Source organism: Rhipicephalus microplus, chromosome 7 (assembly GCF_043290135.1).
Source record: "Rhipicephalus microplus isolate Deutch F79 chromosome 7, USDA_Rmic, whole genome shotgun sequence".
Classification (NCBI taxonomy): domain Eukaryota; kingdom Metazoa; phylum Arthropoda; class Arachnida; order Ixodida; family Ixodidae; genus Rhipicephalus; species Rhipicephalus microplus.
Genome location: NC_134706.1, coordinates 157,214,446 through 157,358,624, shown reverse-complemented (window position 1 = coordinate 157,358,624; position 144,179 = coordinate 157,214,446).

Sequence of the window (144,179 nt, the reverse complement as noted above, 5' to 3'; positions counted from 1 at the left end):
CGATTCCCACTGTACCTGGGATCTGCTAATTTGTTAAGGAGGCCTTGCTTCAGAAGAACCGAAAATGTGTGCTCGAGACGCCGCTGTCAAACGCCAACACTGAGCGTAGAACGCTGTTTTCTTAAGTTCACAGTCTTTTTAACCGTGCACGCTAGCTGCTAAAGCTTAAACCGCATACCGCGATGTCAGAGAGAGAGAAACGGAATGGCCGGTAAACGGCGCCATTTGCTGCACGGTGTAAGACAAAAAAATTACAGCATATCCATGGAGTGCATGAGAAGTGGGGTAGACCTGTCTTCCATCCGTTCGTGCTTGCTACCGTCCATTCGTGTGTCCGTCTGTGCGACCGTCCATTCGTGAATCCATCCATGCATGCGCGCGTGCATACGTCCAACCGTCTGTGCGTCCACATGTGCGTCCGTCTTTGTGTTCGTCCGTGCGTACATCCGTCCGTTCATCTAGTAAACAATCAAAGTACCACCATCTCGCTTCTTTTCTTCATATATTCGGCATATAGAAGTACCGCAATACAACGGACATTTCAAGAATTAAATAAGAGGTGGCACTCCCACACTTTCTTAGCGGTCTGCACCTCATGTCTTCTTCCCACCTCTCACCACCTCTAATTCATGGCTATATACTGGTTCTCCATATTCATGACGCTGCTGCCCAACCGTCGCTAAACCTAACTAAAACCAAGGAGGTTACGCCCAGCGAGTTAAACGTGCTAAGCCTCTCTGGTCTGATACTGGTCTAAGTGCAACCTTCTTATTTTAGTTTTTTTTTGGAGCGTCTATTCAAGGCACGTTTTATTAGAGATTAAATAACCAATGCTCGTCTCTGTAAGGTGTTTCATAAGAAATTCCTCTGTATTAATGATAAACGCGCGCTGGTTTCCTTCTCAACTGACAAGGGTGCGCGGCTGCCGCTCCTATAGTCCAGCCTTTGAGGTGGCTACCTACTACTACGTCTTACTACTAAATACATCGCGGACGCACGACGAGTGGAATAGAAAGCTTGGCCCCCAAAATCATTCTTTCAACGCTGGGTTCTCGCGTGTAAGACGCCGTTATACACCCTAAACAACGTTGTCGCATTACTTCGGGATGCCGTTCGAGAGGGGGGGAGCACGTTTTAAGGTGAAGCTTATAGCGGCACCCGTTCGTCCCTCGTACCCGTTGTAGTAGTGTGTCAAAAATATAACATTTTAACCTCCAAGTTGGTGCCACTGAGATATTTCTTCTGTGCGTTGTTGAACAATAAATGATAGTGCTCAATGTACATGCCAATGGCTGCTAAGGGAGAATGAGAGACAGGAGAATACGGTGTTTAGTTAACGCGCATGCTGCAAATTTTTTATTGTTCAACAACGCACAGAAGACAAGAAAGGGTCGCTACGTTATACTCGCTGGGCGTAACCTGTTAGGTATTAGAAAGGTTTAGCGAGCATTGGGCCGCAGTGCCATGAATACAGTACACTAGTATATACCATGAACTCGAGGAGGCTAAAAGTGGGAAGTAGACATGAAGCGCAACCCGTAAGAAAGTGTGCGTCTGCCTCCTCTCGTTCAGTCCTTGAATGTCCGCTGGATGGCGGTGCTTTTATATGAGGATGGATGGATGGAAAAACTTTATTTCGTCAGATAGCCACTGAGGATGATTCCGTGTTAGATGGCCATCAACCCAAGGTTGGCGGCGACCAGTGTGGCCCACTCCACGACCCTTAACTGAACGACTGGGTCTGAGCTGGTCAACACGGCCTTCATGTGCTCAAGAGAGGGATCACGCATAATATCCACCGGCGGCGGCATTATGCTACATTCCCAAAGTATGTGATCATATGTTGCCACAGCCTGGCACCATTTGCAGTGCGGCTTAATCTCCTCCGGGTACATTTTGTTCAAAACGTAAGGGTTTGGAAAAGATCGCGTCTGCAGTTTTCTCCAGACGCATTCCTGCGCCTTAGTCAACCGCTTGTGCGGGAGCGGATAAAATCTCCGCTCTAGTTTATAATGATTCGTTATGTCATGAAAGGACACCAGCCCATCTCTCACGGACCTCCCCGGAACTGGTGGCTCACCTACCCGGCTGACGAAACCTCTTGCATTCAGGTGAGCCGCCTCGTTCCCAGGGTTCCCAGAGTGTGCTGGTACCCAGACAATTTCTATTTCTCTAATTTCTCGTCCCGTGGCCCCATGCAGAAATCGTGCGGCGGTCACCGATATTCTGCCCCTTGCCAGATTTCGGATGGCTGTCTTTAAATCACTGAAAATCAAATCTGACTGCGAATTAGTTATAGCTAGCGCTATTGCCGCTTCCTCTGCAGTTTCCGAGGAGCGGGTTATGACCGATCTAGAGGCGACCAAGCGCCCTCGCCTGTCCCCCACCACAATCACAAAAGCGTCTTTGTCCTTATATTCCACAACATCTGTATAGACTGCCGCTTTGTACTCGCCATACTCAACGTGTAAAGCTCTGGCTCTTGCCTGCCTGCGCTGCGTATGGTGAATCGGATGCATATTTTTGGGCAAAGGTTTTATGTACAGGGCCTTTTGAACCTCTCGCCGCACCTGAATTTTAGTGTCCCCAGTGGGAGGCTCTGCTCCAATTGCAATCCTTTCCAATATTATCCTGCCTTCTTTGGTTGTCGAAAGCCTAGCGGGCTGCATCATCAGATGCGCCTCCCATAATTCATCCAGGGTGTTGTGTACCCCTAGTTTTAACAGCCTTTCTGTAAGCGCGTTGTTGGGCAACCAAAGCGCTGCCTTGTAAGCTTGAGGAGCATAGCCTCAACCTAACCTTTTTCTGCGGCATCCAACTTCATATATGGTGTCGCGTAAGTAATCCTGCTGAGCACAAACGCCTGTACCAGCTTACAGAGTTCTTTTTCTTTAACCCTGCTCTTACGGTTAGCGATTCTTCTGATTAGCCTGACAGTAGCATTTACCGCGGTCTTAAGTTTTCAAGGGCCACCCTATTCTTCCTGTTAGTTTGCAGATATAGGCCAAGAAATCTAATCGTTTGAGCTTCCGCTACCGGCCTACCCCCTACCTTTACCTCTAACGGCGGTGTCGGAATATAGTGTCTTGCATTTAGCCCTCTGGGTTTGTCCCGAACCACAAAGAGCTCGGACTTGGGCTGAGAGCATGAAAGTCCCGCCTCCCCTGCCAACTATTCGACAATATTAACTGCCTCTTGCAGTGTTTCTTCCAGATGCGCGTCACTACCCCTGGTTACCTATAGAGTAATATCATCTGCATAAAATGTGTGTTTGAGTCCCAGTATCTCCTCCAGCCTCGGCGGCATTTTAATTAAGGCGATGTTAAACAGTAACGGTGACAAAACTGAACCCTGCGGCGTCCCTTTGCCTCCCAACGCGAATGAGTCCGATTTGATATATCCTATTGAAATTTCTGCGGTTCGGCCTTCCAAGACTGATCTGATGTAGCGAAATGTCCTGACCTTTGGGCCAATTTCCGATAGGTTATTCAATATTGCCTCATGCGAACCATTGTCGAAAGCTTTATTCAAGTAAAGCCCCAATACAGCTTTGATGCCCGTGCCATGCCCGCGATCGACTACATCATGTTTTAACTGTATCATGACATCCTGTGTGGAGAAATTGGCCCTGAAACATATCATAGTTGGGGGAAAGATGGCCTTGTCCTCTGCATATTTCTGAAGCCTGTTGAGAACCACGTGCTCCATAAATTTGCCCACGCATAATGTCAGCGATATGGGGCGCAGGTTTTCCAAGCAGAGTTTCTTGCCTGGCTTCAAAATAAATATAATCCTAGCATGATTCCATTGTGCTGGGATCTCCGCGGCCACCCAATACTCATTTACAAAGTCAGTGATTGCCCCGACCGATTTAAAATCTAGGTTTCTCAGCATTTTATTAGTAGCTCCATCTGGATCTGCGGCAGACGTAGTACGCAGCTGCCCCATGGCAAACTCCACCTCTGCAATAGTGAACTCTTCATCTAGGTCTGAGTTTTTCACCCCGAGTAGTATGGTAAGCAACCGTCTACTCCATCAGTTATGTACCGATTCCGGAGTTCCTCTATAAACTCTCCAAGTGTGCCTTCATATTGATGCATTAACCGAGTCATTTGTCCCCGTTGCGCCGATTTCGTTGCTGCCGGATCCAAAAGATGCCTTAACAGCTGCCATGTCGTTTTGCATCCAAGCTGTCCATTCATGCGATCACAAATCTGGCCCCACTGCTTGGCTTGCAACTCAATTGTATAATTTTCGACTTTACGTTCTAACTTGGCATTCCTTCTGCGAAGGACGCCATTATATTTTTGCTTCTTCCAACTTCTCAAGAGACTCGCGTGCGCTTCCCACAAGTGTAATAGTCTCGAGTCAGCGGTAAACTCCTCCTGCTCGACTGAAACTTCTACCGTGGTAATATTTGCATCCTCCTTGAGCACCTGTACCCATGCATCCAGGTCATTAATTTTTCCGTTCACAGTGTCTGCTCTGTTTTTTCTGAATCTGTTCCAAACTGTAATTCTATGCCCCCTCACTTTGTCTTCATGCTTCGCAGCGCTAAACGTCGTGGAAAGGATATAGTGATCACTTCCTAGGGCTTGTCCCGTGTTAATCCACTTTGCATTACTGATGCCTCTAAAAAACTTAAGGTCTGGGGAGGTATCCATGCTTATGCTGTTGCATATTCTCGTATGATCTTGTGGATTGTTCAACAGCGTCCATCGCAGATCCCGGGCAACTTGCCAAAGCCGGTTGTCCTTTGGGCTGGCTCGAATATAACCCCACTCCGGGTGAGGCGCATTGAAATCTCCTACCTCTATAAGCGGAGCGCGAGCTGCTAACCGTTGAGTTTGAATCAGGAGTTGTGGCAAGCCCAATCCTTTATCTTTTGGAGAACTATACACATTAAGTAAAAACAGACTCTTCTCATACTTTCGTTTAGGCAAAATCTCTAGCAGGACATAATCTTCCCTGCTGCTATCTACGGAATGCTAAATGGCAGTGATGTTGCGATGGACTAGCACGGCTGTGAAGACGCGTGATATGCCCCTTGAATGAATTCCTGGCGCTGTAAATGCCTTAAATCCAGGTAATTTTACGGAACCACTAGCCTCCTGTAAGGCTATTATGTCTGGTTTACTGCCCAGATTTTGTACGTGCAACTGCACGTTACCCCGCTTTTGACGAAAGCCCCTGCAGTTCCACTGCCAAACCTAACATGCCCATGACCTGGGTTTGGGAATCCCTAAATTCAGTGGAGAGCAAGCCGAGACGCTCCTCTATTGTGTCTAATCTGGCTTTGATCTTTTCGACTCGAGCCTCCAATCTATCCTGTTTTTCCCTTGTTTGCCTACTTTATCCGCAAGTGTTGTTACATCGGACTTAAGACTAATGACCTTAAAACAGGCTGTGGCATGTCTACTGGTGACGTTTCGGCTAGTCGTTTTGCGTTAGCTACCTCATCCCCCGGCAGTGGTCTCTTCACTGTCCCCCGATTCTCCACTTCCATAGCTGCACTCTCCTGTACGCGAGCAGACGCCTCTTGCGTCACTTTCTGTAGGCCTTGCAGTGCTGGTGCCTGTGTCCCCTGCCGTTGGTCGTTTCTAAGTGCGCGATCCATCTCTGCAATTCGGTTTTCCATTCTTTTAATCAAGTCTCCCTGTCGCTGAACCAGCGCTGCTAACTCCCTCTCTCGAGCGGTTTCGTTCTGGGAGGCCGTGCTTGACAAGCTCACCTTTTTGTTGGTGTCGTGTGCGCAGTTGTTGGTACTGGATGCTCGTCCACCAGCTTAGCCGCCCCTGCGCCCTGGCAATGGCGGGAAGGAACTCGACCGGTCCCTGCTTTTGCTTGTGCATTCTTTACTCCTCAGTGACCGCTGAATGGCCCTCGAGGACCGCTTATTGTTGCCAGCTTCGCTCTCTCTTTCGATGCGCTGCTGCCGGCCTGTCGGTGGCTTGCGAGCCAGGCGAAACTTGCAGTTTCGGCTCCTTTTGTGATGCGCACCATGGCACATGATGCAGTCCGACGTGCACGTTGGTGGCTCTCATTCTGGCGGAGCAGGATGGTCCTTCCCGCAACGTTGACATAGGTTGCTCTTCGGACTATAGCAAACGTCCACTCGATGTCCAACTCGTCTGCAGTTGTAGCAGGTGTCGACTAAATTTCTGTACGGGATCACAGTGTACAGACAGTTCCAGTAAGTAATCTGCCGGGGTGTGCGTTTTCCCCCGAACGTAATCTGAATCGCCTTTGACTTTCCCAGAGGTCTCGCGTCCAGAATGTCTTTGCCTTCATTCTTCTTCAGGAATCTCGCCCGAACTTTTTCCACTGGGCATCCATCATAAGCATTGTAAATCACTCCCCGCGCAAAGTTCTCCAACGGCGCCACGAACGCCGAAACCGGCAGATCACGATCACCCAGCTTGAGTGTCTTCACAGTCGCATATGCCCTGCTGCGATTTATGCACGGTGTGCTCACCGTCAACGTGTTGTTTGTGCCATTAACCCGCACAATGTCTTTTTCCGCGGCAATTGCACTCGTTAGACGCGCTGCTGCTCTCAGTGCACATCCGAGTTCTCTCGCTGTCACAACACTCAAGTCCGAGTTCTGGGGCCTGTACACAATCTTGAAATCCGTGGCTGGCAACTTGAGAAACGGTCTGCGTTTCTTCCATACCGGCGCTTGCTCCCGCTTGACTTGCTGCGCTCCGTGCGTCTTGCGCCCGTCGCTGCCGGCCTGCGTCTCGCAAGGCTTACTCTTGGCGTTGTCGCCATGCTGAGTCTTCTTAAATCGGTCCTGTGCCTTCAGAACTAGAGCCCACTCTCCCGCTTCAAAATCTTCGGGTGCTATAGTCTCCCTTTCAACGTAGTATTCCATCTTCAGCTCAACAAGGGCCACGATCACCGGGCGCAAGTCAGACGCCCGGCGACGTGGCCCAGGCTTGGCCTAGAAGATAGGCCTTGCCTTGCCACCGCGGGGTTGATAGGAAAATTTCGGAAACTCCAAAAAAGGGGACAAACTTGCATAAACGAGTGGTGTCCGTAGATACAGGGCAACCTCCTACAGACGAGCCCACTGACAGCAAGTCCAGAAAAAAGCGCGTCTGCAGATAGTCGGTCACCGGGCCAGAGCTCATGCGAAACAAGTCCGCACAGCTTCTCACTCCAGCCGCGTCTCTTTTTTAGATGAGGAATATATGATGAAAAGATGCGAGATGGTGGTACTTGGAGTGTTGAATGAGTGGTCGAACAGACACACAGACAGATGCATGAACGGACGCACGGATGGCTGCGCGGCCACCTGGACGCGTGGACAGACGCAGGAGCGGATGCATGGACGAAAGCAGGGACGGACACAAATATGAACGTGCGGATGCACGAACAGATGCACGCGCGGACAGGGGGATGGACGCACGGGTGGCCACACAGACGCACGCATGGATGCACGGAAGCAAGAACGAATGGATGGATGGATGCTTCGCCCCACTATCCATCATTCACTCTGTGGATATGCTGCCATTTTTTTCGAGTTGTCGAGCTAGTACGCTAAATATTATGCAGTTCCAAGAATCAAGAACTACTAACCTTTTCAAATAGCCATACTGATTCAAGCATCTGTGATCTTTGCAGCGATAACAATGATGGAAGCTGGACACTAATATTCCTGATTGCTTGCTGTGTGCTCGTCTTGGGCCTTATCATGTCTTTTATGTTCGTCTCCATGCAGGTAACTCTCGGTGAGTACCAGTATTTTCATTGCTGCGTGCAAACTTTTATGTGCTTATTTCTGTTTATGCTTAATGCCACTGGTGCTGTGGCACGAACGCGAGCCTTGTGTTGATCGCTGGCCAGTAGCGACCCCTACGCTTGAGCTACGCCTGTCAACTTTTTCAAGTTTCTCGTACCCTAATACATCGTCCACAATAACAAGCGAATGTACACACGTAACATCGTATATGTAAAATGTCGACGAATTCCCAGGCTTAAACAGCCACAAGATGTCCATATAACACATCCGTCTTTGTCTGTCGATTTGTGATAGGTCCAGTAATCGCACACTATTGTGACCTTTCTTTTTTCTCTTGTAGTGTCTCCTCAACACCGACAAGTAGCTCCCCATCAACTATCCTCAAATTGAACTGAGAGCTCGGCACCTAGCGGTGTGCACAAGGAAGCAGCAGAGCTAAGTTCAGTATTGCAACCACACAGGTTGTCACATTTTGACGCACTTAGAAGCAGCTTCAGGATTATATTGTGCTTCAACGCCGCTATGCAGATTAAATTTAAAATACTGATGCCAGACGAATTTCCCTTTTTGCGAAAATGGGCGTCATCGCGGTTGAAAAGAAGAAATACATTGTTCATTAGTTCACGCAGGCAACCTTACACAAAGTACTGTTCACAAACAGAGTGACTGACAGGAAACTCAACGAAAAAGTATGATTTAAAGCCCTGTTTTTTGTATGAAGCATTTGTTAGTGAACGTCTGAGACTTTGAGCATCTATCTATCTATCTATCTATCTATCTATCTATCTATCTATCTATCTATCTATCTATCTATCTATCTATCTATCTATCTAGCTGCCTAGGACATTTAGCTCTCTTCGCCGTTTAAATAATCGTATTGATACCAAAATCGACCCGGCATAACATGTTACTATGATGAGCACATTTCACTCATCATAACATGAAAATCAAGACATGTATGTTATGAATGTCATGACTTACATTTCATTGTGTTGCTGCTCTTATGGTGGTCTCGTTCACACGACATGTTGCGAAACTGGTATGGTATGGCATGACTGCATGGCGAACACAACCAACACAGACTTACATTAAAATAATGACGTGCGTGTCATGTAACAGCACGACTACATTCCACACTCATGAGGCGCTCGAGGCCGATTCGCTACTATCGCAAATACCAAATTTTGTATTACAGGAAGTGAATAAATGACGATGGTATGTGAGCGATGCAAACATGATAATTATGAGATGCGGATCATGTAAAAACATCACTACATACTACGCTAATGGTGTGCTCACGGCCCTTTCGCTAGCTCCCGATTAATCAATTTTGGTATTACGGGACGGGAATAGATGACGAAGGTATGTGGTTTGTGCAAACATGATACTCATTAGATGTGTGTCATGTAAAAGTGTAAAAACATGACTGCACGCTATGTTCATGATGCGCTCGCGGCCGTTTTGCTAGATTCCCATGTACCGAATTCGGTATTACAAGACGTGAATGGATGACGAAGATAGGTGAGCGATTCAAACATTATAATCATGGGATGCGTGTCACGACGAAGGTATGTGACTTGTGCAAACATGATAATCATGAGATGTGTATCATGTAAAAACATGACTGCACGCTACGCTCATGATGCGCTCGCGGCCGTTTCGCTAGATTCCCATGTACACAATTTGGTATTACAAGACATGAATGGATGACGAAGATATGTGAGCGCTTCAAACATTATAATCATGGGATGCGTGTCTTGTAAGAACACGACTACATGCCACACTCAAGGCGCCAATACACTTCTACGGGATACGGTGTCCGTGCGCGCTGGCGTTTGTTCTGTCGCGTCAAGCTGGCGATGCCACACCTGGCGCTGATCTGCCTGCCATGTACTCGCAGACGCGCGACGCACTGCCTTGCTTTCACGCAGGCACGTTTGAGAGCACCCGGCGTCCCTTGGTCACGAAGTCAGGCAGACGTAGTGCTGTCTGGCTAACATCGCCGGCGCGAAACGCAGCATATCGCATTTCACGCCGGTTGCCACCGGGCCGCCCCGACAGATGCTGGTCACGCTGGTCGCTCCTGGCGTCGGGCTAGAGAGTGCCCGCGTTTTGCTTGCGTAGCGTCGCTGCGCCCAGCGTACGCGCGCGTCAACGTTACGTCGGATTATATTGGGCCCTTCACGATGCACTCGCCGCTGTTTCGCAAGCTTCAGATATACCAAAAATCCGTATTGCAGGATGTGAATGGACGACGAAATTATGTGGCTGGTGCAAACATGATAATCGGGAGACGCGTGTCGTGTACCAGCTTGACTACAATTCACGACTATGATGCGCTCGCAGCTGTTTTGCTAGATTCGCATATACGAAATTTTGTGTTACGTGACGTCGATTGATGAAAAAAGCATATCACTTACCTAAGCATGATAATCATGACACGCGTTTCATATAACAACACGACAACATACCACGATCATAAGGTCCTCCCGGCCGTTTCGCTAGCTTTACATACACCAAATTCGTTATCACGTGGCGTGAATAGATGAAGAAGATAAATGATGCATCGAAATATGATAATCATTACATGTGTGCGTTGTAAAGCATGACTACATGCTACGCCCATAGCGTGCTCGCTGCGTTTCGCTAGTTCCACATATACCAAATTCGTATTACTTGACGTGAATGGACGACGAATGTAAATGACAGGTACAAACTTGATAATCATGACATGCATGTCATGTACGAACATGACTAGATGACTTGCTCAGAATGCGCTCGCGACCACTTCGCTAACTCCTACTATTCCAAGTTGGGTATCACGTGACGTGAATAGACTACGAATGTGAATGACGTGTCCAAACACGTAACCTTGGCATGCGTGTCACGTAAAACTTGAATACATACCACGCTGATGGCACACTAGAGGCAGTTCCGATACATATACCAAAGTTGGTATCTTGTAATGTGAAAAGATGACGAAGGTAAACGACAAGTCCGAGCATGATAATCATGACATGAAAGTGAAGTGCGGCAGAATTTACTTCCTTCTTGTAACCTTGTGCTGGTTTAAAATTGACATATCGACCTTCCTCATTGCTGCTTCGCATATCATCGATTCTCACTGTACGTGGGATCTGCCAACTTTATTTTTCTCAAGAAAAACTGATGAAAAAAACGAGAGACACTAAATCGAACGTATGTATACGGCATGGAGCGTACTTGCCACAAGTAGGAGCAAAAAAACAGCACACTTTCATTCCTTGAAGCTTGAGACAAGAATCCTTAATTTGCCACAAAAAACGGGCTTTGAAAAACGCCATAACCCAAAAGGTGCATAACTGAGTATTTCCAGCGGCAGGCCGGAGATAACATGATGTATAATAACCGCGCATCGGACATGTGCCTTGGCATATAAATTGGTAGGCGCACACAAGGAAAAGTAATCGCAACCCCCTGCAGCAACGTCGCCTACAAGCCCTCGCCCCCTCTTTCCTAAACCACGGAGCAACAGATAAAAAACAAAAAAAACAAATGTGCGCATTATTCTGTGAGATTATCTTATTTCAAGCACTCAAGAGAAACTACGTCCTCTCCGTCGCCAACGCGAATTATCAGACTTGCGCAACAATGACAGCAAACAGAAGGGCCGTCCTGCGCAGGTGTCAGCAGTGCTTTTACTGTGCCCGTCGCACAAACACATGGGATGCCACATTAATATCTGGGAACGAAAACAGTATAAGGGTTCGACTGGTACGCAGCGCGTTGAATTGCAAGTGTTACAACGCAGAGTGTAGCTTTGCATAAGTTGTGAAGTTTTCCGCGTAGGGCTTGCTTTTTCACCACATAATAATTCTCTTGTTGGTCGGATTGCACAGCCATACAGCTGTTCTTCTGCACTGAATGAAGCCTTCTTCTATCGCCATAGCAGGCCGAATAGGACGAGAGGAAGCTTCTCGACCTTGTGTTTTCTATCCAGTTTGGCCATTAAAGATGCCTTCAGTTCACGGTGTAGCTGCTCCACCATGATATATCTCGTTTGTTGTTAAGTCGTGGCCTGTTCGCAGAAGTCATGCCTGCGCAGATAATAGGATGCTATCAAATTGTCGTTCGCTGTCGGTGGCGTAGAGTCCAGCCATAGTGTGAAACCCAAGTAGCCACAAACGCCTGTGTGACGATGTCAGCTGCAATGTCCAGAATCGGCGTAGCCTCAAGGCCACCATGGGTAGTGATCAACACATGTGAGCAGGCATGTGCAACGCTGGGAAGGGAGTAGAGGTCCTACCAAGTCCAAGTGAACATGGTTGAACGACAGTCTGATGGCCGAAATGGTTGGATTAATGCGCGCAAGTGACGAGTCACCTTGACAGATTTATATAGTTGCTACGTCTTCATTTGGCGTCAAATATTGCGTTAATGACACAAAGTGGTCTGTGACGAGCTTCTGCGTCGCCCGGATTCCTGGGTGGCTGAGTTCGTGAATGCTGGCAAGCACTGCACATCGCAACTGGACGGAGACGGAGGGTATTGGAGATTTCTGCGATGTGTCGCACGTAACCACGGTCATTTTGTATGGTATACCAGCATCTATTTGAGCGCAAGTGGCAGTGGATTCTGTCGCATCTCCGTTAGCCGTGGGCAGTCCGCCTTGGCGGCAGCTAATTCCTCGAAGTCGATGGGCGCAGAAATGGTGTCGAAAATGGGCAGTGCGTTGGTTGCTTAATTTTCGATTTTCGCTATGTAGCGGATGTCCGTAAAAAATTCGGAATGAAAGAAAGGTGGAGCAGTTCTCTTTTCGAATACGATAAACTTTTGTTGTTGAGCGCATACATACGCGGCTTTTGTTCCGTGAAACTGTGGAAACTGCGACCTTTAAGGAAGAAACAAAAATGCTTTAGGGAGCAATAAATGGCTAGTACCTCTCCTCCAAACATGATGTAGCACACTGCCGCCTGTTCCAGACGTCTTGATAAGAAACCTATCAGTTTCCCGTCCTTGCCATCGTATTGTTACAACATTTCACTCACTGCCGTTGTTGAATCATCAACCATGAGCCGCATCGGCATGTTGAAAAACGGGTGATTCACAATGGTTGCGGAGGCATGCTGACTTTTGGCGTCCTGAAAATCTTTCTCGTGCTCTGCCGACTAGTGTAACTTGGGCGTTTTCTTGGTGTCCCGGCACAGGAGGCCAGTTTGCGGCTGCAGAAGCGTGCAAAAGATGAAATGAATCGCCTACAAGTGTTTATCAGCCAGAGAAACTCGTGCAACTTCCAGGAAGGAGGTGGTCGTGGGAAATTTCCTAAATGCTTGTACCCGTGATTCTGGTGGAAGTATGCCTAGCGCGGTCTTTCTATGACGTAGAAAGTCTAGTTTTTCAACAACAAACGCAAACTTTTGGGACCTAAAAACAAGATCATGCTCGTCAAGACGCTCGAAGAGGAGCAGCGGGTGATTTTCGTGCTCTTCTGGCGTTTCGCCGGCTACCAATGAGTTGCCAACGTCATCACCATCATAAGCCTGACTGCTTTCACTGCAGGACAAAGGCCTCTCCCATGTTCCACCAGTTAGCTCGGCCCTGTGCTTGCTGCTGCCATTTTATACCCCCAAACTTCTTGATCTCATTTGCCCACCTAACTTTCTGTCTCCCCCTAACGCGCTTGCCTTCCCTCGGAATCAAGTTAGTTACCCTTGATGACAAGCGGCTTGCCTCTCTACGCGCTGCATGCCCAGCCCAAGTCCATTTCCTCTGCTCGATTTCAACTATGATAGTCTTATCTCCGGTTGGTTCCCTGATCCACTCTGCTCTCTTCTTTTCTGTTAAGGTTAAGCCTAAGTAGACGAAGACAAAGGGAAGTCTGTGAGTGACGTCATTCATGAAACGCTGGAGCATCTGTGTGGCGTTCTTCAGTCCATACGGCATGCGAACAAATGCGAGGTGGCCGAAACGTGTTGTCATGTTGTCAAGGGTGTCTTTTGGATGTCGCTTGGTCGTACTGTAGTCTTGTGATATGCGACCATCAGATACTGCCTAGTAAAGATGGCCGTACGCCCGAGGCGAGCGCTGAAATGATGAATGTGAGGAAGAGGATATTGATCTGCCGTTCTCACAGCGTTGAGTGTCCGATAATTACCGCAAATGCGCCAGTCACGCGGCTCTTGTTTTGGCGCCATGTGCACCGCAGAAGACCAGTGGCTCGAAAAAGGTCGACTAATGACGAGTTGGAGCGCATGATCTAGAGATCAGGGCGGGTGACTTCGTGTCATTGTGCTCCCGGTCTAGGGGCGACGGGTGGTCCGGTGGTGAAAACGTAATGCATCACCTTGTGCGTGATTGGCCTTTCGGTGTTCCGAGGTTTGGTGATTTCAGGGAATTCCGCTAGACTCGACCTTTTGGAAGTTTGACTCTGGGTTGAAAGTGCAAATGACGTATGAGGACAATTCAGACCTCAGTCTCACAACAACGAGCGAAGGGACTTTGTCATTGAGAGGATGATCACGAACGCTAATGTCAAGACCGAAGTGACTCCAAAATTTCGCTCACCGAATAACAATTCTGGCGTCAGCCACAACACAGAGCCATCGAAACATATGCCCGAGTATAATGTCTATCATCATCGACTGAACTTCGTATGATGCAATAGCAGTATTAGAGACTGCTGGAAATGTACTTGTTGTGTCGGCGATGTTGAGCTGTTGCTGGGAGGATAGATAAGCTCAGCTCCGATATCGTCAGGAGGCGCGTGCCGGTGATGCGGTCGACCACGAAGAAGGGGCTGCTTGAACAATGGTCCATGCCGTATTCTACCGTCAGTGACTGGCCAAAGCTTTTGCCGTCCACGAGAATTGTGGTGTGCAGCGTGTAGCTTGCTGTCTGAAACGGTGGTGGTACCAGCAGATGCCTCTGCCTCAATTGAGTGGTCGTGGTGCTGCGGATTTTGATCACTGGGCGAAAAAGGTGCCATGCAGGACGGTATTTGTTGAACCAGTTGAAGTTTTTGACTGCTGCAGCCACTCGGTCATTTTGTCCTGTAAGTGACCTAACCGGTCAGTATGTTTGGCTCTTCATCAGAAAAAAGTTGTTGCAGCCTTCTCTGTTCGGACACCTCAAGACGTTGCAAGATGGGGCTTTTTAGTTCATCGCAGGCCTCCTCCAATGAAGCGGAGCTGAGCACATTGTCTATAGCGTGAGAGATGTCACGTGGCAGTGCTAAAATGACTTGAAAGTATTTAGTCTCCTGTCATGTGATGCGGCGAAGCAGGCCTCGACTCGGCGGAACTACACCCTTGTGTTTTTGGGCCAGAAGTGAGGAAGCTTCAACTCCGAGGCGCTGGTTGGGGATGAGCTTGAAGTAGCTTCATCTATCATGGCTGCTGTTCTACAGCGAAAAGTGTTACGAGATGACAACAAGGATAGCGTGTGCGGCCATAGTTTTTTGTCGCAGCCACCCATAGTGTCCTTGACCATCAACCCACAAAATGACAAAAAAAAACATGTAAAGAAAGACACCAAGGACACACCGGAACTCGAGTCCGGGTCCCCTGAACGCCAGCCCAGCATTCTACCACAGAGCCACACCGGTGAAAAATTACATTGCAAGCCTGTTTTAACAGGCTTGATATCTGAAAAGAAACCGTGTGAATATCAGCGACACAGCGCTTTAGAAGGGGAAAGGAACAAAACCAGACGTCACAGAATGGTAATGGTGCAACGAGTGGATCGTCAAATTCTCCAACCCACTCAAAATCTTGTTCTGGATCGGCCATCTTTCGTGGCACATACGCCCTTAAGGCATAATTTTTTATCGTTGTCAGATTCTGCATATAAATTGCACAAAAGCTTTTGCAAGTTTCTACCGGATGCCACGCTTCTCCGAAGACTGACGAAAGATAACATAGTAATGGCAGCTTACTACACAAATAATGTGATTATTTATGGCGTAGTGGGCATCTAGCAAGTACACTTGTAGCAGTTGGCCAAAGAAGGCTTTGAAAATGATTATTATTAGGTCGCTTTAACATTCTTACTGTGCAGACCTTTTTACGACTATATGAAGCACCGTTTAACCCTGAACAAATTATTTTTATTTCCAATCCTGACCTATTCTTCTCCGTGCATTGGCCCAGATGTACCAAACCACAAATAGTATTTGTTCAATCGTTACTTGAGCCCCTAAATGTACACGTTCGTGATCTGATTCCTTTAACGGAGCAACAAAATTCTCCAGAAATTGTTTACCATGATATCTTTCCAACTCACGCAAAGCTATTACCTACAGGCATTTTAAATGGTTTATTGCAGGACCTTTAAGTACTCTGCCAACAAATGTCATTATAGCCACGGACGCATCTCAATCACATGAAAAATCAGGCGTTGGAATATATAGCCCCGTACTTGATTGGTCATTTTCACTTCGCTTACCGGACTTTCTTCCTGTCTTTCTGGCTGAATTCATGGCAATAATGTTAGCTTTGCGAAAGGTAAATATTTTCATTGCAGTCGTAGCAGTCATAACTGATTCATTATCAGTGTGCTCTTCTCTGTCCGCATCTGGTCACTCACCTATAGTGAAACTTTTTAAATCGTTGATCCCCTGTCATCTTCGAAGTATTCATTTAATCTGGACACCAGGGCACAAAGGTCTGTTGTTAAACGAAACAGCTGACTCTCTTGCGAAGGCATCCCTTTCGACACCAATTATTCCTACTTTTGCTCATACAGTATACATTACGGTGGCGCGATTTCGCACACTTAAAATCAGTCAAAATTTATCTGACCCTGCACTGACGGCTGAGTACAAACACTTGTTATTTCCCTGGCGCAGTGAACTGACAAATTCAAGGTTGATTGAAGTTGTCATCACAAAATTTCGTTGCCGCGTTACCTCCCTCAATTTTTACTTGCATAGATAAGGCATATTGAGTTCCCCTATGTGCATTTACTGTTATCAAGAGGAAACGATCAGTCATTTTTATTACATTGTCGACGTTTCGATTTATTCAGGCAAAGCATACTAGCAACACCTCTTCAAAGACTGGGCTTGCAACTATCACAACCTGATCTTCTTTCATTTGGAGCCTCTACACTGGGTTTCATCCACAGGGATGTTTTATTCGCCGTTCAAGAATACATCACTGCGACTAAACGATTTTCTTGCTAAATTGCTGTCTCACTATTTTTCTTCTCTTTTTCTGGAAACTTGATATCGGTATTTCAAATCAAAATTAAGTTACAAAAAAAATTGTAGGAATGACGCAATGCTGAATGTTTAGGGCAAATTCACCTTATAATCGGCCAATCCCCTAATTTGGGTACGAGCCATTGGCACAGGGAAACAACAACAACAACAACAAATGATCTGAAAGGCCGCTCATCTAGCTTTCCTTGAAGTGTTCCGAGTGTTCTGCACAGGCCAGAATCTTTTTTTTCATACGTCGCCGATCACTACTTTGTAGCGTATTCATCCCAAGTAGGAGCGAATAGAACGCACCTACATTCCTTGAAGTTTGGGATAAGACTTGTTTATTTGGCACAAAAAACAGGCTTCGTATAACGCGACAACACAAAATGAGCGTGGTAGAGAATCTCCCGGGGCACGCCGGCAACATAAAAAAACATACTATATAAGTAGTGGCCGCTCGAGCCTTTTCACGGCCCAGCAAAAAAGGGTCTGACTAAGCACTATATGGGGTACCCATCCTCGCTTTTATTTTTTTGTTAAGACTTGTAATACCTCCTCAGGAGGACATTGGATACTCAAGATCGGCATCAACTTTTTGCAAAGAAGAAATTTTCATTTGTGCAATTTTTCATATCTTTTCTAGATCATGTGCCGCTTAGGACATTTAATGCTCTAAAACAAAAACAGTAAAATATGTCAAGAAAGTGTTGTTTTGCAGCATTTGTTTTGCTTAAAGAGGCACATCTATGTGGTTTAGATGTACTGTACATGTACTGTCCCTTTGTGAACGCATGGGTGTGGTGTAGTAATAAAGACACTCGCTTTCGGAGTTCAAGATTCAAGATTGTTTATTGTCTCTTTTTCATTTTCACCAAATACATGCATGAATGTCTGGATCCTTAGCCTATTGGCTAGTAATGGATCCATTAAAAAACATAATACAAATGAATCAGGGGCTATGTATGTACAACCACATGTTTGGGGGGAAATGTAGTATATACAGGTGTTCAAAAAGTTGTCCATAAAAAGCATGTGTATTAATAGGAAAGACACATTCCAAATAAATTACAGTGCTAAAAACAAACGCTCGGTTTATACAAAAACTATGAATAATATAGCTGTGTATAGTTCTCATTGCAATAACACACATACAGAAGACCACACGTCAGGACTTCAGTACATCGTCAGTGGTAGAGGCTGCAAATTTTATCGTCGTCCCCAAAACAGCAGCAGTAGGAAAAACATGTACAAGGTATTATAAGTTCACGTTATTTTCAATTTTTATTTTTTTCCCTACTTTTTGTTCTTCGATAAGCTGGATGTTGTGTTATGTAAGAAAAAGTCTTTTAAAGCCTGATCTACCCTGGTTGATTGTAAAACGAATGACGGGAGATCATTCCAAACTTTAACCCCGGCGTACTTGAGACGGCGTTGTCCGTATGTGTTATGAGAGAGAGGGATTAAAAATTTGCCTTCGGAGGCAGAGCGACTACTTTTACCTGGTGTTTGGAAAATAGTTCTAGGAAAGGGGAAGTTGTTACAAATTATTTTATATACCAAGAGATTTATACGATAATCTCGTAGCGTAAGCACGGGCATTATTGCGGTTTTGGAAAATAGAGGCTGAGAGGGTGACCGAGGGGGAACATGGTTTATTATTCTCAAGGCTCTCTTTTGTAGGCATATTATGTGCTTGATGTATGTGTGATAGGTGAATCCCCAACACTCGATGCAATACGTTATCTGAGATTGGAACAGAGAGAAGTAGATGGTGCGCAAGATATCAGTTACAAAATGCTGTCGAGCTTTGGTAAGGGTAAAACAGACAGAGGAAAGTTTCTTCCCCATTGTGTCTAAATGGGGCTTCCAGTTTAACGCATCGTCCAGCATAACGCCTAAATATGAGATCCTACCGACTTTTTCTATTTCTCTATCATTGACCTTCAGCTTGCCCATAGTGAAGTGTACAGGCTTGCAAGGGGATTTAAAAACTATATATTTGGTTTTATTGGTGTTTAAAGTAAGCCTATTTGTTGTGAACCACTCGCTGATTTTTAAAAGTTCGTCGTTTAAAATATATGCCGCAGTATGAAGTGACGGGGTGGTGAAAACTAGCGCTGTGTCATCTGCGTACATTACAGCACTTACCCTGGAAAGACAATTGGTTGAATTGTTAATATATAACGTAAAAAGAATGGGTCCGAGAACGAAGCCCTGTGGTACTCCCGCATCTACTGGTCTTAAACTGGAAACATGCTCGTCAATAACTACCCTTTGGTATCGCCCATTTAGATAACTTTTAAAAAACTGGAGGGACTGGCCTCTGAATCCGTATCGCTCAAGCTTTTGGCTTAATATTTCAAGATGAACTGTATCAAACGTTTTTCTAATGTCTAGAAACACACCTATAGCAAATTGGTTGTTGTTGAGGGCCTCATTAATTACATCTGTCACGGAAAGTACTGCAGATAGAGTTGATTTGGTTTTCTGAAAGCCATGTTGGTCCGGCGATAGAATACCGTTTTTATGCAGGAAATTTTTTACTCGCATCGCTAATAACTTCTCGAACAACGTATTAATGCAGCTTAAGACGGATATAGGTCTGTAATTGTTGAGTTCATTTTGGTTTCCAGTTTTATAAATTGGGGTTACTTTAGCTATTTTTAGAATTTCAGGATATATACCTGTATGGAACGCTTTTTTAAAAAGTAATACTAAGGTTGGAGCTAGGATTTCTATATTTTTTGTAAGGAGCGAAATAGGTATGCCATCAATGCCTTAAGCCTTCCCTGAATTCAAATTTTTAGCAGTTGCTATAACCTCTGTTTCAGTTATGTCGATGTAACCAAATGACGGACCATGCCAGGGAGGTAAAGAAGGTTCTTTTGGTAAACCTAGGTCACTATGCAGGTTTGAACCGACGAGTGTCGGAAAGGAAAAAGTTTTATTTTATTTATGCTGAAGACATTATAGGGTCTGGCCAACCGCTCGTGGCGCTGAAAGCAGCGCAATAGCTAGGCTGCAGGGCCCTACGGAAGTGTCCGCTCTTTATATAAGTATGTTTCTCTATGCCGGAGATACCGTGAGGCGTGTTGGCCGTCTTTGTGCCCAGCGCCTCGGCATATGAATTCGTATGCGCACATAACTAAACATAATAACGACCATCAGCATCAACATCCGCTACAGGTGCTTTATTTGTACTCATCAATCTGTGTTATAGTAATAAAATAGAAATGCTAAGAATGTAAAGTGGACAAAAATACAACTTGTCAGCGGCATGAATCGCGCCTTCAACCTTCGAATAACACCCTAGCTAGTGATCTTCGGGGGCGAATATCTTCCCGTTTATTTCACCGGGTATTTCTGTGAGTTTTAACTTTGGACAGACGTTGAATGTCTATTGTAGCCTTGATGGCTAGTGTGGAGCGGCCATTCCCGTTAGCTCATGTCACGTTGTGTGGTGTCTTTTAACGAGCAGGGGGCTGACCAAAAAACCCTCTTTCAGCACCTTAAGGAATCCCCCTTAGCTCAACAATACCCTTGCGATGAATGATTCTTGAAAGTATAAATGTCTCGTTTTTTAGTTTCACTTATGAATATTGATTATTTCACTAGCCGTAACCGAAATTTGTTTCATGCGCAATCATGAAGATGACGACGAACTTGAGGGTAATGACGAGGGTGGAGCTGAGCAAAAAACCTACGCCTCATCCGGTCATTCTGGTGACTCGAGCAACGGTGGAGATAGCAAGACCACTCCAGAACATCAGGTATAGTCAACACCAAAACGCAGTATGCACGCTCGAAATGTGTTTATAACATTGTTAGGAATGTGACGTGAACACACAAATAACTATTACTCTACTTGTGCTCAAGAAGTAATACTTATTATAAGAACAATTCGCCAACTACACTCTGCAGCAACTGTTCATAACATTTACCCTCTAGGGTATTAGGCTGCAGTTTGGGGCAGGAGATTTTCAAAAATTTCGGTGTAGCATAGTTTCAGCAATTGGTAAGCGTGAATGGTTAACGCTCTATTTTTAGCACCTTCATTTGAGAAATTTGCGACGTCAATTTAGCCCGTACATACTTAATCTATTGCATTTACTTGAACGTCTGCGAATATTCACAAAAGCTTTCGTGAAAGATAAGGGTGACGCAGGGCAACGCAATAGAGCAAATAGAAACTATTCATGTAGTGCACGGTAATAAAATTTAGGAGTGGTTGTAGCTGCTATAAAAATATTTTTTTATGGGTGAACTACATTGCCTTCAATCTACATCCCCTCCGCTTTCGCGCGAAGCCTACCACGTCGACACCCCCCACGCCGACACTCACTACGCCAAAGGCCATGACAGAGACATCGACAGGGATTTTGACAGGAAGCCCGAGAGGCACGGCTACTTTGCCACGTACGTATTTGTCTCATGGTGTTTACGACTTTATATGTAGTGTGCCGGCCAGCACGCTGCAAAACTCAAAACAAGAAAAAGTGGGAGGTGCAAGGGTTGCCTTACGGGAAATGAACGCAGAGCGTGTGGTTCTCTAGTGCACAGCAGGAATGAAGACAAACTATTATAGCGAAAGCTGTTATGAGATCACAACTCGGGTGGCACGCAGTGCCGTAGTTGTCTGCTGCCATCGCTAGTGTCCACAACCATTAACGCGAACTAAAACAAACTAATACCAAGGGCACAGTGGTGCTCAATTCCGGATCCGCTGGGTGCCAGATCAGTATTCTACCACTGAGCTACAAGTACTTGGAACGTATTCGCAAACTGGCTTAAGACAGGCTTGATTTCGCAAAATGAATTTTGTTATTATGAGTGATAAAGCGCTTTAGAACACCAAAACAAAGATCAGGTATCACACAATGTGAATGGTGTAACGAGTGGGTCGTACAATGCTGCAACCAATTACAAAAGCTTGTTTTTTATGACTGTGGCGCATACCCACTGCAGGCATATTTCATCATCTCCGTCAACCACTGCATGAACAATTAGCACAAAAGCCCATGCAAGTGTTTAGTGGATACAACGCTTCTCTTAAGAACGACAAAGTAGCATGGCGAATGCTGGTATCCTACCCAGAAATTATTATATTGCCTTAGAGGGTACCCAACAAGTGTGCCTGCAGCAGTTACCCAAGTAGTTACCCATTCAAAAAATGCTTATCATGCTCTATCTTGACCCCTTCTCCAGAATGTTAGCACATAATAATTCTCTAGAACAGTTAGTTATCGCGGTCGAGAATAATACAAGTGGCTATAACCAAACTTAGCCGCTGAGTTACCTGCCTCAACTTTTACCTGCATGAAGCAATTGGAGTTCTGTCTCCCCTGTGTCTCTTCTGTAAGAAAAAGGGAACAATTAGTCATTACTTTCTATCTTGCCGCTGGTACGAGTCATTGAAGTGACGATTCATTACACCACCTCTTCGAAATTGCGGTCTGGAAATATCCGAATCAGTTGCGCTTTCTTTTGGCGCCTCTACTCTGGGCTACAGTTACAGGGATGTTTAATAAGTAAGACTAAAAGAATATCGAACTAATTTCTTCATCCTAATAAACATTTCAACACTAATATCCTCTAATTAGGATTTGTAATAACTATTCCTAGCTTATACAATAAATATTGCAAAGAAAGAATGAAAAAAAAATTCACATAACATTTGGACAATCTCCTGCATTGGGTAAGAGCCATAAAAAGAGGTAGGTGATAAAGTAGTAAATGAAGAAAAGTGTTTAAAAAGGCTCTGAAAAGCCACTCTTGTAGTTTTCGCTGTGACTGTGCTGCGCCTACCGCACAGGCCTGGTGTTTTTTTACAAAGGCTTACATTAAAAGTTGACTTCTCGCAAGTACCCATCTAACGATAAAAATGGCAATGAGGCATATGCAGGCATACTAGAATGGCATCTAAGTGCGCTGTTTTTAGCAACACATTAGGTGCGTGCATTCTTTTTTCCAGGATAATAAAGAAACCTCGCGGAATTTAAAAATACAACCTGAATACTCTCCACCGAAAACGAGCGCCAAAACACGTGTTGCAAACCCTTTCCCTCCATTCTATAACACCATTATCAGACCTACTCTAAGGTCGGCTCTTCTTGTTCATTACGCGACCGTAGTGCAGTTCTCACCACGACCTGAGTATGGGAGATGAAGCCAATAAACAGAAGACGCTTGAGCTTTGCTGTCAAAAATTTATCGCTTGTTTACTAAGTTCCGTTCTCGGCGCACGCCTGCAAGGTGCCATATAGAAACCTATTACTTCGAGCGTAGCATTAGCTGTTTCAAATTATCCCAGAATACCTACTACAAATACAGGCGTTCTAGACCCACTGCGCAGTCATTCTTGTTTTTGCAAATCAGCGAATCACCCACAGCTTGCCACACGCGAGCCTACGCAGCTGTTCATTTTGTTGATGTGTTCTCTCTTGATCATGATTAACGATGTCTGGATACTTCCTGAAGGGTTGACCTTCAAAAAAAATCACTCGTGGTAATATTCACGTGTTTTAATAGCAGGGGTTATTCCACGCAATATTACAATAGCAGGGCTGATTGCCACGCAATGCTACTTGCATGAAGGAGCCTCCTTCAACTGCCTAGCATCCATATAGTGATTTTTTAAGGAACTTCATGGAATAACGGGGCTCATTTGTATAACACCTGTTTGCCACGCGGACAGACTTTGTTTAAAATAAATATTTCTGATTGTTTCGGTCGTGGACGATATCATAGTTATTTCCTTAAAGGGGCCCTGCAACACTTCTTGAGCATGGTCTTAAGTTGCTGCCAATCGATATTAAAGGCTCCCAGAACTCAGGGGCTAAATATTATGGCGCAGCATGCAACCTGGCATTCAAAATAAATTATCACAGTCAGTTGCAAATGGCTTTCTCATCTCAAAAGAAATGGCGGAAGACGCTGGCAAATCGCGCGTAGAAGACCATCTATCAGCCATTGGCTGATTTGAACATGGCTTGATCAGTCGTTACAAGGTTCGTCGTGGGAAGCCTCGGCTTGACCACGCCTGCGCGCATGATCACAGAAAAAAAAGCCGCGTATTCAAAGAAAAAAAAAGAAAAACTGCTGAAGGCCAGAAGGCGTGCGTGTTGTGTTTTCTTTGCCCCTGCCCCCCTCCCTGCTTAGCCTCCAGTGCTTTCGCTGGGACGAGAAAAAAGAAAACGTGATTGCAGCATGCGACAATTCCTTGTAACTCCGCTCATACTGGAAATATTACTAAAATGCTTCAGGTGTTGAATTCATGCGACAATAAGCTTTTTTTGGTGAATCTACTCCACAATTACTGAAAAGGGTGTTTCAGGGCCCCTTTAAGGCTGGTTCACACCGGTGGCTAGAGCCGGTCATGCAACCAAATTCGTCACTTTGCAGCTAGTCTCAAATAGTAGTTTTGATCGCGAAGCGACTGATTTAGATAATTGCTTGGTGCACAATTTTTCAGACGTGTGGCTGCACTCGCAGAGCAGCTGGTACCAATAATCCAAGCCCAGAAGTGACATAAGCTTCACTTTAAACCTGGGCTCATTGTATTTTTTATTGCGCTGGCCCGATGCCACCAGATAGAAACGACTGCTATCCTCTGCACCACTGTGGCCACCACAGTGTAATCGGCTTTGAGATGGCATGACGCAGCAGCCGCAGCATTTGCATAAGCTAAACGCGAAGAAAAGAAAGTGAAATGATTTATGTACCATCTTACCTCGCTTTTGGAATAGATCCTTAACTTGATTAGCCTCCGCGTTCATTGAAGCGCACTTGAAAACACGTTTTGATGCCGTGGCATTGCGTAAAGGCACACCTTCAAGACGCATTTGTGCTGCATTAAAAGCGGTAGTAAGTCAAGTTCAACTCAAGGAGCGTGTCTGAATTTGTATGTCTCTATTCGCAAACAAACTTTTGTTTTACCTCGAGTGTTCCTCTTGCTTTTCACCATCTACATATGTTGTAACGGCGAAAATGGATATCAGGTACAAGGATAAAACAAGATTGGTTCTTGAATACTGACCTACAATGTACACCAAGCCCAGTAAATGCTTACAATCGATAAGAAATACACGCCCCGCTGTGGTAGTCTAGTGGCTAAAGTACTCGGCTGCTGATACGCATGTCGCATCATCGAATCCCGGCTACGGCGGCTGTATTTTTGTTGGAATCAAAATTGCTGTAGGCCCGTATGCTCAGATTTGGGGGAAAGTTAAAGACCCTAAGGGCGTCGAATTTTCCGGAGCCCTCCACTATGGTGTCTCTCATAATCATATGGTGGTTCGGAGACGTTAAACCCCACATATCGGTCATATAGACAAGAAAAACTTGAAGCAAAGATGGAGATGGTTCGTGGTTATGGACCGTTACTCTGGAAAATACTCCTCGTGTGAGCGCAGGTCGCGAAGCAGGTGGCTTGTGCGACCAGTTACCACTTGCGAGCAAAGGGACGTCGTCACACCCACCACCGTCTTTTTTTCTTTGTAGGCTTCTGTGCTGTCAGTGCTGACATCATTGCTGAGCGCATCAGCACTGTGACAATATTTTCTTCTTAACTCAAAGCCACCTCTATGAAGCTGCGGGGAACGGTGCGCGAGAGCAGCACACGAAAACAATAAGTGCGGCGCGCTCAGTTGGCCCCACTAGCTCGTCTGGCAACGATCACCTGATCAGCTGGCCGCTGCGATTTCCGTGGTGACGATATCCTGACGTGACTCTTCAAATTTGCGTGTTAAGGTGGCTCGCAAGGAGCTTCTGCCTATAAACTGAAGACAGACTATTACGTCACAATTTGTAAAGCCGTAAGTAGGGAAGAATATAAGACTTCTCGCTATGCTAGGCCCGCTACGGCGCCAATCAATTTCGAAGAAGTGGTCACGAGCTTCGAAAACGACTGCTTTCTAGCTCGAGCAATATAATATAAAGTCGAAACTGTGACGACCGACTCTCATTGTAGGCTTCTGACACGTTGCTTAATCTTTGAGGTGGAGCAGCTACAAAAAAAAACACAAACAGAACTCTAGCCAGCCATAACAACGTGGTCATAGGAGTGGTGATGCAGACAACATGAGACGCCGGCATGCCTACCTAGTCCCACAGCCCCCCCCCCTCTCCCTGCAAAAGCACGTGACTTCTGCCACAGTTTTCGCTCTGCATTTCACAATGCGAGTGTAGCGAAGGCCTCTCCTCAGCTTTCCTTCTTCCATGTGACCAACTGTACGATAATATGGGTTCTGCTGCTGCGACCACCAGCCGCTTCTTGGTCGTGTTATGCAGGTTTTTTTGTACTCACTGTTCTCGTTTGAGGCAAGGCCTCGGACCGGAAAGGGGATAAGCCATTTTCAAGTAATACCAAAAAGTCTAACTTTAGAGCACACGGGTAAAAAGAAAGATGGGCAAATATACAAGCAACTGTAAGTAATTATTAGGCCAAGTTCACGACAAAGCTGCTTTGACCATCATCACGAGACTAAAAAATCTCCTGCTGAACGTTTCAGAGGAAAAAGAAACAGTCACCGGTTGCTGCGATACTTGCAGTGGCTGGGGTGGCGTAGTCGTTGCGCACACGGTGAAATGGTGGCACGGGCACACGTGGGGCTCACGAGGAGGCAGGTACGCCACGACGTCGCCGAGTCAATATCTTGGCATGGCGGCTGGCGATCCCATCGTCCACGTACGTCACACGCAGGAAGCCAGCAGGCGCCTGGGCGGGAAGGGTGAAGCATGTGATAACAGGAACCGTGACCGACTGGTCGCGGAGACCCTTCGACGCTGTCGGGCTCTTCGTACTCGTCCCCGTAGGTCGACAGTTCGGACCCTGGCACTGTTTATTTATTTGTAAAGTGCTACTAAAATAGCCCAAGCAGGAGTGGGAGGTGGTACAATAATGATATCACCAATAATAGATGTACAGGTGCAGAGAAAGAGAAAACAACGAAGAAAACAACGACAGAAAAAGTAAATCAGACAGGTGTACAATCTATTTGCGGGTTACATAAGTCGCACTTCAAAGTAATTTTGTGGAGATTTTAGTGCATTTGTAGACTCAAAAACGAGGTGCGGCAGCTCGTTTCAGTCTGTTATTTTGCGAAGGAAAAAAAGAGTACTGGAAGTTGCTAGTGCGCGCAAAGGCAAGTGTGAATCGGTAAGAATGGTATCCTGTAGTAGTACCTGAAGATAACGAAGTGAGGACGTGCAAAAGGTCTATGATAGTGTTTTTCTTAAATAGGTGAAAAATAAATTTGATTCCAGCTAGTTACCTTCGGGAGTTTAAAGTTGGAATACTGTTAATATTTAATTGTTCTGTCGGGGAGTCAGACTGGTGGAAGCGATTGTAAATAAACCAAACAGCTAATTTTTGGAATTTCTCAAGCATATTTAGATCTTTTGTAGTGTGTGGATCTAGACTTCCTACGCGTACTCTAAACAAGGCCGGACTATTGCGTTGAAAGTGAGGAGTTTAGTTCCTAGGGGGAGAGCATTTGAGGGTGTGCCTTAGTAACCCTAATTTTCTACAAGCAGAAGAGCATATATTTTCATAGTGGCAGAACCAAGTTAAGTTGTTGGTGATTGCTTTTTATTTTAGTTTATTCATACTGTTAGCATACATGTCAAAACAGGAGTTGCTCATCTGGTCACACAAATTTCAAAAGTCAATGCAAAAGTGGAACATCTCACAATTTGACACAAAGAAAGCATTAGCGATGCAAAAAATTAAATAAAAATGGAACATTTAATGCGCACCCTGCAGCATAACAGGGCAGAACACAGGTGAACAAGTGAGTGCCCTATCACAGCTCAGTTCAACATTTGAAACGCACATTCGAAATCTCTAACATTGTTACACAGTACAACGTCATTCCGTAACTTTTTCCATATGTCAATAGCGGATGCAATAAAAGAATTATTGAACAATTTTGTGTTATGCTTCAGAGGTCTAATGTGTTTGGTGAGCTTTGTCCGTGAATGCGACGTGTCTAGAGTGAAAATTTTGTTATCTCTTTTTTGTAGATTTCATGGAATATCTGAAAAAAGAATTTCATGCTGTTGAAATTCATTCTTTCGTGCAATGTAAGAATTGTGATGCCAAGATAATAATAACATTGTGTAGTTAAAATTGGAGTTCCTTTAATACTTTATGAGGAAATTAGGGGTTGTATTTTGTAAGTAATGCATATAGATATAGTTCTCTCGGGGTTTGTGTGCATGTCTCAGCACTCACACCAGGTTTTAACTGCATCAACACTTTGGTTCAATAACACTTGGTCATGTGTGGATTCCACTGAACTAAACAAAAGGCAATCATCGACATACAGCCGATTTCAACACCATATCACAGGACGTAATAATATTGATATAGAATGAAAATAGTAGTGGTCCCAGGACGCTAGCCTGGGGAACTCCGGAGTTAACGGGAAGAGGATTGGAGTAAGTACCGTTTATATCAACAAACTGTGTGCGAGAAGACAAATAGGATGTTATCCATCTAACAATGGTCGAGGAAAACCAAGCAAGTTAAGTTGATGAATTAATTTGGAGTGGGGTACTTTATCAAATGCCTTGCTGAAGTTAAGGAAGATGACGTCAGTTTGACTGGGTTTATCAAGGACTGAGGAGAAAGAATGTGTACAGGAAACTAATTGGGTTGTTGTGGATAGACTTTTACAGAAACCGTACAGGAGTGATGATAGTACGTTGCGTTTGTTTAGAAAATTAGTCATAAAGTTCAAAACTTTGTGCTCTAGAAGTTTAAAACAAGTGCTGATAAGTAATATTGGTCTGTAGTCAGACAAAAAGTGTTATTTCCTTTTTAAGTACCGGAACTATTCGAGTGATGTGCTACTCTAAGGGAACAATGCCTTGAGAGATTGATGAACGAAAGATAACTACAAGGACGGGAAGGCGATTCAGCGTAACGACCCAAAAAGTATTTGACAGGTTGTCTGGACTACAAGAAGATATTGTTTTAAGGTTGAGAAGCATAGAAAAGACACCTTCAAACGTTATAAAGTGCGGTTCAATTTCTACTGAATTACTGCCAATGGCACTATTAAATGAGCATGGGCTGGAAAAAACAGAGTGAAAGTAACGGTTGAATTCTGTGGCCATTTGTTTATCATCTTGAATAATTTGATCCCCAAGCAAAATGCAATCTATAGTTTTCCGTAGAATAACTTTTGTGGCGCCAAAACTTGGCTGGATCACTCTTAAGAAATCGGCGTAATTTAACAGAATAAAATGCATGTGTGCTGGACCGTATTTTTTCTGAAAGCCTTTCTTTTGTTTCTGAAATGGCAATTCTTTTGAGTTATGCTTTCTCATACGCTTTACTTTTCGTGCAATTTGAAGGACTTCTCTGGTTATCAAGAAATTTTTGGGATGTGGATTTATAGTTTAGTTTGGAATAAAATTGTCGCGCCAATGGCTTCAAAGGGATCGGAGGGTATTCCACAGATAGTTTACATCATCGCCAGAAAAGCGATCAAAGGCTACATCTAGGTAATCTAGAACTGTCTCGTCATAGACTCTAACAATTTTTTGAACGTTTTCTGTTTCAAGTGCATATTGTCAAATTGATTATCAAGACGGCATGTAAAAAATCAATTTGTGATCGAACAGACCATCATCAACAGATACATGTACGTCAGAAAGAAATTTGCTGAGAAACACAAGATCTAATATTGACGATGTATCATCCTGCACCCTTGTCGGTACATTCACATGTTGTTTCAGATCGCATGCCAGCATTAAATCAGGAACAACTTGGTGGCTTGAGGATGAAGAGCATAGGCTGGACCAAATGTTATTGGATAAATTAAAATCCCCTTGTTAGTATTACGTGGCTTCCAGAATATTCAACACAGATACATAAAGTTTTAGACAAGAATTCATCATCTGAAATCGCAGAATAGTTGGCTGCTACTAAAATAAAAGAATATCCGAACACGTTTAGTTTCAAACATGGACATCTATTTGTTTCAAAGTTGTAACTATCACAAGAGAGCGCAATATAACCGCGACACCTCCACCACGCGATGGTTTGTCCTTTCTAGACACTTTAAAGTTGCGAGGAACAATTTCAGCATCACTGACACCTTCATGCAGCCAAGTTTCAGTCAAGAGCGTGATGCGAGGAAAGTGTGCCAACAATGTGCTCTCTAGTTCGGCGAAGTAGTTGATACTGCTTGTGGGTTCATATTAAGAAGACTCAAGGTTTGATTACGTGGAGGCGGGATTTGTCAGGCATTTTCCGGGGGCTTAAGTGCCGGTGATAAACTTGGATGGGTAATGGTTGGAACTTTTACTCGGCAATTGCTGCCGTAATCCCAGATGAACTCGTCGTCATCAATACGAAGCTCATCGTGCAAAAGATGGGGTTTCTTGCCGTTAGCCTTATCAATTTTAGCACTGTCCCACAGCAGTTTACGCCTGCGGAGCGTGCAGCAGAAATAATCATTTCGGATAAAAAAAATTGGTGCCTTTAAGAATCTTGGCATTCATTATTATTTCTTGTCTTTCGTTGTAGTCCTGTAGGTACAGAAATATGGGACGCTTTTCGGTTTTTGTTTCAAGTCTGTGTGTAAGTCCAATCGACTTGCACTCAACGCCAAGTTTTTGCAAAATAGTTTTTTAACGACCTTGTTTTTAGGCGAACTTCCGTTTGATCCACTTTTTCAACAAGACCGTATATGCCTAAGTTTGAACGGTGGCTGCGGTTTTCTATATCAACAATATTGGAAGTCGTTGATATAGAAGACGGAAGTCTTTATTTCTTTCAAGCTTGTCAGACGAGAACTCTAGGTAACGTACTCGCCAACAAACTGACGTTGTCCGGTGACTTAGCGCCAGCAGTTGCTTTGATCACGGCTGTTGTCCACCTGGAATTTGTTAAACATAACCTTTTAACCACTGTATATGCCAAGAAAAATAATGATGCTTCAACAGCTTTTGTGGACACGACATGCGAACGCCCATACTCGCTTCGAAAAAGGAGCCCGTCTGAATGGCAAACAGTGATTATAAGCCAATCTGCTTCCTCTGTGGTAGCAAGGTCAGTGGCCATCTACGCCTTCTATTCCATAACCCACTTGCATAAGCCATTACATCCACCAAACCACCAATATGAAACCCGCTCTAAGTCTTCAGCATTTCCCGTCCCTGAGGACTACAGCCACCCTTCACCATCGTCGTCACCTCCATTCCACTTTTCTTGTTCACCTGCGTGTCGTTGCCCTCTCTCACTTTCGTTTACCCACAACGTGTTATCGAAAAACTCGGCTATGCAACTTCGGGAATTGAAGCTGCCCTGTCTACGTTACTTAAAAATATCTGTTGCTCTTATGTCTGAAGCGGAACGCACTTGACATTAATGGTGATAAAACATCTGTTCAAGCGTTCATTGATGGGTTTGCTCGCACCTCTAATACTAGTTCGAGTTTTCGTCATCGACCGTCATCGGCCGAAGAAGGTCCTCTCGCTCCCCTGGACTAGTGTTGTAGAAGCATGGATGGCGCAACAGATCTTTGGTGGGTATGCATTCAGCCCAACTTGCCGTAGCCAGTCAAGGGGTCGTCCTATTTACAGTCCTAGCAACGACCTTAGGCTAATATTATATTTTCTTTCCTAAATACTGCTCTTATTGATTGCTCTGCCACTGTATTCCGCCTTTAACGGCTACAAATGAGTTAGTGGGACGATTACAACGCAGCGACATAGTTACCTGCCCGCCAAAACAGTGACGTACGTCAATTTTCTCTGCTCTCCAGCTGTGCCAGATGATGACTGTTACGCTATGCCTATCACCAATATACTCCTTGAGCATAGCGTTGCGGTTCTCTGCATTTGATTCAGTATCGGAGCTAACAGAACTTGCCTACCACTAGTAAACGTCGACTTCATGAATAAAGTGCTTCTTCAAGGCACTTTCGTAGCCCACCTTCGTCCGTTTCTTGATTTACAGATCGAAACTCTCAACTTACATACTTTGTTTCAACGCAGCACACACCACAGACAGCACATTAGGGAAGCCGTCAAATTGTAGACATGATCGCCACTCATCTTCCACCTGAGTAAGTTGAAGCCCTCTACGCAATTACAGTGCCAACCAGGATATTTACAATTTCGGGGACCGAGCTTTCGAGAAGGCGTCCTTTGTGCAGCATTGTATACGCATAGGTGATGCCAACTGTGCTGACTGCCACCCCTACAGAATGTCTGGTTCTAAACAGAGCTTAATCCGGAAGCAGATGAAAAAAGATGCTAACTAGTGAAATTGCTGAAGCATCCTCCAGTCCCTGGTTGCCCCCAGTGGTTTAGTTAACTGAAGGACGGATCATGGCGCTTTTCTGCCTGCCTACTTTCACCACTTCAGCAACGTCACAACGCCTACCTTCTGCCGCGTACCTTCTGCCGCAAACCGAAGACGCGTACCTTCTGCCGCAAATCGAAGACGCCGTTGATCGTCTGCTTCGTTGCGAATACTTTTATTTCATCGACCTTTGTTCTGATTCTTGGCTAATTGCCGTCGAGCCCGTGGACCAAGATACGCTGGCCTTTGTACCACTGATTGCTTGTACCAATTTAAGTTCATGTCTCTCAGCTGATTTAATGACCACGCCTCCTTAGAACAAAAGACACTCCCTCATGCGTCACTCCAAGTAATCTAGTGTCTCTGTTATTTTGATGACGTAATTGTGTTTTCTCGCGCATTTTGCCTGCCGAAAAGTTTTGAGATATTTCGTCTCGCTAGACTTCAACTGAATTAATTTAATTACCAGTGCGGCCGCTGCCGCATTACAAATCTTCGGCATCCTGTGAGCGCTAGGGGCTTGCATTCCGATCTCTCAAAAGTTCCAGCTGTGAAGGACTTTCCTGTGTTAAAAACTATCAAGATATCTGCAGCTTTGTAGCGATCGGCTCCTTTCTCAACGGTTCATCAAGATCTTTGCGGAAAGTGCTGGGCTCTTGACATATTTACTGAAACAAGTACCGTCTTTCAAGTGGCTTTTCTCGCAAGCAGCAGCTTTATCCGATCTCACTACTTTGCTCGAAGGCAGGCTGTTCTTTTTGCGCCTTTACACATCAGTATATTTAATTTATCGCACTGTAGTTTAACACTAAAAATAGTGCCCCTGATGCCGTTATTGGTTGTGACCCTTCGTGGGGAGGATTGTTTAAATACGACAGGGTGCTTTTTGCCACACATACGCAAGGGCTTCTTGATGTGTCAAATATGCAAAGATCGGGGAAAGATGATGCTGGCATGACAATTGACGCACTTTTTTGCTCTATAGACGTTTGATTAGCGTAATGTGCGCTTACTGGCTGAACGAACTTTTTCATGAGCAGTACCTGAGTGACAAGTCAACTGACTGTTCGAAACACGCACACCTCAATTTCAATGAAAAATCTGTAAACGGGCTGTGTCGAGCCGATGTTTTCGGACGCCTAGAACATTTGTCTCCCTCAAGGCCGAAATAAAACTGATTTCTTTAGCGCTAGCGCGTCTACTCTCCCTACCCTCCCTTTGATTCCAACAAAACAGGGTGCACCGCGAGGCGGTGGTCTAGTTGCCAAAGTACTCAGCAGCTGACCCGCAGGTCGTGGGCTCGAATGCCGGCTGTGGCAGCTGCAATTTCGATCGAGGTGAGAACACTGTAGGATGTGTATTCAAAATTGTGTGCGCGTTAAAAAACCTCAAGTGGTCAAAATTTCTGTAGCACTCCACTACAGCATTTCTCATATACATATGGTGGTTTTTGGATGCTAAAACCCACATATCATTCAATCATCAACAAAGGAGAGTGAGCGCAACACAGAATGTGTGGGTGTTAGAGAGGGGGGGAGGTGGTGCTGTGACGAATCGCCTTGAGGACAAGCCCGCTCGTCGAAAGCTTGGCTCGACTCAACCCCTGTTTCCCTAATTTCCATCGCAAGCTTCTATCTTCTCCTCCCCAGCATTTTTTAGAAACACCTCAATCTCGAAACACTGATGCAGCAACACGAGTCAATGGGTGTAAGTACTGAAGAAAGGGAAACAATTTTCTTTTGTATACTGTGTTCGTAAGATGCTCTAAAAGGCAGCCTCTATTCACGGCAGTAACGTCGCTCACATTCGTAATACTTCTTCAGTAATACTTGGCAACAATATTTGTTCATTGAAAAAATATAAATGCATTCTTAATCCGTACTGGAGAACACTGTTGAAACAAGTTTCACCTGCTATTTTTGTATGTCATTGCTTGTATGTTTGCATGATCCTTAATGTACAAGCTATCACATGTTCGTTATTTTTCGCAAAGGCGCGGTATAGGTTGATCACCCTTTATACTAATTGCGTGATTTGTTTAAAACAGCTTGTAATGCAAATGTGTTGAAGATATGTACACGTCAATGAAACCAGTCTTCCTTCATGTCTCGCTATGTCTAGCGCTAATAGAAAGGCCGCCGACAGCGTCATCCGTCATCTGCACCATGGGAGGCGAAGGCCCAATAGAGGTGCCACCTGATGGGCTCTGCGACTTCATCTTCTATGACTCGCTGGGAGACCCCTTCGACAGACTTGGCCAACAAGCCAGGGGACCATTTAGAAAATTTCAATCCTTGGCGACCAAGGGGAAAATGACGCAGTTTGGCGTCTCCATATTTCCTTTGTAAGTACTCTTGCCAGAAAATTGGCGTTCAAATAGCTCTAAATGAGAAGCAAAAGGTGCAAATATATGCGGTGGTCAACAAAATTAGATAATTAGGCAGTTTCTGTATTGAAGACGGATAGACTTATGGTGACACTCGAATTGCTTAGGTTACTTAACCACCCCTTATTCAACCATCAAGTTCTAGAAATTATATGACATCAGCAAATGCAGTAAAGAATATTGTGCCCAACATCAGCGCGCGAGTGCAGTGATCTCTAATCTTATGAATGAAGCGTACTGTGGTTTCGGTTAAAAAAGTTTTAACGAATAAAAATAACATTCATGGGGCCTGGCTTCATTACAATTGGTGATGCAAAAGACGTAGGTTGTTCAAACAATAACGCTAAGCTTGTGGGCGGAAGTGGCTTGACGGGTGACGGCTTCGGTCGTCATGAAGTTGTCTGTTGGCTTTCAGCGTACTGGCATTGTATTTTGAAGTACATGACACAAGAGAGCTAGTTTCAGCTTCATGCGACCCTTCCAGTAAAATGTGCTCAAGTCTACTGGACTTGGAAGACTTGAAGGTAGCCTATACTGGGGACTAGTGAAGGCAGCTTATACTGGGGACAAGATAGGTTGCTATTTTTTTTAAGTGGGATATTAGAGATTCTATCGTTTCTTTTACACAGCAGACGCTTCGCAGTTAGCTGTTCCTGCAATTGTTACAGCATGGCCGCTGAGACAGCAAGCGTGCAGCGTGGACCCCTCAGCAAAAACGAACGATTATCACCTCGCGCACCCGGCTACCGCGAGAGGGCGCACTGAGTAAGGATTTTGGCGGCGGCTGATACAATGGCATACAGCAGAGCAGCTCGAGGTTCCAGTGGGTGCATGTTTTTTTTTTTCAGCCCACGAGCAAGAATCATTGTCAGGATCTTCTGTAAGAACTTAAACAAATCATTTTTTTTCTGTTACTGCATTTATTTCGCTTCCAATTGCATAGAAAGCATGACAGCTGCTACATTTCGCCTATAAGTATAATTGCAAGGAGGTATCAATTTGTCTGTGGCAGTATTACTTTTTTTAAATGCGTATCATTTATTAGTCAACTTCAGTGACATTAAGCGTATGGCTCGGACGCTCTGCCCGGAACGTCCGGGCCGAGCGTGTCGTTCTTAGCACTGGCGATGTGTTTGCCAAGCTATGGATGACCCACTACTTCTTCATCACATATTTCCCCCTCGCTGAAGACGGAGCCAAGTAGGTGTTCTAAGGTGTCGTAAGGACAAGTGGTTTGTGGTACGGTTTGAGACGATCCACGTGTACGATTTCGCAGCCTCAGCGACGCAGGTCCAGAGTGAACCTTACAGTTCGATGAGGTAGTTGACAGCGGAAGTTTGCTTTATGACGCAATAAGGCCCATGGTACCTGCTGACGAACTTTGTAGAGGTACCAGGAGCAGCAGGGGGAGGTACCCACAGCCAAACAAGAGAGTTGGACAAAACCTGGTAGTGGGACCATTCATCGTCGTGACAAAATTTCTGTAGCGCTTGGTCTTGTGTTGTAAGAGTGCGAGCTAATTGCCGACATTCTTCCGTATACCGAGCGGCTTCGAACACTGGCGTCCCTTCGGATAAGTCGGGTCGGTAGGGGAGAATGGTGTCGATTTGAGTTGATGTTTCTCGACCATAGAGTAAAAAGAAGGGAGAAAAGTTTGTCGTGACTTGAGGTGCCGTGTTTTAAGCGTACGTTACGTAGGGAAGGATAAGATCTCAGTTGGTATAGTCGGATTCGACATACATAAAAAGCATGTCGTGAAGAGTGTGGTTGAAACGTTCGGTCAAGTCGTTCGTTTGTCGCCGATATGCGGTAGTACAGTGATGAACCACATGGCATTCAGCGAGAGGTTCTTGAACAGCATCCGCGAGAAAGACCCGGCCTTGGTCGCTCAAAAGTTTACGTTAAGCACCGTGACTCAGAACAAAACGCTGGAGCAGAAAAGTCTGGTAGAGCGGCCGTTTCTGCATACTTCGTGAGATGGTCGATCTCTACAATAATATAGCGATTCTCAGCTGTTGTATATGGCAGAGGACCATAAAGGTCTATTCCAACCCGGTCGATTGATCGCACTTGACATGGTAACGGCTGCATTCGTGCAGTAGGATGGCTAGGATTGTGCTTGCGACGTTGGCACTCTGTGCAAGATCGAATGTACTTTTGAACAAATGTGTACATGCCGCACTAATAAAACCCAAAACGCAGCCTGGCGTAGGTTTTAAACAAACCGGCATGTGCACACTGTGGATCGGCGTGGAAAGCAGCCCATATGCTGGCACGTAGAAGCCTGGGTATGACGAGTAGCCGTTTGCGGCCGTCAGGGTGGTAGTTGCGGTGATAAAGCATTCAATGACGGATGGCGAAGTGGTAGGCTTGTCGGTGTAGTGTTCGAGATGGCGAATGGGCGAGTGTTTGAGATAGGTAATCCATCCGAGACGCAATCCACGAATCTTTGCGCTTCTCCGCAGCCATGTCGATTGGTCCTGATAGTGAAAAAAGGTTGCCTTGGATGGAGACACTTGCATTATCAGTAGAAACGGGTGAACACGAAACAACATCAGCAACGGTATGCTTTTGGCCTGAGCGATAAATGAAGCGGATGTCACACCTTGAAGCCGTAAAGCCCATCGTGCCAAGCGTCCGGAAGGATCCTTGAGGGACAATAACCAGCAGAGCGCGTGGTGATCGGTAACGACATCGAAAGGGCGGCCGTACAGATAAGGTGGAAATTTTCTAATGACCCAGATGATCACTAGGCATTTTTTGTCAGTTATGATATAATTTGCTTCTGTTCTTGTAAGAATGTGGCTCGCGTACGCAACAACATATTTTTGGTAACCAGGCTTTCGTTGGTTGATTACGGCACCAAGATCAATACCGCTAGCATCTATGAAAATTACTGTGGGAGCGCTTGAATCAAAATGTCACTGTGTGGGTGGTGTTGTAAGCAGTTCACAGAGCTTCGCAAAGACACTGTCACAGACTGGAGACCACGCAGATAGGTTGCGGTCTCTCTGAAATAGCTCTGTCGGAGGTGCCATGATCGAGGCAAAATCCTAGACGAAGCAGCGGAAGTATAAGGAAAGCCCAATGAAACTACGCAGCTCCTTGAGAGACATGGGCCTCGGGAACTCGCTAACAACACGTAGCTTCGCGGGGTCAGAGAAAACGCCATCTGTCGACACGAAGTGTCCGAGAATGGTCAACTTGCGTGCTCCAAAGTGACTCTTCTTCAAGTTTAGTTGGAGGCCTGCTGCAAAAAGGCAGTGTAGAACCTGTTACAAGCGATGAAGGTGCGTGGGAAAATTGGGCGAGAATACCACCATATCATCTAAGTCGCACAAACGCGTGTTCCGATTCAGGCCTCGTAGGATAGTGTCCATCATGCGCTCAAACGTTGCCGGCGCATTGCATAGGCTGATTGGCATCACGTTAAATTTGTATAAGCTGTCTGCTGTAACTAAGGCACTTTTTGGCATATCATCCGGATTCTTGGGCACTTGCCACTACTCAGAGCGTAGATCAAGGAAGGAAAAGAGCTTTGTGCCTTGTAAAGAGTCGAGGGTGTCATCCATGCGAGGCAAAAGATACACAACTTTTCGTGTTATTTTGTTTAAACGACGTTAATCTACGCAAAAGCGTAGCGTGCCAACTTTTTTTTTAACTAAAACAATCGGTGATGCCCAAGGACTATTTGATAGTTGAACGAAGCCGCGCTTTAGCATGTTACCTACTGGTTCATCGATGACACGGCGTTCAGTCGGTGAAACCCGGTACGGTCACTGCCATAGTAGTGGGTGATTACCTGTGTCGATCTGGTGGCATACAGTAGATGTTTGACCTAAGGTACCGCTGTTACTGTCAAAAGATTACCGAAACTTGTCAAGGAGGTTCAAAAGGTCACACCTCTGTTGTGGGTTTAGGCCTTCGTCGATGACACTGTTGAAAAAGTCGGCAGTTGAAAGGTCATTCCCGAAACTACAGGAGAGGGCGCTGACTTCCGATGATTCATCAGGAACGTCAAGTGCAGCGATGATTTTGAATGACTCGGTTGAGCCGATACATTCGCCCCGAAGAAGCGTAATCTTGCATGGAAACGGATTCCCCAAAGGCACGTCGGTGGCACCACCTTGAAGAGTAACGAGAGTGGTTGCGGGCGGTGAGGGGTGACGATGAACGAAGGCGGTGGAAGGTGTGAAGAATGCGGTAGCGTCGACGACGGCGTGACACGACTTAGGTGCGAAGACAGTAGCGCGAGGAAGGATCTGGGTGTCGTCACAAAACACCAACTTCGCGTAAGAAGGGTGATCGTCCGCAGGTAGAGCATCACCAAGGGGACAAAAGACTACTTCGGCACGGGCGGAATCAATGACGACTTAGTGATGGGAGAGGAAATCCCAGCCTAAATTGATGTCGTGAGAACAGTGCGGGAGTACTACGATCTGCACTGTGTAGGGCTCTCCTTGAATTACAAGTCTGGCGGTACACGTGGCCACAGGCTGCACAGGCTGTGCAGTGGCAGTACGAAGACACAAACCCAAGTAAGGCGTTGTCACTTTTCGAATTGAACGGCAAATGTTTTCGGCATTGACAGAAATGGCGGCACCATTATCAATAAGGGCAAGTACAGGTACACCTTCAAGAACGGCTATACATTCGGCGGCGAACGAAGAGGGCTTGTGCTTTGCGACGAGGGCGTAGTTTTTGCCTCGGGAACGGCGTCATTTAGTTTTCCGCGTTGATTGCAGGGGGACGTCGGCGCATCGGGGAGGGCGAGTGACGACTTGGAGAAGGAGATCGGCGATCAGAAGGTGGTCGGTGGCTTGGTCGAAGAGGGTGCAATTTGTGGTCTGGAGCGTAGGGAAACGTGTGGTTGTACTCATACGAACGTGGGTTTACACGTGAATGGAGTCGGCGGCGGCGGAACAGACGTGTGACGTGTCCGGGTAGACAACACGAAAAGCAGATCGGTCGGTTGTCGGCGGTGCGCAATGGATTAGAGACTCGGTGGACTGGAGGTCGTGGCGGCTTGGCGGCATAAACTCGAGCAGCCCATGGAAGCAGCACTCGGAACGTCTGTGGTCATGCTCGTGCTACTGCTTCTGCATACGTCAGTGGTGCATTGACTGGTGGCACCAGCTGCAGAGGAAAGACCTCAGACACTTGGTCTTGTATAATGGTCCGTAGTGTTGGGCTAAGCATCGTACAGCGCTCCGGTAGGCCGGAGATGAGAGACAGTTTGCGGACAACTTCTTCGCGCACAAAATCTTTGATCTGTGAGCGGAGGACAGGATCTTGCGAGGTAGTTAAGCCAGACTTCGATTCCTGATGTGGCACAGCAAGGCGGGTGACGAGACGTTGCCGGCGGAGCTCTTAATAGCTTTGGCAGAGCTCGGTAACTTGAGCGACAGTAGCCGGGTTTTTTAAACCAGCATTTGGAATGCATCGTCGTCGATACCCTTAAAGCTATGCTTGATGCAGTCTACCTCTGTCAGGTTCGCATCGACGCGTTTGCACAAGTCAGTGGTGTCCTCTATGTAACTGGTGAAACTCTCACAGGCACTTGAGATCTCGACTGAAGGCCCTCATAAATAATGTCGCGTTATTTAGTATGGTTTAGTTAGCTGATCAAATAGCTTGCTTTAGTTGGTCTAGTTTGAGCTCTAAGTTGCTTTATTTACAGTTGTTTAGAATGACGTATTTACAATGGCCTTATTACGACTTGGAGTAATTAGCTTGGTCAAAGCATGTCTTTGGCTAACGGGTCAAGCACATTGTCCAGCCAATTACCTAATTAGCTGGGTGCATGTGATCAGGTGCTAGCAAGCGATAAACCCTACTAAAAGTGAGCGCACTGGCCCAGAAGAGGGTTAGACTGTGCAGGCCGACAATGATGATTAGCATGTAGCCTCAGATTTACAGCGGTTGCGATGTTGTAAAACGCTCGGCCGGAACTAATCTAACATTGCTTAATTCTAAAACAAACCAAATGCAGGCATTAACAGCCAGAAAATAAATTTGAACCACCGCACTGTGCAGGCCGACAATGATGATTAGCATGTAGCTTCAGATTTACCTGCGATTGCGATGTTGTAAAACGCTCGGCCGGAACTAATCTAACATTGCTTAATTCTAAAACAAACCAAATGCAGGCATTAACAGCCAGAAAATAAATTTGAGCCACCGCATCTCTAAAAATAATCGTCACGAAAGGTTTCTGACGCTTTTATTGCATGGGTTCACTTCCGCACAAATTTGAACGACAAACAATTGAAAGAAGGTAAATATGAACGTTACAAACAGTAACAAAATGGTGCTCCGATTGGCAAATGGCATTAAATGCAAAAAAATCAACCCTACTCATAATGTCGAGAAAAAAGAATAAATCATTATTCCTGTATAAAATAATGACACGGAATTAAGTGCCAATACTGAATATAAATACTTGGGATGAACTATAACTGAGGAGCTTAGATGGAGTAGTCACATAGGCCACATAACAGCGACCGCGCTCAAACGACTCTTTTTTCATCAGACGCCACCTCCGTTTAGCCCCCATAGATACCAAACTGTTGGCTCATAATACATTTGTCCGACCGATACTATAGTACGGAAACATAGTATGGTTTCCTTTTACTAAACAAGACATTGCTAAACTTGAAGTTGTACAAAGAAAGGCAATATGGTTCATTTTTAACAAATATGAGCCACACGAATCACCTACGGTGTTATGGGAAACTGCTGGTATATATACTCTTCAGCGCCGAGCCAGAATAGCTAGACTGAAATTTATGTACTTAATAGTTCATAACAAAGTAAATATTGATGCGACAAACTTCATAACAAGCTTACAAACATGCCCTACCAGACATAACCATACTCAGATGCTCACTGAATACACCTTCTATACCGACTGTTTCAAAAATTCATTTTTTTCATTGACCATAAGAGAATGAAATAACCTTCCCTTACATATCATAGAAAGCACATCACTAACATAGTTCTTAACTGCACTTGAAAGCATACCTTGAATCTTGTCAGACAGGTTTTTTTTTTGTCGTTTTCCCCCTTCCTAATGATGTATGAAACTACACCTGTCACAGTTCTTCATGCATTGTCTGTCTTACATTTTTTTCTTTTCAAATACCAGAAACCCCACAGTATGCATTTGTCGCCTCGCTCTAAAGCTCCACTGTGTAAAAATGCTTACACCATAGTCTCAGAATGCTTTCTCTCTTTTTCTCCTTTTTTTTCTTCCCTTGCCTACAGTTTTGTTACGCGAGCCTGTTTTCTTTATATTATTGTGCCACTAATCGCTCTTGTGTTGCACTTTCCTATAATTAGTTGGTGTTTCCATTGTATCACAATTTGCGTTATGTTGTATTCAGCTATTGTATATGGCCTTCTGCTATGATCCCTTTACGATTGGCAGTATTTACAAATAAATAAAAATATGGTTAGAAAACAACGCCAAATTCCATCGACCATCTCTTGCGCGATGCTGCGCTTCATCGTAAGCAACAAAAAGTGGTGTGCTAAGCGGTAGATTTAGTCTTTCATACTGTTTTCAAGTTATCTGTAAGAGAAGTCCAAAAATTCTTTAGTCGGCGGGTCGTTGCCACAGACGCCATCTACGTGAGGAGAGGCAATCTATACTCTGAAAGCTCGCGGAGGGTATCACAGGAGTAAGAAGGCAAGGTACTCTTCATAGTGTTTTTCTACTCTCGTAAAGCATCGGATAGAGCGAAATTAATTTTTACTCTGAATGAAATGAGAGAGTGAAACAGCTTTCTATTCTTCCGCTCTTTGGAAGAGTAGAATATCCATATACTCTTCAGGCATTAGAGAGTAAAATGTGATTACACTCTTGCTCTTGATTACTTTTAGATGCGTCGGCACACCGCTAGTGATTAGCACTACTTATAAACACACATATATATAATAAAACAAACTAAATTTGTTTGTTGACACATTAAAAACGATTTACAAAAAACAGCGTTTTTAGCACACGCCAGAGAATTTCAGCCCACTGAAAGGCACTTGAAGATTTTATTGTCCATGCGTTTCGCTTCAGATTTCTGTATAAGCGAATACCGTCTCATTCAATCGGTCACGATTGGAACGAGATTCAGACGGCTATTACATTCTTCTTATATCACTAATAATTATTTTTCAAGGCCATCGCATAGGGACGATGATGCGGTAAGCATGTATCGTACGATGCGGCCGCTGTGAACTTTTGTGACTTCAGTCGTAAAACACGAACAAGAATGACCAAAAATATATCAAGAGAGGTGAAAAAAACCATTATTGTTTATGTGTACACTAGATAAGTGCATTTTTTGTACGCAGTAATGAATAACCACTTAGCGAGTCAGTGAAAATCGTTTCATAAAATCGGTTCATAAAACGTTCATAAAATCGTTTGCGCTGATCTTCATTTTTCTATTGTAAAACAACGTATTGGATAGACTTTCTGATCTTACAAAGCACAAAACAAACACAACAAAAACGTTAGCTATATGTAATCCACCTATATTTAAGAAGCGCAGAGACACTTGAATTCACACTTCTTAACAGACAGAGCATTCACAGTACTTACTACATAGAAATAAACACCCAATTATTGTCTTCTAGTGTGGTGTGGTCAACAAATAAAAAAAAGTTGTGTGGCGTAGTAGTTAGCATGTCGGGCTCGCAATCTGCAGTGCGTCTACAGGTTAAAGGATTGATGCCACTCCATTGTGTGTCTTTTCTTTTTTCACACTTTCTTTGTTTTTTTGCCATAGGGCTCGGATTCAGCCAAACTCACGATGCTCCTCACCTGGGGTTCTTTAACGTGCACCCAAATCTGAGCACATGGGCCTACAACATTTCCGCCTCCATCGTAAATGTTGCTGCCGCAGCCGAGATTTGCTCCCGCGACCTGCGGGTCAGCAGCCGAGTACCTTAGCCACTAGGCCACCACGGTGGGGCATCTAGTATTACCATACTAGAAGTGATGGCATCGTTTTTTTCTTGCATTTCCGCGAGAGCGAAAGAACTCTTTCCAATATTTACTTTTGAACATTTCCCGATTTGGATGGGCTGGTTAACAAGCTTACCAAGAAGGTATGATTACTACTGCCTGATTGAAATGTCTGAAAACCATCGATGCAGAAGCAGAGGGTACCACAAGAGTACTAAACGTAGAAAATCAATAAACCGTGGCTATTGCTTGCATTCATGGGTGATCTCATCATATCAAAAAGGTGGCATCACGCCGAAATTTCGGCATTGTTTTGAGCCCAGGAAACGAGGTGGGTGCTTTTTGTAAAATGCTGGAGCGGTGCTTGCGCAGAAAGGGAAGAAAAACCAGGCTTTTTGCACAATTAGGCATGGTATCTTCGGTCGCTTGCTGTAGAATTGCAGGAACTTTCTTTTTTTGCGTCATAAATATATCAAAAAAGACTATCTGATGCTTGAACGTCACGCTCAGTGAGTGTTTTAGCTGTTTGATGGATTGCCGTATCCTCAGTTTGTGAAGGATTCTCGGTGATCTGGTTGCAAAGGGGTGCTGAGTACACATCATTGTTGTACTGGAACCGCATCGAGGTGTACACAGAGATAGGGGAAACGGTTTTGATTCCCTAGAGTGGTGTGATGACTGGCGTCTAGCCATCATTCAACCTTTACCCAGGTAAGTTAGCTGTTTTTTTTCAGCTAATATGGTCCCCTATCATTCCTCATGAATAACGTGAGTCTTAACCTGCGCGATGTAATGACAAGTTTGCAGTTTGTGACGTTTTGAAGTGTGTCGCTGCATGTTTGTCTGGTTTTCAGTGTAGGGGCCAATTAAGGTGGTGTATCGTTGATTGTCGTGTTTCAGTATCGTTGTGGTGATTATTTGGTTCCTTATCTTTCCTAAACCATAAGTAGGGGAAGAATTAGAGGAGAAATCTTGCTCTGAAGTTAGAAATCGTTCTCCGCTTGTGCCTTAGCAATATGTGTGCTGCCTGCTTCATAATGCAACTGTTAAAGCCCGCCCAAACTTCAGCTCTCGTATGAAGAACCAGAAACCTCTATAGTTCTTGGTAATACACGTGTTTACTATGTTTCAGTATTGATACTCGTGCTAAGTTCAAAATGTGGTAATAAATCAAGTCGCAATGAGCGCATCTGCTCCCGGTCTTTAGGTATGAATACAGCATGCGTACTACAAACATTTCAATCAACTAAAATAAGCTGTGGTCAGAATGCGTACATGCAACATGGTATTTTGGTTTCCTGCAGGCATTTCATTTTCAAAACAATAAAAACTCAAATTTTAATAGGTGCCTTCTATTCGCACGTGCGCCTGCCTGCCTGCCTGCCTGTCTGTCTGTCTGCCTGCCTGTCTGGTTGTCTGTCTGTCTGTCTGTCTGTCTGTCTGTCTGTGTCTGTCTGTCTGTCTGTCCGTCCGTCCGTCCATCTGTCTGTCTGTCTGTCTGTCTGTCTGTCTGTCTATTTGTCTGTCTGTCTGTCTGTCTGTCTGTCTGTTTGTCTGTCTGTCTGTCTGTGTGTAATCAGTCAAGCTGCTTCACCTGTTGCTTTTGCGTTATCTCGTAATTCATTATTTTTTTTTTGCAGAGACGTACCTTCCGTTGTAACACTCCTTAATAGGCCGACGTCTATAGATTGGGCGAAAGAAAAGCTCTGGGACCACAACATCTACCACTGGGGAATTCTGAGTATACGGGCATCCATTCTGAAAGTTTCAGGCTACTTTGTTGCGGCAATCATGGCTTTGGCGGTTTGTGTGCCTTGCTTAAATTGCTCATTTTACAGCGTAAACAGCTATTCGCTGAAAACAGCAGCCGTATTTGGCGGCGATATCGTGCGCTGCCGCTGTTGGTGTCCAACGCAGAAACAGCGTGCAGTTAAAAAACATTTCTAACTGGGGTTAACTGCTGACACTCCGCAGTAGACCGTTTTACCTGTGAGTTACACAACCAGCTGAAGATGATTTTGAGAAAGATTATATACGCAATCTTGATGAGATGTAGCACTCGCAGCTTTGCACATATTGCGGGGCAAACGCGCCAAATTACTGCATTCGTCATACTGTATTTTTCCGCAAGATGTCCTTGGCTTAAAGCTGTCGCACACTTTTTAAAGTCCTGACCAATGCAAATTAACGACCAACCATATCACCAGCAACGTGGGCAGCTATGCCATATGCGAACATATTTAGTTAGAACACTATTTCACTAGATCAAAAATTAGTGACCAGATCTGCCCAAGTGGGTACTTCACAACCTTACCCAAAGAAGGCGTTCTGAGAAATTGTACTCCATACACTACGAAGCTCCTGCTCCTAGCTTATGCAGTGAGATCACCTCCACATTAGATAGGTGAAAATGAAACAAAACGTCAAATGTGCGTAACTGTTTTTTTTTTTCGCGCACCATCGCCAATTCAGCCTACTTATGGTTATAACGTGAAATTAAGGCATGCCACGTTTCTGCGCGATTTACAGCAACCTGCATTTCAATTATTCAATGAGAACACTGGCAAGAAATAGTTCGCATATTTTTGTGTTTTCGTATTCAAGAGATGCATAAGCACATAATAAACGTGCAGAAAACCCGACAACGGCTGTGGTGGTTCTGTTCGGATATGCATAACCTAGATCTATTGGAGAGCACCAGCGCATTGCTGTTTCCCCATCTCTTAATTTCATTCTCCTCTGAAATATACTTCGAGATCACAATCTTGAGAAACAAGCCCTGTCATGCAGAACTGATAGAATAAGCTTTCTCATGCAGCAATGATAGGGTATTATGCGTGAGAATTATTCGAACAATTTTTTGCTGGCCCCTTGAATAGTTTGGAAGGTGTTTACGTTACAAGTCTTGCTTGCAGATGATGTTAAATGGCAAAGCACCACTGTGACTCCGCCAAAGGAATTACTCCCAGAACGATCGCGCAGGCTGCCTGACTATCCGCGGTGCACCAAGCGTAATTTTTGTAAAGTTCCAGAATCATCCCTGCGAACATTAGATTGATACACCCTTATTTACATGGGGGGGGGGTCCCAGTGATAACGTTAGAGTGTTGTACTGGTTAAATGGAACTACGCAATACCAAAACACTTGAACTCCTAATAATCGAAACAATTTTATCTGAACGTTGTTGCGTAAAACCAGCATGTCTGCGGTTTTCTTTTGTGCCGATAGAACTGCAACGAGGCTTTGAGAAATACATGGAAATACGCGATGCCGCTTGGCGTGATTTCCTATTTGTTAGTGTGAATAACCCAATGCTGCGGCGTTGATTGGTAACGGCAAAGCACCCAAAGCATAGAACATGTCTTTTCATTTCAGTAAACACCTTGTAAAAAGCTCATTTTGAAATTACCATTTAAAGATTTCGACCACATCTTTCGCGCAGAAAACAGATGAAATTTCGAAGCCATCCCCAACGAAGCGTGTTGCCTCATACACGTTCCTCGGCTACTACGGTCAAGGGAGAGTCAGCTGTGCCGAAGCTGTTGAACACATGGAGTAAGTAACTGGGAGCCGTATTATCAAGTCCAAGATATTACCAGGCGCCAAAGAGCGTTTTTGCAGCCACCTTAGAAAGCATCGCAGGACGTAATCAAATATTGTGTTACAAAACGCCAGCGCCTATTTTGGTATGGCTGTTATAAGAAAGCATTAGCAGTGCATGCAACTTTGAAAAAATAATAAAACAAACAGCACTTTGCGTGTCTGCTTGTAATATTTTGCAAAAGCCTCTTGTTTTAAAGAGCCAGTAAACACGTGATATTACGTCTAAATGGCACCCAAACAGGTCTAAGTGGAGGTACCACTTAACACAAGCGCCACCGAACTACTGGCGCAAATTTATTACACGAAATGAACTGACCGCTGCTTCAAAGACCTTCGTATAGCACCTGCGTGCAATCTCGAACCTTTAACAGACAGCCCCTTGCCATTTCATTTTTCATCCATGTGGCTCTACTCCTCTCTTCAATAGCTGTGAAGGGCTGACTGTGAATAACTGAAGCTGTCCATGTCAAGAAAAACGGCAACACTTGCGTCTGCAAGCCTTCAATGACACTTTTACAGAAGTAATTAGTGGTAAACCAAGTTGAAATGTTTACGTTGAACAGTTCTGGACCTTCGCTACAATTTTATGTCACCATTTGACAGCTCATGATTTTGTTTACTTTTGGTTTTGTGTATACTTTAGTACACAACATTATTACGCAGTTTTCGAACACTTCTATTTATTAAGGTTCTCACGCTTTTTTCACGGAGTGCTCTCTCCTGTTTGTTGACGTTTTACGCCGGTAATACGTTTCATTCGTTTTAAAGTATTTTGCAGTGCAAAATCGTTCAAATATTCATTTATGTCTTCCTTTGATAATACAACTTGTGCGTGCCTGACGGACATATATGGCTAAGCACTGAAGCGACACTTTCATTTTTATATGCTTCGTGATATCTCTTATAGCCTTGTAGCACATTAACGGATTCGGATTTTAGGAATCTATAGATTTGCCCACTCAATTTATTCCAAGCACCTGCAAAAATGTACTAGACGCCACTCAATTTAGTTCAGCCTGCACTCAAACTATTTCAAGTTCCAGACGTTTTATTATAAGTGCCATAGAAATTATTCCAAATGTCAGCCGATTTATTTCAGACGCCAGCAAATTTTTTCTTGACTACATCGCGACTTCAAAGCGACACAGAGTTTTAGGAACATGTTAAGTGAATTGCTTTGGAGAGAAACTAGGGGAAAACACGATCAGGATGAGCAGAAAAATTAATTCGTCACTAGTGATATAGTGTGACCATCGCTGCTAAAATCCCTTTTTGTCATCCCTGGTAAGAAAATGTGACCAACTCGGAGGTTGTGCGAGTAATTTTACAAGCGTCAACTGAGTTATTCATGATCACCATAGTGACTAATGAGCAAGTGATCGGTAGTGACCGACGTGGTTTCAAGTCAGTTCCGATCCAAATATGCATTTATTTGACCTGCCAACATGCATTCAAAATGAAGTGCCTTTCGAATGGTGATATGCTACTCACTCTCACCTATTCAAGTGAAGTGATCACTAGCGACTCGCGCGACTTCATCACGCCTATCACCCACGTATGCACTACTCACATTTTCAACATGCATATCGAAAACATTGCTATCCACAAAGTTATTACTTGATACCTATCGCCGAGACCAATGACTTGATAAGTAGAGGCTCGCGTGATGTCATCATGCCACATACCAATGCACGCACTTTTTTAATCTACCGACATGCATATCAAAATAAACGTCTTTGAAAGAGCGGTAACGGAATACCCGAGACTCGGACAAGCAAGTCAATCACTACTGTATTTTTGACGTCATCACTGACATCACCCACGCATATAATGTACTTTTATGCAAAAATGCATAATAAACGATACGTCTTTGAAAAGGAGAACGTGGTATTTATGACTCGGCTAACCGACTTGATCACTAATGGCTCAGGTCAAGTCATCCCGCCTTACACCCACGCACGCATTGTCTTAACCTGCCAACATGCGTCTATTTCAAAGCTTTATTAGAGTGGTAACGTTAAATCTATCACATGTTATTGACCTCATGATTAAAAATGGCGTATTTCCGTCCGATGTAAAGACAGCCAAAATAGTTCCTGCATTTAAAAATGCGAGAACAGTTTCGTTGCCAACTCTTGCCGTTGCAATACTGTCTGTGCCCAGCAAAGATGTAGAGAAGTGCTTTTAAAAGTATGCAACAAATTACTTAACAAACTTTGACATTCTTTGTGCGACGCAGTTTGGCTTTGGTGCAGGTCGCTCTACCATCCTCACGCTTCTTTCATTCACGGATACAATCAAACACTACATTCACAAAGGTAATTATGCTGGAGCAGTTTTTCTTGACCTCACGAAAACATTTGGTTCAATCACTCATAAAACATTTATTACTAAATAAACCCGGCTGGTATGGTAGGACCTGCGTTGAACTTCATTCACAACTACCTAACAGAGAACAGGCTGTTAGTATTTTTAACCACCTTTCTAAGTTTAAAGTAGTCAATAGGGGAATACCTCAGTGATCTATACTATAGGCCCATTACTCTTCCGCATTTACAATATAGATCTAACTTAACCTATTGCACTGTCTACTTTACCTGTATGCGGATGACACTACAATGTTAACTGCTTGCACCTCGGTTGATAGTGTTTCTTCTAAGCTAAATTGACATATTTAAAGTATAATTTGCTGATGTCATCAAAATTCATTGAAAATAGGCCTACTAAAACTGTTTTTCTTCTATTTCACTCCTCGACTCAGAAAAGGGTCGTTGAAATTCCGTAAATAACAGCCAATAATTATTCCATGAAAGATTCAAGTCATTGTCGTTTCCTGAATGTGATTGTTGATTGCAAGATAATGTACACTTTTCATGTCTCGCACTAAAGCAAAAAGCTGCCCATAGCATCAGGATTCTCAACAAGGCACGCCTATAATTTCGTCTGAATACCTTAATTTCATTTTACTGTGTTTTCAATCACAGACACATTACTGACAGTTTTGCATCCTGGTGTTGTACATGTAGCACTCATCTCATTCTTTTACAACGTATTCAAAACCAGGAAATTCGCATTTTCACAAAATTTAGTCCCCATGATGTAGTGCATCTGCTTTTTTTACAGTAGCATAGTACTTTAACAATTCAGAAACTTCTCCATTTTGGAATGGTAATCCCTACATACACATTTTTTACTCAAACATGTCATTCGTAGTTTTTAACAAAGAACAGCTCATGAATCAAAATACAACTCTATTAGCATCAAATAATAACTTCTTGTTACCAAAGGTTAGAACTATGACAGATTTACTTCTATTTTCACTGAGATTGTTGTTTGGAACGGCAATTCAAGTGACGGGAAGATCTCTCTTAGCATGTGTTTTTTTTTAAATTATTTGCGATTTAACTATTATTTCAATATTTTTCCACTTTAGCCGTTCAATCAGAACTGTTTTGCCAATTACGTTTGTTTTTTATTACACCGAATTTGTTTACAATCGTGCGTCTGGAATTGTTGCTGATTTGTAGAATACCAATTCTTTTTTGTTTGCCCAATCAACCTATCACATGTGATAATTTGTATAGCAGTATTTTATTATTGACCATTTTATTTTAATAGCATGGTAGCATTTGGGCTTCGTTGTTTAAATTCAGTTTATAATAACTTGATTTGTATAGTTTGCTTTTGATCTCACGTATATTTTAATGTAGTTTATAATATGTTTTAGTTCGTTTGCTGCCAAGTATCATCTATTTGAAACTTATCTTCTATATTGCCAAGTTGCTCTGCTTGATTTTTTTTGTTTAATTAGCACAGGGGGTCCCCTTGCAGCCTAAGTCTTTGGGACCTCTTTCTGTATAATATTAATGCTATGTATTGTCTTGTTTCTCATTTTTAAATAACTTACTCAGCCTAATGTCCTGTTCACTAGTGCCTCACGTGATGGCAGCACTCATATCACCCACGCACGCGCTGTCTTGACCTCCCGACAAGCATACCAATTAAAACGTCTTTAAATTAACAATAACTTGATACCTATCACTTGACCAAGCGACTTGACAACTAGTAACTCACGTGATTTCATCACGCCTAACACCCACTCATGCAATGTCCTAGCCTACGTGCATGTCCAGCTTACATGCATATCAAACAACAGGTTTTGGGAGAGCGAAAACCTTAACCTGGTCACTCCGCCTATTGACTTGATCACTAGTGACTCTGGTGACGTCATCCCACTAATCACTTTATGATATTTTAGGCACGCGCAAAAGTCAAAGATAGGCATTTAAAGGCACTATAAAACACTGTAAAAGATTTACTTGGCGCCTAATTTTGGCTCATATATCCCAGTTGCGCGATAGAAACGCAAGGAACACAATAGCAATTTGCGTAAAATGTGGTCCCTATAGTGATCTGAATATTACACTTTCAACGACATTCCCTTTGGCATGAATGTCAGCTGCTAATAAGTGCTCACCCATGGGTGAGAACCATTATGACTTCAGCAAGATGGCTAGTTGGGCCTGTTGAATTACGTTCGTAATTGAAAAAATTGTTGATGCGCACTAAAAACAGACTATGAGAAGAGGGTGACAAGGACAGCGCTTGATGATGTCAAGTGAGTTACGAATTAGCAAGTCACTCTGCGGAGTCCTAGGTATCCCATTATTACTCTCTCAAAGACGTTTCTTTTGATATGCATATCGGTAGGTTAGGGCAGCGCGTGTGTGGGGGACAGCTGTGATAAAGTCATGTTAGTCACTAGTGATCAAGTTACTGGGCCCAGTAACAAGGTTTAAGTTATTACTCTATCAAACATGTTTCGTTTATTATGCATGACAGCAGGCTGAGACAGTGCGTGCGCGTGTGATCGGCGTGATGACGTCACCTGAGTGACTAGTTATTAGGTTGGTTGGCCGAGTTATAAGCCTCCAGTTATTGATCTGTGAAATATTTCGTTTATATGCATATCAGCAGGGTAGTAGTCCATTACGTGCGTGGGTAATGTGATCGATGACGTCAAAAGTGTCACTAGTGATCAAGTCGCTTGGCCGAGTCTTAGGTATTACGTTACGGCCTTTTTAAAGAGGCCTAATTTGTTTTATGTGCATGGTGGCAGATTAAAAGAGTGCGTGCGTGGGTGATAGGCATGATGAGATTGCATGAGTCACTAGTACAAGTCATTGGCCTGAGCAATAGGTATCAATTTAGTACTGTGTGGATGGTGTTTTTTGTACGCATGTTGAAGGTGTGAATAGTGCGCACGCGGATGATGGGCGTGATTAAGTCGCACGAGTCGCTAGTGATCACTTCACTTGAGTGGGTGATTGTGAGTAGCGTATCAGCATTCGAAAGGCACTTCATTTTACATGCATGTTGGCAGGTCAGAGAAGTGTATATGTGGATGAGCATTGTCTTGAAACCACGTTGGTCACTACCGATTTCCTGCTCAATAGTCACTATTTTGATCACGAATAACTCAATTGGCGCTTGAAAGAATACCCAGACAACCACTGCGTTAGTCACAATTTGTTACCAGTGATCACAACGTGGATTTTCACAGCGACGGTTTTACTGGGCCATTATTGACTCATTAAATTTTTCTACATCCTGATAATATTTCGCCTTAATTCATTCCAAAGCTGTTTATGTCACACGTTCTTGATAACTATGGGTAGCTTTGAAGTCATCATGTAGTCGGTAATAGGTTCGCTGGCGTCTCAATTAGAACGGCTGGCGGTTGGAGTATTTTGATCGCACTTGAAATAAAATGACTGGTACTTGGATTAGTTTGAGCGGCGGCTGGAATAAATTATTTGTACCTAAATTATATTTGTCCGGCGCTTATAATAAATTGAGCGGAAAAACCACTAGTAATATAGCCTAAATATAGTTGATTAGAGTGCTACGATAGTGTCCTCTAGTATCGTACTCTTTTAGTGCTCATTATAAAAGCATTCATACATTGTATAGACACACGCGTAGGTTACTCAGTTTTAGAAGCTTCAGATATATGGTAATGATAAAACATATACAAGTGTTTGCTTCGACATAAAATTTTAAGTAGCTAGTAAGCGCTCGCCTGCGTGCTCTCTCAGTGCACACAGGCGAGTGCTCTCTATACTTTTTAGCGTTTGTTTCATCATGAACGCCTACTGATATGCCAAACTGGCAGTCATCCCTGATATATGGGATAAAAGAAAAATTTCCAGGACCTGAAAAGCAACGTCGGACGCTGGTATTGTGGTTCATCTAAACATGTGCAATAGGTTTTCACCTCTACTCGTGATAGTAAAGTCCACATGCTTTTCAGGTGCGTACTCTTGTACAGCGTGTAAGATGGCGAAACTAGCTATTTTAAAATCATGCGCTTTGTTTTAGAAGACTGTGTATATTTATTCAGCTGCAACATTGTTATTGCGAAAGTGTGATGAAATTTGAGTATTTGAAATGAACGTAACTTCATAACTGTAGAGTACCAGGACGAGGAAAAATTAGTCTTCAATAGCTTGTGTACTTTATCTGTTCGCCTTTGGCATGCACTGTTGTTGAGTGCCTGTGGTGTGGAAGCTTTTCGGTGCATAATTTTACCCACCTTGAAAGTGAACGAAGAAGTCGTATTAGGTACATAACTTTACATCCATAGTGAATATTACGTCATCTCTCTATGTTTAAGCTTTCATAGTGCACAAACAGGACTTCAAATGTTTCTTGTTTCAGCTTCGAAGCTTCGCAACAAATAAGCTGTGTCAATGTTTTTTACTCCGTTCTGAATTTTTTATATACTGTCTTGCGCAAGAATGAAAGTGTTACACTCAACCTTCCAAAGCTGCGTTTTCATAATTGAAAACTGAAAATAATGCACTTAAATGCAAATCGGCTGTAATGGTTTCTCCCATTCAATACCACAAGTAGCCCCAAAGAAGGTAAGTCAAAAGTACCCTAGAACTTTCCTATTTACTGTGAAAATGAACAAAGACCAATAAAAATAACGTGGTTATAAAATACTTCTTTTTTCCCTCCTAAAAACACCTACAGGTACCAAAAATACCCTAACATTTCCAAAATGGCAGCAAGTAAAGGAGTTGAAACATCCGTTGTGTCTTTCAAAGGCACAAAAATTGAAGCTTCCACCCAATATACATGCCTTTCTCTGGCAGATCTGTTTACTCCTATTTTCTGGGCATATATATATATATATGCAAATGTAGGAGTGCTCTAGAAGAGAAGTTATAAACCACCACCAAAACGTTGTTTTGTGTAGTCTGTAGAGTGTAGTTATGAGCGGTTTCCTGATATTTTCATGTTAGTTTTCTCAAGTGACCGATGTTTTTTTGATAGCAGGCACATCCGCGATAAGCCGCTCCAGAAATGGCGATCTGATTTTTCGTTGAATTTCTTCGCCTCATAAAGCTACATATTTCGTTGCTGCTTGTATACAAACTCGTGACCTAACGCACCATTACCCCAGTTAAATGATTATGCGCGATGCGAACTGATCAGAAAAGGTTGGCATATGTGAGAAGTAGTAGGCCAAGACGCATACACCAAGAGCGCATGTCCTTAATTATTGTATAGAAGTCAGGATGCAGAAATTTTTTCCGTTTTGCAGAACCCACTACGTACCCACCGTTCTTATAACGTTGGGGCATCTAGCCTTCAGGGAACAGGACATTGAAAATGAAGTGCCCAACTACGAATGCACTATATTGCCACCTAGTCTCGCCCGTGTGCCAACAAACCTGCCGAAAATGCCAGTATATGCCCACAGTGTTGTAAGTATAGCGCCCCCACTGACCTGCGCTTTGAAATTTACGCTCTGGGCGCAAGCATTGTTAACGAGTGCTATATAATACTCAGGCATTGACGATTCTTTTGTGCCTTTTATATATAAGAAATAGAGTACGACGCACGCTGGTTTTGCACGGTATATTTTCTGGCGTTTCGGCTGGTAGACCAGCCTTTGTCAAAGTAATAAGTACATGTCAACGCGTTTCTTCATAAATGCGATGTGCATGAGATAGTGTAGGATGGCGACGTATATAAGAGATTATAAAATTCATGGCATGAAGTTTTGATGATATATAAGAGATTATAAAATTCATGGCATGAAGTTTTGATGACCATACAGTTGTATAACATGCAAAAATATATATAAAATTATATACACCAAAGAACAGTAATCACTTCTTCACGTGCACATCTAAATTCTCTAAGAACCTGAGATAACGATAAAAGTGAAATGAAAACGCGAACATGAAAATATCAAAACGCCACGTGACAATAGTCATATTGTTCGTCACATACACCGCTCACTCTTTGTGATATGAAAAACATGAGTAGTTGATGCTTTTATTGGCACGTGCGCGAACATGAAAATATCGAAACGCCTCGTGACAATAGTCAGATTGTTCGTCAGATACACCGCTCACTCTTTGTGATATGAAAAACATGAGTAGTTGATGCTTTTATTGGCACGTGCGCGTTCTAGTGCAGTCTTGCATCCATAGTCGTGACAACGGCAGCGATTAATGAACACAAGTAACTCTAAAAGTTGGGTACACAAGGATACATATTAAAAGTGGCATTAGAGACGGTATCCAACAAGCTTAATCGATGACGCCACGGGCCGTGTGTTACGGCTGAGAATGCTTCGTGGGCATGCTAGAAAGCTTGCCTGTACTTTCGTTCTTGGCTGATGACAGGGTGTTGCCTTTATAGATGAGGCCTGATTCGCGGAATTCACGATCGTGATCAGAATGAAAGCCCGACCCTGAATTTTTTGAAAGAGTGCCCTGGAAAGTCAATATGCTTTGAGAGTGCGAGGTTAGCGTTTTGGTATGTAATTATAGGTTGTTGAAGCGTATTCTGAAGAATATTTCTGTTTGGCTAATATACTGTTGTTAGCAGACAGACCAATAGAGCATGTATATAACGTTACAGCTGATGAACCATGTGTATTAGTCTTTGTCTTTCTTTCTTTCCACACCGTTGTCGTGTAGTTCAATATATATATATATATATATATATATATATATATATATATATATATATATATATATATATATATATATATATAGCCAGCGATGTCAAAATAGGTGAGACAGATAGAAGTTAGAAGAGAACAAACGCGTGAAATGGTGGGTATTTCAGGGAAATAGGCCGGCCTAAGCTCTCAAGTTCGGAAGTTCGAAACCGCGTAGGTTGTTTCTTTTAAAGAAAAATGGACTTAGAAGCAATAGAGAAAAGAAGGCCAGGTGAGCCATGCGTCATATGAAGCTGAAAGCTGGTATGAAGTCAGGTGGCATTCTACAGTGCTAAAAAGTTTAGGTGAGCCCCCTACTTAAAGATGGAACGGCAGCCTCAATTGGAATGACAAAATTCGGTTCGAATGAAGATGCCAGATCATTCCCAATTGTACATTTACTTAAAACACATGATAAAACAATCGTTTAAAAAAAGAAGAGGTCGGGGTGGGGATTCAATGCAAACCAGCTGCTAGTAATGCACGTCCTCCCCAGAGCAGAATTGGCCACGCTGGTGCATTACTTGGCCACTACCTTCAGCGACAAGCGCAATGAACCCTTAGCCCCCACTTACCAGTGGCTGAGAAGCAACTGTCCAAAGCGACAGTAAGACCTGCGACGAAGTGGAGCATGCTAAGAATCTTTGGGTCTGGACAGGCCACCATTGTAATCTGAAATTGGCTACTTTCAACGCTACAACGCTACCAAGTGTGGCTTGTCTGCTGTCCTATTTGAAGAATTAGAAGCTGTTCAAAGGACGCACAAGGGCTCAGCGAAGTTAGGGGGACACGTGAGGCTTACAGAGTGCTGATGAATGGACACGCTCAATGTTACCGTAGATTGGTTAAGAGAAAACTTAAGGGTGAGGCTTTTTATACACAAGGGTATCACTGGCAAGATAGAGAAACACTCTAGCGTCAGTGAGATTGTAACAAGTACAATAAATAGGTTTTAAAAAAAGGTGCAAGAAAAAGGTGCTACAGGCCTACGCGCTTACATCGAACCATGATGATCATTTGGTTGAACGCATTCATGAAGACATAGAGTCAGCCATTCGTAACGTAAAGTCACAATACACTATTCTGACGAGCGACATTATTGTGAAAGTGGGCAAGAAACAGACCGGAGACAATGCAGTGGGCAATATAGGACCAGCCCTAGAAATGCTAAAAGTAAATATCAGTACGATTCTCAGAATTTAATAAATTACGGGTAATAAAGGCTTCTTCCGAAAACAGGCTAACCATAAGTGAACGTTGTAGAATCGTGATGACCAGACCAAAATAAAATGACAGCTTTGCCACGCAGGCGAAGCAATGAAACAATAAGAACAACCTGGAAGTTCACGCGCAGAATGGAAAGCAGATCTAAATTTGCCCCGCGTTTCTCACGCACAAATGACGCACGATGCATACTAACAGGTATGCATGCGAATGAGCGTCTCAGTTGTTATTTTGCTGTGTCTGACAAGCACGCGCTTTTCGCAAACAGAGACTTCAATGAGTGCAGGGACATTTGTGCACCCGGTAACTACAACAGACTCGTTCCAGGTAAATCTTGGAGGATGTCAATCCTGGCCAAGACGTATGATCCTCCCCTCCTCCCCACCGCGAGATAAAAGTGCGGAGGAAACGTCGCTCTAATTTTCTAAGCGGAAGAAAGTACGCGTGGAAGATTGGAGAGCGCGCCTTCGCACTTTGTGGTGAGGCGCGCTCATTTTGCTATCTTGCTGGTAATTCTGAAAACACGATGTCCCCCCGAGGTCCCGGGAGCAGCACTAAGTGGTCGATAGAAATAACTTGCTGTTCAAGCAGTAAGGACGTGCTCCTAGGTGGCTCAGTGGTTAACGCCTGACACTCATAATTGAGAGGACACAAGTTCGATTCCGCGCACCAGGGTCTTTTTTCGGGTTTTGTTTCATTCTTGCATTTCATAAATATAGATACGTATACATATACTGTCAATGACGCTGATGTCTACGCTGATGCAGGTGGCGAAATACAGTCGAGAGTGTCCGTATAGTTAATATCGTAATAAAATATACTTCTTTTTGTGTGCAGACACAGGCTTTGTACAGGATGTAAAAGTAGTTGGAGAGATCCAATCCGTGGCCATTGAATAGTAAGAGCTCATACGCACCTAGCATAGAAAAGCAGAGACAAAAACTGATACGCAAGAAGCCATTTGTCAGAGTTTCGCTTCAGAATAATTTGGAGTTAATAAACGAGGTAACCGACGATAGCGTTGACCCAGTGAACGATAATCTTACTAGTATCATCAAAGATAGGCAATGGAAGTCGGAAGTAGAGTCACTAAACCCTGACAAACTTTTCAGGAGACGACCCATCTGATGAAGAGACGGGAAACCATGAAATTTTCAAATGCATCTTGCAAAATACAGCATGTGGAGCTTTCGAACCTAATGAATAGGCTAAGGCCACCGCCGTCAAAAGGTATAAGAGGGAGCTCTAGAGATGAGCAGGCTGTGAAAAGCGGCAGACGCCTAAATGCTGCGAAGGCAAATTTTCGCATAGGTGAAAATCGGATATATGCATTAAGGAACAATGAATGCAATGTCATAATCAACATAAATAGGATAGTCAAGTTGGCTGAGGAGTTTTGCAGTGAGCTGTACAAAAACCAAAACAATCAGAATGATGTCTAGAGAAACATTATTAGTCCAGAGGAACTCAACATCTAACCATTAACGACAGGGGATGTAAGAAAAGCTTTAGAAGGAATGCAAAGATGCAAAACAAATAGTGACAATAAAGTAGAAACGGACCTCCCGAAAGATGGCACAGAAATTTTGTTAGAAAAACTGGCCACCTTATTTACGAAGTTTCTCTTGACAGGGAGAGCACCAAAATATTGGAAAAATACCAAAATCATTTTATTACAAGAGTAAGATGACCTCAATGACATAAAAAATACAGGCCACTCAGCTTACTCTCCTTTGTCTACACACTATTTACATAAATAATAACTAATAAAATAAAGGCGACATAAAAGTTCAGTCAACCAAAGGACCAAGCAGGTTTTCGTTCAGGCTGCTCCACAATAGACTATATTCATACTACAAGTTAAGTAATAGAGAAATGCGCGGAAAACAACCAACACCTATACATAGCTTTCATACATTACAAGGGGGCGTTTGACTCTGTCGAGACATCACCAGTAATGCAGGCACTACGGAATCAGGATATCAAAAAACCCCACATAAACCTACTGGAGGAAATCTAAAGAGGATCTAGAGCCACAATAGTTGTCCATAATAAGCGACAGAATTCAAAAAAGAAGGGTGTAGGCAGGGACACACGATCTCTCCAATGATATTCGCCGTGTGTTTACAGGAGCTTTTCAGGACCCAAGAATGGGAAGACTTAGGGTAAGAGTTAATGAAGGCTATCTTAGAACCGGCGATTCCCTGATTACAGTGCCTTGATGAGCAACTGAGGGGACGGAAACTGCTGATTATTACTCAACTGTACACGGAAAGCGGAAATATATGCGTGAAAATCAACCAAGATTCAACCAATCAATCAGGATTCTCGGCCGAAAACAGCACTTAGCACTTAGAACAGGTGGTAACCGTGGAGTTGAACCGTGAAATCAAAATACCTAGAACAGTTTAGTTGACATTTGGGAAGCATTTTCAAATAGTTAATGGTAATCTGCCACTAACACTCAACAGGAAGTTGTATACCAGCTGCATATTGCCCATACTTACCTACGCTGCAGAAACCGGGAGGCTTACAAAGCGGGTTTAGCTCAAACTGAAGACGAGGCAGAGAGCGATCGAAAGGAAAATGATAGCTGCAACATTAAGAAACAAGCGGAGTGTGTCCGAGAACAAACCGGGACTAAGGATATGAAAATACTATATATATATGTATATATAAATATATATATATATATATATATATATATATATATATATATATATATATATATATATATATATATATATATATATATATATATGAGATCTTACAGACAATAAGGCCAAGAAGAGTATAAGGGAAGATATTAGACCAGATTGTAATGTAAATATGAAAAAAGGTGGGTGAAAACATAACTTGCCGTGCGCAGGCTACAAACCTGCGACCTTCGAATGACGCGTTCAATGCTCTACCACTGAGCTAACACGACAGCTATCCCCCGAGCCACTTTATAGCGTTTATATGTGAATTAAACGTGCGTGTGTCAGTCAGCGCCACCAGTAGACAAGGCGGCAAGTGTGGCACATTCTCTTTGAGCCTGTTTGGCATCACGTAGCACGTGAACTTGTTGACTGACACTCCCACATTTAATTCACATATAAACCCTATAAAGTGGCTGCGGGGATAGCTGTCGTGGTATCTCAGTGGTAGAGCATCGAACGCATCATTCGAAGACCGCAGGTTCGGATCCTGCCCACAGCAAGTTATGTTTTCACCCAATTTTCTTGATATTTACCATACAATTTGGTCTAATATCTTCTCCTATACTTTCCTTGGCATTATTATCTGTTAGATCTCAATATTTTTGTGTAGAAACACGGAAAAACGAGCCCTTAGGTATACACTTTTTTCCATATATATATATATATATATATATATATATATAACGCTACTTGCGGGAGACGTGGCCTGGCTCATACGCCATGTTTATTCCGTTCTGACTTCTTCCTCCTTGGCTTCTACTACAAGTCTCTGCCTGACTACGTCACAGGATTCCCCCTCCCCCCGAAGGATTGCGCAAGTTAAAATCAACAAAACAACAAAAAGCATAAAGTGAAGAATGTCAAAATGTGCGGTAGTTTGATTTCAGGAAGGAGTTTCTTAACTCGCACAAAAGCTTCACCGTATAGGGCAGCAGTCCGGTAATATCTAGGGTAGCTCTGGTGGACGAGGCTGGTTGTTGTGCCCTGGATAGCATAACCCTGCCCTGCACATCTCCACTGATGATGACACGACTTGAGGTCTTGTGGAGAACGAACAAGGCTTGAAATCTGTGTAGCATTGGATTGACGGATGTCTTAGCCATCGGATCCAGTGCCGTCGTGGTAATGGATGCTTTGCTTCTAGTCGGCGCGCGTGAGAACCGAGAATGATGGGACGATTTCTTTTTTTACGTTGTATACGTAGTAGCTTGATGTCTCTTTCCTAATTTTCTCTGGCGTTCTCTCAGTTCGTTGGATCGCAGACATAGCTTTGAAAACTGGTGCAGAAAATTTTGTCGACGTTGCTTTCTGCGAAGATGGCTTAGACATTGACCTTGTCTTTGCTTCTTTATTTGGTGTTGTCTCTGATGACCTTTCAGCCACAAGTGTACTCTGGAGGAGGTTTCACTAGATCGTTGTTCTTGTTCGAGTAGCCGTTGCAGTTCTTGGAGTTTGTGGAGTTGCCTTTGTTGAAATTGCTCGTCTTGTTGTGAAAGTTCGTAAAATGGGCCTCTTTCAGGAACATGAGTCTGCTTTACTTTAGATGGTGATGTGATCAGTAGATTGTCGGTAGTCGACACTGTACTGCTAGGCTTGTCTTGCGATGAAAATAGCGTGACATGCTGATGAGAAAGCTCTCAAGAAGGTTGTGAGTCATCCTTGATTGTAAATGCTTCTGTCAGTTGACAATGCGCCGGCGTTAGTGGATTCGAAATTCCTGCAGTGCATTGACTCACATGTGTGTTATCACTTGACGATGAGCGCACAACAGACATTGCTTCAGGTGGTTCTGATGGCGTATGTTTTTCTTTTTGCAGCGTAGTTAGGCTGACAATGTCTGTCGAACGACCCTGGTCCGGAACGTCAGGGTAGAGGCTGGTATTTTGAGGATTCACAAGCTCGTCACGCATAAATTCCGTCGCACGCTCGAAACCATCTGAGCCTTGTGTGTGACACGAAGCATCAAGGGATTCGGGTGGTTAAGTAAAATCTGAAGTGTTGTGGTGCAGTGAACACGTTGAAAATGCCGATTTCATTGTTCTTGGGAAAGCCAGCTTTAGGTTTAGTCTTTTGTCGAAATGATCTAAATTCCTTTCGGTATACGGAGGCTTTATCTTGTCTGTTGCGACGTGCAAGTTACTAGTCGGTGTTCGAATGCGTGACGTTTTTTCGGAAGAGTCATATGATGGTACAATGGTGGTATATTTTCTCTGAGGTCTCGTTTGAGAAATAGGCTTAGTGCGGGAAGACTTCGCGTAACTCTGATGGGCGAATTGAAAAGCCTTCCGCTGATGAGGTATGGACAGGCCTTCATAGTATTCATTAAAACGGGTGATCATTTCTTCTTTGATCTTTTTCCAAGACTCATCGTTCTCGTGTTGTCGAAGATGTGGGTGAGGTAAAATTTGAATGCCTCACCTGAGACGTAGTCAGTAAAGTTGATGATCATCTGCCATTCCTACCAAGACGCAGCGGTGGCATGGAGCTCGAAAAGGTTGAACCAGTCCTGTACGGGTCCGTCGTCCGCTGATCCGGCGTACTTGGGGATGTGAAGGTCGTCTAATGGTGCTGTCATGATGCTGGTCTTGGTGTAGGGTTGGGATGTACTTTCGTGGTCCACGTTCGGTCACTGCGTCTTGCTGAAACGTTCGAAGATGGTGGCTGGTCGCTGCGTGCGGCCAGGAGATGATTCCGTAGTCGATGTATGGTCAGGGGGTGTCTTGTGGAGAACTGCGTCGATTATGAGACACTGATGAAGTGGCTGGGAGGTCTTCATTATGTCGACTCGTGTGACGCTATTATGACTGGAAGACGTGGCCTGGCTCATACGCCATGTTAATTCCGTTCTGACTTCTTCCTCCTCGGCTTCTACTACAAATCACTGCCTTCCTACGTCATATATATATATTCTATATATGAGATTGCGTTAAAACACGGAAAAACGAGCCCCTACGTATACACTTCTTTCCCTTATATATATATATATATATATATATATATATATAATGATAATGTTGTGGAAGGAAGGTATTTTTGGCTCATCGACTTTGGTTGAGCACCTCTAATGCTATCAATTTCAGTAAGACCTTGAAAGTATAAATACACACCTTCACGTGTAGTCAGCAATACCTTGTGTACTTAGCACGGCACTGCTGCCTTTACATGAAAAAATACAATAACAAACAAAAGCCTGATTCAAGTCAAGGTGCAAGCCATTTATGGCATGCCTTACCTTTAATCGAAAAGCTTATATGATATTACATCAAACTTGAGGTGCAAAGCACGCAAGAAATACAAATGTTCTCATACGTCAGACCAGAAATACCCGTAAAATGAGAGTAACCAAATTTAAATGACGATGCGCCATTGCCATATGATTTTATGAGCAGCTACAAGTTATGTCTTTGTTTCAACACGCCACCTTACTTTTGCGCGTTGTGTTTCATGGGTATTTCTGTCTGCATGTGCACAAGAAAACTAAAATGGCAACCGTTTGGTTGTCTGGAAAGCATAAAACACTGAGGCAGTCAATGCTACACTCTTTCTTCGAGACAATCTAAACAGTTTGGTGCCCCCTTTACACATTAAAAGAAAACAGATATGCGCCCCCCTCCCATCGCACGTAAAGGTTAAAATGTCTGCTTGCGTATTTCAGAATGCTTGCGGAATTTGCTGACAAGATATTGCACGTGTTCTTTCAAGTTTTATTACTTCCCCGAGACATGTCATGCCCATTTTATGCCGTTATTCATGCGCTGACGGCAGTCAGTTTCCAAGTTTCCATTCCGCCCGTCAAGTTCGATAATGAGCATTGCGAACTACGTGCAAGTTTTGAGATTTCTAAAAAAAATCGTATTCCGTAAATTGGCATGCACTGCAACTTCGTAATATAAACACCTGCCCTCTGGTAAATAAGTAAAGTATTAATAAACGATCTATTGATAAAGATTCTCGAAAGTTTCACAATAACTGCAGCAAGGTATTTATGTCTCGACGGGGATTTTGAGTTTGAACCAACAGAACCATTTTTTTCAAGGATTTCTTTAAAAATAAATATATTGTTTGAAAAAAGAGCCTCTGAATGTGTTGAATTAATGAAGCTGGTGGCCCTCTACGTTTAGTAAAGCATACGGAGCACCAAGTTTTTATAACTGCGTGGTAGTGAAGCTCAATAAAATACGCGGAATATAAAGCTTGCGAAAAATCAGTCTTTCCGTGAGTGGGGTGTGAGGCCTCAACCTCATGAATCCATACCTAATGCTGCACCATTTGAGCTACTGTGGAGGGTGCTGCTGCGTCAGCTTGTCCTATTTGTTTACCATATTAACATATGCTTAAGTACAGATGCTACTCGAAAAACGCCAGCCTTTTTTTTTCCAAACTTAGACTTTTCTACTTGCATTCACATATTTAGTTCCTCTGCTTTACTGCGAAAATAATGAAAATTTTAACTAAATTCGAAGTATCTCAAAAACGCTTCTACAAAGCACAAGTTGGCAAACAAAACTAAGTAAATGTCATTGCTTAGAGTCCCTAGGAAATCACCTGATGGTTGATTTTGATTGAATTTTGCACGAGGAGCTTGCCGAAGTCCTATAATCACGATTCGCAAGCTGTTATAATGAAAGAAATAACCTATACTTTGCACCATATACAATGCTAAATTTCCTACATCTAAAATGTTTTTCTAAAGATGCTCCTTCGTGCACTTTTGGAAATCATGTTTTTGGTGCTTCTGCATGACATATCAGGACGAAACGTTTTCAACTACTTTTTAGGATATTAAAAGTGTCCTTGTTTCCTTCCAAATATGATATCACCGGAGTTACTTTCCTACTCGTCGGCTTGCTTCTACACTAGCTAACGATGAAAGGTATTCAAGTTCGGAACCGGTATCCTCAATGATTCAAGTGCTCGGCGACAGCACCGAAGAAGAGCGAAATTCCAGTGAAGATACGCTTTATTGCAGCACTTAGGCGTGAGTCCAGGTCCAAGCCCAAACCTCCACTCTTTCACTTCCTATACAAACACTCTTTTTTAAACCCTCGGTCTAATAAAGGGTCTGCGCACAAGCCAATGACAACTTGGGCATCGCATCACCACCACCAATCGAATGAACACTTTTATGAAGGACAAGGCCTTGGAAACAAGCACGTCACCTTATGCAACACGCGAAGGTATAACTTCCCGGCGTGTCACACTCGCTCCCATGCAAGGCTTTGTATAGGCTGACGTCCGTCGGTAGTCGTTCGCAGGATTGAGCTTCATCAGCTCTCACACTAATTGTCTGTTCGTAGAAACCGCCATAAATACAAGAACACATGGTATTGATGTATCGTGGTGTGAGGGGGGGGGAAGCTCGACTGTGTGCGGCAACTGTGACTCGGTTATCTCAGTATTCGCGTCTGTGGGGAATTCTGAAACGGCGCACGAGCATGCCAAACAATGAGCTTGAACCCAGACGACCGCACTTGACCTGGTTCACGCAAGACGTGCTTTCGGGTAAGCTTGTCCATTTTTTGTCCCAAACTGAGGGCAACCCGTTTGAATGATGGAGCCTGCTTTGTTTACATTCGTTGGTCTTCCGCGTTAACCTGCCGAGAACTCATCGGCGTTTTAGTTGGTGGATCGGGAACTCGCTCTGCGCTCTGCTGGCGCCCCCACATATTTTTCACCACACATTGACAAGCCGCTTGGCTGACCCCTTACTACCCTTACGAAAATGCCTGATATGGCCCCTATATTTTTCATATAAGGCCTTATATGATGAAACAAGGCTACATATAAAGTCATACATTTCCATATGTGAATTTATATATTTATATAAAGTGGTATATATATGTGTATATATTCCCATATTTAAGGCACCTATAAGGCTCTATACTGCCATATATGAGAGAACTTATGCCCATATAATGGTACTTATTAGGCTATATACTACCATATCTGGGTGCACCTACACGTATAGAAGGGTTATTATAACACTACAGTATATTCTGTCCTATATGAATGCAAATCGGCTGTGAATTTAGGTGTGTCCGAGAATCTTCAAAAATAGAGAAAATAAAGCAATGGCTCGCAGCCTCCATATTTACTTGTGCTCTGATAGGAGACGTATCTCTAAATGTAAAAGACACAACAATTATGTCCTTAAATAAATAAAACTAATTACCTTTTTATTTACAAGAAACGCGTTTTTAGTTCAAATAGGAGATTAGCCATCTTCTGGAAATAACCTATTGCCCCTTTGAGATTTAAAACAATCAGCCCTAGTAATAAGAATAGAACAGTGAAATTCACAAAATTCACGAGCGAAACTAAAACCGAAGCTCCGGCGAGTTAACTGAAACAGCTAGATGAAGTCTTCCCTGTTTACAACAGCGATTGCAGCCTTCTTTATCTTGTTAACGTAAGTGCGTCATACGTGTTCTAATTGCAAACAAAACCCTCCCAAGAAGAAAGAGAAGTCAAATATTGGCTGGTAAAACAATATTCATTTTGGATGTCTAGAAAGAGCATGACAAGTGCGTTATTCTGAGTTCCCGTTTCACATGCAAAACTGCGTTCGCTAGTAATTGCCAGCATCTGCTTTCGAAAAAATCAAAAAGCGGCAGCGGGCTCTTGGCAAGAAGAGCTTCAATTTTCCCATGTGACTGGAGCACTAGTCTACCCTAGATAAAAAGGTAATCAACTCAATATTCTTGACTTCATTTGTTATTATTTATGTGTATACTTAGCTTAAGCTACCTGGTACCACAAAATTGTGTGATGGCAGCGTGCTAATATTTTTTTGTTTTTCTTCTGAAATCATTTCTTAATCAAAGCACCCTGTGTAAGGGTGCTTATAAAGTCATGTGATGTGATATGCATATGAGAGTTATGGCCAGTTACATTATTATACATGTTATAAGGTCTCTTGTGAGCCTTATAAAGTTTGCCAACCGCACTACAGACAGATGCACTCGCATGTATATGTGTGGTCATGTATGTACAAAGCTATGTACATGATTTGAAGCAACATAGGTCTTCAGTGGGCATAATTCAAAATGTGAACGTTAAAGTGACATATAACAAATTTTTTATGAGTTCATGACACCAATGAGATCATATGTTTTTGCATAATTAGGTTTTAGTCTATTAGAAAGGCTGGGTTTATTAGCAAACAATAACTTCAGCAATCAATTTTAAGCTATTACCACACGATCGTAATACTAATGCATTGAAATGTTTTTAAGTAGTTTTATTTAAGTACCGAAGAACCGACATGCCAATGACCATTATGCAAACCCATAACACGTATAAACACTCCAAATTTGTGATAAAAATTTAAATGTCTGTGCTTCTTCTTCTCCTCAAAAGTAAGTCTTTTTACGACCCTATTGTTCAGCATTTGTCTCTATTAGCTATGAATCCTGAAATTCATGCCAAACGAGAACTAATGCTTTCAAGTTTTTTTTTGACATATAGACAGTACAGCCATTTTCATCGATACACTTTGTTGATTTGATAGACCTGATAAGTTTTTCATGTGGTAATTTTGCAGTTCAGATATTATTGTTTTTTTCTGCTTTTAGAATACTTGCAGGCTACTTTTGTATTTTGTTACAAGCTGCCACTCTAGCGTCGCCAGCGCGAAGTCGGCGACGGGAATGACAGCAGGTTGGTTCGTTCCGTACGCAAGCAGAGACAGTGAAGAGATCAGAGACGTGAGAAAACAAAACAACTTTACTATAGTGATATTGCAGCACACGGGATCTATACAACACTTCAATCCAACTAACAAAATACATCGACACTTGATACAACTAAAGAAATATATAACAGAAACAATAAATCAGCTTACGAAAGAGAACTATTACAACTACACAAACTAACAAGAATAAAACGACGGAGGAGAAAGTTCGAAGATATAAACAGGTGAAGGCATACGTGTGATGACCGGCAGCGTTGTGTCCCCGACGATCGGATGCGAGAAGTCGAAGAGAGTTCTGGCACGACTGCGATGTCGGCGGTGTTGCAACGCTGGTGGTTCCGGGAGGCTAGTGCTTGCAGGTGACTTCGAGCAGGTTGAGCTAACTCGAGGCGAAGTCCCGATGTCTACGTTGCAGACGTTTATATCGCGTCACAACTAGACGAACGGCTAAGTTTAGGTGGCCAGCCGATACAGAGCCACACTAAAAACTTCTAGAAGAGATGCTTGTTGATCTGTTTCTACACCATCTTGGTCAGCGACTAGTCTGCCTAGCAGGGCAAAATCCTGCGCTTAAATCCCCCTCGTGTCTCCTCGCTCTCTTCCTTGGGGACAAGAGACCTCCACCTGGGCCCAATCATGCGCGTTTAATTGAGGGGAAACTCCGCCCCAAAAATATTTTGACCCCACCCCTTTTTAATAGGGAGAGGGCCCGCAACTAGCGAGAGTGACAACCTGTCGGGTTGTTGTCATACGGCTTGGCCACCAGAGTGTTTCCCACGCTTTTCTCCGTGGTAACGGTCAACCACTTAGCTCTCAGCCGGGCGTCTTGTAGTCTAATCCTTGTACGGGGTATACCGCGGCCTTCTACGACCTTGCAGACGCCGCCACAGTTACAAAAGGATTAACCGTCGGCGGCGACGTTCTAAGGAGAGCACCCCATTTTGCACTTATCGGTTGCCTTTCATGTGCCGCCGTTTCTCACGGTCAGTCGGGGAGTACGGCGCCCGTTAATTGCCATGACACGGTGTCGCCGAAAATAGCCGTCCGTGACATTGCCCCCCACTTTCAGAATGTTATTCATAACATTTGTTCGCACGGAGGGGAATTTTTTTTCGACAACAAGGAACAAAACACCAACAACAAGGGAGGCATGAGGACTGTCCCTCTCATACACAACATAAATAGGCAGAGTGCATCAAAGTAACAACAAAAGGAAAAACAAACAATGGTTAGAGTACCAGCTTCATTTACACGCAACAATATCAATGCGCCATACAAACAAGAAGAGGAAATAGCCGTGTACGGCAGCCATCAATACAGAATACACTGCACGAATGTATACTACGAAAAAAAACGGAACCGGGGCGCTCCTCTACTGTAGTGCAATCCTTTCAATGTGCATTACAGCAAGTAAAAACAGCCAATGCGCCAAGCAAAAAGAAAATAACTCAAAATACACTTCTTATACAATGAAATACGTACATACAAACAGAAAACAACCGACGGAAGGAAGAAAAAAAAACATGCTCATAGACCTCAAGTCTCAATGTGCGCAACGACAACTGTACCGGGTCACGCCAATCTTAATCAATTTACGAAATCATTCGGTTTATGCTAACATCTTCCTCAAATGCTCATTCATGCCACATCCCCATGGCAGTGGAGGCATACGATGCCACACTAAACCTTTGAAACAACTAGAAAAATGACACATTTTCTCGGGTTTTACCTTATGCAAATTTTCGCACTCATGATTAAACTAATTCGATGCTAACTTTCAGCTTTTGGCTCGGCGGTTTTCCTTTTGAAAACTTTACACCGCATCACGTAACTTAAAATTTAAAAGACTTGAATACGCATCTTGACGTACCCTGAGTAACAGTATTTAACACGCCTGTGCAAAAGTTACTCGAACTGACCGTTCCCCCTTTCTCAACTAGATTCTTTTGAATCGCACCCGATGGGGTCGCTTTCCCGGCGGCTTTCGAGCACGCCAGAGGTTACAAAAAGCACGAACGCCAGGCTGCGTCTTTCTGTTTCGCGCTTATTTTCAGACTCTTGTCTGAGTCGCGCAACAGCTTCATTTGCCTCGCAAGGCAGAACCGTGAGTAGCCCTTGACACCATGTGTCTCGCTCAAATGACAGTTCCTCGACGGCATCGCCGTGCTCACTGCAGGATCGGCTCACCCTGCTACCCTCACTGAGGCGAATCTTTAATTGCAGTAACTGCACTTCCCGTTCTCCGGCTTCCCTTGCCGCTTCCCTTGCCGCTTCTCGTTCTTTCGCCCTTTCTTTGCGGGCTCTCTCCTTTTCTTTTTCCTCCCGGGCCAGTGCCCGCTCTTCTCTGGCTAACGCCTGCGCCTGTTCCTGCTGCTCCTTAACCCATTGTCTCAGTTCGGCGCCCTCGAGGCCTAACTGTTTACCGTACGCGATCCACTTATCCAAATTCATACACTCCATACTGCAACTTTCACTATAATGCCACTATAAAAACAGCGCAATCATTTCAGGATGCAACCGCTTCAACTGTGCGGCTCTATCACCACGCTGTCCACACGGTTCTCGTTCACCCCTCACTGTCTTACTCTTGTACGGAACGTCCTGTCTCGCGGACGCCAGTTTTGTTACAAGCTGCCACTCTAGCGTCGCCAGCGCGAAGTCGGCGACGGGAATGACAGCAGGTTGGTTCGTTCCGTACGCAAGCAGAGACAGTAAAGAGATCAGAGACGTGAGAAAACAAAACAACTTTACTCTAGTGATATTGCAGCACACGGGATCTATACAACACTTCAATCCAACTAACAAAATACATCGACACTTGATACAACTAAAGAAATATATAACAGAAACAATAAATCAGCTTACGAGAGAGAACTATTACAACTACACAAACTAACAAGAATAAAACGACGGAGGAGAAAGTTCGAAGATATAAACAGGTGAAGGCATACGTGTGATGACCGGCAGCGTTGTGTCCCCGACGATCGGATGCGAGAAGTCGAAGAGAGTTCTGGCACGACTGCGATGTCGGCGGTGTTGCAACGCTGGTGGTTCCGGGAGGCTAGTGCTTGCAGGTGACTTCGAGCAGGTTGAGCTAACTCGAGGCGAAGTCCCGATGTCTACGTTGCAGACGTTTATATCGCGTCACAACTAGACGAACGGCTAAGTTTAGGTGGCCAGCCGATACAGAGCCACACTAAAAACTTCTAGAAGAGATGCTTGTTGATCTGTTTCTACACCATCTTGGTCAGCGAATAGTCTGCCTAGCAGGGCAAAATCCTGCGCCTAAATTCCCCTCGTGTCTCCTCGCTCTCTTCCTTTGGGACAAGAGACCTCTACCTGGGTCCAATCATGCGCGTTTAATTGAGGGGAAACTCCGCCCCAAAAATATTTTGACCCCACCCCTTTTTAATAGGGAGAGGGCCCGCAACTAGCGAGAGTGACAACCTGTCGGGTTGGTGTCATACGGCTTGGCCACCAGAGCGTTTCCCACGCTTTTCTCCGTGGGAACGGTCAACCACTTAGCTCTAAGCCGGGCGTCTTGTAGTCTAATCCTTGTACGGGGTATACCGCGGCCTTCTACGACCTTGCAGACACCGCCACAGTTACAAAAGGATTAACCGTCGGCGGCGACGTTCTAAGGAGAGCACCCCATTTTGCACTTATCGGTTCCCTTTCATGTGCCATCGTTTCTCACGGTCAGTCGGGGAGTACGGCGCCCGTTATTTGCCGTGACGCGGTGTCGCCGAAAATAGCCGTCCGTGACATATTTCTACTCAGCCTGGCTGACCAGTCATAAACCTGCATTGTGTTTTAAATAAATTGAATAAATGGGGATTAGAAGAGAAGCGGTCTATCTAAAGAAATGTTTTATATTTAAAATCTCTCTCATGAGTACTACAGCTAAACCACTGGTATATGCCAGCTTTGTTAAGAAGCAGTCACTTTCATATCCGCTGGACTATCACTTTTATGATGTTTACATGAAATGCTTCTACATATTGTAATAAATAAAAATTCTGGTAATAGACGTGAAAACACAAGTTCTTATTATTAGCGAAGAGCCATATATCAGCTGTAGGTAACAATGCATGTTATAGAGAACATTCATAGAGCACATCAGAACATTTCATAAACACACAAGCACATCATTGAAATATGCAGAATGTAACAAGAGCATTGTTGTAGGCTGGTTCAAATGTGTAGCAAACTGAAATTGATTACGTAGCATTGAATTTGGAATTAATTATCTACAAACTAACCTACATTAACATGTTTCTCGGTCAGAACGTGAAGCTTAGGTGTACTGACGGTTCATGAAGTCCATTAAAGCCGCAGTTATTGTGTCACTATTTGTCTTTTGCTAACTGCAAAAGCTCAGTAGCGGGTTATGGCTCAGCAGAACACGTCGTAGTATGTCAGGTAAACAAACAATAAAAGTATTAAATCATAAACACCAGTAAACAAATGAGTTTGTGTATATTGAAATAGCTATTATTGCATTGGTCATAGCAAGAACAGTACAAATATAAAACATCAAGTGGATTACATGTTATATGAGGTGTTTGTGTGATATTTTCACAGAAAAAGCTGTTTTTTCGAAGCTCAGCTGTCCGATATGATGATTTCTCAATATATAACACGATTTGTCTTGCAGAAAATTTCAATTTGCGTAAAAATTTCACGGACGTTCTGCAGGAATTTCAACGTTATACTATGTGTGGCAGTTTTATACTCTGTGCGATTAACTGGTTTACAGTTGAAGTATATTGCACTTCAGATCAAAGGTTCAGCCCACTGGGTGCTTCAAAAATTCAGAGTTATAGTTCTAGTCACATCTGTCAAGGGTTCCGTAAAACATAATCATGCATTTAGAAGGGGTTCAAAAGCTTCAAACCCTAGGTATATTATATGTGTGCCGGGACATGGAGCTCATGGGTTTGTTACCTAGCATGCTTAAAAAGCCCAGTTTGTATTCTTCAGAAGCCAAGTGTATTATACCCAACACCCTCAAACGTTTAGTGTTACAACATCTGTATACTTCATGAGCAATGGTTCAATATTCTAAATGCTAATGGGGTCAATGGTTCAATGCCTCACACGCTCGGAAGACTTCAGACACTGTGCCCCTGTACATTTCGAATTTGAGGGTTTGATACGCTATGCGGTGAGAAGCTTTGTGATTGTAGCTACTACATGCTTTGGAGTTCCAGAGATCTATACCCTTGCACCCTTGCAAGATTTGGGGTAGGAGTTCGCGTAAACATTGAAGGTCAAGAGGTAGGTACCATACAAGCTCAGAAAGATGAAGTTTTGAGTCCTGACACATATCGCATCAGTCAAGCTTCAAATATATTAGCTGCTACGCATTTCTCATGCTGTTCAAGTCCCTAGTGGTTAGGAAGAGGCATGCGTTTGTGCAGTGACTCCTCACTTCCCAATTAAACAAGTGGAACTTTGCTCGATTCAACGCATGCTTAGATAGAATGAGAGCTCAACATGCTGAGTTGCTTGGTTATCAGTTTTCGTGCATAAAATCACGTAGCCAATGCGCAAACACAGATCGATATAAAATAGTTTTCCGCCCACTTTTATCAAGTTCTTGGTTTTTTATGTACGTGATTATTGCGTTTTAAAACCACAATGGTGTATAAACTTAGATGAAAAAGCAGAGAAAAAGAATATGACAAAGCACGATCATAACAAGGCCACCTAGAGCAGCTTTGTCGCTCTATTAAAGAAGTAATTTGACAGGAAAACAATAAAAAAATAAACGTTCAAATAATGTTTTATGTCCATGCGCACATAGCAGAGTTCATCACTATTCTGTCACATACTGGACAATATATGCTGCCACACGTGGGTCAGCCGTTTTCATATACATTGCAGTAAGAGGATCTATCAATAGAATGATGAATTCGTCTTCTCACACCGAAGAGTACCGTTTAGGCGGGTGTAAGTTTTGTACTAGCACCGAATTTTCAGCATAGTTTATCATCGTTCACCTGAGCATCATTTTCGTTACTTAAGAAGACCAAATAGAGCACTAATGGCACATTCCTACTACACCTGCTATCAATTATCTTATTATCCCTACTGAAAAGTTCCGTATGAAATCTTACGGAAAATATATGGACTCCGTAACATTTCCTTATGCTACATACGGAAAACTAATGGAGTTTTATGGAAATATACGGAAGTTGTACGGCATTTACGGAAAGCTTCTTATGGAATATATGGAAGGATAAGGAAATTGTATGGCGTATACGGAAAGCTTTTTATGGAGTATACAGAAAGATACGGAAAATGTATGGCATATATGGAAAGCTTTTTATGGAGTATATGGAAGGATAAGGAAGTTTTATGGCGTGGATGGAGTGAGTTTTATGGAAAATATGGAAAGATAAGGAAACTTATGGAGCATACGGAGAGTTCATTATGGAAGATTTGGGAGGATAAGGAAAGTGTATTGAGTGTACAGAAGCTTTCATAAGGAAAATACAGAATGTAAGGTCCTACGGAAATATACAAATTTTGTAAGGTGCTTACGAAAATGTGCAATAGTGTATGAAAGGAATGTGGATTGTTGCAAAAATGTGGGAACGGTACAGTTGTTGTCACATTTTCAGCAGGAAATACGAGCTCTATAAAGTTATAAATGAATGCACAGTGACATGTATAGTACAAAAGAATAACGCAGGCTAGTCTGTGTTGTCAGTCACCGCTGTTCGCCCTTTTCCAGAATGAATAGAACTTCTGCAGATGACCAGGTGCTAAAGTCTGTCACACGGAAAATGTGTCATTCACAAGGAATGACAATAACTGTCATTTTACTTGCATGCTGTCATACGAAAACATATCAAGCAAGCAAAGCATAACTTCAAGGGCTCGTTTTTTGGTAGAAACAATAATGAGAACTAAATTCAATGTGATTGAACTTGTCAATATTAATGAAACTGTTCTCATTAACATTGGCAAAGAGAAATGTCATTTTAAAATATCGACCATGAGCTTAGCTTTTCTGAGCACCGACAAAAGAAATGAAAATCTATGAAAACTAATTGCATGTAGCCTAAAAATAATTTTTTATTGATAGTATATGTGCTCCTACAATATAGATACAGCTATACACAACTTGCCACAGCTTCACGACAGAAACGAGGTAGAGGCAGAGGGAGTGGTCAGAAAAATAATTAAGTGTGAGAGCACAACTGATATGTACAGACACATAATGGTGCTTATCATTGATGCACGGATGGTCGTGTATAGAGCTGGGTCGTTTTGAGATCTTCAAAAGCATTGTTTCAGACCACCATGCAGATTATGCTTCCATTGTAGTGCTACATAAGACACAACCTATGGGCCAGCTTTAATGAATAAAAAGATTATAGGTTAAACAAATGCTTTAAAATATATCATATCATGGCTGCATGGACGCATACAAGCTATGTAAAGCGCAATAAAGTGAGGACGCATGAGCTTCTCTTGATGCTTCAGTTCTACATAGATGCTTCAACTGTGCTGCAAAGAAATTTAACCAATGTCTGTGTGTGCAACATTGTCCATTTTAAACAATCTATATGTATATATAAAATTCCTACTGCGGGTTAAGCTACGTAGCACTCCATAACTCTTCCTTTTATTAAGGGCAATTTTTCAAACAATCAACATTATTCATTTTCTGTCTCATGACTTCGTGCCCGAAATTCTTGGTTTGGCTCGATCACAATTGTGCAGCCCTTATTTTGGAGGAATCAAAAAACATCAACCAAAATATATTTTGGAACTGCTCCTCGGTGATATTGCCTTCCCTCAACTGCCACAGCTTGAGATGAGTCATATAGCAAGTCTCGCGCATACCTAGGGCCTACCCTTGAGGAAACTGGTCCGGCTGTGAAATGCTCAGTTTTTTCTCAAATAAACTTTTTGGTTTGAGTTTTCTCAGTTCTCGAGTCCCTTCACAATAAAGCAGACCCAATGTTCCCCTTAGTCCTTAATTTTGTTATATTATGAAATAAATAAAAAAATTAATACTGAAAATAAAAATACTAATAACTGTTGCGCAAAAAACACAGTCCCACATACGTACTTGAACGCAATATTGCTTTTATTTTGTTTTATAACCTAAGGCATTAGAAAAAATTGCAGTAGAATAAAAACGTTGAAAAAAAAAAATTTAATTGTGGGCGGGACTCGAACCTGCGTCACTCAGTTGTGCTCGTGCACGTGAACCGAGTGCGTTAACTTGCTGAGCTATTCGCGCAGAACAGTGAAGTGGTGTTTAAGTTATGCATATAAATTTTCTTTTCACACGCTATGTGTTGGCATATTTATGTACGATATGCGATCGTATCTATTGTTGTGTGCATACGTTTTGTGATTGTATATACGTCACATGCTTTTCGCATGTCTTTCAACTATAGATTGCTGCCCCGCCGCGGATGAAAACAAGTATTTTTACATCCACACACAAGCTTGAGCAGTTGAAGGTTCTTTCCCGGGGCTCTCTTGCGATTGAGTCGGCCACCACAGGGAATTAGAGTGATACGGCCATTAATCCCTGCATCTAGCTGTATTCCACTTAGTAGCTCTATCGCTTGATGACAAATCGAGCCCGGGGCGCGACGTTATTGCGCACGACCATGCCTCGCGTAGTGGCGACATCAGCTGATTGCGCCGGCCCGCTTGCTTCGATTTGCTTCAGAGCAAAGAAATGTCATACCTTGAAAGATTGCGTACTGCACTATATCAAAATGTTACTGCTTTGTAGCCATCCTATTATTCATTGAGAATTGATAACTCTGACATCACTACTGTAGAGCTTTGCGTCGGCGACACGCACCGAACGTGAAACCGCACTACGTCTGTCGTAGAAGCAGTAGGAGGCTGTCGTCTGCTAGAACAAAAACAAAACAAAAACCTGCGAAAATATTCATAAGTTGTAACTTGTTTTTTGAATAACCGTTTATCACTTTTAAAGTTATTTTGCCAGATAACATACATTTTCTTTTAGTTTATAGCAGCGACAGATGTTTTTTTTTCCTCACACAGATATCCAAGCCAAATCCATTCACAGCTAAAGCCACATGTTGTTTGTCTTTGTCTCCGTGGGAAGCTCTCTCCTGTGTTCGCGCTGCTACACACGAGAGCACGAAATGTTAAATTTACGCAAGGAAGCGCCGTTCCTCGTTCGTGTGATGTGCTAAGATTGCGCCCTATTCCCGCGGTTGTTCGAGTGGGATCAAGTGCGAGTCGTCCAAGGAATCGGCGGGTTGGGCGGGCGCTCGAAGGACTCCGAGGTGACGGCTGACGCCTGTGGTTGCTTCCCTCGGCACAGTGTGAAAGAAACTAAAGGTAAGGGGGACACTTTTTTATGTAGACCAAATATGCCACTCAGTGCAAGTGTGTGTTGCTGCACTCGAACGAGGCGTCGTGAAACGGCAACCTTACGCGCCTTTGCGAGTGCGATTGCCGATTCGCTTTGACAACACTAACGCTAGCAGAGCCATGGCGCATCGGCGCGGCCTTACTGGAGCTCATTCGAGACAACTGCGGCAACATGCATGTGTATGGTGATCGATTTTTTCATATGTATATTTGCAGTGTAGTGAGGAAGACGCACACGGCGCTTGCTACGTTGTTGATTAAACGAAGCCTGCAGTGCCATTTGATGGAAAGCAGCATTTTGTTTACGGTCGCGGGCGATACAACTCGTAACTTGGCTCGATTCACCTAGCCAACCGCCTAAGTGGGTTGATTAGCATACGTTCACGGTAGAGCGTTATTATGCCCCTAAACAGGGGCGTGTGCTCGTTAAAAGATATAATGTGTGTGCCTAGTGTAGAGAGAGAGGTGTTCGTGCAATCTGCATATGTACCTGCAAGACGCTTTTGCTTGTAACTAATAATGTACCGGCCAGCACCTACATTGTACGCCTGACTTTGAAGAAAACTTGCATGCACAATGTGAGATTTTGTAATCTGCCAGAGTTGTTTTTTATAAAATAATACACTACCAGCATGTTCAAAATATGTTTCGCTGCTGTGTGGCAGGGGTGCGGTTATCATGCTGTTGTGTAGTTGCTGATGCAAGCACTTATAGTTTTGATGCGTTAATATTTGTCATCTAACTCATCAGGTGTTTGGCTGTTTCAGCACAAACAAGGCAAAGAGAGAAGGAAGACGGGTAATGACAGGAGGAGTGCCGACTTTTGTTTGCAGGAGAATACCCATGTTGGTGTATTTATTGTGACAGCCTTTCTGTGTTGCTTTCTTGCCCAATTTATGCAACAACACAGTTGTCAGCAATATGAGAGAGAACACTGAAATTAGCTTTTAAAGATCATGGTGACTAAATGCCTAGTAATTCACAGCACAAAGTAACAACAAAAGACATCAGTATGATTATTGTGGACGAGTACAGTCTTGCATGTAAAAAATATATTGTGCAAAATGTTGCCTAAGTAAGAAACATCTCTATGTTTGCAAATAGTGTGACGTCACTTCGAGTGCCGTGCCAGCCATTCCCTCCCTCTGTGCAAGGGCTGGTTGGCAAGGAAGTTGTTTGTGACGTTCCTGATAGACCACTGAGATGTATGCGATTCTAAACCTGTAGCCTAATATATACGTAATCTTTTGCGCAGTTACATCGCTGCATCTGACACCTACAACTTATTTGCATATTTACATTGCTCCCTTAGGACCTAAGACACAAACTTGTTGTTTGCATTGTCACTTCATGAATATCGAGCGGTAAAGGTACTGAGTATATGTGAAACAAGAATCTCTGCTTATTACATGAAGACATATGAGGCCTTCGATAAAACGAGTTATACCTTTATTGGGCTTGCGTACTCGTCGGGGCGATTCATACATGCAGCTTCAGCAAATTGTATCTTCCAGCCCGGTGACCATGCAATTTTTTTCTGCACATAGCGCAAACACTGAGATTTACCCACTCGCAGATGGTCGCGTCAAGTGCATATTTACCTTGACTAAAATGTCGAATCAAGTTTTTTCATCGACCGGTCCCTGCCATGAGTGCTAACGTCTTCGCAAACAAGACACATTGTTATTGACACTGCACACACCACACACAATATTCTCAATACCTTTCAATGCACACTACATGCCGCAATCAACAGTGCACATTTTTGAAGACTATGCCACTGTTCCTCGCACAGGACACCACGTGTGTTCACTTCTTCAAGATAAACAGACAGTGTGGCAAATATTTTACCACACAGCTAGATGTTTGCTGACACATACTACAGCTAATGTCGACATTGTAACGTGAAGTGTAAGCTTTGAAAAATTAAAGCTTGCCCCAAACACCGCACGACTGTACCGGGCTGAGCCACCAGCGGGAGTGTTTTTCCAGCCACACCTTTTACATGTGCCAGTGACATCATGCTGTGACGTACCTCGGTAGGGGCCTATCGCTGCATACTTTATGTAAATGAGGGTCCTGTTAGTGAAAGCAGGCATTGTTGATTTCGTAACTTGTTCATTCCCAACTGGACCTTCATTTGCACGAGTTGTCTGACTGATATTCAGGCGAACTTTTGTGCAATAAATTATTCAGTTGGCAGTCTGTGCTTGCTCCATACTGTTGTTACTGGTGTTTCTTGTTGTTACTTTGCACTGCTCATTACTGCTCACCTACAGAAACTAGCCTATCTTGCTGCTGTTTTGGACAAAATGCAGCTGGCAAGTGCGATAGTGTTCATAACTCTAAATTCTCAAGCAAAAATTATCGTTTCATATTCAGTTAGTTGCATTCATATCAGTACATTATAAGAAATCATTGATTAAAGATTAATCCGTGTTCCTTCACATAATGCTCACAACTTTTATATCAATTTGAATGGTGTTTATAAAAAACTTGGGTTTTAGCTAAACTTCATGCTCTTTTCTTGAACAGCTGACAAAACGCTATTGGATGCTTACTTGCCATGAATTGGACTGTGTTTGAAATACATTGCAATTCTTCACCGGACTGCCAGTACACTTCACATTGGGGAAACATTTTTTAACCATGGATTGATTAATTAAGAACGGAAAGAAAGAAGCGGCAGGCCGGGATACTTGATATTGGCATCCGTTTTGCTACCCAGCGCATTATCATGCAAACTTTCTATAGAGTGGTTATGCGTCTTGCATGTGTGTCTGTAAACCAAGAACTTTGGGTAGAACTATATTTTTCTTACAAATGGTTGCAGGACTGTGGAGGCTGTAGGGCTGCTTAGGAATGGTGGAATCCCTGGACATGTGTTCAACCTTGCTGCATCAGCTCCTTGGTGTTTTCACGGCATCTTTACAGATGTGTTGGGTGAGTAAAGCAAGCAGGTTTGAACACAAGAATAAGTATAATATGGCAGTACCTCTTGTGCGTGCCTTACATCCCAAGTATATCAAATATTTATCTTGCACCTTGTGGCCTGTAATTTTTAAAGAGACACTTCTTTTTGCTTTATATTTGAGTCTTGATGCTTCGACAGCAATGTATTTGTGTTTGACAGCAAGTGTTCTTGAACAAATAACTGATCTCAATAATGACAACACACCCTTCATACTTGGTCTTTAGCATAAGCTAGCACATACCTGTAGCAGATTCAATTATTCATTTTTTGCTGGGATGATAATGGGCAACTTGCAAAGGCAAGTTCAGATTGGAGTGGTCGGTGACGTCTGTTTAGGCTCTGCCATATTGCTTTGCAACCAGAGTTACTTGTGGCCACATATACAATGAAGCCACATGACGTGCATTCTAAATGAGATTACCATATCACATTTCGCTGCATCTCAATGTGTGCCAAACAAATGCAGATATCATTAGCTTGCCACTATAAATGATACTAAACCAACACAAGGTTGAAATTTAGTCGTGGTGTTGCAGCTGTGTATGACTCTACAATGGATGCATAGCCGTGATAATTTGTCTATATGTTGTCGCAATAGTAATGTTACACACATTGTACGATACAAAAGAGGTCCTCGCTTATTTCGCTTTTTTTCGCAATGCTTCTTTCTTGTCTCTTCTTGCCATGTGCTCCTCCTCCCTGTACAAGGAGCAAGAGTAGTGGGCACACAAACACGTATTTAAAAAAAATGTTGTAAGGTGAGCACTGAGAAGCTGAACACTTCCGAAAGGCTCAAAGAGGTAAAGGTATTGTTTCTAGCTACTTTTTGGGCACCCACAGCTAGTTGTGCTGCTGCAGTTAAAAAATGAGTTAAATGTTAAAAATTAATTGGAGGTGGTTTGGCACCCATAATTGCAGTTACATACAGAACTAGGTTTCAATGCGTAAGCAAAATCTGTTCACTCTAAATCAATCCTAATGATATCTGAAATTCAGGAAATATTCACAGAAAAGCTCAGGAAAAGGCTAAGTGGTTGCCCCTTGAACGTGAAGGAGATACCCTTCTTCTAAAAGGTCAATAGACAGTCTAGTAGTCTCGATATTACATGCACTATAAAATATTCTGGTGTGGTGCTTTTCATGCATGTTATAATGAGAGGGGTTTTTAATAGAACTGTTGTAACTTTGCCCTGCGTTGCTGAAATTTGTTCACATAGTTATAATACATGAATCACTTCATGCCTTTTGATTTTATGCAAATGGTTTGCTTACCCAGTCGGTTTAACTTGATTTGGATAAAAACATAAATGCTCTAAACTTTTTTTTATTATACAGCAGGTTTATTTTTAAAATACGCGACCATTGATGTGAACACAGTTGGTGGCGTGCTTGATTAATCCTTCACTATCACCACTCTAACTACACGTGCTACAGTGCATAGTGTGACAAAAGTAATGGTACTTAACATTACTGGCAGCATACACTTTTATGTCTCAAAATGTGTTAAAATGCCTGGTAAAAATGTGTGTACGTTTTCTTTTCGCTCCAACTAAATATTCTGGTCTACTCAAAATAGCTTCCGCTCTTTTAAGGTCCTCAAACTATTAGGTGTTCAAAAGAAGTATCAATGCCATATGCTTTCTTTGTCAGCCTACTCACCACTCTAATAATGAGAATTACCCGACAACATTACCCAGTAAAATATAGGGATGTTATAAAAAGTAATGTCAATTCAATTGCCAAGAAACGTTGCCAAGTTACATTTTTGTTCACTTTTCTTTTCATAATTTTGTTAAAGTTACTTTTGATAACATCCCCTAGAATTTGTTTGGCATCATTTTCTACTAGTTCTCATTATAATGTGTTCAACAAAGACAACAAACCCTTAAATTTATAGTTCTTTCCTTTACTCATGAATCTGAAACAGTGAATCTCAGTAATCTTAGCGGTGTGTGACTTGTTTTTTTTTTGATCAGTTGTGCATGTGTTCAAGTACATGCATTTAGGTGGGAGGGTGAACCATTGCCACCTCCTGTGACTAGCAGATTTTCTGAGAACTGACAGATGCATAATGCTGCCAAAGAAGTATAGGGATATTGGAAGTAATCGTAACGTGAATTGCAATCGTAATGTAATTGCCAGTAGGCAAAAAAAAGGTGTGCCACACTTGCCATAATGGTAACAAGCAGCGCTGACTGACTCTTCCATGTATAAATGCACATATATACCGTACAAAATGGAAGAGGGATAGCCGCCATGGTAGCTCAGTTGATAGAGCATCGGACATGTTATTCGAAGTTCGCAGGCTCGGTCCCTGTACAGGGCAGGTTATCTTTTTTCCTTCTACTTTTCTTTCTTCACAATTACAACACTTCTATTCTTCTTGAAGACTTTCTGGTGTAAAAAAGGTACCTTATAATCTGAAGAGGCAAACAGAATGTGCCAGTGCACGAGTTAGCTCTTGTAGTGGTTACAAGTAAGATATGTTTTGAAGAATAAATCATTCTGCCACTTGCCTAAAGAATGGCTACAGGACATGGCACTGGATGCACTTTGTTATTTTTGAATCAAGCTATCTTGTATTCTATTTTTATAAATTACATGGGATACACATGACGGTATCACACACTTTAATGCCACAAAGATTATGCAGCGAACAATGTTATAAATGCATTGCATAAGGATAAGGTAAAACTGCACCCTCAACGAGAATGTACAGGGAGCACAGGGTGCAGGCGTCATTCCTTCTGCCCGTGCTTTTCAAGTGCGAGCTGTTTTCTCCTCGTTCTGACCAACTAACTAAATTGAGATGTGTTGTTATAGTGCAAGAAGATGCTCCACGGGAAACTAGGTTTGTCTCAAACTCTGTGTGTGTCTTTCAATCTATATGGTGCCCGGTTCAAGAGTTCATGCAGACCAGATCGTGTAAAACAGGACTGTGTAAAATGGACCGTGTAAATAAAATAAAATGGACCATGTAAATAAACAGGATCGTGTGAAATGTCGTTTTCGTGTGCAACTGTAGTTGTGGTTGTGCTGAATGACCTTTCTTTATATACACTACATAACAAACTTGCTCCTTTAGAGTCGAGTGCATCTTCGGATCGATTGTAAATGTTTGCATATGCGAGGCCTTAAGTTTTATAAGAAATTGCTCAGTGTGCCACGAGGAAATGTGTGTTCAGCGAAAATTTGCATATCATTATATACAACTCTTAAAGCCTCGTCTACAACTTTGTGCAGGTTGACTTTGAGCAGAAAACGAGGAGCACCAGCAGCCCCCAGAAAAGAGCAAGCACCCTCCAAGCTCCCGAAGCTCTCTTCGACAGGAACATCATGGTCACTGTGTGGCATTGAAAGCCATTGCAAGGAGTGCCTTATCAGTACACTGTGCTGCTCTTTCATCGCAAAAGACGAAGTTGACCACTCTAGAGGAACTTCATGCTGTGTATTGTGAGTGCTTCAGTGGTTTTGTTTTTGTCCAGCCAGCAGTTAAGAAATCATGCGTCAGATTCAGCCGGGACGGCTAGAGGGAGTCGGGCAGGCATGTTTGGACATTTGTCTAGCCAAGTAGTGCCAATTTTCGCACTGGTCCTGTTGGAGTTACTGCCACAATCACAGAAGCTACGTAACCTCTCTAAATGTACAGATGTGTCGGGGAAGATTAGCTGCATTAGGTTTTTTTATAACTGATAGCTGCCAACATTCTTCATTATATAGGAGTTTTGTTCCTCACTTATGGGTGTAAAGTCCTCCACAGAAAAAATGCAACACGTCTACTTCCAGAAGGCTCCAAGGCCCTACTTGTAGGTTTTTTCGGCTTGTATCATAAGCACCTCGTTTGGGTGTACATGAACATTTTATAAACATGTACAGCGAAAAATTTGGGTGGCCGGTCGTTTTGTCGTTATCATGTTCCTCGCAGTATTCTTAAGCATGTTGTGCATTACGTTGTCAATCTGGTTCATGTGCATAGAAGATATTACGAAGTTTTAGGCTACAGTATAAAAAGCCTGGAAGCAAGCTATCAATAATTTTTTAACAGAGTTGCTTAATCTCATACATAATACATCACTAAACTTTCGTGGGTATTCATCAATGTAAGCTCGTCTTAGTGTTATCCAAAATGAAGATGTGAGTCGACAGATGGAAACATCTAGTAATCAGGGTGAACAGTGGAAGTGCCTCAGACAGGCTGGCCGATGTTGCGATAGGAGGACCTAATTTTTAGAAGTCACCTTGTCATCCTTGGCGTGTTAGTTTAAATAAGGTCAGTAATGACATCATCTTTTGCTGTAGGCGTGTGTGCCTGTTGGAAATGTTTGTCTGAGAAAAAAAAAACCTATAACGCAGAAAAGTGCAGCCCTTGCTTCTTTTCAAGTTAGGTTGCGCTGATACAAAGTGTTCTCTCCTCCAAAGGGAAGCAAAAAAAAGATAAATGATAGAAAAGAAGAAAAACGAAGAAAGAAAAGGGGGATGCAAAGTAAAAGTAGTGCTACACTGCTCCTACTTTGCATCCCCCCTTTTCTTCTTTTTTTTCCTCTTGTTTTCTTTTTTCACCTTTTTTGTTACATTTGCATTGTCCCATCTAGTGCATGAATCAATGACACATGGCTTTGCTATAGCAAAGATGCCTATGTGGTGTTGGATTGAACAGTGCATTGTACTTCATTCAGTTAATTACAGACTGATCAGTCTTGCAATAAGTGCTTCCTGTCTATCACCACACATGTTCAAATGAAAAGTTTGTGCTTGGCTCTTAGTATGCTGGTATATAGCTTGTGTCTTGGACTACTCAAAATGAATGTTGTTTTGCTGCTGTTTATGGTAATGAATTTATCGAACATGAAAATATCTTGCCTTGCGAACTTTGTCGGACCTGCCTTTGTTTTTCTTTCCTATGCAGGCATTGTATGTGAGGGAGGCAGTAACAGAGAGGTGATAGCTTGAGCTTCGGAAGAATAAATGCTGGCAGTGAAGCAATTACACATCAAACATCCCAGCCATTTTGCCAACCGTACTAAATGTGTTTTGAAAAAAAAAATATTGTGCTCCGTTACTGTATTAAAAACAGCAAAATGCTAAAATATATCGCAGAGAACAAAATATTAGGCCACGTTGGTGCCTTCTGGACTTCCCAGGATGTCGTCTGGGTGTTGTTTGCAAAAAGTAAAAAGTGTTTCAAAAATACTGCCTCTTTTACACCAAATTCGGTCTAGGTATTAAGTAAAGGTGATTGTGTGTAGTGCATGAAGCTCAGTATTATTAGTGCAATTTTTTTGCCACATCAAAAGCAAGGAAGCAGTTCTTTTTATATGGCAAGTTATATGATTACACTTTGTCTTAAAGTAGAAATGAATTTTTGAAGTTTTCTTATGAAGGCTGTTTTCTGCATTTGATATACGACAGCTTCCGTTCCGAAGTTCTCCATGGCCCTCAATAGGAGACTTCAAAAATCATTTTCCTTATTTAAGCAAAGATTGTAATGATAACACTTGCCATGTAACAAGAACTGTTTATTTGCTTTCAACTTACACATAAAAGTAATTTTCAATTAGACAAACACACAGCTCAAGTTGCATCTCAATGTGGACAAAAACAATTATATAGTGATATTTGTAATCTGGACCTAACATTATTTTTTTTCGTGAAATATAACTTCTGTGCAGTGAGTATTTGTGGCTCAAATATTCATACAAAGTGCAGTATTGCCATACAAGAAATGCAAACGATAAACAGTTTGGCTGAATTCTTCAAAGCCTATGTAGCGGAAAAATTGCACTAATGTTACTCGACTTCAAATACTTTAAGAAGCACCTTTACTTAATATGTAGATCAAATTTGATATGGCAAGAATAAGCGGTACTTCGAAATTTTTCTCACAAATAACACCCGCATGACATTCTGCGAAATTCTGATGGTACCCACGTGACCACTACTTTTTTCTCTTCAAAACATTTCTGCAAATAGCTATTTTCAGAAGAGTAAATTACCATCATTTTTTAAACTATACATCTGTGATGGTCGCCAGGCAGTATGGTTTGTATGTTTGGTGTAGAATAGCCCAGTGCGAAAAACAACAAATGCCTCAGCATCCTTTGATGCTCGGGCAATTTCGAAAGCATTTGTTTGTTAGCAGCAATTCAGTTAAGCCCTTGTCTTTATGCTTAGGCCCAGAAACAAAACACAAGTAACCAAAGTAGTCCTAAGAGTCATGCAGTCTCGCTGTTCCAAGGCTTGTGGAGCCTAATTTAGTGCAAGCTTCACCATGTTTTAAAAATTCAGATTCAACCAACAGGTTTTGGAGGCACAGTGCATTTTCAGCTAACTTGTTTCACACCAGTTACTTTGATAAAAAGCGGGAAGTAGAGGTAAAAATACCATTTTAAAGGCATTGTAGATAATAACAAAAAGGACTGCTTTCTTTTTTTGTGTGGTGCTTTGTCTGAACGCAGTGCTTTTTGTGGTATAGTTCATTGTCTAGTGAACAGAGGCCTTAAAAACTAACATTAGCCATGTTGAGGTCGATTTCTTGGTTATAGTCATAGTAGCCATATTAAAAATATATGACTTCAAACTTGATTGTTCTTTTGAAGATGTTTTCTTGCATAATGATATTTCAGAGTCTTAGTCAATTTTGTTATAAGAAAACGTGATGTCATAATAGGGTCACTTTTTGTAGGGTCGTTCAGTTCTACCTTACCTTTTATATTCCTAATAGAGCAGTTATTTTCAATATTGGTATTTAAAATGGAATGAGCATGCTGTATGTAGTAAGGTGTAAGCACTTACAGATAGCACATGCACGCAACTTTTCTGTTGGCAGTTTATTTCTGTTATTCTTGATTTATATGTGGGGTTTCACGTCCGAAAACCACGATATGATTGTGAGAGACGCCGTAGTGGAGGGCACTGGAAACTTCGACCACTTGGGGTTCTTTAACGTACACCCAAATCAGCACACGTGCCTACAGCATTTCTGCCTCCATCGGAAATGGAGCCGGGATTTGATACCGCGACCTGCGGGTCAGCAGCCGAATTTCTGGTACTCTTGCTCCCCTATATGTGTGCAGTTCGGTTATAGTTATCTGGCTTGCACAGATTTTTAATGGCACCTGCCTTGTCCTGCTTGCTTTCATGGTGATTTTAACCTTCATAAGTTACATAGGTTTAACTCTCAAAATTGTTCAAGATGCCAATTTTGTGCACAAACTGTATAGTATAAAGGCAGCAGATATACATGCACACACTATTAAATGTACATTGAGAGCTTTCACTTGCAGTTTCTAAAGTTTTACTGTGCAGGAAGCATTTAAATCATAATTTCATAAGGACATATTAATCGATTATCTCTACCATTGAAAAGCGTGACAACCTAGTTATTTTCACTGTGGTAAGCATGCTGTTTTCTTTGATGTGGCAGAACTAATTTATACACTCATTCCTTCTATTATTCACATATGCATAACTTGAAGGATTGTGTGCCTTACATTTTCAGTTTCATTCTGTGTGTTATATTTCTTGTGCATGTGAACTAATGTGCTAACATGTGTCTCTGACATTATTTGTGCCAATTATTTTCATTTCCAGGTGCCTATGAAGGACACATAAGTTCTATGGCAGTGACCTTCCAAATTTACAGTGGTGCCGGAGCCTCAAGCAGCATTTCGCCGATCTCCACAAGGCGTTCATGATACAAACACAGCGCCACACTTTCACAGTGCTATGATTATTATTTATGTTTAAACATTTCGTTCTAAAATTGCTGTTACATTGTGTTTTGTGCCACCATCCTGTGGCTTAGGTGGAGCTCGTGAAATTACGGTGTAGTCACCTCATTTGTGTACCATCAACACTGCAATGTCACCATTCACAGCTGGAGCATACAGACAAATAAAAAAATATATTGATTGTAGCAGGGCTGGTGTGTATAATAATGCTTCTCTATTGATAATAATAACTTTATAAGTTCTTTAGGTCTTGCATAGAACACTGCATTAATGTGTTGCAATGTAACCACCATTTGTGATCGCTAGCATGTTAATTTAGTAGTTTTGTAATGTATTTTATTTGAAAGGTAATTTTGCTTCCGCATCACGACAATTAGAAAGATGCCGATAATTCAATCCCTCATTTGGTAGCTTCTTAACACATTTGTTTCTTCAAGCCTTTGTTTACTCATCAAGGCTGTTTCAGATAGCAAACATATTTCACCTTCATGCAACAGATTAAGAATGAAATATTCATATATATTTCTACACAGTACTTGCTTTTGCAAACAACGTGAATAGCCAATTGCTTTTACTCGAGATCTAGGATGTCCATTTGATCTTTGCAAGATGCAGCAGATAGCTGCATAGTTTCTGCATTATGCTAATTTCCGTAAGCTGCTTATCGGGTAATTTAGCATGATATGGCACTTTCCGTAAGCTGCGGATGTCCGCAACTTTCTGCATAATGTGGCGCTTTCCGTAAGCTGCGGATGTCCGCATCTTTTCGCATGATATGGCGCTTTCCGTAGGCTGCGGATGTTCGTATCTTTCCGCATGATGCGGCTTTCCGTAGTCCAATAATTGCGTATGTACGGATCCGTATATGCGGAACGTTTCAGTAGGGATGTGATCAACCTACTGCTATTTCTTGCAATAAATACCGGTCATGCAGGTATAATATAATTGTGCTGGTAATCTGAATACCGTGACTTTCAGAGAATTTGTGTTGTCTATTTCCAGTCTCTGTACATACCCTTCATTATTTAGCTGGTTTTTTTACTTGTAGCCACCCTTATTCTGAAGTATAGTCAGCTATATTGCAATGAAAAATTGAATGCTTTCAAGCACATGGCAGTAAACACTAATGAATTATAGTTGGTGCACATTTGTACTCTTTTTAATGTGTGGGCAGTATGTTCTTTGATACATCAGTGTATTAGAATACATTTTTTTAAATATCCCGGAGGAATGAATGAAACAACCTAATAGCGAGATCCGGCGAGTGCTGGTCTACAGGCTAGACTACTAAAATAGAGGATGGAAGACCTTGTCTCTCGATAGCCCTCCTTGCCTTCTCAATAGCCCCGAGTGTTTTCTTTTGAATTGGAGCTGAGCTGTCTCGTACACCATCGCTCTTGGCAGTTTGCTTCTTGAGACATCCCCATAGCATTTGGCTTAGAAAGGCCACTTCTATTTTACAGGCTTTAGATATCGAGAATTGGTAAATTGCCGAAACATTATGTGTAGCAGAGCAGGGGAGGGAAAAATTAGTTTGTAATTTTCGCCCGTCTTTAGCCTGTTTTTGACCTAATTTTGAGTGAGATGGAGAGAAAATTCGCCTCAAGTTCCGGTACCATACTGTGTGTGTTCTGCATAGCTGGTGATTCAGTCTTTTATGAAAGGTTGGGTTTCGGCAGCAAGCACTTATACCGAGGACCGTACCCCTTGGGCTGCGCGGCGGGTGAATTCTCGCGACAGCGCGTGTGAACCGTCTCGTTTGGGTTGTAGGTGGTCATGTTAGTGTGTGCTTGAACTAAATTAGGTATGTACGTTCCTTCGACCCCATCAGTTCCAAGCTGTAATTTTAAGGCACTTCGCGAAATACGGCGGCATGTAAAATTCTTGATCGTGGCCTGGGAGTCACTCAGGAAGGGTGGACTTATATTCGAGAGTTTAACCGACACACAACAGCCGTTTGTTGCACAGTCGACTACGCCGTCCGTGCGTTTTCTTTTTTTTTGCCTAATTTTATTTACTAATCATTAAGCTTGGCTGCGTGATGACTACATTTTTGTTCGTTTTTTTTCAATAAAGCTGTGGCGTTTAATTTAGGTATGACGGGCGATCGTATCTGCCATTTCAAGCATTTATTTCTGTTCGTATCTCGTCCACCGTTGCCCACTTTTTTCGTGTTTCGCTGTCCCTTGTACTACGAGGAAACCATGAATTTTTTGGGTCATCACCTACAGCGCACCCAGATACTTGCTTTTTGCAAAGCTGAATGACCTTGCTGCTAAGATTTATAACAAGACCACCTAGAGACAAGCTTCGCAATTGCATATTTTTACACAATGCTCTCTTGTGATGTGGTCGACCATCGTGCACAATCAGTGCCACGCCGTCATCAACCGGCATGATCTAGCTATCACTCCGTGCTGACCCGAGATGCTCTAGTTTCGATCTCGCTTGAATAATAATTCCGTGTATTGAACATAGAATAATTACCTTACAAAAGTTTCTACCGTACAGGAGTTTAAACCCTGCCACTTTAATCTGCAGGATAACGTCGTACGTAGCAGTGACACACCTGTGTTCAAGATGGCTTGTTAATTCATTTTGTTTCGACTACGCAGGAAGGAATTTCCTCCATTGCTTTGATGCAATATTCGTGCGAATTACCAATGTTCAAAAATCAAACTACTGTTTCAAGAAAACGTTGTACAAATTTTAACGGGCCTGTAATACTTTAAAAACACACCGTACGTTTAGGTATGAAGAGCATTCCTGCGGTGGATGGAAAACGATAAGGCTCACTGGCTGCGCTCGAAGACTGTCATCTGCTAGAAGAGGCAAAATCAAATGTACTGAGGGTAAATTTCACTTACATATTATAAATTAGTCTTGAAGATAAGCTGTTATCTATTTTAAACAAAATTTTTAAAGAGCTGCGTGCACCGAATTCAGTGGCTGCGTGACTTTTCTTTCAAATATAGTCTACAATTCAATGCCATCCACAGCCAAAGTAGAATGCTATTTACCTTTTGCTCTTCGACAGCATCTCGTGCACGCTCGTTCCGTCTTTATTAACATTCAAGGCGAGAACATTAATTTCACATGAGAAACGGTCATGCCTTCATTCTGCGATGTGCCAAGATTGCGCACAAGTTGTGAGCTTGTTGGAGCGTCGATCACCGGCGAGGCGTAGAAGGAATCAAAGGAATGTATTGCACTACGGGCAATGGAAGGATTCCGCCGTGAGTAGCTGACGCCCATGGCTACAATCTTTATCACAACACAAAAGGCAAGTTACACAAGTTATTGTTTGAAGTATGCAACTCAACAAAATGCTGTGTTATCGCAGGTGAACGAGGATTTGTAGAGATGCACCCTTATGTTTCATTGCGACGGACAGACATTTGTCATTGTCCACGCTACCGACTCGCTGTGACTACATTCATACGAGCAGAAAGCCACGGCGCACGGGATGGCGTTGCGGAAGAAAATTAGTTACAACTAAGATAACATACAAGTGTATGATCTTCGATTTCTCTCATGTGCGTCGCATGAAGCAGGACGCAGTCTGCAATCGCATTGCATCATTAAGAAAGCAAAGCCGTAACGCCATTTGCTCTGCAGCCTTGCGCTCGCATTCGTGTGTGATCTGATTCGTAACTTGGCTCAATATAGCTTGCATACCATCGAAGCGGCATGATAAACTTAAACTTAAGGTTCAGTGTTGACAAGGCGATTTGACACTGAGTTTAGTTAGGTGAACGTAGTAATGCTAATTGTGAGCTCGAGCCTAGCTTTCGGCGTAGCTTAACGAGATGTTCTTGCAGTCGGTGCGTGTGTATCACCTTCGTTTGTCAGTAATATTGTGCAAACGAGCATCCAAGATAACAAAAACTGGGATGGACAGTGTGAGACCTAATATTGTCACAGTATTAACTTTCTTACATAAATGTATCACCTTTATATAGTTGTATATATTACAGTGCAGTATGGTTGTGGTGGAACAATAATTGTACTGTATGCTTGTTTATGCAAAGATTTCAAGAGACAGAATATTCCAAACAGGCTGATTGACTCATGAAGAACATGAGTGTTCAATCTGAAAAGAACAGTAGGAAAGAAGACACAGATGCAGTGACAGAACCAGCACTCTTACATGTCTAATCTCGTTCCTGATCTTAATTGACTTAAAATTATATGTGTGCATAATCTATCACTATGCTTTTTTTGAAATACTTATGCTGCCAATTTAGTGCTACAATAAACCTTGTACGTTTCGCAGAGCTTTCTTCATACTTATGCAAGTTTCTGTTAAGGTAGCCCTTGACCTACCTTAAAGAGTTTGTGAAACGTTCTCCAAAAATTTCAAACTAGGCGTGTTTTCAGAATCCTGGCAGTCTATTCAATACTATACCTCGACTCGTTTATTCGTCTGTGCTTAATGAATACATAAACACCACAATTTCCGTTTCCTAGCTCACGTTCTCGTCAAGTGAGCAGCTGAAGTCACTTTGAGACAGCCAATGAGGTCTCTCTGTCCTCGACAAAACATGGCGACGCAGCGGTGTTTTTAAGCCTTAGTTGACCATGGTTTATAGCATCATGGTGTTTGGCACCGTCACCACCACCATCAAACTTACCCGAACTACAGAGTCGTCTGCTTGAAGGGAGTTGGCTCAAGGCAGCGGTGATGACGTCGAAGAAGCCTGTGCTCTACAAGCACTCGTATCGCGACTGCGTGGCAGAAACTCCGCTTGCGGAAGCTCCTACCACGATTTTCCAGTCTGTATGTCTATACTATCAGGGGACATCGTGGATGATAGCTCGAAGCAATGCTTAGCGCTGTGGCTCACCGGCCCACTTGTAAAAACGAATGTTTTTTGCACTTTGATAAGTTGTGAATGCGGCACTGTCTGACGACACACACGGTTGACGTAGCGAGGACTAAGCGTTGGACACATAGTGCAATTCAGCGTCCAATCTGGTGTGCGAGGCCGCATGAGGTAGACAACGATTCACGACACATGGGGCGAACGAGCCATCAGCACTCATGCTCAACCCTCGTACGGCATCTCAGCTTGCACCCTCGAATTAAATTGTATGAACAACCTCACACAGTCATGGTTTGTTGCATAATAACATTGCTAACACAGCTACGCTTTCGCGAGTGACAAACATCGCCATAGCCCTCATTCATTTCCGACTCCAAGCGTAGGCCTAGCAAGGCTGGCGTTCTCGATAGCGCCACTCGCTTGCCAACGTGCATGAGCTCATTGTCGAGCGCTTCTTTTTTCCAACGTGATAAAAAATTGTACACCTATCTTTACTGCTTTACAAATGCAACTCGTTTTGTCGACGGCCCCAATCTACAGAGCAAAGGTGCGAACGAAGCCGGCCGGGGCCACTGCTTGTTTACCTGCGAAATGGCCTTTCATGACAGCTCTATATCTTGTTAGCAGTTCGGAAACAGACGCTGCCTTGCAGAAATAGCTCACTTCAAACATCAAATCCTTCAATCATCAGTTATTTACTATCAGAAACAGTTTATTCAACATTTTATATGCCACGGACGATGACAATATACACAAATACCCAGGAGATCGGCGAGAAAAAAGCTTGCTACGGGCGCCCACCAGTGGCGCCCCTTGTCCCGTTCCCGCGCTGCCATTGGCAGTGGCCACCAGACTGGTGCAGTTGCCGCACGGCTGCATTCAGCAAGGTGTCTGTTTGCTCGGCAGATGATTTTATTTGCACAGTATACAACTCAAAGCGCAAAACTTGCTGTAATATTTTTTTCTTTCCTAGGTTTTATAAATTAATACTTCGAATTATTATAAAGCTAGCACTCTGTTTTTAACTACTCTTTATGTAATGTTTCACCGACGTCCCAACAATAGTGCCTATAGCGGCCGATTACTGTGCATGCTCGCTAGCGATCTTCAAAAACAACGGTGCTTTCTAACGGTCGTCATTAATCACAGAATAGATATTGGGTCAAAATACTTCAAAATAGATATAAATACTTCCTATTAAATGAGACAAATATGAAAAGCGGGAAGTTTCAATTTTCGTTTCACAACACCTTTAAGGCTTCCTGAAACAGTATGTAGGAGGAGGACAACTTTGTATATTCCGTTGCCATGTAGAGCGCAAAGAAGGAATATTGAATGGTACAGCGTACACATACACTTTACAGCTGGGACAAGGCCTCAATGATCGACTGAACCGGGGGACGGAATCGACGGAACAAGCAGGAATTTTGTTGCCGTCCCCGCTTCACAAAAAATTGCCGTAAGGGACCTGCTCGCTGTACTGTTTCTGCCGGAAAATGTTTATGGTAACGAGATTGCTGTGCCACGTCTTGTGCAGCTGCTGCTTATGGACTTTCCAGAAATTGGCGCGGGCCACCTAGGCTGGTCGCAAATAAATATGGAAAGCCGGAGTGCCGGTGGAGTGTCGTCTGCTGGTGTAAGCTTGGCTCACCTCGTTTACAGCACCGCGCTGGTGTACGACCACATCGTTGCGGGAATATTGTGCGTGATAACCCTGCTTCAATCTGCACTCACAGAAGAGGCACAACACACAACAACACAAATTCAGCAAACTTATTAGAGTGAAACGAGAAAATCTTAACGTACCCGCGAAAGAGCCCGTTGAATGGGAAACATTACTCGGCTTTCGCGGCGAGCCCGTTCGCTTCGTTGGTCGTATTTCCATGGAGCGGAAGCTTTTCTCTTTTGTTCCTTTTTTCAGCACCGTACAGCTTTACTACTAGTTATTTAGTTGTTTATGTTAAGCACTATAACTGGTGGTATGCTTTCACGTGATACGTGGTACAAGACCGTGGCAATTTGTGCATAATAAATGTCAAATTTGACCCCAACAAATGGGTTCGAGCTCCACTATTCTGGTAGATCGGAATTTCAATTGCCTGTTTCAAATCTTGCGCCTGATACATTTTGCACTTAGGACGCCGAGAGTATAGTAAAAACCAGCTACCAACACACCCATTGAGCGGACATAGAGTGAGTACTGTCATGTGCGGAGATTAAGTAGTTTCATTGCAGTGTCGCAATTCATAAATCGAGATTGTTCTGCACATTCCACGTCGCAGTATTTTTTGTGAAACAGCGTAAAACCTGCTGTCTCTGTGTCGTTCTTGTTAACAACTTAAAAATTTACGACCTGACTTCGCAAAGGGTAACAATGGGATGAAATATATAAATAACAGGCGTTAGTGTGCACAATTAACACAATATTTTGTTTTACTGCGTGAGCTCCCGTGATTCATTGTTTTATTACAGCTTATGATTCTGCTATTTTTTTAAATTTCTCGTTTCGATGCTGATGGCTCTCCAAGCCGCAGACAGACCGAAAAACTTTATTATAGAAAATGTGTTTAGACCACTCGGGATTCCTGGACTATCTCGTGGTCCCGCACCACGCCTACACGGTCATGCCTCTCGCCGTGACAACATTGTCTGCCCTAGTTACCACTGCAAGCTGCAACGCCGGGTCCACAGATGAGAGGAGGACCTCCCAGTCCCAGCTTAAGATGGGAGGTTGCGTCTGCGCGGGAGGATCAGCAGGGCAGTCGAATAGGATATGGGAAAGGATGGCATGAGGTTCGCCGCGATGCGAACATTCAGGAGAAGTGCCATAGTAGTGGGACGGCAGCTGCGGGGAAGATAGAGTGCATCTGGAGACGTCCCCATAGGATTTGTTGGGAGTGGGTAAAAGAGGAATTTGAAGGAGGGTAGATCTGGCGGTTCAAATGGTGTATTTGTGTGAGCTCTGCGAAAGTGTGCGGCCGCTCCTTCGAGAAACCCGGAAGCGAGGCTGCCCTGAGCTCGGCAAATCAATCCCCAGGCCAATTTATCGGCAGCCCCGTTTCTGGGGTTGCCTGAATGAGCCGGTACCCACTGAAGCTCTACCATTCGCAGTAAATATTGTGTGAGTATGTTCAACAACTGCCAGGGAAAGTGGTGTATCCTGACCCTGGCATAGTGGAACAGAGGAGTTTTTGAATCAGTGAAGACGTACTGTGCATCGGATTGTGCAAGAGATAAGGCGATAGTGGTCTCCTCTGCCACCTCAGCTGTAGTGCCTGAGGGAAGGCGGTGAATCACGGGATGAGGTAGCGTAGGGCTCTGGCAACTGCCACAGCTTTCTGTGCTGTGCAAGCGGCGTCTACCCAAACGACATCATCAGCTTCTCCGTAACTTTTGTGAAGGGCTTTTGCACGAGCCACACGGCGAGCGATGTGATGCTGAGGGTGGACATTGTGAGGCAAAGGTTTGACTATTATAGGGGCATGAATAAGTCTTAGAATGACCAGGCAGGCTCGTTGTTTAGCGGGTAGGCTTATATGAAGGAAGGCGAGAAGATGTTGGCCAGTGGCGCTAGCAGAAAGTCCTAAATACTGTGCCTGAACATGTGCTTCAACTAGCCCAGAAAGGATATCGTACATGCCCAGTTCAAAAAGTTCAGCTGCGCTTGTGCTACGAGGAATGTTCAGGGCTGTGTTAGTTGCACGGTGAATTGTGTCAATCACGCGTTCAGTTTTTATGTGGTTCAGCTTAAGATATGGGTTGACGTATAGAATGAGGATAAGTGCAAAAGCATGTACAACATTTATGTTGTCCCCTTCGTCTAAATTCTTGAGCACAGAAGATACGCGGCGTAAAAGCTGCAATACTGATTGCGTAGAAGCCTTGAGTGTTTGGCGGGCGTGGCCATTCCGTCCGGAATCCTGCAAGTAAAGGACAAGAATTCCCAGTGTGGGCGTGAGGGGAATAGCGGTTTCTCGTAATTTGATTTTGATGGGTGAGTTAGCGGCTGATTTTGCACTCAGAAGGAGCGCATATTTAAAGGGGGAGAATTCGAGGCCGATAATGACGCGTGAGCTGAGATGATGTCGCTTCTAATGGAAGAGTTTCTTCTATTTGTGCGTCAGAACTATATGTAGTCCATGTCGTTTTACCATCCGCGTACAAGGTGTGCTTTAGGTGTTGGATGAAGTTTACTTTGTGGGCTAAGGGAATGAGTGTGTCATAATACAGAGGCGCGGAAAAAAATTTCAGTGTTCGCCGTGCGGGAGCGAAGAGGAAAACAAAGTGTGCGCGTGGTGCGTGCAGTGCTTCGAGGCAGCGCATGCAAGGAGTCGGTTCTCGGCAAGACGTCCGGTCCGCGGAACTAGACAACGGCATCTAAGCGCTCTACCATTGCTGGAATCCGGCTGGGCGACTGGCCCAGAGACCAGGCGATCCACTGCTGTTCTGGCTGCCGTTCAGGACAGATGGACATCCTGTGAACGGGGCCTGTACTCCGGCTAGGCGACTGGCCCAGGCACCAGGCGAGGTTCCGTGGTGCTGGCTGCCGTCTAGAGTGGCTGTGGGTTTTGGTTGCTGCGGGCCTGATCTTCCTGCGGCCGTTCCGGGTGGCTGGCGCGACCCCGGTGCGCTGCTGAGACGAGCGTGGTGGCGGAGAGCTGCTGCGGAGCTACCAATCAGCTACCGACTGCTGCTGCTGCGGCAGAAGGCCGTGTCTTGGCGTGCTCCGACGCACGTTGAGGACGGCAACGAGCCTGACGGCGCACAGCCCACGAGCGATTGGCGCCGTCGACCCGCAAGCCACGTCAAAACACGGCGAGACTTTTCTAATTTAGAGAGACATTGAGTGCAGCTATGGACTGTGTGTTTCTTCTACTTTAAGTGTAACTCCCTCATCGTTACGTTCTCTGTAAATATACTCTCGTGTGTGTGTCTGTGCGCTCGTGGTTCGATTCAGTTCCTTGCTGAGTGGTCCTGGGCCCAAAACTGACACTACATCACAATCTGGCGAGCCTGCCAGGATACCGCTCATAGAAACGTCGACAGAAGTTACCGTCTCTCGAGTGCACATTCACAAAAGTTGTTTTGATGATGGACACAGAAAAATTAGCTGCTGTTGGGGCACAACTAGGATTGAGTGGCGCAGAAGTGCGTAAGTGGGTTGAGGCAGAACAGGCGAGGCAAAGAGATGAACGTGCTGCTGAGAGAGAGGCAAGTAAAGAAGCAGATAAGAGAGCGAAGCAAATCTTTTAGCTGAAGCTAAAGCTTCAAGAAGGAGCACCGAGGGTAGATGCAGCAGCTGACTCTGATTCTATGGCTCAGCCGAGTAGCTCTTCTGCAGTACTGAATCAACAGAAATTGCTTCCGCTGTTCGATGAGCGACGTGATGATTTGCACGCATACTTGCAAAGATTCGAACGCGTGGCAACAGGACAAGGCTGGCCACAAGAGAAATGGGCATTAGCTGTGAGGATGTGTTTGAGTGGCGAAGTGTTGACAGTAATTGGCCGAATTACTGCCCCAGATTCTCTAGACTATGAGAAAGTAAAGAAAATCTTGTTGCAGAGGTTTCGATTCGCTGCGCAAAGGTACCAAGAAAAATTTCGCAAGGCACAACCAGAAGATGGAGAAACCTGGAGACAGTTAGCCGCGAGACTCTCAGGGTACTTCGACCACTGGGTTGACATGGCTGATGTGCCCAGAACATTAGATGGCCTTCGAGACCACATGCTTGCCGAACAGTTTTTCCGCTGTTACCATCCAACACTAACAATATTTTTGAAAGAACGCGAGGGCAAGTCACTCCAACAGCTAGCTGACGCTACTGATCGCTTCATGGAAGCGCAGAATCTGTAAAACCTTGGAAAGGGTGCAGACGACTCCAAAGAATTCAAGAGTCTTGATGATGCTCCCAAGAAATCACTGACAAGATGCATGCTATGCAAGCGTCTGGGACATCAAGCACATGAATGTCGGAACCAAGCAAAAGAAGCGACAAAGTGTGGAGCATGTGGGAAAATTGGCCAGAAGAGCGACGAGTGGTGGAGCATGAAGGCACAGAAAGAAAAAGTTGCGCATGTGCAGTGAACGAGAATCGTCATGGTTTTCCCTCGAGTGACAACACTTACGGAGGGAAAAAAGTACAGAAACGTGACCCTCCGAATGCAACAGTGGATGAAAGGATACCAGTATTTCTGGTACAAGGAATGCCAGTTGTTGAAGGCGACGTGTTGGGTAAACCAGACAGGGTTCATCGAGATACGGGCAGCGATACTGCAAATATCTGAAGAAACCTATTGCCAAAACAACGGTTGACCGGAAAGAGTAGCAGAGTCTTACTCATTGATGGTTCCACTTAGAACTACCAGTGGCCAAGATTTTCGGGAACACCCCATAATTTAAGGGAGAGATAACCGCACTTTGTATGGACAAGCCGCTTCATGATTTGGTGCTTGGCAAGCTACCAGGTGTCAGAAATCTTCACAAGCCGTATCATAAGTGGAAGCCTCCTACAGTCGACAAGAGCGACATTGCGACGCGAAACTGCAGCAGGGAAGCTGAGGAGTGTTCTCACAATGTTTCCGCTATGGTTAAACCTCACGAGGAAAAAATAACACCATTGTTCATGCCAAAAATAAAATGGTGCGACGTAACAAAACACCAGATCTCAGAAGAGCAACCGAACGACAAAACATTGAAAGCCGTGTTTGCTAAAGTCGGTAAAGATTTCATGTCACCGAAAGGCCACAGTTACACGTTTCTTGAAAGAAGAGGACTTTTTTACCGACAATACTACTTTCGGACAGGCAGTACGTTTAGCCAGCTCGTCGTGCCGATGATGTTCACGAAGCATATTCTTGAACTCGACCATAAAAGTCTTATGGAAGAGCACCAAGGCATTCGGCGCACGACAGATAGCATTTTAGCAGATTTTTACTGGTCGGATCTGCATGGCGACGTGAAACAGTTTGTCAAGTCCTGCGATAAGTGACAGCGAATGACACCAAAAAGCAAAATTGGTGTTGCGCCTCTAGGAAACATGCCTGTCATTCGTACGCCTTTTGAGCGTGTTGCGGTCAATTTAATCGGTCTGTTCTTACCGAAGTCGGACCGTTGCAACCGTTACATTTGAACTCTTATCGACTTTGCCACCCGATATGGGGATGCCATTAGAGTCCCTGCAATCGATGCTGTGCATGTCGCCGAAGGACTGGTTGAGGTTTTCTCTCGAGTCGGCTTACCGAAGGAGATTGTTACCGACCAAGAAAAAAGTTATACAGCGGAACTCATGGGAGAGGTGGGCCGTCTTCTTGCCATCAAGTTTCTTCTAACGACCCCCTACCATGCCATGGCGAATGGGCTCGTTGAAAAGTTTAATGGAACGCTGAAGATGATGCTCAAGAGGATGTGCCAGAAAAAACCACAATCCTGGGACAGGTACCTCGCCCCACTCCTTTTCGCTTACAGAGAGGTGCCGCCAGCGAGCTTTGGCTTCTCGCATTTTCAGCTAGTTTACGGTCATCACGTGCGAGGACCACTGACGGTGCTGAAGAAGCTGTGGTGCAATGAACACATCGACGATGAAATTTGCACTACCTATACCTACTTGGTCGACCTTCGAAACCACCTGGAAGAGACATGCAAACTTGCGCATGGTGAATTGGAAAGAGCACGCGCAAAACAAAAGAATTACTACGACCGCAAAAGCCGTCTTCGAAAGCCAAATGTCGGGGATAAAGTGTTACTTCTTTTGCCGACAGATACCAACAAACTGCTCATGCAATGGAAAGGTCCATTCGAAGTCGTCGAGCGCAAGAATGAGGTCGACTACGTTCTCGCGATAAGTGGAAAAAGAAAAATTTTCCCCATCAACATGTTCAAAAAGTACGAGGAACGCGAACCTTTACCAGTGCAGCAGGTGTCCGTCATAACCGAAGTTGAAGGGCCACAGGAAGCGAACGAGAAAATGTCAAGCGAAGAAAGCTCATATGAGATTCCTTACTCTAGATGATTTCGCACACAGACTGCGGATGATGTGAAATTATCAGAGAATCTGAGCATTGAACAGCCTTCTGATGTGCTTGATTTATTCAAAGAGTTCGAGATAATCTTTTCGGACCTTCCAGCAAAGTCTGACCTAGTACATTGCACACTAGCTTTGACATCCGATAAAACTATACATGTTCCGCTGTGTCCCATCCCACTAGCTCTGCGGGAAAGCGTCGAGAAAGAAGTCCAAGAAATGCTGAAGTTGGGCATAATTGAAAGGTCGCAGTCACCATACCCAGCTCCCATCGTAGTTGTCGAAAACCCTGACAATACGATTCGTGTATGCATCGACTTCAGAGAGCTAACTAAGATCTTGTTTGCAGACGGTGAACCAATACCGCGTATAGACGTTGTTCTTGCCCTTGCTGGTCAATGCAAATTCTTCTCAAAATTTGACTTAACCAAGGCCTACTGGCAAGTGCCCATGGCTGTGGACAGCAGGGAAAAAACAGCCTTTTCCAGTATATCTGTACTATATCATTTTGTGTTCATGCCCTTTGGCATAAAGACAACTCCGGCTATTTTCGCACGCCTCATGCGAGCTGTTCTAGGTGATCTAGAAAATGTTTGTCACTATTTCAACGATTTAGTCATTGCTACAAACACGTGGCCTGAACATTTATTCACTCTAAGGCGTATATTTGACCGATTACAACGCGTCAATTTAACCATCAAGCCAAGTAAGTGTGAGATAGAAGAGCAAACCATCTGTTTTCTTGGCCATCGAATCGGATACGGTAAAATAAACCTCTCCTGAAAACCCTTGATAAGATACTCGCAACTACAAGGCCAAAAACAAAGAAAGCCCTGCAGTCTTTCCTGGGTCTAACGGGCTATTACAGGAAATTTATCACAAACTACGCTGAGATCACCAAGCCCTTGACCGACCTCACACGGAAAGGGCAGAGCATTATAATCGCGTGGGGATGTTCTCAGGAAGAAGCTTTCACTATTTTGAAGAACAAGCTCGGAGATACACCCATTTTAAAAGCACCCAACATGACAAAGAAATTTGTTCTCCGCACCGACGCCTCGACCACTAGCCTTGGTGCCGTACTGTTCCAGGTAGGAGAGGACCAAGTTTTGCATCATGTTGCCTACGCGAGCCGCAACCTATTGCCTCGAGAAACCCGGTATTTCACCGTCGAACGGGAATACTTCGCACATGTCTGGGCGGTGATAAAATTCCACTTGTATTTGTACAGCAAAATATTTGTCATACATGCCGACCACCAGCCTTTGCAATACTTGCAATCCGCTAAACACATGAACAATCGAGTTTTGCGATGCAGCCTACTCTTACAAGAGTACTCATTTTCAGTCTCTTACATCAAAGGGTCGGATAATGTCGGAGCAGAATACCTTAGCAGCGTGTAATGGGAAAGTATTGCACTAAGGTAAGTAAACTTCTGTAGTGCTGTGGACGTACAACTGGGCATTTAGTGAATTATCTAGAACTTTGTGACATTTTTTCCGCCTCTTCCTCACGTCATAAAAGTTGTAAACAACTTTCTTAAACGGGGGTTGTCATGATACAGAGGCGCGGAAAAAAAGAATTCAGTGTTCGCCGTGCTGGGAGCGAAGAGGAAAACGAAGTGTGCGCGTGGTGCGTGCGGTGGTTCGAGGCAACGCGTGCAAGGAGTCGGTTCTCGGCAGGACGTCCGGTCTGGGGAACTAGACAACGGCATCTAGGTGCTCTACGGTTCCTGGACTCCGGCTGGGCGACTGGCCCAGGGACCAGGCAATCCACTGCTGTTCTGGCTGCCGTTCCGGACAGCTGGACATCCTGTGAACGGGGCCTGTACTCTGGCTGGGCGACTGGCCCAGGCACCAGGCGAGGTTCCGCGGTGCTGGCGGCCGTCCAGAGTGGTTGTGGGTTTTGGTTGCTGCGGGCCTGATCTTCCTGCTGCCGTTCCGGGTGGCTGGCGTGACCCCGGTGGGCTGCTGAGACGAGTGTGGTGGCGGAGAGCTGCTGCGGAGCTTCCAATCAGCTACCGACTGCTGCTGCTGCGGCAGAAGGCCGTGTCTTGGCGTGGTCTGACGCACGTTGAGGACGGCAACGAGCCAGACGTCACACAGCCCACGAGCGATCGGCGCCGGCAACCCACAAGCCACATGAAAACACGGCGAGACTTTTCTAATTTAGAGAGACATTGAGTGCCGCTATAGACTGCGTGTTTCTACTACTTTAAGTGTTACTCGTTTATCGTTACGTTCTCTGTAAATATACTCTCATGTGTGTGTCTGTGCGCTCTGTTCAATTCAGTTCTTTGCCGAGTGGTCCTGGGCCGAAAACTGACACTACATCACAGAGAGCAATATTAAAAAGAAAAGGAGAGAAAACTGCGCCTTGAGGAGTCTCGACCTCACCAATCGTATAGGAGGCCGTGCTCAGGTTATCATTGTGCAAGGAGGCAGTGCACCCAGAGAGAAAGACGCAGGCATAGTTATAAGTGCTGGGGCCTACATGTAGCGCCTTAGTGAGGTCTACCGCCAGAATAGCTTTAGTATGGTGGGGAATATTATCGTCAAGAACGTAGTGAGTAATTTGAAGCAGGGCACTCTGCGCAGAAAGATGCGCACGTAATCGTAACGTACTATGGGGGAAAAGCTGGTTTTCTTCTATGTACATCATCATCCTAGCAAAGATTATGTGCTCGAAGACCTTGGCAAAACAGGATGCTAATGAAATAGGACGAATATTGTCAATGGTGATGGGTTTGTGAGGCTTAGGGATAAATATAGTTTTCACGTTATTCCAGGAGGCAGGGAGGATACCAGCTTTCCAACAATCATTAAAGTTGTTCTCGAGATCACATATGGAAGTACCATCGATATTACAGATGGCAGCGTTAGTAACTTGAGTGGGCACGGCGGCGTCGTAAAGATGCAGCCTTCAAACCCGTTCCTGTTTATCCCGCAGATTGGAACCCTGCTGCTTCTTCTAGGCCTTTCTGCAGCATGTGCGGAGCGACAACCAATGCTTCGACCTACTTTCAACGGCGATATGGATCTGCTGATAAACCCAGCCTCAACTGACGAACGCTACCGGTCCTTCAACGATGGCGCTGGTGTTACATCATCAGAGCCTCTGGGATCACCGATGACGTCACCATGTAACGATCCTTTAAAAGACAGCGCTTACGGCACAATCGGCAGTGGGCACGGCGGCGTCGTAAAGATGCAGCCTTCAAACCCGTTCCTGTTTATCCCGCAGATTGGAACCCTGCTGCTTCTTCTAGGCCTTTCTGCAGCATGTGCGGAGCGACAACCAATGCTTCGACCTACTTTCAACGGCGATATGGATCTGCTGATAAACCCAGCCTCAACTGACGAACGCTACCGGTCCTTCAACGATGGCGCTGGTGTTACATCATCAGAGCCTCTGGGATCACCGATGACGTCACCATGTAACGATCCTTTAAAAGACAGCGCTTACGGCACAATCGGCAGTGGGCACGGCGGCGTCGTAAAGATGCAGCCTTCAAACCCGTTCCTGTTTATCCCGCAGGTGAGCAGACGCTATGTCAAGTCATTTCGCAGTAACGATGTCTGCCTAATTCTGCTGCCGTGCCCACGGTCGCTTCGTGAAGCCTTTTGTAAACTGATTGTTTCCTTGCGCTTATTGCTACTGTTGAGCGGAGATGTTGAGTTGAACCCAGGCCCTGCACTAGACGCCATAGCCGAACAGTTAAAGCAAATTGCAGGAGACATTCAAGATATTAAGAAAGAAAAATCCGCAACAAACACCAGACTTGACGCGATTGACAAAAAACTTGAAAAGATAACTGGCCTTGAAAAACAGGTCACTGAGTGCAATAAACGAATATCTAACTTAGAAAAAAACCTAAAGGCTATGCAAATGAAAGTGGATGATCTAGAAAACCGGAGCCGTCGGTCCAACCTTGTCATTTATGGTGCTGAAGAACAACAAAATGAATCGCCAGACATGCTTGTCGAGTTGGTCGAAAAGAAGATTTTAGATGGTGTGCTACAGATAAAAACCAAGGGAATCGAAATAATCCACCGTCTAGGAAAAAAGAAGCCAGTTGGTATATCTAGACCCAGACCCATTATTCTAAGACTACTCGATCATCGAGACAAAGTTTCAATCCTCAGACAGTGTTCAAAGCTGAAGGGCTCAAGTTTCTCTATCAGTGAAGATTTTTCTCGTAATACTCGGGACATTAGAAAGAAACTGTGGGATCGAACGAAAGAACACCGGGACAGGCAAGAAAGGGTGTCACTGGTGCGCGATAAAGTGCGAATCAACGGTCAACTTTTTGCTTGGGATAGTGAACGAGAAGATATAATTGCAGTGAAAAAAAACGAAGTTGGCATAGAAAAAAGAGTCACTCGAAGTCGACAGAAGTAACCCTGTTGAATGTGAACGCACGTAGTCTTGTAAATAAAGTAGATCAATTCGAAGCTCTCCTTCTAGAAATTAAACCTGACATAGTTGCTGTCACGGAAACATGGCTGTACTCGGACATCCTAGACCATGAGGTCACGCCGCCAGGTTATGTGATTGTGCGCAAAGATAGAGAGACTAGAGGAGGGGGCGTGGCACTTTTTTTCAAGAAGGAATTGCGCTACTCTGTCTTACCGGGCAACCCTAGCATTGAAGCGGTGTGGTGCAAAGTGCAGCTGCAAAAGGGCTGTGTATTTGTTGGAGTTATTTACCGACCACCTAATGCTGAGACTAGTTATCTGGAACTTCTTCTGGATTATATGCACGATCACGTGACGGGTGGTATGATCATCATGGCTGGAGATCTCAATCTGCCTGAAATAGAATGGTCATCAAAAAAAGTGCGGAGTGCTGCAAATGACGTCATATTAGATATGTTGTTCAATTTTAACCTCGAACAACTGGTGCGCGTCCCCACACGTGTACAGGGCGTATCCAGCTCTATTCTAGATGTTGTGCTCGTTAGTGACCATTTTCCAGAAGACCAGGCGCGCATCGAAATCTTAGACGGAATATCTGATCACAACTCAGTCCTATGCACACTGCCTCTATCTGGTCTTTCTAGAATCCATAGCCCCGGTAGACACGTTCTTGCCTTTAACAGAGCAGACGACGCAGCAATAATAACATATCTTAATCACGAATTTCTTGCCTTCTATGATCTTTGCATGGACAAAAATTTATCAATGGATCACATATGGTTACAATTCAAGGCACGTGTCATTCATTGCATTGAGAACTTTGTCCCCACACAGCGAAAAATTACAAGAAAGCATAATGCCTGGATCACACGTGACATAATTCATATAAAACGTAAAATCAGTAGGCTGAGGAAAGCTAGGAGGTCTAGCTCACGAGCTGGCTACACCGCTCAGATCGCCACTTTATCAAGAACACTGAAAAGCAAAGTACGCTCTTCAAAAATTCACTATTTTGGTACCACGCTAGCAAAATTCATCAAAACCTCGCCAGGAAAATTTTGGCGCTATGTAAGTGGCAAACACAGTGGCCAAAACGCCTCCCCCTCGATAGACACAAAAGATAAGGCAGACAATTTCAACCGCTACTTTCAGTCCGTCTTTACGATCGATAATGGGCTAGTGCATCATCCCGAGATTAGGCCACCCACTGACAAGAAGTTATCTAAAACTCCGGAAATAACTGAAAGCGGTATACTGAATCTGCTGTTAAACCTCGATGATAAAAAGAGTTGTGGTCCAGATGGGATACCGAACGCTTTTCTCAAACGGTATGCGGAACCGGTTAGTAAGTACCTGCGCTTACTATTTACAAAATCTATTCAAGATTCGCAGATTCCCTCTGAATGGAAACTTGCAAAAATAATCCCAGTGCATAAATCTGGGGACAAATCGACTCCATCAAACTACAGGCCCATTTCTTTAACTTGCACTAGCTGTAAGCTACTCGAGCACATTATCCTTAAATTCATTACAAAGTTTGTCGAAGAAAATAACCTATTACACCCCAACCAACACGGTTTTCGGAGTGGCCTATCGACCGTAACGCAACTAGCTGAAACAATTCACGATCTGGCCGAAGCCATTAATCAACACTCCCAAATTGATATAATCTTTATGGATTTTTCAAAAGCGTTCGACCGGGTCTCCCATGAAAAGCTAGTTTTCCAGCTGGTTTGCAAACTCGGGGATGGGCCAGTGACCCGTTGGATATCCAACTATTTGTCCGGTCGCCAACAATTTGTACACTGCAGTGATCACGTCTCTGACACATTAAACGTTACGTCCGGTGTTCCTCAGGGATCCGTCTTGGCACCGATATTATTTCTTCTATTCATAAACGATCTAACAGTCAACATTAACGCAAACATTAGGCTTTTTGCAGACGACTGCATATTGTACAAACAGGTTAAAAGCTCCAGAGACCAAACTGAACTGAACGATGCCCTGAACGACGTTGTACGATGGTGTTCTAACTGGCAAATGGTGATTAATTCTGACAAAACAGTCGCCATGCAAGTAACAAAAAAGAAATCACGCCTACCTTTCCATTACGGTTACAACAACATCGTGCTACGAAATGTAAGCCAGTATAAATATCTTGGTGTGACTATAACTTCCGATCTCAGTTGGACAGTGCACCTAGAAAACATAGCCGAGAAAGCCTTAAAAAAATTATTCTTCCTTAAGCGGACGCTGCGCCACGCTGACCGCGACACTAAGCTTCTAGCATACGTCACACTTGTCAGACCAATCTTGGAGTATGCGAGCATAATCTGGTTTCCATTCACGGATAGTGGTATCAGCACGCTTGAAAGAGTCCAGCGCAAAGCGATTAGATTTATTTTTAACCGGTATCGTCGCCTCGACTCCCCAACACAATTACTACGCCACGCAGATTTGCCGACACTCGAAAGTCGAGCAAAAATTCATCGCCTAAAGTTCTTATACCTGTTATTGCACAACTGTCTTAAAATAGACCACGCTAAATACGTGAAAACCAAGACAACAAGGCAAACACGTCACACACATGATCACACACTCCAAGAGTACTCTTGCAACAATAACACATTCTATTATTCTTTTTTTCCTAGATGCATTCGAGAATGGAATGCTCTTGACCGACTTATAGCCGAACAGCGTACAGTTGATGACTTTCTAGCAATGCTGCAAAATACACATAGCACTTAATCATAACGCTGATTACATAGTATGTATTGTATTTTCATTTCCTTGTGTACTTCCTTGAAGTGACTTGCTTGCCAACATTTGTATTTGCACCAACTTTTACAGCTATGATTTATTATCCTTCTTTTCTTTTCAACGGGTGTAAAATATGTATAATGCGCCCACTACCACTTTAACTCGTTCATGCAGCCTCCTTAATTTGAACTTGTTGAGAAAGGCTACTCGGTCCAAAATTGATTGTTACTATTGATGTGAATGTTTCTGTTTTTCTTTGTTCCCCTTCGCTCCCACTCCTGTAATAACCCTGCAAAGGGTTAACAGTATGTGAAAATAAATAAACTTGATCTTCACTGGGCGCGATATTACGCAATTTTAGTAAAGGTGCGCGAAATTCTGATTCTGTATTGAAGGCATCAAGCTGGGGTTGAGATGTGCCAGTGTACTCGGGGTGTTTGGTAGGACGACTAGGTGTAGTAGAGATTCATTTCACGTTTGTAAGGAAGGCATTGATGTCTTGCAGATGGTTATGAGTAATGCAGCGATTGCTAAGATGCGGCTGGTTTTTCGATTGCATGGGGTCTAGCATGTGGTGCAACAGATGCCAAGCGCGGGTTGTCGAGAGATTTCCGTGCAAATTCTCATAAGTATGAGCCCAGTTAGCTTTGCAAATGGTTGTGCTGTGCTGTTATATTTGTGCTTGAAGCTGCGCGAGCTTGATTTTTAGTTTCCGGTTGTGCTTTTGAGTTTTTCACCTTGGTGTTATATTATCATGAGCTTCCAAGAAATGGGCGAGCTTACTGCCGATTACGGGGATCTTCAAGGTTGTATCTAGCGTTTGGGTATTCTGGCGAATGTCCTCCTGTGACTGCGTAACGCAGTAGTCAAAATCAAAAGGGCCCTTGTTGGCCGCGATTGCCTGAATTTGCGGAGCTGGTCCCACTTAACTCGCCTCACGGTAAATTTACGTGGAGGTTGTTGACAATTCACTGCAATGCGAATTAGGTGGTGGTCACTGCCCAATGTGATTTGCGTTCTTGCTCATATATTTCTGCCAAGCGTGAGGTATGGACTAGTATCAGCTGTGAGACTATTACCAATCCAAGTATGCAGGCTGAAATCATTAAAGGTGGCCAGATGGAGCATCAACGCTTTATTGCATAGGACTCTGCCCCGGAGGATAGTGCACCAATATCCCCAGTACACGTTAGTGCAATTCAAGTCACTCATGATCAGTATGGGATTCATTGCTGCCAATTGTGCGGTGGACTTGAGAAGAGGAGGAATTAACCGAATAGGCTGTCCTGGAAGAAGATGGCATTTGAGAACAAAAAGAGAGGACCGTGCAGGGTTAGGGGGTAAAATTTTAATGAATTTGTGAGCAATAGCAGAAGTGATATAAGGAGTTACCGACCTATGTTATTACGCGAGGAACACCTGTTGAGTCTGATGGAATAATAGTATAGCCTGACAGTTGCCTGCAAACATTCGCACCTTGAATTGCGATATTATCTGGGGGCAACAAAGAATTGATATTGATTCGAGGGTCGCCCAATTGCTGAGAGGCCCAGCAGTTCCACTGGATAATTTGTAACGAATTACGGCCCGTCGGAGTATCCATGTTGTAATGCGGAAGGTCGAAGAAGGGGTTTTGGAAGTGGGGCTATGGGAGGACAGGCGGCGGAGGGCCCAGATGTATGACAAGCTTAACGCTCTTCTCCTGTGGTCATGATGCTTGAGAGGACATTATTCACAGTACGGGTAATGGTAGATTCTATCATCAATTGGCATTGTGCAGTGACTTGAGCCTTAATGCGCTCTGTGAACCTGGCTTCTAACTTTTCTGCGAGATCATTAAATTTTGCTTCCGAGTCTATGGGTTCGGCTGGGCTCTCATCAAGCCTCCTTTTTTTCTGAGGAGGCTGGTGGGGTGGGGTTGGCAAAGATTGCAGAGGTGAAATTCGAGGGAGAGTTGGCTGTTGTAGAGAAGGCTGCCCTGAGCTACTTTACCTCTTCCCGCAGATCTTGCAGTACTGCGTCCTGGGAGGTTGTGCCACCTGCTGTGACGGCCCCAGAGGACCACGCAGACGTAGTTGAGTGGGTGTTGCTGAGTGGGGGAAAGTCCCCTTTGGTAGGGAAGTTTGTCTTCTGAGGTGGTGGGCTGCGTCGTTTTGTGGCAGGATTTCTCGCCTTTCACGATCCAATGGCTGTGAGGTGCTGCCCCCCCCCCAGAGAGTGCAGCTTGGGATAACGGAGGGAACATATAGCCGTTCATGCTTGCCTCCGAATCCTGAGCAGAGGCCACTCTTGGGGTGAGAGCACACGTCGTATATTTGGTCCGGTCGGCGACAGCTTGTGCATGCATCTGGGCTTCCCTTGTACTGTGTGCACCTATACAATACACTCATGTAGCGTATGGTGTGAGGCACTGGTTCATGTGTAAAGGTGATCAATATGGAAAGGGCCCTACCAATTCTGCGGGCAGCGATGATATCAGCATCTGGGTTACGGGTCTTAAGGTCCTTCAGCAAGTTTTCCAGAATTTTCTCCCAGTAGACGCGAAATGACGCCGCGCACTGCAGCGGTTGGCGGAGCTATGTATGCGGCGACAGGGTAGCTGGTATTTCTTAGAACCGATTCTTTGAGTTGGATGAGGGGTAGTGTGGTTGTCTCGAGGCAGGTAGCGACCGTGAAGGTGTTATTCATAGGGTGTCTCTGGAGGTGAAGCTCTCCAAAGTCCCTGCCATCAGCGGTTACTTGCAGAGCTTGCATGAGTGGTGCGCCATGGCTCCGTTAGAGGTGAGTCATCCTCTTGGTCGAAAAACGACTCTTATGCTGCCGGAAGGGAGCACAGGAAGATCTTTACGTCGTAGCGCGACCGCTTGTGCCACGCGCAGTTGTTCTTGCTGGGCGTGGTAGCTCGGCTTGAAAGACGCAGGGGCAGCGTCGGCTGGAGCGCCGACAGGAGACGCGTTAGGCTTAGCGGAATGTGAGAATGAATGAGAAGGTAGAACTTGCGTTTCTGGGCTTGGCTGTTCAACTTAGTACGCATGGATTATAGGAGTCCATTCACTGAGTCAATGCGCTACTGGGTTGCTGTTTACGCCTTCCGTTTGCACATCCATAGCTGTCGGGTCTTGACGCTGCCGGTGACAGGGCTGCTGAAGCGGAACCCGGCGAGGTGGTGTGGTTGCCGAGGAGCAGACTTTCAAAAGTTCTTGCGATCCAAAAGATGTTTGTACTGAAGAATGTCAGCTAGGGTGGTGAAACGCTCACATTTTGTAAGCGTTTAAGATATCAGGTGAGTGGCTTGAGGGCTATGGTCACACGAAAAGAAGGCATTATCTTAGCAGACGTAAGGCATGTCTTGCTTCTCGCACGCGTCCCCAAGCCACAGAAAACATAGTCATTCCTCTCACCTTTTCCGAAACGGCCATCAACAGAACATCTGAGGCACTCGTCTCAGGCGTATTCGAAAGCAAAACTTTCGCAGGATAGAGCATTCTCATGGTCGTAGTAAGCACTCAGTGTCTGAGCACTTTACGTTTAGGTCAGGAAACGTTGATAAGTAATGCTGGTTAAGGCTGCTAATGGGAAGACTGTGACTTTAAAAGCAATTGTGGAACCTCATTCAGTGTGGGAAATGTCTAGAAACCGCAACAGCGCCTACATCAGTTGGCAAAGTTACCTGGCTGCGAGTGTAGCTTTTTGTATCCGTACTAATTGAACTACAACCGGCTCTGTTTGCCTTGACACAAGGAACCCTTCCCCCCCCTTTAAAAAAAGAGGGGCGCGAAGCCACAATAGGTGAGGCCTATAGTTTTATGGTGAAGAACAAGTTGATACGATTGAAGATAACCAAGCAGTAAACAGCATAATAAACACAAAGTAAGACTACAATAAAAATTCAGTCTTTTCTTATGAATTCACCCAGGACGACTTGTCGACAAAAGTTGTCTTTTTTATTCAGTTGGTTTATTGGTCTTTATTCTACCCATTCTAAGGCTTTCTGCACCAAACGTGTCTTTGCACTGGTTCTATCAGTCAAGGCTTGTCAAACAAGTAGCACCTCACCTGGGTTCTTTCGGTCTCTGATCGGTGGGCCGATTACCCATAGAGTGCAAAGCGATGATGTCACGTGACGACGTGATTATTAGATCATCATGATCACTTTACACATCATGTGTAAGGTCCAGAACGTTACAAATTGTGTAAAGTGTGTGATCTTACACATTCCGTCATCCATGATGTTACGTTGGCGGCCTATGGTGACGCGATCACAAGATAATTTTCGCGTCGCTCTTGTTGATGCCACCGCCACGGGAGGCCATAGCCACCAATGAAAAATTTTTGTTTAGGGGATAACTCTTGGTGCCTCATCAAACGTTAAATTTGACCGTTTGCGTCCCGCGTTGACAATGTCGAGTGATCCGAACAGTCAACACGTGATGACGATAACATATATGGCGTCAAACACCGCCGAAATCCTGACACCATCAACACGTCATGTGACTTCACGGCATCACGTCATGGCTTGATATCCGAGATTAGTCACGGTGGTCGGATCATACAGGCAATGCAACAACTTATTCTTTGCAGATTTTTCGAAGGGTGGTGTGAATGGGGGTAGGTGTGGGCCTCGACTGGGCCTAGGCAGGAGGCGTAAAAGGGGCACTCACCCCACTGAAAGCATGCCAGCACTTGCCAACGCCCAAGCTACACCAGTGCTCTCGCCCAGCCGCGATGCAAGGTGGGTTAAACTCATGGTATCAACGTGCAGCTGACACTCGAGAACAGGCGGGGTAGACTCTGCACATCGACTGACAATAAAAACAAGATGGTGTTCACTTCCGTGTCCTCTTAGGTGAATGCACAAGAAATCCTGTGATTTCTTATTGAGGCATATAATAGTTTCACCCCTATAACTTCACGTATTACGTGGTATGCTTCAACGGTAAAACCCCAGCCCCATGATTACAGTGATTGACGACTTAAATATTTTTAAATAGGTCAAACGTAGTTGCAGCATCACCAAAATTCAAGTCCTGAAGTAGCACCGAGCAATGAAACGAAATGTTCCATGTCATTCGCGTCTCACGACACTCACTAACACAGCAGGTCTGCCCAGCACTTTTTTTCTTTTCGGCATGTTCTGTGGTGATTCTGGCTATTTGTGGCAAGCACTAGAACCTAGTTGGCGACCAAGAACTTCGAAGCACCCAGGAGTAGCCATTTATTCAAAAGAGCACACCTTACGCCAGCCAAGCACCACTCAAGGCACGCGATAAAAGCAGGCAAAAGCGGGAAAGCAAGGTCTTCTCTGCCCGCCCGGCGTTCCGCTTTTCCATAATGCTCCATCCCTGATTCGCCAGGGTAAGCCAAGGCGCTGCGATTTCTAGAAAGGTCCATTGCATCGCACGTTTTGTGGAGTTGGCAAGTTTCAACTTTGGAGCGATGGCCTTATCAATGTCTCGTAGCCGACCTTGTCACAAGTATATACCAGCAGATATCTGCTTTGTTTACAAAAAAAGCGCTTTTTTCATACCGGTAAAACTTCCCGAAGTAGTGAAAATGCTTTCTTAGTTGTTTGGTAGGCCGTACAAGGATGCACAGTGTATTGGCTGTTGAATTCTATTGCGACCTGCTCCCACGTTTTTTTTTATTTCCTCTCGAGGCACACGGTGTCAATCATGGTACTTGTTGATAAAATCTGCTAGGACATTGCTAATTTGTCGGGGAAATGCACTTGAGTGCATCATTGCATAAAGAGTGCATCTTCATAAATAATGCTATAATACTGCTCAAGTTAGTAAGCAAACAAAGTGAAATGTTAGAAGAAGTGGAATAAAATGGCAAACACTGTAGGAAGCACGATGAGAATGACGAACACAACAAAAACATACAAAATGTCGAAATAAGAAGGATGATCGGATAATCCCAATGCGTCGAAGAGAGTTGCAAAAGATTGACCAGACTAAAAACATGTATTTTACCGAAAACTGCCGGTGCCTAAATCAAAACTTCTGGTGTTTACATTTAGGTGCTTCTGTGCGTACTGTTGTTGGTTTCTTGCCAGGAAGCATATTAATTTCTGCTCGAGGTAATGATTTTGTATCAAAAGTCTAGCTACCCTCGCACGCAGCGGCTATAATTCAAGAGTTAAGGACACCTTTCATAGGACGTGCTCATGACAAGACATGGAAGGTTTCTAAAACTCACCTTTTACTTTTCTTTTGAATAAATGTTTCTGGTTTTTCGTAAGTAGCCTTACCGCGATGACTTCATTCTTTCATGAATACGGCTGTGAGACTATATCCGCTGTATTCACGAACCAACCTCAACTTATTGCAGTAAGACTACTTATGAAAGCACGGAAAAGTATAAGAAAAGTACAAGGTGAGTTTTACAAGCATCCCTTACTTTGTCATAAGCACGCTTTATGAAAGGCGTCCTTAACTTGTGAAGTATAGCTCCTGGATGTGAGGGTAAGTAAACTTTTGCTACAAAATCATTACTTCAAGCAGCAAATAATAAACTTTATGGCAATAAACCAACAACAGTATGCACAGAAGCATCCAAATGCAAACAGCAGAAATTTCGGTTCAGACGCTGGCAGTTTTCAGTGAACATGTTTGTCGTCTGGTCGCTTTTTCGCAACTCTCTTCAACGCATAGGGGTAATCAGATCACATTTGTTATTTGATGTATAGCATGTTTTCGTTGTGTTCGCGTGTCTTATCGCGGTTTCTACAATGTTTGCCATTTTTTCACTTCTAATATTTCACTTGGTTTATTTAATAAATGCAGCCATACTATAGCAATATTTATAAAGATGCATTTTTTCACTCAAGTGTATTTGCCTGACAAAGTGACAATGGCCTGGCAGATTTTATCAACAAGTTCCAAAATGGACGCTGTGTGCCTTCAGAGAAAATGAAAAACAGGGAAGCAAGACGCAATAGACCTTACGAAAAATTTCTGCCATCTGCCGGCAATTGTGTGCATAGCTGTCATGTTAGAGACTGCATGCGGTGCTGTCCTCCTTGGCGCAGTACGCACAGTTCTGCTTGTGTTTACGTAGACGAATACGTAAGGCGTATGACGTGAGGAGTGCTTTGGCAGATAATCACAATGCCGGCGTATTGCTTTGTTTTTTGGAGCACACAGAGAGGAACTCCGAATGCTTGAAAAGAAAATAAGCCATAAAGCCATAAACTAAGCCATAATAATAAGCCATAATAAGCCATAAACTATGTCCCTTGTAATTTTTTTTTCAAGCAAACAGTGTTTTGAGCTCCCGCTACTGCTCTCGAAACACAATGGTTGCGTTCTCCTTTCTAAATATATAACAATTTCCATATCATTTGTATTTCTTCTCCTAAAAACTGCTGCATGCCTAATCAAGGCAGTTTTCGTAATGTTTTCTCTAGCAGTCGTTTACTAAGTGAACGTGACTCGCACGCTTTACGCAGAAGCCACCTTCACGCAACGGGCTTTATGGAAACTAATTGAACGTGCCTGCAATTCGTTGCATGTGCCAAGCACATCGAAGGCTTTAAAAATGTGCGCAGTCATGCGCAAGTTATCCCACTAAACAGCTGCTTGTAACACTCCAGAAGAGAGAACGGGACAACACGAAACAAGGATGCTTCAGCACTGATGATCCTTTGCCCGAATGAACTAATGATGCGCCCTTGCTTCTTATTGAGCGTGTGCCATTACCCGAACGTAATAAACAAAAATCACTCGACCAATAGTAGGCACATGCAATTAGCTGCAATAAAGCTTGTTGCGTGAAAGTGACTTCCACGTGAAACGTACGAGTCACCTTTGCTTGGTTAACGGTTGGTAGCGAAAATGTTGCAAAAGCTTCCTTGATTCGGCATGCATCAATTTATGGAAAAATTAATACTAATGCTGTTGCATGCCTTACTTGTTAGAAAGGAGACAGAAAACACGTATTTTGGAAGCTGTATCCAAAGCTCATGCTGAAAACGCCATCAGCTTAAATAAAAAGAACAAAGTTTATGGCTTACCTTTTTTTCTTCAGCCTTCCGAGTTCCTATCTGTGGGCTGCAAAAGATGCACAAATACGTCTACGTAAGCACGCCCTGACCTGAGCGTTCTGCGCCGCGCACAGCCTCTAACAAGACGGCTATGCACACAACGGCGGACAGATGGCAGTAATTTTGTGTAAGGTCTATAAATTCAACACCCAACACAATTTGCCTCCGTGTATTGCCCACCAAAACTAGAAAAGTGTTTTTTTTGCAAACATGCAGATGTCTGTCGGACTATACTCGTTAAACGGTCGGCTACGAGGCATTGACAAAGTCATCGCTCCAAAGGTATAGCGTGTCAACTCCATAAAAGTGCAATGCAATAAGCAGCTGCGCGAAACGCGGCAAAGAAAACGAACGACCATGAACATCTCTTACAATGTAGTTGCAGCGTAAGTGTTCAAGTAGGCACATTTTTGAGAAGCTGCCCAGTACTCTCAGTTGAGTGGAGTTGTGGTTGCGCTGCAGTGATCTTATTCCTCTCTTTACGTACAATACAGATGGAACGTGCACCTTTATAGTTAAAATAACCTTTGGATAGACTGTGAGAGTTCAGAAGTATCCAAAAGAAGGTTGATTATACAAAGCTTCAGTACTAATAAAAAATGCCTTAATTTGTCTCTTAAAATTAGAGCGTTTCCTTGTGCAGAAGTTCAAAATTCATGTTTGAAATTCTTGGAAAAACTCATCTGCGACATTTTGCAGGTTCACTTTGGCCGAGCAAAGTTGCGGTGGTGGTGTTCTATGTCAGTGAAAACAGCAAAATGCACTTTCGCACATCAATGCATTACACAAGTAGAGCATCGCTTTTGCCCCGTGCTGTTGTTTCATCGCCAAGGTCAAGCTCATCACCCTTAGAGGGATGTTGTGCACAGCAGCATGAGCTACTGGATGGTTTCTTTTTTGTTATGTCAAAGGCAAAAAAAAAAACGCTGATATTCAGTGAGGCTGCCCAGGATGAGATGAATTGTGCAAATAGGGAGATTTTTCTTGTCAGACAGCTTGACCTTCCAGCATGCCACTATCCTACAAAAGTAGCATGTAGCATGCTGTGATTTCGCACCTGTATGTGAGAACTCATCACGCATACATAGTAATTGCGATGTTCGTGTTAACGTTTGTATTAGGAAATTAAGTTATGGCTTCATAAGCAGCAAACACAAGTTACCTAAAGAAGTCTGTGCTGGTACTATTTGCAAGATTACCTGGGCAGACTGGGTAAGCATCTGCACGGGCGAGATTTAAACAGCAGCTGCAACAATATCATAATAGTGGGGATAAGAAAAGTATGGCAGAGCATGTGCGCAGCAACAACTGAGCATCACACAGACTGGATGAACTGTATGTAGGGCAATTGTCCAGGAAAAAAGCTGAAAGTCATGTCTGTATCTGAAGTTCGTCGAGATACAGGTGGTTTTATGTTTTATATTCTTCCATTGCAATCAATGTAATCTTGTTCCTCTTTTGCTTGTTCCCTCGAAGGCGGTGCACAATTTTTTAAAAGCACTTGTATTATTCATTATGAAAATGTTTTAATATACACAATAAAGATATTTGAAAGTGCTGCTTTCCTTCTCTCTCGAACATTTTTAGTCCTCCACACACTTGCTATGCTTCTTTATGATATAGGTCATGCAAAACATAATGTAAATGTCCTTTCATACAAATAAATAAAAGCATGATTGATTGCTTAGGTTATAGACGTCATAATTTGAATTCCGGCGTCTACCTTGATTCATCGACAAAACTTTTATGTCGGGTAATGATGGCACAGTTGAGATCGTAACTGGGTCAGTTTTTTCACAAAAAAAAACTCAAGCATTAGGCCAGTAACAAGGTTGAGTTATAACTTGATCTAATGAAGCTCGATATTATTAGGTTATTGCTATTACGCAAAAATTTCGATTTCCCAGAAAAAACTCATGTGTTATCACCAACGTGTCATCAAACATTATAAGTGACGTTGAATTAACAAACTAGCTTTGCCATAAAAGCTTATTTCATGAAATTAAAAAAAATGAGCGGAGGAGTGGTGGCTTCCTTCCAATTTCGCAGAGAAATTTTTGTGCTAGCATATGCTCTCCATTTCTTTAAAACGTCTTGGCGCCCCACTCACACCCACGAAGCAAAAAAAAAAGAAAGGAGGGAGTATGACGTCACACTGCCAGACTTTGCAAGCCAAATAGTTTTGCAGCCAGCAGTGTCGGCCCAACGCGTGACCTTGTGAATCCATCTTGATGCAAGCAATGAGACTTGCCGAGACTTCAGTGTGGCACCCGGAAGCTTTTATCTGAAAAGCGCTTGGTCGGCGCAGACCGGCTGGCTCACAGAGGGGGTTCAAACACGGAACTTTACGGAGAGTACTAAAACCTAACACACACACTGATATTTTGATCACGTATTGGGCCGTCATGGTGGGCTTCACTCGTGTCACGTAATGCTCCAATTGATTGATATGTGCAGTTTAGCGCCCCCAAACCTCTATATGATTGTGAGAGACGCCGTATTGGAGGGCTCCGTAAATTGTTACCACCTGGGGTTCTTTACGTGCACCCAAATTAACGTAATGCCCCCTCCTTTCTATTTCTTCCTCCATGCTCACAGCCCTCTTGTTTTAGTGTGATAAAGCTGCGTACTGTGTCCATGCATGGAGTAGTGGACTCTGCTTTCTGCAGCACTGTTGCGTAGCAGATGATGCTTGGGTTGCAGCGATTGGTCTTATAGTTGCATAGCACTAATCCACTCTGCAACTTCTGTTCACACACTTTTCACTTGCACAAATATGTTGGTGGTGGTGGGAAGAACGATTGCATGGCAGGTTCTTGTTCTCGCTACTATACACTTTTACATTTCGAAGAGCCTGAAAATTGCTTGCCGGTTTTACGAACTACTCATTTTAAAGGTATCGGCAAAAGAAAATGATACTGCCAGTTGCAAGTATCCTAGCTTCAATAAGGATTATGTGTGTCAATTCCAAAATATTTCAGTGCGATAAGTGGTTTATAAAAATGATGCCCATTTACAATAGAAGTGTTCTTGGGCTCGTAAAAAACCGTGCGACACTGTTGGCCACCATAGACACTCAGGTGTGATGTCACGCTAAAGGAAGCCCTAAACGCAGCGTCAGCCTTGCTTTGCTATAAAATAATATATTTGTAGAAACCTATGGAAAAAATCAATGCATCAGTCTTTGCGAACCGAGTTGTACACTGTGCAAGTAGGGCAAGTGACCTGCTTGGTTCTGCTTCAAGTTCACCTGGGCTTTGTCAGGTGTGGCCTTCACTCGATTATTGCAGCGTCCCAGTTTTTTTTTACTGGTTCAGTGGTAGTTACATTACGTTGTGTATTACACACGAAAGAAGTTTTTGTAGTGTCAGGCGAACTACGGAAACAAGGAAGGAATAGAGTGATAGGACAGAGTGATACTAGCAACAACGTGTCCATTTTCAAACACCAAGCCGCTTTTAAACCATAATCTTCAGGCAGCCAGATAGGCACGTGGATTCACTCAGATAACTACGTGACACTGTCACGTACATAAAAAAAAGAAAGAAACCATCGCAGATAAAGTCATCTATTACCAGTACGAAGGAACCCCAGCTTTTAAGGGACAATGCAATAGAAAGCTTACTAATACAAACATTACCACATGCGTCAATAGGTTCGGCTTCTACGATCAAACAAGTCGTCTCATCTCTATGCTGACTAACAATTGTTGTATTCTTGAAAGGAAGACCGGCAACCACACGCATGAGTCCGAAGAGCGAGAAAACGATCCGAAGGCAGTTTATTCCACTTGTAACTGTGCTCTCTCAGTCTCTCTTTCACACACCTACTGGTTCGGCTGATAAAATTTTTCCCACAAGATAATTGAACCACATAATTAACAAACGATATGCACTCCACAAATTTGAGCGTATGCCTTGATGTGCACAACACCTATTCTCCACGAGATGGAGTTGGGATGACGCAGTTTTGCAACTCTATCACGCATTGCAAATAACCCCCATATATTGTCCCAAAGCTTTTATTCCCATTTAATTCGGGTCATTCCAAACTAACCAAGAGAAGGATCGCGACAGCAAGCCTCAAGAACGCATTGAACAAATCACGTGTGCATCTTATGAAGCAGAGCTTCCATAATCAGATATCACGTTTGCTGTATTCTGGCTATCCGGAGCATGTTTTCTTTTCTGATGAAGAAAAAGAGTTGAAAATAAATCGTGGAAGTTCAAGGCAACCTAACGTTGCTGGCAATGTATCGGCACAAACTAGATGCATGTTCATAATTTCTTATTTTTACCATACATCACATAACCTAAAGAAGATGGTGGTTGGGGACATTATTAGAGTGTTATTTTCTGTACGAGATAGACTTAGGAAATCATATGTCATCACATATTTATCTTACAGGGAAAGACTATTGTGCACAAAATGGCATACACTCATATTTGTGGTATGCATACTGTTTCTTCTTTATGTTAATCCGTTATCTTGGGAGAAACAATAAGCCGGCCAAACGAGTTGGTGTGTGATTGAGCAACTGAAAGATCACTGTTACAAATAGAATAAGCTGCCTCCTGTATGTTTTCTCGCTCTTCACGTTCATGCATGTGGTTGTTGGTTTTCGTTTCAGAATACAATAATTGTAGGTCGGCGTAAAGATGCGATGACTCGTTTGATTATAAAAGCGGAACTGATTGACGCTCTTACCGATGGTTGCATCAGTAGGCCTTCCTATTGCATTGTCACTCAAGAAGCTGGGGTTCCTTCGTACGCGGTGATACATGGTTTTATCTGGGATGGTTTCTTTGTTTTAGGGGCGAAGCTTCTTATGTCGTGGCTTGTGCGTCCCTCGTAGTACGTAACCACCAGTGGCACATTGCCTGAAATAGGTAGAACATTTGACCTCCAAGGTGGTGCCGGTGTGAGATTTCTTCTGTGCGTTGTTTAACAATAAAAAATAGTGCTCAAAGTACATGCCAATGGCTGCTAATGGGGAATGAGAGACAGGAGTATTCGGCTTTTAGTGAACGCGCACGCTGCGATCCCCATTAGCAGCCATTGGCATGTACATTGAGCAATATCGGACAAGAAAGGGTTGCTACATTATACTCGCTGGGTGTAGCCTCCTTAGTTTTAGAAAGGTTTAGCCAGCGTTAAGCCGCAGGGCCATGAATACAATGAACTAGTATATACCATGAATGAATTCGAGGTGGTTAAAGGGGGGAAGCAGATACGAAGCGCAAGCCGTAAGAAATAAAAGCTGAATCCTCCTGTCTCTCATTTCACATTAGCAGCCACTGGCATGTACATTGAGCACTATCTGACAGGAAAAGGTTGCTACGTTATACTCGCTGGGCGTAACCTCCTTGGTTTTAGAAAGGTTTAGCGAGCATTGGACCGCAGTGCCATGAATACAGTGAAGTAGTAGTATACCATGAACTCAAGGTGGTTGAAGGTGGGAAGTAGACCCGAAGCGCAAGCCTTAAGAAAGTGTGCGTGTGCCACCTCTCGTTTAGTCCTTGGAATGTCCACTGAATGGCGGTGCTTCTATATGGGGATTATATGATAAAAAATGCGAGATGGTGGGACTTGGAGTGTTGAATAGATGGACGAACGGACACACAGACAGATGCATGGATGGACGCATGAACGGACGCAGGGGCGGATGCATGAACGAACGCCGAGACAGGCGCACGAACAGACGCATGGACGGTCACACAGACGGACGCATGGATGGACGAATGCTTCGCCCCACTCTCCATCATTCACTCCGTGATTATGCTGCCATTTGTTTTTATGTAGATTACAGTGTCGCACAGTTACCTGAGTGAATTCTCATGCCTATCTGACTGCCAGAGTAGTATGGCTTAAGAGCGGCTTGATGTTTGAAAAGAAACATGTTGCTGGCAGCAGTCAGTTCTCTCACTCTCTTTCTTCCTTGTTCCCATATTTTGTCTCGCGTTACAATAAACCCTTAATTATGCATCCCTAACAAGCCCACCTTGCCACTCAGTGTATAACAGCGTGTTTCGGGTCACTTACTACTGTACGTGTGTGTCATCATACAGTGCCACAAACTAATGAAAGAATAAAGAATATTTGTTGCTTCTTTATTGTGTCGCAATCGAAGTGCTAGTACGCTACGAACTTCAGTCAGCTTCGGCTCGATATACATCGCTGCATTGCCAAGTTCGTTCAATGACAAGGACTTTTCATGGCTGACTTAAATATCATTAGCTTGTAAACTTGGGGGCAACGCCAGCTGAGAAAGGGATATTGTGCTTTTATATCTAATAAATGAACCTGTACGATAAAATGAGTCAAGGTGTAGTGGTGAATGATTGGTCAAAATTTTGAATTCACACGCAGTTGAAAATTTGTGAAAATGTTTCATGACCCCTTTAAAATATTTCTGGCATCTTGAACACTTCACTAGGTCGATTTTTAATATTAATCACCACAATATTCTTTACTTATTACAATGAATATATGTAATTTTGCGAATAATAGTTTGCCTAGAACATTCGTCCTCGTTGTTCTCTAAATTCGGCAAATTTGAATATCGCTTTTGGGAGCTGAGCAAGGTACAAGGATATCACGTGGGCTAAGCAGGCAGGTAGATTACTGTTCAGCCTAGCACACAAGAACAACTAATTTATTCTCTTGATGGGTTTAGCATCGCACAGGACTCCAACCAAAAAAAGAAGAAAAGCCAGATGATGGCTCCACAAGATATGACCTAAATCTCTCTTTTTTAGAGAAAATAAGGCAAATGAAAAAAGGAATGTATGTCTGCCATTAGGTCCTACAGAAATAACGTGCTCATTTTCTCAAAGAGACAGTCCAGAACCTACTTCTTTTTAATGCGCCTGTTTTCACGTACGCTAAATTTTGAGCTGGTATAAATGCAGCTTATTCCTCCTATTTTTTTAATAATAAGAGAATGCAGAATGCAGAATTCACAATTCCCAATTCGACATGTATTCATTTTTGCTATCCTCACACGTTAACACTATGCTTCTTAATTAGGTCTGCAGGAATGATAAACAAAGTGTTGCACATGCATAACTCGACCAATTCGTCGTTTTGTTAATACAGTATTCAGAATATGAGGCACACATCTCATGATCTGTAGCGGCAAACTTCATATTTTAAGCTTTTTTAATAAGGTTTTTCATCAAAGCACCACATTACTGTCGCCACTCTCTATACATTACATGAAAACTGTTGAGTGGCCACTTTTTCATTGCTCTACTGCTGACGTGAGCGCTCAAACACAGTTTTGGTTTAAAAATGTATTGTAATGTACGCAGAGCTTTTACCTGCCTCTACCTCCATAATTATGCTACTCATATCATATACATACAGCTTAAATATTGGTGCTTCATATGTGACGAGCATATCATGTCTGTTAGGGCTCTGACCACTTTTTTCACGTTGCACAGCTGCCAACTGGCGATTTTGTTGTCAATTGATTTCAATATTTGTGTCCAATGTGGAAATTTTGGCTCACTTAAAATTTGGTCTTGGTTTATTTCAGAGGATTCGAGATCACGTGAAGAAGCCTGAAACTTAATCTTCCTAGGCAGAGTAGTTGGGAGCCTGGTGGAGAAGCCTAAAGCTATCAGAAGACCAAAAGAATAACTTGTTGGTTCATATGCATGTAGAACCAATGTCAAGCTTATCATGTACTTTTTAGGCAGCTGAATATATTCAAACAGTGCAAGTCTATCCCAGCAACTCATGTAGGTGACTAGTGTTTCGATTAAGCCTTCTTTTATTACGTTGCCAAAACGACAGTGAGAATCGTAATAATGAAAATTAAATCGTGAACATAAGGCCACGTAGATGCATGAATGGGGTAAATATATTGATGTGATCTCTTCGGGAATAGCACATACTGTCTGAGATTCACAAACAAATTTTCTCTTCCAATGGGCTTGGTGGCTGTGTAAAGCATTCACTACAAGAAGCGTTAGGAAGAGTTTCATGTCGCCAATACAGGGAAACTCTCCATAAGTATCAATGAAACATAGCTTATATGATGGCAGCATTGTTCTTATATGCACAGTATGTAAGAGCTATATGTCTTTATATGTTCAAAACTGTGTAGTAACGGTCATAAATTAAAATATACAAAAATCTGAGATATGAGCATATAAAAATGTTCCTGATATGGCCATATATGACATTATATAAAGATCTCTTATAAGGGTATAATAAAAGTGGGCAGATATGGCCATATAAGGTTTTATATGCCCTTATTTAAGGGTTCCATATAGTAACATAATAAATATTGGGCAGATATAGCCATATAAGGTCTTATATATCATATGAGGCCTTATATGTCTATATATGCCTAATTTTTATTATATCCCTATATGAATTTCTTACGTAAGTCCAGATATGGCATTTTTGTAAGTGAAACTACCGATATTATTATTATGTTCTTTATGTAAACAATATGTATGGGCTGAAAATTTTGGGACGCCCTACTTTCAAATTTTCTTGTTTATTGATATGTCATTTCCCCTTTTTTGTTAGTTACTTCATTTTTTTAACTAAGCTTTAAAGAATTATTTTTCGTAAAGCATATCTCCTTAACAGACCTTTCAACCAGTTAGAATGCGAGAAAGTACTTTCTTTCTTGCCTTCACTAGCCTTCCTACAACAGCTATCTCTCTCGGCACTTATTTCGTCACAAAGCACGTGAGAGTTCAGCACTAAACGTTGAGCCTGTCTGAAACACGCAGCTATCTCGGCTTCCGCAAGCGAAAACACAGACAACAAAGATATGTCAGCTAATTATGCACAATAGTCATGCGAGAGAAAGCAAAATGGTCATACGACACCATAGTAAAGCAAGATAGGCGATAATTCACAACAGATATCTCTCCTATTTTTATCACCTGACACCTTATTGCATCTTGATGTGACGTGAACAAACTGCAGGCGTCTCAAATTAGGCTGCGAAAACAGTTCACACAAAGAGAGAATTACGAGCTCATGGTTCGCGTTGGTGGGGTTTTTTAGAGGCCCTTGAACACTTGATGTTAGGCAATGCCTGCCGTATCCAGTACGGCAATCGGGGCTGGCTAACATGACACAAACTCACATCGCCCTGCAAAGCTAGCCAGGTGGGCCAAAAAGGTATTTTTCGCAACTGTGTCAGTATAATGACGCAATGTTTCTTCTTCATTTGCTCCCGCAGCATTTCGTCATTTATTGTAGAAACTTGTCCACCTCGGTGGAACAGTGACTACGGTGCCCAGCTGCTGACCTGATGGTCGTCGGTTCGATCAATTCAATGATGGTAGCATTTGGATAAAGATGAAAGAGTAGAAGCATGCTTACTTTATAGTTTACGTAGAGGAATTCAAGATTGCCAAAACTTCAGGAGCCCTGCCAAACGACGTCTCTAATATTCATGTCTTACTTTTGGTGTGTAAAACTTCAGATAGTTTTAATAATAAAATTACCATTATTACCAATCCTAATATTACTATTATTAACAATCTCCATGATTTGCTTTCGAGATAGGGTACCACACATGCTTTTATTGTTACTTCTCAGCCATTGATTGCTCTGAAGTTACTGACAAAAAATGTGTGTGCGTCCAAGTTGAGCACTTTGCGGGACTTGCATTAGGCACATGCGCAAGTTTATACAATACCATCGTAAATATTTCAACTTGTTTCCCTAAGCCTTTATGTGCTCTGAAGCGTAAGGATCGCTTGCACAAGAAGGCAAATTTTCTCCATTCAGTAAGTGAAAGAAACAGTTCCGCTCTATCAGATCTCTTTCTAAATGCCTATATAAACAGGGCCAGAGTTCATACAATGCATTATTGAATTTTTTTCCATCTGAGATTTGGAACAGACTAGCAAAAGTGAGGAGTCCTTCAGGCTACTGAACTCTGACGGTGTCGCAGTGCATCCCATTGTTGACTGTTTTGCCACGCCTTTTTCATTCGTTAATAGGGCTCAAGACTCAAGGGCTCAGATAGCACAACATCCAAGTGCAGTTAGCACATCTTGTAGCCAGTCGCTGGATGAAAAGCACATCTTCATATGTATGTCGCACTTAATGCTGTCCATATCGCGTGGCTCAAACGGCATCCCTTGCGCCATAATAAAGGCTTATGGTAGTATATTTGCTCCAGTACTGACTACAGTATTCTCAACTGTCTGAACGCTTCGACAATTCGCACTATGTGAAAAGCTCTGGAAAATTGTTGTCCTATGCCGTGCTATTTTTCTACTCTGTGCCACACCGAAGCCACATAAGATATATATTAGTGTGAATAATTCCTTCATGCCTAATGAACATGGGTTTTCGCCTGGTCGCTCAAGTACCACAAACCTTGCTAATTTCATGACGCAAATATTTTTATTCATTTACTTGTGGAGCTCATTGAGGCTCACTCTTAAAATTAATTTTGAGCTTTGGACTCGCTCGAAATAACACTCGCGAAACTTTTCCTGAGGCGCACTCACTTGTACTGACACTCACAAAAGTTTTCTTCGGACGGACTCACTAGGACTGAGGGTTCCATCTTTAAATGAATCTGAGTCAGTCCGAGTGAGCAGACTCATCAGTCCGTAAGCCTAAAATTAGCTTTTTTGACCATAGTTTCATTGCTTTTGAACACCAATAATTCACGTAATTGTTGTTCTTGGGGTTGTTTGAGATAGCATCTTCCAAAATGAGTTTTGAGTGCTTCCAAACCACTGACGTAATTGTTATAGAAAACATTACAGGATAAATTTTACTAATCAAGATATTTTGTGGATGAGTTGGTGAGAAGAGATCGGGACATCGCACTGCGTATTTCTTTCCTGTATTAAATATGGAAACCATGTAAGAATGACACTGCTTTGAAAACCTGTGAGGGGACGTGAGTATAATTGTGAATCAATGTAAGTCTGATTGTAATGCTGAATATGACTACCTAGCACCTTAGGGCAGCAATAAAAAGTAGGACTCATTCAGACTCGCTCAAGAAATACATACTGCGCTTTGGAGTCATTTGAACTCAGACTCTCCAAAATCTCCTGCACTAAACTCACTCGGACTCACATTCGCGGAAGTTTATCACCCGGACTAACTCAAACTCACACTCACGGCTTGATCTGACTCTGAGTGAGTTCAAGTAAGTCGACTCATGAGTAAGTTCGCTGACCTATGAATGTAACCGGAGCAAGGCTTTTGACGTATTCACTCACTCACTGCTTTTCGTTTAACTTGCAAACTTTGATGTTGACTCGTCTGTTGTGAATGTCCTGCACAGTTATCTGGTTATTAAATCATGTTATGTTGCCGTAAATGGCCAAACGTCTTCCTTGTACAAAGTGGCTGGTTGAGTCCCTCTTAGTTCCCACTCCTATTCTTAATTTACGTTAGCGATGTTTTTTTCAATTCATTATTCTTCTTTTCTCTTGTATGCTGATCATGCCAACATATTTAAGTAATTCGTTCAGTGAACTACTGCGGCTTACTCAAGTCATATTGCTGTCTTTTTCTCCGGATGGTACGACACCATTAACCTCTATCCGAATACCTCGAAGACCAATTTTATGAGTATATCTCATAGTTTATGGGTATATCAAATAATTTTCAGATTCATTCCCATACTATGCTAAAGTAATGTCCTTAAGCAAGGTTCAGAAATTCTGTGATGTTGGGTTTTTTTTTTCTGGTAGCATGCTGAACTTTTCTACTCAAAATAAACGTGCTGCCACGGGTGGCTTTTCTTCTCTCGGCTGTGTTCGCTGAATCTCTCGAGAATTCAGTTCTCCTACAGCCTTCTACATATTGTACACCGCAATATGTCTTCCTCACCTCGATTATGCATCTGTGATCTGGATTAGCATTGCTAAATCTGGCAGTCACACTGTTGAGCGAGTCCAGAAAAAAGATTGAGCATATACAATCATTGTCTCGCTAGAAATGACTCTGCATATTGTGCTAACATAGCCAGATTATTATCACCGCCATAACTTCATTGCCGATGAAATCGCGCTGTCCTGTTATTTCTTTAGAAACTATTTCATGGCATGACATCCTGCCCATTACTTCTCAGAAATCTACATTCTCGAATTTCGCGTAAGTTAGGCAGAAAGAGCCCACCATACTTATAACTTTAGCTTCTTTAAACACTCTACTGTACTCAGAATACGAAGTCACCATTTTGTTAACTTTGATAATTTCGATGTTTTTCATTCCACTGCCATTGTTTTTACCTCAGCTCTCGACTGTCCAATAACATAGTTTTCCCAGTGCACAGATTCTTCCCTTTTCCTCTTTCAGGAAGGTTTATACATAGGTCTGTACACTCTTCCTTTCAAGGATTCTCGTCTTTTCTTTTTATTTTGTCACTTTGCACTGCTTTCTTTTTGCCTGGGTGTTTTCACTCCTTTCATTGAATTTTCCTGAAGAGTGTACGTTATGTTTATTTATATCATTTTACTTTTGCGTGCTTTTGCACTGAGGCCTGGTGGTTGTTCAATGGCACGTTAAAATATAATTAGCTGTTTAAATTTAATAATAATAATATTACTACTACTACTACTAATAATAATACTACTACTACTTCTACTACTACTACTACAACTACTACTACTACTACTACTACTAATATAAAATTATTATAATAACATTTATTATTATTATTATTATTATTATTATTATTATTATTATTATTATTATTATTATTATTATTATTATTATTATTATTATTATTACTTTACAACTTATATGTACCATTATTGTTATTGCGTGAAAGGTGCTCTTGGTGTCTCTTTTGTTCTTTCTTTCATTTACTGCTTGTTAACAAGTGTGGCAAAGACAAAAAAACAGCTTTGTGTCCGTGTGACCACATCGCTGTAACCGTCTCTGCCGGGCCTAGTCGCACAAGTTCGCAGACATAAAGACAGGCCTTTTTTTGGTACTTCCTATGGATTTGTGCAAAAAAGTATTATTATACTAAATGATTGCTCATAATATAATATACATAAAACGCGTTTATATTTTGCTAAATATAAAGCATGCCTGCTTAAATCGCTTTGTCTGCTTTGAAAAGGCACTGCTTAAACGTTATTGTAAATTGGACGCCTGTTCAAAAACTTTCCCTTTTCAAAGAAACGCTTACTCTAGTTTTTGGTCTCATTCTGTGTTTCAGTGTATTTAATTAGGCGTTCATTCAGCACCATGAATGCGTCATGCTCGCATCTACTTGTATTGTTAGCGAAACGCAAAAGTGGGTAAGAGTCATGGGCGAGAAGTTGTAAATTGAAGAAAAAGTAACTGAGCACTTTTCTATGACATATAAGAAAATAAATGTAATTTCTTTTACGCCTGCTACAGGAGGATGCAGTGAAAATGCTGAAATGCGTTACAGGAAAATTGCGAGCTCCTTCTCCTGTTGTCGCTATTTCATTCACCTTGAAAGGTCGCTGGTATGTCCCCAAAGTGGATGACAGCAACATCACATCCGCCGGGGAGTACAGTGTGTTCAAGCCCTGTAAAAGCTTCCAAGAATTCGGCGTACCTCAACTGGTAAGAAAATTATTGTAGAACTAGGTGGTGTACGAGCGTAAACCGTAAAGTTCCGAACGCATTTAAAAGAGAGCTAATGGAAGTCCTTGATTAGCCTAGTGTTGTCCAAATAATGATTTGCTGTTCTCACGGATTGAAATAGAACACCCGGAGCACGTGGCCGGCGGTACATGTACCGCCACTCGTAGGCGCGCTTGAAACCAATGTGTTGCATTGTGTTACTGAGCGAGGGGAAGAACACATATGAAGCAGTACTATTACTTCCGGTCGCCAAAGAGCCCGCCCGCACTTCACCATGTGAACACTGTTAGTGTGGCACGGCAAGGATCGCGTACATTTGTATGTCGAGAAAACTGGCTCGCCGCTGCACCCTCCTATGTGCGGCACCAACAGGCTATTCTCTCGTTCTGCGCGCTTAGGAGATGCGTTATGCATGCCGAGCAAGTAAGACACAGGAGTGGCTTGAGTGATAGCGCCTAGCGTGCGTTCGTAGACTACATACAAGTATTTACATACAAGCATAGAAAGTTTATTTCGAAGTTAAAAGAACGTGAGCCGCAGGCCTGCCTCCTTGCAAATTGAGAGCAATATTATGTATTACCGTCCTTGAGGCAAACTGTGCCCTATTGTTGAGGAAAAATAGAAGAAGCTCACTCGTCTTTCCATGGTGTGTACCACCAAGCTGAAAGGGCTACATGCAAAAGCGTGCAAGGCTCACTGTGCAACGCTTTGAGTGTATACATGAAGAAATACAGGGTGGCTCTTTGTCTGCCGAAAGGAGTAATCCTGCTTTGCAGGTGCTTTACTACATTCTACAATTCAACACCTAGATATTACAAAAACCCACGAGCATCGGCACTTGTGCTAGCGGCAACGTGCTCCGAGTGTCCTATTTCAATCCGTGAGTATGTGCACTAGTAGCACTGACAAGGTGACTTGTTTCCGGCCCCAGTGATACTTCTAGAACTATACTGGAAACTCACTCGAGAGATAACGGATGAAATGGTCGACGAATATTTAGGTGAATTTCAAACGTTAGGTAAAACACCATAACGTCGGATAGGTAGCAGCAATAGCTTGATGACTTATGTGCCAGAACACAGCGAGCAAATTTATTGCTTTACCCTTGCAGCAAAGCTGTGACGTTTTGAAAAAAAAATTGCGTCAAAAATATCGGCTACAGACCTTCACGCTACAACAAATGATGAGTTTGAAATTCAGGACTTCTTCGAGGCATCGTACCCGAGTTTCTGAAGCGTCTGAGGTCCATAGTCACAAACGCTCCTTCACTCAAGGGCTCCCCTCGACTTGACGAAGCCAAGGCGGAGCGTACTTCTCCACTCAAGGAGCCGCTGCATTTTTTGAACGCTCCTCCACACTTCCTTCGCCAAGGGAGGCCACGGAAATGATCCCACCACTTGAGTGAACTGCATAGGCCGAGAAAAGCGCCTAATAACGAAAGTATTCGCAATTGTGGTTAAGAAATGCCTAACTTTGTATAATAAATGAACGCTTTTTTTACTCATTCTTTTTTTTTATAAATTGACATTACAGCAAAATACATGCATTTAGAGTGGTAGCACGGTTTCCCTAAGCTTTAAGCCGGTAGAGTTAGCGAAACTCCCGCTTCAAGTCTGGCAACAGTTGCGCCCAGGCAGCAGCTGATGGCGTTTCGTCTGCTGCTGAACGTTTCTACGTGCTTAGTTTATTTCGTCTCGTGTGCGTCTATTATTTGCAGTTGATATTTACGGTAGTGTATGAGTGGGTGTTTGAGACCCTGCTTTCGCCGGGGTGACTAACGAACTACGTAAGTCATGGCAGGAAGCAGAACATATGGTTTGTTGCTTTGTTTACTTTCGCTTTGCTGAGAGCAGTCTGCTCACTAGTGTAGCCACCGAGCGTGTAACGCGGTGGAGTGAGTACTTTCTACTTTATATCACATTATATTGGTGTGCTTTTAGAGCTCACTTCCGACAAAGATTACTGGTACGTGAATTCGTTTTCTCTGTGGGAGTACGTGAGCAGTTCCTGATTTCAGGGGACTGTGCTATGATCATTTTTCTCATTTACTACGAATTTCAACGTGGCACTTATGTAGTTGTTCCTCTGCATGTAATAGAAATTTTGGAAGACAATGCTCACAACTTCTATTCAAGGTTACACTGAAGTAGCACTGATTTTATTTATATGTGGAATTTAACGTCCCATAACCACCATTTGATTATGAGAGACGAGGGGTAACGCTAAAAAGTAGGCATGGTACACTCGTGGATGAGCGCTTGAATTAGACTGCTATGCAAATTAAGAAAAGCGATCGTGTGCCTTTTTTCAACAAATGGCGGAAACATCAAATTAAAGTTGTTGTTTTCTTCAATCAGCAGCATATATAGTAAGTTGACGAGGCGTGTTTGTGTTTTGTGTTTCAATTTTAACATTTCAATCTTCCAAGGATGCCTGAGTAAGCAGTTATTTTCTCCATCTTCTTTTCGCCCTGCATTTGTGGATGCTCTAATATAACAGATTCGAATTAACGTAACCTTTAAATCTCTGTTCTTTCCGTCTCCAAGTTCACACGGCGGCCCCGTCTTGAAATTTTTGTCCCATATTCTTTATCTGCAAGCTCAGAAGCACATTCGTTAATGAACGAATGACTCTTGCACTAATGTTTTGGCTTTTATTTGTAGAATATAATTTCTGGCAATACCTCTTGAAAATAATCGTGGTTTCTGTGCTTCATTCTAAAGCCTCGGCAGTACGAAAATTATAGGAGATGTTTTATTCTTTTGGAAATTTCAAAATTGAAGGCGCTTTTGACTTTTGGCGCCGCTCTGTCTTAAAAACGACCGGGGTGGTTCACTGAATCTTGGAGAAAGTGTCGTCAAAAGCAGAGTATTTTACTCTGCTGATTTAACGAAGACCAGTGCCACAAAGTGGTAAAAAATGCTCAAGAGTATTGGAGACATCGCGAATACACCCGGTCAAACCCCTGTAAATAAGACATCCGCTATTGTTGCAAAATTAGCATGTCTATACGCTGGAACCACGCCATCTCACTTTCATGGAAGGCAAGTGGTGGTTGTGTATATAAAACAAGCTTGATTTTTGTAGAACTGCTCTCCTGTAGCATTGGAGAAGACGTTTTTGTGATTCTGTCTCATCCTGAAAAGACGAACATGACAATTATTATGTATTAAAAATAAACAAAGTAGAAATTCATATAAACCTTTATTACATTTTGCTGATGAAAAGCCATGTGGCAAACACGATCGTGCGACTGCAAAGTGTGCATTAATCAAGCATATGCAGCTGGCACACTGTCGAAATAATTTTCGAGATTGTAAAACATCATAAATAGGATCGAGGTAGTAGACACCAACTCTGCAATGGATTACAGTGCAAACTCTGCAATGCATTGCGAATACGGCACGTTTTAGGAAGCCTTCCCTCTGTGTCCTTCCGTTGGCAGCCTGGCACCTGCACAAAAGAGGCAAGACATAATATTAGAAAAACGTAATAGCTAGAACACCAAAGCCGCATTTTTTATTTTTCGACATGCATTCATTTATTATATTTTTTGTGTTAAAGAACCGACATTTTTGAGTTATTCAGCTTTGCCTATTTTGACACATGTTAGGCTCAGGCACTTGGGCAGCTCACCAGGCCTATGATTATGCGATTTGATAACCTAATTGCACGAATCAATGGCGTAACCAGCAATATCTCTTTAGGGGGAGAGGTTCAACCACAAAATACAATCTTATAATGTATCTGCTCTATTTCTATTTCGTACGTTTCCATTTTTATATGACACTCTATGCATTCTTGCGTGCGTGCACGTTTCACAGAGCATGAGACTCTGCTTGATTCCCTAAAGCTGCGTGTGGTTGTTCATTGGTATTATGAGCTGCATAGACACTGTACATTGAAGCTATGTTTCACGAATAGTAGCAACAACAGTACACTTATTCGGCCCAATTGCATTGTGTTTTGTTCTTCCTAAACTGTCTCTACTAGTGATCTAACTTCAGCGATGGGAAAATGAACGAAAAAACAAGAAAAAAGAGAACTTACCTTCTCGTAGATACAGACGATCATCTAAGGAAAGTGTGCTTAACCGTATATTTCGGCTAGGTTAGCAAAGATTCCCCGGTGAGGAAGCCGCTCAGGAGTATGGTGAATGCAGCGTGTCGAAAGTTTTCTATTACTATTTCTCTCAGCTTGTTTGCCCAGCTTTCGCTCCACGCTTGAAATGGTGTGGTGTGCAAGCTTCATTGAAACACTTGCAAGCATTGGCATTCACAGTAAGTCTTAGAGCACTCAGACGACGAGTATACGCACGCCTGAAGGCAGGTAATTCACTGGCTCATGCACGAAACACAACACATCACGGCACTTCTGAGCGCTCCGCTTGACACCACGCCCGTCTGTCCCGGCGCCACAGTAGCCGTTGTCGAACCGTTACGAGACAGCTCCGTAGTGAACGTGCACCTTCACTGTCGAAAGACGGTGGCGGTGGCAGCCAAGAGAGAGAGAATTTATTTTCAGAAAGGTAGAGAGGTCGGTCTGAGCTATAGTTCTAGGCCTACTATAGTCTGAGCTATAGTAGGCCTGCTACTCTACACTGGGGAAGGGTGACTGGGGAGTGAAAGAGTGATGAATGACGGTGGTAAGGTAGAGAGATGATATGTTCTTATTAGGCTGGGTCCCTCTACAGACGTGCATCTAGTCCAGTGGCTTCTAAGAAAGCGATGACGGCTCGTATAACCACATGTGTGCTGCTGGCGTCAGGCCAAGGACCTAACACAACCTCATCGGTTGATGGTCGACTAATATATCGGCCAATTGAAGATATCAGTTGCTGACGTTCGCTTGCATATGCTGGACAGTCGCAAAACATATGTTCGAGCGTTTCTGGCAACCGACAGTGACCACAATTGGGATCTGTGTCATTACAGCCAATCAAGTGGGTGTAACGTCTGGTGTAAGCCACACCGAGGCGAATGCGGTGTATAATGCATGAGATGCTTCGCTTTAACTTGTGAGGCATACGGAACTTCATTTCCGGGTCACATTTGTGGAGCTGCTTGTGCTGATGTTCTGGTTTCTGCCAGTGCTCTAAGATGAAGTTGCGCATTACGCGTCGAAGTAGGATGTTAGTGTCTTGTCGAGAAAATGCGATGCACATTTCCGGGGCACTAATTAAAGCTCTCTTAGCTTCAGCGTCCGCCGCTTCAATGCCAAATTGATCGATAAAAACAGTCAAAGCGAGACGGGCTCCGCCATGGACACCATGTTGGCGCAGAAACTTCACTCAAGGAACGATTAAAGGTAGCTCGATTACTTCCTTGAAAATCTCGAGGAAACGCTCGAGATTTTCTGAAGTGAAGGAAGCGTTTCTAGTGAAGGGCGGTTTGTGTATGGGAAAACGAACTCAAGGAGCGTTTCGAGTGAAGGGTCGAGTCGAGGAGCGTTTGTGAAGACGGGGGTAAATGGCGCCTAATATGCAACTGCGAAAAGTGTAGAGCCATCGCAAAGCGCATGCACACACACACACACACACACACACACACACACACACACACACACACGCACGCACGCACGCACACGCACACTCGCGCACACACACACACACACACACACACACACACACACACACACACACACACACACACACACACACAGTGCAGGCCACATATGTGCTCAGCGACTCCAACCCTAACCGATACTCTCTGAAGGCGCCACATTGAACCACCCTTTGCGGCCCCTATAGGCGATGAAACTTGCGAATAGGCGCATTACGTTGCGGCTCATCTAAGAGTAAAGAAATGCTTTTCCGGGGCCCGGCTAGGGCTCCCTGACTTGAAGAAACAGTACGTTCAGTACACTCAAAACAGTAGGCACATATTGTTGAGGTTCCCCGTAAGCAGACCACCAAGACGTTTATTCTAAGAACTGAGGGCGTGTTTTTGCAGCAGCCAAGAGCAACGATATAAACACAAACACGTCGTCTTTCTCGGTACGTGTCTCATTTCAAGAAACTGTTGGCACGCACATCAACTTCGTTGTCTTTGTCTTCCCATTTGGAACGCGGCATTTGCCTCCCCTTGAAAGATCACTGCCCCAATGCTATAGCCGAGCCAGTTACTCACACCAAAAGACATTTTTACGAGCGTTTGTCCTTCACAGTGTCACTCGCTGACGTCTGCTTTAATATGCACTACGTGGAAAAGTTCAGGTCAGTGCTGGCGACGCCTTGTACAAGTTGGGCTATCCGGGACGACCTTGTAGGTAACGTCGCTTATTCGTCGCAGCACAAGATAAGGTTTAAAGTATCGCCTGAGCAACGTTTCGAAAAGTCCCGTCTTCGTACAGGCGTCCGCACCCATACCATGTACCTGCTTTTGTACGTTACAGGTATATGACGTAGAATTTAACAACAAGCATCGTATTGTTGCTGTTGGTATATTCGCTGATGTGCGAGCTGCCTGGTTTGCTCTGCGCGTTGAGTGAACGCGTCAATACTCGCTTCATTGTCATCGCATTCGTGTAGCTGCTTCGCGTCTAACATCGTTCTTACTTCTTCTCCGTGAACAAGGCTGAATGGGGCCATTCGAGTGGTTTCTCATTTAGCAGCATTATATTCAAAAGTTTTGTAATGCAGAATCTCATTCCAACTTTTGTGCTCGATGTCCACATAGACTGAAAACATGTCTTCCGGAGTTTTCTTGATCCGCTCGGTCAGGCCATTGGTTTGTGGATGTCGACTTAAAGTGAATAGTACCGCTGAGCACCAACACATGATCTAAAAGCACGGCCGTGAATGCGGTTCCGCGATATGTTATAACCATCGATGGCGCACCTTGTCTCAGCACAATATTCCTTATGAAAAATCGGGCCATCTCCTCTGCTGTGCCTCTCTGGGCGACTTCCTTCTCAGCGCAGCGAGTAAGGTAAACACTCGCTACTATAACCCAGCAGCTGCCAGCACTAGAGGCAGGAAGTGGACCCTAAAGGTCCATTCCAACCTGGTCAAATGACGTTGGCGGTATCTGTACTGGGCGTAACAACCCGGCTGATTTCGTCGAAGGTCACTTGCGTCACTGGTAATCGAAGCAAGACTGAACAAGACGTTTCACGGCAGCGGTCAGTCTGGGACAGTGATACCTCTCCTGAACTCTGCCCTGTGTCCGCGTGTAGCCTAAATGACAAGATGTGACCTCATTATGGCACGCTTGCCATACCTCAGAACGAAGGGCGGTAGGGACGACAAGCAGGTAGGTGGACGCGTTTGACGAGAAGTTATTTTTGTAAAGGACAGTGTTTCGCAGACAAAACGACAATAATCATCTTGCAAAGGGTTTCGACGCATTCCGGCTTCGTCTTTCTAAATAATTAGTCAAGCCTTGTAGCTCAGGATTGTCATACTGGTGGTGTGCGATGGTTGACATATGGAGGATTCCGAGGATTACTGTCCCTTTATCAAGAAAAGCAGCCGACTCTATCGGTGATAGAGACAGGTAGTCGGCGTGCGTGTGTCGTTTTCCTGCCTTGTACACCATCGCTATATCAAAGTCCTATATTTTAAGGTTCCAGCGGGCAAATCACCGAAAATGTTCTTTCAGACTTTTTAACCAACACAACCAATGATAGTCGCTGATAACCTTGAATAGGCGGGTACAAGTATGGGCGAAATTTCATAACTCCCCACGCCCCGGTGAGGTTTTTTTTTTCGGTTGTCGAGTAATTTGATTCTGTGCGTCAGAAAGTTCTGCTTGCGTAAGCGGTCAGTCATTCCTCGTCGTCCTGGCGCTGAAAGAGCACACCTTCGAGGCCAACATTCCTGACGTCAGCATGGAGCATTGTAGGGGCTGCCTCCACGAAATAGGCAAGCACGGCAGTCATGTGTAGACGTTGCCGCAAGTCATTGAAAGCAGCTCCCTGTTCATCGCCCAAAACAAACGCAACGTCTTCTCTCGTGAGACGAGTTGAAGGCGACGCGATGAGGGCAAAATCTGGAATAAATCGTTGATAATATGCGCAGAAACCCAGAAAACGCCTGAGTGCCTTTTCATGTGATGGTGTTGGAAACTGTGCAACGGCGACAACTTTATCGGGATGATGACGATTTGCTGCGTAACTTATGACATGGCCAAGAAACCGTATTTCCTCAAAACATAAGTGACACTTCTTCGGCTTGAGCGTCGGGTCTGCGGCCCGTAAGGCCTGCAAGATCACCTGCAACCGTTTAGGGTATTCGTGAAACGTTGAAGAAAACACAACATTGCCGTGAAGGTATGCCAGGCAGGTTCTCCATTTAGGACCAGGGAGCACGTTATTCATGAGACGCTTAAAAGTTGCAGGCGTGGAGCGCAATAAGAATGGTAAGACCTTAAATTTATACAGTCCGTCTCGCGTCACAAAAGCAGTTTTTCACAATTCGTAGGGCGACTTTATTTGCCAATATCCACTGTTCAAGTCCGTGGTAGAGAAATAAGGTGCGTTTGGAAGCCTGTTGATCGAATCACCTATGCGGGGAAGCTTTGTTTTTGTCATCTGATTCAGATTTTAATAGTCCACACAGAAACACAGGCTGCCGTTCTTCTTCTTTACTTGAACAACTGGTGACGCGCAGGGGCTCCTTGGCGGTTCAATCACATCGGCTTCAAGCGTTTTTTGTTAACTGCTGTTCTATTGCTTCTCGTTCATGTGAAGCCACACGGTACGGAATAAATGAATTGGTCTCGTTGTGGCATCTGTGAGGATTCGGTGCTTGATCAAATATGGCCGGCCAACTATCGAGGTCGACGCAAAACAGTCGTGGAACTCTGCGAGCAGTGCAAGAAGGCGTTTGCGCTGCTTCTGAGTTAAAATAGGGCTGAAGTCAAAGGTAGGTGCTAGGGCATGTGGGTCTTGTGTAGGCGTTGCCTCGAGTGCTAAAAAACAGTCCCTAACATCAGCTACTTTGTCAAAATATGCCAAAGCTGTGCCTTTTAGAAAGTGCCGGTGGTCGGTGGTGAAATTTGTCAACAGCAAGTTTGTTCGTCCTCCGATGACATGGACTATTTCTCGTGCTACTGAAATACCGTGAGCGAAAAGCAGCGAGGTTAGTTGGTCGGCTACTCTTTCGCCGCCGAACAGTACGTCACATGCTACTGTAAGAAGGGCACATTATTGATGTGGCACAAAGATATATTGGTCATTGAGACGAAAGGGATAGTGCTCTTGTGATAAAGAATCAGTCAGATGAGCACTCCCGTAAAACGAAGCCACGTAGTCCGGGATGTTATTTATGTGTCAAGGTCTCTTAGAAAGTCCATTCTTATAATTAAATCTTTGCAGCACTCTGGGCGGAGGATGAAAGTCACGACGAAAGAGGTATCTCCTATACTGATTCTTCCTGTGCATCTTTCAGTAGGGAGAAGCAATTCACCACCCGCTGTTCTTATATGTGGTCCTGTCCACGGCTTTCTTAATTTTCTATGAAAATCGGCCAGATCTGGACATCTCGAAAAATGAGCACCTGTATTGACTAAGGCCGTCACTTGCTCCCCATCAATAAAGACACATAGGTCGGCGCTCATCATTTCATCGCTGTTATTATTCGTCAGCATCGCGTCCTTCTGTAGCGGCAGTACTGGGAACTTTTTATCATCTCGAGGTCAGGCTGTGACCTTACTCCGAGAGGTTGCCGCCTTTAGTTTTCTCGGTAAGAGCTTGGCGAGCTTGTTCTACGAAGGACAGCAAAAGTACGCCGATTCGGTGACGATGTCTGTGCAAGGGATGGAGAGTGTGACCGGTGGCCGCAGTTGGGCTGGTGATTCGGAAGCATCTCTTGATAAGAGGACCACGTCGTTTCAGGTCCTCGAAAATCAGGTTCGTCAAGGCGAACAATGTAGTCGGCGTTGGCATGGCGACCATTGTACCCTGGCTGAGACAGGCGAAAGGATGTGTCACGGTACCAACAATACTGAGCTATATGGCCGGCACCACCACAGTTGAAGCAGAGGGGGCACCAATGGACAGTGTGCCAAGCATCCGTTTTGAGAAATTGTGGGAGCTTTATAGTGTCCTTTTGTGATGGTAATGAGCGGCAAGTGATAGCTGGTGGCATGAAAACATCGGAGTCATGAGCTGACATCGGAAAGCCTCCTGTAAAGGTTGCGACGAAAGTGTTCTCTAGGTGGCTGGTAGTATGACGTAATAGGCGGCACAGGTGGTGGACGGCAAACAGCATCGGCATAACTCAATTGACGCTGCTCGCGACCGACATCAGCTGCTTAGAAACCATGCTTAAAGTCGGCACAAACGACAGCGGCAAAGGCGGTCACTGGTGTATCCACACGTGGAGTCCAAAGCTAATGAAGTTTTTATTGAACAATATCTCTGCTCAGGTCACGTAGGGAGCCCTGATTCTCCAGAGTCACTGAAGCGTTGTTGACGGGGGTTGTATGGGGCGAGCGATCGTACTGACTCAATCTTCGGTGCAGACCGTGCTCAATGGCAGTCGCTTCTTCGATAAAGTCGGCCAGGGTAGTTGGGTCATTGCGCACAAGTACGGCGAAGACTTGTTCCTTCACGCGGCGCATAGGTAGCGCCACTGTTTTTCCTCGGGCATATTAGGATCAGTCCGATGACAGATGTGCGGCACGTACTCAGCAAACATTGCCACAGTTTCATTAGGTTCTTATAGTTGCAATTCCAGCAACTAGTGAGCACGCTCTCGACTGTCGACGCTAGCAAAGGTCTCAATGAGCTGCTGACAAAATCGTCCCATGTCGATATACGGCCTTCGCGATTCTCAAGCCACGTGCGAGCGCTGTCATCGAGAGTGAAGTACGCGCCAGCGAGCTTCTGTTGAACAATCCACTGGTTGATGCCGGCAACGCGTTCGTAATTTTCAAGCCAATATTCAACATCTTCATGTGGGGCACAATTGAAGCGATTACGTACAAGTGGCTGAAGAAGCGTCTCCTGGGCTGTATTGGAAACAAGGCTGCCTCTTATCCCTTGCATAACCTGTGTGTAGCTGGCGGATGCCATTGGCAGAAGTACGAAATTTATGGTAGAGTATTCGGCCAAGAAGGTATGCTCAAGAGAGAGGGCAAAGCGGTGCACTGTAGTCATAACAGGTGACTGCGTTTCGGGACTCGAAGAACAACTCCCAGATGGGGTGTAGAGCATCGGCAGGCTTGAAGTCCGGCACCTTCAGCATTGTCGCGGTTCACCGTGAGCAGACCACAAAACACTTTTAGTCTAAGAACTGACGGCGTGTTTTATGCCCCAGCCAAGAGCAATGACACAAAGAAAAACACGTCGTCTTCCTCAGTCAGCGTCACTTTTCACGAGACTGTTGGCACGCCCATCGTCTTCGTTGTCTTTATCTTACCATTTTGAGTGTGAATATATATTCTAACTTCAGAGGGCTGTATAGACACCTCGACGATGTCCAGTAATTTTCATAACAACACCAACCGAAAGTGCTGCGTGTACATAAAAATATACTTAACGTCGAAGAACACAAATTTTATGTTTTATTTTGTAGTATGTAAAAATATTTGGAATGACCATGTCGCCTCATGTGGTGGTGTGGCCATTATACCTAATCAATTGATTGATTGATTGATTAATTTGTGAGCTTTAACATCCTAAAACCACCATTTGATTATGAGAGACGCCGTAGTGGAGGGCTCCAAAAATTTTGACCACCTGGGGTTCTTTAACGTGCACCCAAATCTGAATTATACTTAATCAAGTAGAGCACGTGCACATTTATCACTGTAAACATCTCTTAATGCAGAAGCTGTTCGAGCTGCCCTTTTAAATAAACTCATCACTCTTTGCACTTCACATATACCTTTCAACCACCACATTTAAAGGCATGAATTCTAATGCTTAATTGATGAACTTTCGGAGTTCTCTGTTGTGCAGGAAACTTCATTGCACATAGTTATGTACGTTGTGAATCTCACTCTTTATGCGTGATGTCATCTAATTAAGAGTTCATTTTGTTTCTGGAATGAATCTGATGAATCGGAACTAGCCAACATAATAAAACGTCGCCAAAATAAACACTTTCAACACAAACCTCAGCATGGCATCTCCATTCCAACTTACCTCATTTATTAGCGAATTCATGTGGAATTGCTGCAGAAGGCGCTACTTCCAGGCATACCTGTGCACCCCTTGAAAATGAATATCGTGCAAAAGTATATGAGTAGCTTATTGAGAAAGCCAAATAAAACCGTTTCGAAAACCTACTGAATTGAATAAAGACGGCATCTGTGTACGAAACGTATATGCAGTTGTGGGCTACATTACAATGTTTGCGATTCATGATACAACCTTCTTTAGGCCGCAAACTGGCCTTTTTAAAAAACAGCGTGTGCCATAGTGGAAGAATGAGTGCCACGAAATGCGCGCAAGACGCAAAACAAAACCTTGAAGCTGCTTCGGGACTCTCCGACAGCAGAGAATCTTACCAACTAAAAACAATTAAGTTACAAGGTAGGGAAATGCACTGGCAGACCAGAAGAAAAAGTTGGCAGCAGTTTTATCCGGCACCAATTCAGGTACACATGAGGGCAAGTCTGGAACGTAGTTGGTAGATCAGCAAGAAAAAAAATACTCTATCTCCATCTAGTAATTAAACAAGACCTAGTTTGTCTACATTTGAACTACAGGCATAACGCCCTTTCATCAGTTTATGCAACGTGTTCACAAAAAATGATGAATATGTCAGTAATACATTTTCTTTAAACAAAAAATGTAGTGGTTTCCCACCAGTGCATATTGAGAGGATGAAAATTCACCACTGACCACCTTGTCAAAGCGTAAATTCGTGATGCTTTTGGCCACAAAAACTTTGTCTGTGTTCCGCGATATGGAAAACGCCTATGACAATACATAGGACTTCGGCATAGTGCGAGACTTCTTACATTAAGGTGTGCGGACAGATTTTCTTCATAATTGAAAGTTACCTGTCCATTAGAATATTCCGCGTTAGAGCGCGAACTGTTCTGTGACAAAATATTATCCAAACGACTGGAGTGTCGCAATGAGGTTATTGAGTTGTGAAGTTATTTAACAAAATAATTCCTTGCCCATGATTATTCTACGCATTTGGTATTATTGCCCATATATCTATCAACTACTGCTCTGTTTTAAATCATGAAGCTTTCAATTTGTGAATGGCAGGCTCAGCTGGGTTTGAACAACGTCTCTCGAAGGGCTGATGAAAATAAATTCGAACAGAGCTCCCAAAATGGCCTTTTGTAGCCCCTCTTTTTTCAGAAAAGGTACCTTCATTTACATTGTGATATGGACTTTTATGACCAGCGTCTGTCTCTAAAGATTGAACACAAGTTTCTGGGCCTTAGACTAGACACCAAGATAATATTTACACCACGCATCAAGTACAAAAAAGAAGTTTCCAATCTATGAGTTTTCTTAAGGTGTTGTTAAGCACTTCTTGAAGAAGGGACGAAAAGTGTTTATTGAATCTATATAAAAGCCTGATACGTACGCACATATATTACGAAGCAATAATCTTTCTGCGCAACCAACTGCCTCAAAGAATTTCGACCCGGTTCGCCATCTTAGAATTCACCTTTCTTCACGTCTTTTTCACAAAGCCTGTACGTTGACTCACGCAAGCGGTCACTAAGTCTCCAGAGATCCTTTATTTTATTAGAATGGCAAATATATGAACACTATCAGCCGGAAGTTCCCCTCGGTGTCGGTGTCACTTTCCGCATATGTATATGTACCTATATATTAGACAATCAAGAAGAAAAATATTCCAGAAAAAAGTTCCGGCGCATGGAACCAACCTTGAGTCCTCTAAATTGTGAGTGCGAGGCGTAACCGCTGAGACACCGAGGAGCACATCCTTCACCATGCAAACGGCAAGGTAGTTATATCTACCACCTATTGCTGCTTACGGGTATGACGGGAAGAATTATTGTGTTTTCAGCATTATGCCTATTGAAAATGCTGTGTTGGTGGATGCTTGAATTGTTGGTGCACATGGTGGAGATATCAGTGGATATGGTGGAAACTGTAGTAGGCATAATGGCTGATGGCGGCGAGAATTGAAATAATGATGGCAGATGGAGGGGATGGTGGCGAGGCAATCGTGGTGATGGTGCAAAATGCCGGCTGATGGTGGCGAGCTGAAACTTGTTTAGTGGAAGGCTTGGTGAGCAAGGTGGATGACATTGGCGTGGTGGAAGCATGGGGGATGATTGTGGCATGATGTAAAAGCACATGCCAATATGTAAAATTACTTATCTGTAACGTTTCGTTCTTGAGTGCGCACTGATACATGTTTACAGTCAAAAGAAACTAACGCTGCTTATCACGCTTTTAGCACGTTTAATTATTTGTTCTTGTGGTGTCAACAGCACTTCAATTTTTCTGGAGCGTAGAATATGCGGTCGTTAATATGTTTACATTTTGCGCACCTGATAAGAGCAGTTTGACACCCGCGATGTGATTCTTAGTTGTCATGATCAGAAGACTAGAGGTTTCACTGTGAACAGTGACAATCAATGTTTTACAACGGGGCGCAGTTGTCGAGAAATAAATGAGCTCCAGTTCACAATAGCCCCTTTCA